Raw genomic sequence first — 144,179 nt, forward strand, 5'->3', positions numbered from 1 at the left:
GCACATACTCCAAAGCTAGATTTGAATAATTTATGGATCTCTGGGCAATTGTTCAGTGACAGGATGATAATAAGTTTGTAGGAGCATTCTAGCGTGAGTTACTTGCAAATTTATTTTGTTCTTATGTCATCCAATCACAGACATCTTAAAATATAGTCCCATGCTATAATTTTCCCCAAAATGGGCAACCACGTGTGAAACTTCTTTAGCTGATGAAAATAATTCACTCCTTTCACTTAAAACCAAAACAAGACACATAAATCAGATCATTAGAATCTGAAGAACTTATTTGTAAAGGTTTTCCTACTTCAGGGGCTGGTGAGTGGAGGTGAGAGTTCCAACTGCTGAATAATTAAAGCATCACTATAGGGGTTTATGGCCGTAATTGTATCTCTCTAGGGAATGACTTAAACACATGACAAGTGATTCTTGTTAAGAAACGTGAGCATAGAAATGACTTTGGTTGCAATGTATCAATTGAAAACAAATAGTTTTTTCCCAACTCTATTGTTTTCCATATTAGAGTTTAACCACACACTCTGAAATAAGGTATTTGTGGTTGATGGCCATATTCATTTCATTATATAACTGCAAAATACAAGCAGGGGAAAAGCTAGGTCACAGTACAGTAATAGAGAATATTTTAGTACTATGGAATATTTTTATAATATGTAAAACACTTAACTATTTTGAAACTCAATTGCTATTGTTAAACACTAATTTTCAATACTGCAAGGACAGGTAAATAAATTATGATTTCTGATTTTATGGAATTAAGTTTATTTAAATACAGAAAAAATAATTCAGTCATATTTCTTTGTCCATCCATCTTCAGAATAATAAATGTGAAATCAAAAGAGTACCAACTGAATTCATAATAGGTAATTATAGGAGATTAATTGCCTGTACAAAGTGTGCTATGCCCCATCAGAGCTGATCAACAGACTTCTGATAAAATCATAGATATACTGTACTACTAGTACTGCAGCAAACAAAATTATACATCTTTTAGAAATATGGATTATATTTATCAAAAGTACAAAGCTTTCAAACCTGCTGCTCTTAAGTGCTTAAATAACTGCACAGAGTTGCAAAAACGGAGGCAATATTTAAACCTTGGTTTCAAATGGATTTGGTGGGCAGCAGGTGGAAGATGTATGGACAACACCCTACAGAATGTGACAAGCTGTGTATTCTTGCATGCATTACAAGGCCTTGATATTTTTACCATGTTTATTAATAACCTGAGCATATCAAAGTCTAAAGATGGTGCCAAGTCAGGAAAGCAGAATGTTATAGAGAGGTACAAAGGGACAAACATCAAGTGGCCAAAACAAATTCAACAGAAGTCCTGTATTGTTTATGCAAGAAAGATAATACACTGCATATTTTAAAAAGTCAACACACCAAGGAAATTCGGGTGGATTGGAATGCAAAGGGGAGGAAGTTATACTTCAACTTAAGACTGATTTGTACTTGTGCGTACTAGCTTACGCCGTAGCCTACGCAAGTGGGCTCAACACGAAGAAACTCAAACTTCAAACAATGGCCACTGAAACTGAAGGAGGGTGAATTTTCTGTGCTTGTCTGGCCACTGAGAGACATGGACAAGGAAATGTATTTCAAATACTTTCGGATGTCGGCAGGTAGATTTGACGATTTGGTTCATCGTCTCCAACCACTTATTTTGCATCAGTGTACGCACAGTATACTCAGAGACTGGCAATCACCATTCGAGTTTTAGCTTCAGGTGGAAGTCAACAGGCTGTAGCAGCTAGCTACAAACTGGCATCAAGCACAGGGTCCTCCATAATTTTGGAGGTCTGTAAAGCTTTATGGAAAGCATTGCAGCCAGAGTTCCTTCCCTGCCCTTCAGTCGCCCAATGGGAAGCTATTGCAACGTTGGAGGAAATGCGATGCTACCAAGCTGGCCAATCACAGTTGTTGCGGTCTGCATCGCTGCAACGCGTAGTTACATTTTTGCGGAGGTGCGCGTCAGGCTATGGCATAGGGTACAGTGTTGGGTACACAGCTACGCCATACCTACGGCATCGATTTGATGCACAAATATAAATTGGCCTTTAGTCAAATCCCACCTGCAGTAATACATTCACTTTGTGCATTATCCTTTAAGAAGAATGCAGTGGTTTAGAGCTGGTATACTTTCACCATTGTACAGAGGCCTAGTTTATTATGGGCTACTGACAAAACTGCTGTTATTTATGAAAATATGAAAATACCTAGTTTTTTAATTTTTATTTAGAGATTTAGCATAATAACATACCCTTCCTGCTCAAAAAGCCTTGACGCCCAATTACACCCATGTGACCATTTAACCTATTAACCCATATTAACATTTAACTTATTAACCCATGAGACCATTTAACCTATTAACCCATATGTCTTTGGAACATGGGAGGAAACCAGAGCAACTGGAAGAAACCCACACAGTCACAGGGAAAATGTACAAACTTCTTACTCAGTAGTGGAATTGAACCTGGGTTTCTGATACTGTAATAGCACTATGCTAACCACTATACTAATGATCATGGTTTCCCTAAATTTAGTCTATTTCCTCTGGCAGAAGAATTGAGAAGAGGGAAGCAAAAGCTGTAGAGATCTGGCACCCAATTCCTTAAAAAGCTTGGATGTTGGGCCAACTGAAGGATTCAATATAGAGATGGATTTTTGGTGAGTAAGTATCATCAAGGGCCATAGGAGCAAAAGCTGATAAATACCGTACAAGTTCATGCAAGATATGATGCAACTGATAGCAATGATACTGGACTAAAAGCTAGACTGTTACACGAGTTCAAGTACTACTTTGGCCAACCTTGAGGATTTAGGAATGAACAGCTATTTAGATTTCAGTAATGTTGAAAATTAAATGACTAGATTATCTCAAAAACCCTTAGATTCACTGATATTTTTCAAGGGGAGGAAATTCCTATGTGGGGTTTCGTCCACATGCGACTCCAAGCCTAACAAAGGGGCCGGTTCCTCAGTTCAATGACAATCAGAAAGGGACAATACATACACATAATTTCTTCACCTTATGAACAAATATATTTACTGAAAATGTCCTATTATAACTTTGTTCATTATCATGCCCCACAATAAATACAATCAGAAGCTCCAGCAATTACACAGGGAGTGCAAACACGGTTTCCTTATATTGCATCATAATTTCATTTACTTCAGTTTCAAATGAAATAAGTGGACAATCAATATCCACTCTGCACTGCTACTCTACGCCATCTGTTTTTATTCATTTACCATTTTATTGGCTTGAAAGCCTACAATTAATTACTCAACTGATTAGGTATAGTTATGTTGCCTGTTTCTCTGATCTATATAGTTGTACGTACTGGTCTTTGAACTGCCATTTCCTATGAAATACGGCACTTTTGCATCTTTGATATAAAAACACTGGGTCCATTTACACAAGGAGAAATTCATAATAAAGGTTGGAAATAATTAATTTCAAACAGATTAACTACTTTAGCATTGAATTAGCTCGAGGAGCTCTGATAGGAAAGTCTTATCACCTTACATTGAAAGTCATGACTGTTTCTCTCAGCTTTTTCCCATAGGATTGCTGTTTCGTCCAGATTTTTGAAAGTCACTTCATCTAAGCACAGAGCATCCAGTTGACTCTCACAGTTGACAGATTATAATTACCAATGCTACTAATTTGGATCTTAAAACCAGAGTCCATAATATCTAAAGCTTTCACTGTTACTCCAACTGAATCAACTGAGCTGATTTCAGCTAAACTCAGCATTATCACTGGATCCTTCAGTATGCGATGAGGAAAGTTAACTTCCCGAATGTGTGGCCAAGCACAATTCTCTGAAGTTTCACAGAAAGTTCTTACTTCTCCTGATAAACCTGTTTAAAACATAAGTGTTAAGCGTTATTTTCAGCCACTTGAGTGCCCTCCCATTTCCTCCTAAAAGCATCACCTCTTTTTCTACAAAAACTCCAACGTAATTCCCCCAACTAATTTTGTGTAATTAAAATCACTTAATTAAAAACATCTCAAATTAAGATAGAGATCAGTGAGGATGAGATTGTTTTACTTTAAAAAATTCTCAAATGCAAGCTTCCCAGTGACTGAAGAGTAGCCTACACATAACAAAAAGTTCTACCTACGTATAGCAGAAAGAGTCAACTCTTATGCTGGTAGTTGACACAACAACTGCCCTAACAGCCTCTGAATTATCTCAAAATGCAAAGTAAAGAACAAGATAGACGGTGAGCATGAGGAAGGAACTAAAGTCATCTGAGTTGAATAGATTATTGAAGATCTACACATAAAAAGAAACACTTAAATAAGTCATGAAGGGAAAATAAAACCATGATCCACCTTGAAAGCGCTTTCAGCAGAAGAGGAGAAAACCAAAAGATATTTACTTAAAACCAAGGTACCAACATTAGATGTATAGATTGCTTATGGTCAGTGGCACTCATACTCTGTGATGAGACAATACTTACATTGCTCTACAGTCCTCTTGAGATTTGTTTCTATTTTTCCCAAGGTTTTTTGCAGAGTATGAGATGTCTGATTCAATGCATCTGCTAACTCTTTATTTTGATTGGCCCCATCACTTTCAACCTGAAGAGAGACAGAATGCCAATGCTTCAATACATTTTGTTTGTTGGAACTTGCACACAATAATCAAAGTGTACAACCTGGGCTATTTTCTTCAGCTCTCAAATCTAGGTTTGCTTCATTTAAAGGTGCTAATATGTTTAGGAGGTTATACAAGTGGAGCTATATATCTCACGACCGTGTCACTGAGCTATGATGCAAAAGGTTTCTGATCATTAACAGGAGTGTATTTTTGTTTGGATAATATGTGGTTATATTTAAGGACAGTCAGTTCAGTTTTCTCTAATGATTTCCTATTTAAATTTTAATCGATTATTTTTAAGTTCTGCAATTCCAACATAATGTTATAGCTACAAACAAGAGAAAATCTGGAGATGCTGAAAATAGCTATTAGGTTCGCAGGGTCATTTTTTGATATTCCACTCTTACAGCCAAGATATGTTTGAATTAACATGCAGATTTGCCCCTCATTTTCATCATCGTTAAAGTCACTGAAAAAGAGAGGCAATGAAATCACTTGCTGATCCAAAGGGTCTTAGGAAAATCAGCAAAGATTCTTGCTTCATCCTAGCCTGGTCCAGTGTGAAGCCAACTGTGATAAAACTTGCCCAGTTCATGTGAAAGCTAAAGAAAATAGACTGCTTAGGCTATGGTTGGCTAGGGCCCAAACAGAAAATGTTTCACATGCCTGCACAAACACACTTGGACAGATTCATCTTCATTGTTAGTGGGAAGAACTTCAGTCCTGGCAGTGAATCACTGAAACATGCAGTCACTCTAGTATGAAATTCAATATGAAAGCACCTAGTTTACACCAATTTCTGTATTATTTTACTTGGGAAAAAACTTTGCTTCACAGTTTTGCTCTTACATTGTCTGTTGTTTAATAATGTGCACTGAAGCTATTCAAATAGTCTATCAAACCCATATAATGTCAGATTACATTAATCAAGTCAATTCATTCCAAGCACACTGAAGCCTGCCAGGTTTATTTAGAGCAGGAGTTCCCAACCCGGGGTTCATGGACTCCTCAATTAATGGTAGGGGTTCACGGCATAAAAAAGGTTGGGACCCCCTGACTTAGAAGGTAATGTAGTGAACAGAAGAATAAGTGTTAATAACATTTAAAGGAAACACAAAACAATAAACTTTACTGACATCTGCTTCCTTTCCATCAGCAGCACGCCCCCCCACCCCGCCCCATACATTACCCTAATAGGCACTGCTGTGCCAGGAGCAAGCTGTAAGGGCAAACTACCCATTCTGAGAGTAAGAAAGTCTGCAGAGGTTTTCACTGTCCATTTGCACTCCATGACTCCACCTAGCACAAAACCAGCTGGCGGTAGGAACTTGGCAAATGCTGTGAATAGATTAAGCCTGTGGTATGTCAAATACCGGGTGAATTAGTAGTCTTTGGGATACTAGTCTTTGCTGCTGCTTTGCTCATGCTTAAGTGCTCGGTGGTGAGTGCCAATGCTTTTTTTTGCCGGTGGCGGGGAGGGGGGATTGTTGTTTGCTACCTCTTACGCATGGGAGGGAAGGGAGCTGGGGGGGGGGACTTTGGGGTTCTAACTGTCATTCATTCTTTGGGGGAACTCCTCTGTTTTTGTGGATGGTTGCGAAGAAAAAGCATTTCAGGATGTATATTGTATACATTTTTCTGACATTAAATGTACCTTTGAAAACTTTGAGCCTAGAACTGGGACTTTCTCTGAGAAATTGGCAAACCCCAGCATTAGCACTGGCATGGATAAAAATTTCCATGGAATCTAATTTAAAATATTAAAAAATGCACGAGAATGCAACACAATTATATTTTGTAAAGATACATTTTAAATGCTATAGATTAAGCATCCCTTATTTTTCAAATAAGTTTCCTTAACTCAAAGCTTCAAGCACATCAATTAAACTATTTTTCTAGATTAATTACCATGTAGATTAAATACCCTGTCTCGAAAGACCCAAAAACTAGTTCAAAGAAGTTTGAGATTCTTCAAATACTTTATTGAAATAATGGAAAAATTAATGCAACAGGCTCAAAACTTCAATGAAAGATCTAAAACTAGCAATCATTTTGCTCAAAGCTACACATTAATTTTAAAATGAGGTACCACAAACAAATAGTAGTTGACAAGCTGTACTTTTTGTGTCTGTGGAGTGGGTGTTACCTTTGTGACATGATTTTGCAGAGTGGCTAGCATTTCATCCATGTTGCTAGTTCTCCTCTGCAGCTCACTGATATTACTGGTTACTAAGCTTTCAATAGCATTCTCCAACTCTTCCATGGAAATCTTCTCCATCTGCAACTGGTTGGCCATTTTCCTGGAATGGAGACAGCAGGGAATATGGTGTTACCTGAGCAGAACTCATTTTCTGCAGAACACAAATATCTCAAGTACATTAAAAGCACCAAGCATCAGTGCCATACTCCTTAACATTATATTCCACTTTTGAATGTGTTCAGTCGCAATTCTTCAATCCTGTAGGTGAAAAACAATGATAAACCTGATGTGTTCCAGTTCCTCTTTTCTGGACAGGTGCTCAGCTTGTTGGTGAGATGCACTGTCTTTCAATGCTGATAATTCTTTGCTGTGCTGGGCTAACTGTGACTGAATAATATCAGTCACCTGGGTAGTCTCATTGACCTGTTTTCTTAATGCAATCATGCCGTTGGAGAGAGAGGGAAGACTATGGTCCATTAATTCTTTGACTACATTGATGTCTTGAACTCTTTGCTGAAGAAGCTGAAGGTCTTGCCTTTCTGCCTCTAGGCTTGCAACTCGACTTGTTAAGGTTGGTAATGAAGCAGAAAGTAAATCTACATTTTCTTCAAGTTTGGAGGTTGCAGCCTTCATACTTGCAACTTGCTGCTCTGCCTGTGCAAACTCAACCTCTTGAAGAACTTTGACCCTATTCTCCAGTTGAGCCAAATCATTCCTTGTGAGGAAGTCCTTCCTGAGCTCACCCAGGGTTTTACTTATTTCTGACTGCAGCACAGCCACTTTACTATTCACGTTGGCTGACTGAATCTGTGTCACGGCTTCTGTCGTCATTTCCATTCTCTTTTTTGATTCAGCCCAGGTGATCTCGAGATCCTGCAACCTTTGCTCATGAGCTTCTGCGACCAACAACTGAAATAAAAGCAGAAACATTGTTTTCAGAGGAGGGAAAAACACAAATGTGTTTTCTAAGCTTATTTATTCTCCACGTGTTGGCGCGTGGCCAAGTGGTTAAGGTGTCGGTCTAGTGATTTGAAGGTCGCTAGTTCGAGCCTCAGCTGAGGCAGCGTTTTGTGTCCTTGAGCAAGACACTTAACCACACATTGCTCTGTGACAACACCGGTGCCAAGCTGTACCGGCCCTAGTGCCCTTCCCTTGGACAACATCAGTGGCATGGAGAGGGGAGACTTGCAGCATGGGCACCTGCCAGTCTTCCTTACAACCTTGCCCAGGCCTGCGCCCTGGACACATTCTGAGGCGCAAATCCATGGTCTCACGAGACTAACGGATGCTTATATATTCTCCTTAAAGGAGGCACAGACAGTATATTATGCCTAAATGAGGGAGACTAGAACGGGATGAGGGAGGAGTTGGTTAGGGTAGACTGGGAACACAGGCTACATGGTGGGACGGTTGAGGAACAGAGGAAGACTTTCAAGGGGTCTTTTCACGGTGCTCAACAAAAGTATATTCCAGTTAAAAGCAAGGACAGTAAATGGGGCAGGGGAGAGGGGAGAGCCAGCCATGGATAACTAAGGAAATAAAAGAAGGCATCAAACTAAAAGCTCTTGTGTACCAAGTCGCCAAGGTAGTGGGGATCTGGAAGATTGGGAAAATTTTAAAAAGCAACAAGAACCACTAAATGAGCAATAAAGAAAAGGAAGGTAGATTATGAAAGTAAACTAGCACAAAATATAAAAATGGATAATAAATGTTTTTATAATTATATAAAGTGGATAAAGGTGACTAAAGTGAACATAGGTCCCTTGGAGGACAAGAAGGGGGAATTGATATTGGGTAATGAGGAAATGGCTGAGGCTTTGAATGACTATTTTATGTTGGTCTTTACGGTGCAGGACACATCTAACATGCTAAGGAGAGATGTTATGGATGTGACGGGAGGTGAGGACCTCGATACAATAGCTATCACTAAGAGGTGGTGCTGAGCAAACCTGTGGGCCTGAAGATAGATAAGTCCCCTGGTCCTGATGGAATGCATCCCAGGGTACTGAAAGAAATGGCAGGTTATGGTAGAGGCTTTGGTAATAATTTACCAAGATTCTCTGGACTCTGGTCAAGACCCAGTGGATTGGACGACAGCGAATGTCACGCCAATGTTCAAAAAAAGAATGTAGTTTAACATCTGTAGTTGGGAAAATGCTTGAAGCTATCATTAAAGAAGAAATAGTGAGGCATCTAGACAGAATTGGATCCATCATGCAGATGCAGCATAGATTCAGCAAAAGCAGGTCCTGTTTGACAAATTTACTGGAGTTCTTTGAGGATATATTGAGCGCAGTGGATAGAGGAGAACAGATGGATATTATTTACTTGGATTTCCAGAAGGCATTCGATAAGGTGCCACATAAAAGACTTATCCATAAGATAAGCATGCATAGAGTGATGTATTAGCATGAGTAGAGGATCGGTTAACTGTTAGAAAGCAGAGAGTTGGGATACATGGGTGTTAATCTAGTTAGCAATCAGTCGTGTGCTGTAGGAGTCGGTGCTGGGTCCGCAAGTGATCACAATATACATTCATGATCTGGAAGAAGGGACCAAATGTAGTGTATCTAAGTTTGCTGATGACACTAAATTGAGTGGAAAAGCAAATTGTGCAGAAGATATGGAGAGTTTGTAGAGAGATAAGTTAAGTGAATGGGCAAGGGTCTGGCTGATAAAGTACAATGTTGGTAAATGCGAGGTGATCCACTTTGGATGGAAAATGGAAGATCAGATTATTATTATTTAAATGGTAAAAAATTGCAGCATGCTGCTGTGCAGAGGGATGTCATGCTTGTGCATGAATCACAAAAGGTTGGTTTGCAGGTGCAGCAGGCTATCAAGAAGGCAAATGGAATGTTGGCCTTCATTGCTAGAGAGATTGAATTTAAGAGAAGGGAGATTGTGCTGCAACTGTACAGGATACAGGTGAGGCTGTACCTGGAGTACTGCGTGCAGTTCTGATCTCCATACTTGAAGAAGGATATACTGGCTTTGGAGGTGGTGCAGAGGAGGTTCAGCAGATTAATTCCAGAGATGAGGGGGTTAGACTATGAGGAGAGATTGAGTTGCCTGGGACTGTACTCGCTGGAATTCAGACGAATGAGAGGAGATCTTATAGAAACATATAAAATTATGAAAGGAATAGATAAGATAGAGCCAGGAAAATTGCTTCCACTGGTTGTTGAGACTAGAACTAGGGGACATAGTCTCAAGATTTGGGGGAGTAGATTTAAGATGGAAATGAGGATGCTTTTCCCAGAGAGTGGTGAATCTATGGAATTCTTTGCCCAATGAAGCATGGAAGTGACCTCAGTAAATATGCTTAAGATAAGGTTGGATAGATTTTTGCATAGTAGGGGAATTAAGGGTTACAGGGAAATGACAGGTAGGTGGAGATGAGTCCATGGCCAGATCAGCCATGATCTTATTGAATGGTGGAGTAGGCTCGACAGGCCAGATGGCCTACTCCTGCTCCTATTTCTTATGTTCTCATGTAGGGTGGATGGCAAAATAAACAAAGATAGCGTGCTGTCAGACTGGCAGGATGGGCAGGCAAATGATAGGACAAAATTGCAGTTAGCACAGTGAGTATTAGATTAGATTCAACTTTATTGTCATTGTGCCAAGTACAGATACCAAGCCAATGCAATGCATTTAGCATCTGACCAGAAATGCAAAGAATAGTGTTATTTACAAAATAACTGCGAATAAAAAAAGTGCTACAGCACACAAATATAAAAGTACTGAGACAGTACAATATGGATGCAAAACTGCTTAGCGCTGTGATAAGAGGTTCAGCAGGGTCACAGCCTCAGGGAAGAAGCTCTTCCTGTGCCTGTTGGTGAGGGAGCGAAGGCTCCTGTAGCACCTACCGGATGGGAGGAGAGTAAAAAGTCCATGGTTAGGGTCAGATGTATCCTTGATAATGCTTTTCACCCTGCCCAGGTAGCATTTATGGTAGATGTTCTCAATAGTGGGTAATTGGGTGCCGATAATCCACTGGGCAGTTTTCACCACATGCTGGAGTTCTTTGCGGTCTGATACGGGACAATTGCTATACCACACTGAGATGCAGTTGATGAGTATGCTCTCAATGGTACAGCGGTAAACGTCCGTCAGTATCCTGGGACAGAGGTGAGCTTTCTTCATGCTCCATAGGAAATAAAGGCGCTGTTGCGCCTTTTTGATCAGGATGGAGGAGTTCAGGGACCAGGTGAGATCCTCGGAAATGTGGACACCAAGGAATTTGACGCTTGATACACACTCCACTACAGTTCCGTTGATGTAGATGGGGAGGCGAGTGTGACTCCTGGCATGCCTGAAGTCCACAATGATCTCCTTGGTCTTCTGGGTGTTAAGGGCCAGATTGTTGTTGGCACACTGCACAGCCAGGTGCTGAGTCAGTGTATTAGGGATGCACATTCAATACAGATAGCAAATACAGCACCTAAAGTGTAATATCTCAATGTACAGCGTACATGAAATAAGTGGATAATCTTGTTGCACTTTCACAGATTGTCAGGTATGATGTTGAGGCCATCACTGAATCATGCCTGAATGATGGTTGCAGTTGGGGGCTGAACATCCAAGGTTACACATTGTATCGGAGATATAGGAAGGTAGGCAGAATGGCTCTGCTGGTAAAGCATGGCATCAAATCATTAGAAAGATGTGACACAGGATCGGAAGATGTTGAATCCTTGTAGGTTGAGTTAAGAAACTGCAGGGGTAAAAGGACCCTGATGGCAATTATATACAGACCTCCAAACAGTAGCTGAGATATGGACTACAATGAGAAATAGATGTGTCAAAAGGGCAGTGTTATGATAGTCATGGGAGATCTTAACATGTAGGTAGATGGGGAAAATCAGGTTGGTAATGGATCCCAAGAGAGTGAATTTGTTGAATACTTATGAGATGTCTTTATAGAGCAGTTTGTCGTTGAGCCCACTAGGGGATCAATTATACTGGATTGGGTGTTATGTAATGAACTGGAGGCGATTAGGGAGCTTAAGGTAAAGGAAAACTTTGGAGACAGTGATCACAATATGATTGAGTTCAACTTGAAATTTGATTAAGGAGAAAGCAAATTCTGACGTAGCAATATTTCATCGGAGTAAAGGAAATTACAGTGGTATGAGAGAGGAGTTGGCCAAAGTAAATTGGAAGGAGATGCTGGCAGGGATGATAGCAAAGCAACAATGACTTGAGTTTCTGGGAAAAAAATGAGGAAGGTGCAGGACAGATGTATTCCATGAACAAAGAAATACTCAAATGGCAAAATAGTACAACTGTGGCTGACAAGGGAAATCAAAGCTAATGTAAAATCAAAAGAGGGGGCATACAACAAATCAAAAATTAGCAGGAAGGTGGAGGATAGGAATGCTTTTAAACTTACAGAAAGCAACAAGACAAATCATTAGGAGGGAAAAGATGAAATATGAAAGCAAGCTAGCAAACAAGATCAAGGTTGATAGAAAAAGCTTTTACAAGCATATAAAACTAAAAGAGAGATAAGAATAGATATAGGACCGTTAGAAAATGAGGCCAGAGAAATAGTGATGGGGGACAAGGAGATAGCAGGTGAACTAATTGAGTCTTCAATGTGGAAGACACTAGCAGTGTGCCCGGTGTGAGGGAAGGGAAGTGAGTGCAGTTATTAATACAAGGGAGAAGGTGCTTAACAAGCTGAAAAATCTACAGGGACTTAAGTCGCACAGATGAAATAAACTGCACCCTGGGGTTCGGAAAGAGTAGCAGTAGAGATTGTGGAGGCAGTAGTAATGATATTTCAAGAATCGCTGGACTCTGGCACGGTTCAGGAGGACTGGAAAATTGCAAATGTCACTCTATTCTTTAAGAAAGGAGGGAGGCAGCATAAAGGAAATTATAGACCAGTTAGCCTGACCTCAGTGATTGGGAAGATACTGGAGTCAATTGTTAAGGATGAGATTATGCAACACTTGGTGATACAGGACAAAATAGAAAAAATTCAGCATACTTTCCTTAAGGGAAAATCTTGTCTGATGAACCTGTTGGAATTCTTTGAGGAGATTACAAGATAAAGGGGATGCATTGGGTGTTCTATATTTGACTTTCAGAAGGCCTTTGACAAGCTGCCACACATGAGGCTGCTTACCAAGTTATGAGCCCATGGTATTACAGGAAAGTTACTGGCATGGCTAGGACATTGGCTGATTAGTAGCAGGCAGTGATTGGGAATAAAAGGATCCTTTTCTGGTTGTTTGCCAGATGTTCCACAGGGATTGGTGTTGCGACCACATCTTTTTAGGCTGTATGTCAATGAATTAGATGATGGAATAGATGGCTTTGTTGCCAAGTTTGAAGATGATATGAAGAACGGTAGAGGAGCAGGTAGTGTTGAGGAAACAGGTAGGCTGCGGAAGGACTTAGACAGATTAGGAGAATGGGCAAGAAAATGGCAAATGAAATACAATGTTGGGAAATACATGGCCATGCACTTTGCTAGAAGAAATAAATGTGCTGACTATTTTCTAAATGGGGAGAAAATACAAAACTCTTAGATGCAAAGGGTCTTGGGAGTTCTTGTGCAGAACACCCTAAAGGTTAACTTGCAGGTAGAGGCTGTGGTGAGGAAGCCAAATGCAATGTTAGCATTCATTTCAAAAGGTCTAGAATACAAGAGCAAGGATGTGATGCTGAGGCTTTATAAGGCACAGGTGAGGCCTCACCTTGAGTATTGTGAACAGTTTGGGCTCCTCATCTAAGAAAAGACATGCTAGCATTGGAGAGGGTTTCAAGGAAGTTCACAAGTATGATCCCAGGAACGAAACGGTTATTATATGAGTAACATTTCATGGCTCTGGGCCTGTACTCACTTTTATTCAGATGGATCAGGGGTGATCTCCTTGAAACCTTTTGAATGTTTAAATACTTAGAAAGAGTAGATGTGGAAAGGGTATTTCCCATGGTGGGGGAATCTAGGACAAGAGGGCACAGCCTCAGGATAGAGGGGTTTCCATTCAAAACAGAGGTGCAGAGAAATTTCTTTAGCCAGAGGGTAGTGAATTTGTGAAATTTGTTACCATAGGCAGCTATGGGGGCCAAGTCATTGGGTGTATACAAAGTGGATATTGATAGGTTCTTGGTTGGCCACGGCATCAAAGGCTACCGGGAGAAGGCCGCGGAGTGGGGCTGAGGAGGGAAAAGAAAGGATCAGCCATGATTCAATGGCCGACAGACTCGACTGGCCAAATGGCCTAATTCTGCTCCTATGTCTTATAGAAAAAAGGCAACCATTAATTTTGTGCCAGAAGAATAAGTTTTCATAGAAACATAGAAAACATACCGCACAATACAGGCCGAACATGTCCCTACCTTAGAACTACTGAGGCTTTACCCATAGCCCTCTATTTTTCTAAGCTCCATGTACCCATCCAGCAGTCTCTTAAAAGACCCTATCGTTTCCGCCTCCACCACTGCCGCCAGTAGCCCATTCCACGCACTCACCACTCTCTGTGTAGAAAACTTACCCCTGACATCTCCTCTGTACCTACTTCCAAGCACCTTAAAACTGTGCCCTCTCATGCTAGCCATTTCAGCCCTGGGAAAAAGCCTCTGACTATCCACACGATCAATGCCTCGCATTATCTTGTACACCTCTATCAAGTCAACTCTCATCCTCCGTCGCTCCAAGGAGAAAAGGCTGAGTTCACTCAACCTATTCTCATAAGGCATGCTCCCCAATCCAGGCAACATCCTTGTAAATCTCCTCTGCACCTTTTCTATGGTGTCCACATACTTCCTATAGTGAGGCGACCAGAACTGAGCACAGTACTCCAAGTGGGGTCTGACCAGGGTCCGATATAGCTGCAATTTTCCCTTTCACTTCTCCATTTCAGCAAAGGTCTCAAGCTATCCATGCGTCTGGAAACAACAGAATTATTTGCGATTCTATTATCAGCTAAAAGGACCTCCACCATCTTGTGTAAGATTCAGGGTACATACTCCCTAAATGCAAGTCATTAAGACATCACTTGCCAACAAGGAAATCATAGTCGTTATACACTAACACCTGGGATTTTACAAGGAAGTTGAAAGGAAATTATTATCATTTATAATTTACAATTCAAAGCCTTGCATAAAATGACTTAACTATTGTTTAGCATTGACCCAGACCAAACGGAACTAATTTTATCCTGGCTTGTTATCAGGCAAATAATGGTGAAATAGGCAAATAGCTTATATCCCCTCCCACTCCCCTCTTCCTCTGTTCTCCCTCCTGACTTTCTAACCTCTTCTCTCCTGACTGTCACTTCCGCCTGGGTCTCCTTCCCTTTCTCCTGAGGTCCTCTCTCCTCTCCTATCAAGTTCCTTCTTCTCCAGCCCTTTACCTTTCCCACCCACTTGGCTCCACCTATCACCTTACAGCTAGTCTCCTTCCTCTCCCTTTCCTTTTTATTTGGGGCCTCCCCCACTTCCTTTTCATTCATGAAGGAGGATCTGGGCCTGAGATGTTGACTGTTTATTCATTTCCATAGATGCTGCCTGACCTGCTGAGCTCCTCCAGCATTTTGTGTGTTTTGCTTCAGATTTCCAGACCTTCTTGATTTTCAAATAATGGTTGAGCGCACTAGCCACTACTTTGAATTTTACAATAAACGAATTGCATGATGTTGAAAATATTTGGACAGGTTCATGGGTAGGAATGGTTTAGAGTAGGGGTTCCCAACCTTTATTATGCCATAGTCCCCACATGTACCAAGGGGTTTGGGGGACCCTAGGTTGGGAATCCATGGTTTCATGGAATGTGGGCAAGATACAGGCATGGAGGACCAAAACAAGAAGGAACTTTGCTAGGCTTGGACAAACAGGGCTAGTTTCCGTGCTGTTTAACTATGACTGTGAAAGGATTTAATGTTTAAAGGACAAGTGCTTTTTGCATTAACCATAAATTCAATCTTGTTTCACAAAAAGGGATAATTTCTGAACATACTTAGGGTATTTGGGCACAGATTATTCTAGTGAGTGGTGCACTATTATATCAAAGACAAAGAACCCATAAGATCAATGGCAGAATAGCAAAAAAATTGTACATTAATCATAATTACTACCTATAGGTAAATGATGAACATTGATACTTCAAAGGTTATATCCATTCACTCTTTCTTACGTCACTTCTAATATTGCATATCTGTGCACTGGTAATGCTACTACGATACTGTAAATCCCTTTGGGATCAATAAAGTATCTATCTATTGCCAAAAATATTAACATTATAATATTATATTTATTTGACTTAACTCTGATTCAACAATTAAAAATAAATTATTGCAACATGACACAGTCTTTGGTTACAGGTCAAGTTTGATCTTTTCATTTGTGTGACCCTAAACTGCATCCTGCATATGATTATTTCAGTTATTTTGTAGCATAACCAGCTTTATTTCATTTGTTATGTACTGTCCCAAGACATTTTCACCACCCGCTCTTAGCCATCATTGGTATCTCAGTCTCTTTGGGTCTTCACCTTCTCTCAAGTTTCCCATGTTGTCTGCAGTCTCCCACACCCTCTGCAACTTGAAATATGCTGGTTTTCTAATTGCCCTTTTTTGAGGAAAGGCCATTGACTTGAAATGTTTACTGCTTTTCTCCACACAGGTGCTACCTGACGTGCTGAATCTTGAACTTCCTGTCTTTTTTTCAAAACTTAAACAGATGCATGCCACCGATTTGTCAGGTCAAACATTCTGCTGTATACATGTATAGAATCTCTGGTGGTTGAGCAAATGTTAACATGGGCACTAACTGAATTTCACATGTGACACAATTATTGTACGCTACACCACAGTCCACTGACAAAATCCTGAAGGTGAGGAAAACTCTGAGACACCATCAGGAAAATAAGGAGTAGGATCAAAAGTACCTTAGCTGTGTTAGATTGGCAAATGAAGATATATTCTGGATGAAAACGCAGGACACGATTACCTTTATCTCAATATTCAATTGAGGAAGATGCAGGTGCTCTTGTCAGTATGAAACATCAAGCACACTATTACTACAAAGCAACTTTCAACTATACACCCAGGTGAAGATCATTGGAAGGAGTATCTGGAATGCAGCTGCATTAACAAGAGTTCTGGGTGTTTGAGTCATAATACGCACTGTGAAACTCCAGCATGACTCTATAATCAATATTGTTTGATTTAAACAAATGAAGCAAAACCCAAGAAACTTCTGAGGACTCTTCTGAAATACAGGTTCTTAGCATTGTTCTCCAATTCAAACAATAACAGCAATATGTAAAACTCCTAGAAATCACCCAGTGATTCAAGATCCAAATGACAATATCAAACCCCAAAATCAGTGACAATCGACTTCCCTTTACAGCACAAAATGTCAATGCTCATTTTATTTCCATAAAAAATTTCCTTCACTTATCTTCGTTTTGGAGCTCCAAAATAACATGATGGCGTGTGTTGCTCTTTAAAATAAAAGGGCGTGATGCAGAGGCATGCCTGCTGCATGTGAAGGTTGCCTGAATCATGCATAGTTGTCAGTTCCATTTGTTTTCTCCGTCTCCCTTGTAATGCAACAAATTATAGGCACGTGTACAAGAGCATGGTAGTGTAGTGGTTAGCACAACACCTTACGATACCAGTGACCTGGGTCCAATTCCTGCCATTGCCTGTAAGGAGTCCGTGTATTCTCCCCGTGATCCTCTGGGTGCTCTGGTTTCCCTCCCACAGTCCAAAGCCCTGTCGCTTGGTAGGTTAATTGGTCTTTATAAATTGTCCTGTGTTCCAACTAGGGTTAAGTTGGAAGATTGCTGGCCGGAAGGGCCTATTGCGTGCTGTATCTCAAAAAAAATATAGGGTTGTAGAAGGAGAGGAAAGGCCACTCAGAGACAAAAAAGCCAGTTTAATTGTGAAAGCTGAGGGCATGTTTTAGGTGCTATGAAAATGCCAATGAAGATGCAGTTGAGATTCTGGTTGGACAAAAATTCAAAAGAGTAGTGGTACCAGGAAGGCTAGCCACACTTAATTGGATAAATTATCTGGGCCTGATGTGATGCAGTCCAGACTGCTGAGAAAGGCAAGGACAGTAACTCCTGGCCACAATCTTCCCAACATCTCCAGGACTGAAAAATTCCAGATGTTATAGTCTTTTCAAATGAATGGTACAGGGATAAACCTGGGAAGTAGATTCAATGAGCAGGGTTAGAATCAGCCAACTATAGACAGATAGAAAATTGCCATTCTGTATCTATAAAGAACTACTATTATAGACTGTAGAATGGATGTCTTTATTATAAGGATGAACTTGACCCCACATCTACATTGTCATGATCTCATTGTCATCTGAACTGCACCTTCTACTCCTTTGTATGTAACACTATATTCTGTGAGATTATTGTTTTTCCCTTTGTACAACCTGGTATGCTTAGAAGTTAACTGTATGGATGGAAATTTAGCTACCTACTCTCAGCACATGTGACATTAATAAACCAATTAACAATTAAAATGTGCTTGAGCAGGGCGTAGAAGAGATTTAACATGATTATAGGGGATGCTGAACTTCGTTTCTGTGGATTGACTGGAGAAAAGCGGCAGTCCTCAAAACAGAATACATTTTAAGGAGAATTGATGAGCATACTTAAACTCATGAGTGATTGACAGGGAAACATTGCTCATTGGCTGAGATAAAGCACTGGATGACCTGGAATGACAAGAATTGTGGACACGTGTAAGGAGACGAATCTCAAAGTTGTATATAGTATACCTACTTTGATAATAAATGTATTTTGAACTTTGAAAATTACACGAGCAATTTTTTTTTATGTTAAAGACAAAGGGTGCAGATAGAGACTTGATGAGCTGAGTGGTATCTTTCTGAACTGTAACCATTCTGTGAGCCTGTTGGTTCTGAACATCATTCATAACTCCCGGTATGACAAGTCTGCTTCGTAAATCTGTGATTGTCAAATTGAACCCTGTGATATCAGAAGTTCCCACCTGACTGACCCGTCAGATGGTTCCAATGTTTTTAATCCATTCTAAATCATCTCCTGCTTTGACATCAATTATAGTGACCGTCACGTTATCTCTGAAATCCGTTTATTGGTCAGAAACTGTATTTAAAATATTCAGTTTGGAACTCTTTCCTATCGCCTGCAGTCATTACTGCTGAGAGTTAGTCCCCTGCCACGATTGCAAACTTCAGGGGGTGGGTGAATTGAATCCCCAGATTGGTACTTACCTTCTCGTTCAGCTCCTTCATTTGAGAATGGATTAGTTCGACCTGAGACAGTCTTTTCTGCAGAATTTGAATGGTCTGATCCAGGCTGTCGATGGTGTGGAGTTGCTGCTGAATGTACCAGCCGGCAATCCCACACCCGGCCACCACTAGCAGCAGGAAAACCCACAAAACGGTTAGTCCGGCCGAGGTGGGGGCAGAGTCGGACACGTACTTACTGTCAGCTCGGGCAGCGTTCTCTTCGCCCCGCTGACCGCCTTTCCCTTTACGACTTCTCATTGTTACAAACTTATCCGAAACTTTTCCTCCAATTTCAATCCCTGGTTGGAAATTGACTTGATTGACACCCGATTCCTGACAGGCAGGCGGAGGAACCGCAAAGATTGGCCAATCGGAGATAAAAACTAGTTTGACAGTTGTCTGTGCCAATCATAGGAGGACACCCGGCTTTAGACGAACCAATCATAAACATGGATAGTGACGCTACAAATGATATATAAAAAAAACATAGTTCTCTACATATATTTAATGGAACATTCGATCCTTGCAGAAACCTGATTAAAATCGAGGCAGGAACAATGTTTAATATAGAATGATATCGTAATAATACCACTTAAATATGGTATTGTCAATTTAGATGGAGTGCTAGAGCAGTCAATGCGTAAAGAATGGTGTCAAATAGAAAGGAAAACAGCGTGAACATCAGGGGTAAGGAAAAATTGGGATATGTTTAAAAATCTGCAAAGGAGGACTTTAAGTAAACTTATACAGCTGGAAAAGACACAACAAGCGAGTAAGGTAGCTAATTTCTACACGATAAAAAGGGAACAATGTTAAGTTTCTTAAAAGGTGAGATTTGGGATTAATAATGACAAATAGAGAAATGGCAGAGATTCTAAATAATTCTGTTTTGTCATTTATTAATTAACATCCAAAGAATAGATAATCGAGGACGGCCATAGAGAATGGAGATACCGTACAAGGCAATCTCTAATAGCAGAGGAGAAGCACTAGCCAAACTATGGGGCTATAGTCTGAGATCTCTTATTTCTGATTATCTGCATGCTTGGGTTTTAATTAGGTGCAGAGACTGTAAATGCGTTGGTTGTAATCCGTCAACCATGAAGCGGTTCAGAGGATTGAAAAACCATGCATTTAAAACAACATTTCAACAGATAGATGGATTAACAGGCTGGAATACAAAGAGTTTGCAGAAGAATATAGAATCAGAATCAGGCTTAATATAACCGCCATATGTCGTGAACTGACTTTGCGGCAGCTGTATAATGCAATACATTTTAAATATGTATGTCTATTAAATAGTTTTTAAAATAAGTAGTGCAAAAACAGAAATAAATTTAAAAAGTAGTGAGGTAGTGTTCATGGGTTCAATGTCCATTTAGGAATCGGATGGCACAGGGGAAGAAGCTGTTCCTGCATCGCTGAGTGTGTGCCTTCAGGCTTCTGTACCTCCTTCCTGATGGTAGTAATCAGAAGAGAGCCCGGCCAGGGCGGTGGGGTCCTTAATGATGGGCGCTGCTCCTTGGAGATGTCTTGGATACTACGGAGGCGAGGAGCTATATGGTGGAGCTGACTAATTTTACAACTTTCTTCGATCTTGTGCAGTAGCTCTTCCCCACCCCCTCCGCCCCCATACCAGACGGTGGTGCATCCGTTTAGAATGCTCCCCTCCACACAAGGTACATCTGTAGAAGTTTTCAAGTGTTTTAAGTGACAAACCAAATTTCCTAATAATGTATAGCCCTTCTTTATAGCTGCATGGATATGTTGCGCCCAGCTTAGGTCTTCAGCGCCATTGACACCCAGGAACTTGAAATTGCTTTCTCTCACCCCTGTGAGGATTGGTTTGTGTGGCTGTGCTTAGTGAAAAGGCGAGAAGTTGGTATGTAGAGTATAATGTAGCAAAATGTGAGTTTGTCCACTATGGAAGGTAAAATAATAAAGCAAATAATTATTAAAATAATAGATCATCTGGTTGAGTGGTTTCACAAAATCATCCTTGCACTCAGTTTTTTTGTGGACTGTAGGAAGTGGAAGGTGGGAGAACACACTCCAGCACTCACCCAGGGGATAGCAGTGGAAAGGGTGTGCAGGTTCAAGGTCCTGGACAGCAACATCTCAGAGGACGTGCCTTCCAACCAGCGCATTGATGCAATCATGAAGAAAGCACACCAGCGGCTTGACTTTGTTAGGAGTCTGTCGCTACCTCCAGTTGAACTCTGTCTTCTTGTGTATTTTTCCCCTATCTGTCAGTCTATGGTTTTGTACTGCCATGTGCTCGTTTGTTTTCATGCCCCATGTGCTCCTGTTCCCGCTCTTGCTGTACTCTAGCCCCTGTATTACTAAGTACTCTGCCTCTCACCTGTGAGTTGATATTCGGACGGACAGAGTTCAGATACGAATGCTGGAAAGGCTTGGGAAAATTCACTGACACAATCTGGCAACAAACACGTGAAAACACAGGACTGAAATACACTGAGCAATGAACAGAGGGGCAGGTGATAGGTGGAGCACAATGAGACAGAAGTGGCAGCAAAACAGGTAATAATGACCTGTCTGTTTTCCAGTTCTGGTTTTTGGATTTCTCTGGATGTTTTGATCTTTGCCTGAACTTTAGCACTGACTTTGGTTACACCTTGGGATTTGTTACTTAATTAATATCACTGTGTGCACAGTACTGGGTCTGTGATTGGATCCTGCTCCAGCGCCCTGATAGAGTCTGAGGGGATTTGCTAGGCGATGAAAGACTCTACAGATGTATGGTGGAAAACATTCTGACTGATTGCAGCCCTGGTATGGAGGCCTCAATGCACAGGATCGAAAGAGGCTGCAGGCGATTGTAGACTCATGCAGTTCCAACATGGGCACAGACCTCCCCACCATTGAGGACATGTTCAAAATGCAATGCCTTAAGTAGGTAAAGACCCTCACCATCCGGGGCGTTCCCTCTCTCATTGGTACCATCAGGATGGAGGTTCAGGTGTCTGAAGACTCACACTCAATATTTTCTGAACGCGTCTACCCTCCTCCATCAGATTTCTGAATGGTCCGCAAACCCATGAACACTAAATTGCCGTTTCTCTTTTGCACTTTTTACCAATTTGTTAATTGTAACTTGCTGTAATTTTCATGCCTTGCAATGCACTGCTGCCATAAAGCAACTCATTTCATGGTGTGTGTCAGCAATAATAAACCTGATTCTGAACACCTAAAGGTCTGTCCTGGGCCCAGCATATAAATAAAATAACAAAGAAGGCACGGCAGTAACTCTGCTTCCTTAGGAGTCTGAGGAGATTTGTTATGTCACCAGAGAGCACAGAAAAGAGAACATTACAACGCAGTACATGGCCTTTGACCCACAATATTGTGCTGAACTTTTAACCTGCTCTAACATTAATCTAACCCTTCCCTCCTACATAGATGATAGAAAAATGAAGTGCTGTGTGCCTATCTAAGAGTTTTTAAAATACCCTAACATATCTGCCTCTCCCTTGGCATACTCACCACTCTCTGTGTAGAAACTTACCTCTGACATTCCCTCTATATGTTCCTCCAATCATCTTAAAATTTTGGCCCTTACATTAACTATTTCCACGCTGGGAAAAAGACTCTAGCTATCTACTCAATCTATGCCTCTTATCATCTTATAAACCTCTATCACATCGCATCTCATCCTCTTTCACTTCAAAGGGAAAAACCCTAGCTTGCTCAACCTATCCTTATAAGACACGCTTTCTAGTCCAGAGTTCATTCTGATAAGTCTCCTCTACACCCTCTCTAAAGCTTCCATATCCTTCTTATAATGAGGCAAATAGAACTGAACACAGTATTCCAAGTGTGGTCTGACCAGGATTTTTTAGAGCTGCAATGCTATCTTGTGGCTGTTGAACTCAAGCCCCTGACTAATGACAGCCAACACACCATGTGCCTTCTTAAAAACCCAATCAAATTACGTGGCATCATTGTGGAATCCATGGACATAGACCTCAAGATCTCTCCTCTCCTCCACACTGCCAGGAATCCTAACATTAACTCTGTATTCTGCCTTCAAATTAGACCTTTCAAAGTAAATTTTACTTCAGTTTTCCAGATTTAACTCAGCCTATCTGTGGGTCCTGCCAGTGCCACATTGCAACCTATAACAACCCTTTGCACTACCTACAACTCCACCACAACTGCAACAATTTTCATGTCATCTGCAAAATTGCTAACCCACACTTCCACTCCTCATATTAAAACAGCACATGTATGAAATATCAATGTAAACTAAAGAAACCTCAGTTCTGCACAGTGGCAAGTAAACCTCGCTGTTCTACCAGGTTTACATATCTCTACGCTGAACTGAGGCTGTGGCCTGCAACGAATGGGTTTCTGGATTGGCTGCAATGATGATTGGCTTCATGGCTGTGGACTCATTTTCATGAACTGCATTTCTGAATTTTATTTGCTTACTTTTATTGGTTGCAACACTTTTTCCCCTGTCCATTGGGTTTTTGGTGGTCTTTTTTAATGGGTTCTTTTGGGTTTCTTTGATTTGTGACTGCCTGTAAGGAGACAAATCTCAAGATTGTATATAGTATACAGACTTTAATAATAAATGTACTTTGAACTTTGAAAATAAACAGGTTATTTTGAATCATCTTTGCATGAAGCTACTTGTACTAGAGAGATGCAATACAAAATTAAAACATTGTGTGAATCATGGACATCAACATTATAGTTTGAAATATTTTATTTATATGATTCAGCAAAGGGAATTAAGAACTTCAACAAGGCATTAGTAGAATTTAAATTTGTGTGTAAAATTACTAGAAATCATGATCACTCTGCTAAATTTATGTTGGAACAATTTCCATGCCACAATAAATCAATTTAAAACATTAGCCTATAGTTTGAATATATTGTAACTACTTTGTAGATTTATATCTATATTTGTTATTTTCTTACAAGCAGGGATAAGTAGTGTAATATAGTCGAAAATCAGGAGCTGCCTTCTTTTCATCCTTGTAACATAGTGAGATAAAGTGGCTAGTTCATGGTCAAAGGTAAACAAATTTCTGGTAATTTTATTAAATGCAAAAATCCTCACAACTTAATGCAGCACAATATCTTAAAGTGTTTTCGAGTGTAGATCTGCTTATATTTCTGGTTTGAAGTATAACAATAAAGCACGGAATTGGGAATGCACAGCTTGAAGGAAACAGTAGTTACCAAAAACAGAATTTATTTTTGCCATCTTAACACTACTGAAACTTAAATATTTTTATTGGAATACAGAAAAACTTTTGACAAAATAATCATGAGTCAAGAGTTGTCACAACCAAACAAAAAGTTTTGTAACTGCTTAAATGCACATTTTTGAATTCCTCCAGATCAGTTTATTAATTTTTTTTTGTTTTTGCTGATTTTTTAAATGTATTTTTCCAGATGAATCGATGAACAACTCACAATGTATCATACTGTTATGTAGCACTCAGAAATGGCATGTGGTAAAGTTGTGACCTAATGTATTCTCCATCCAGTTTGGCATTTCAAAATTACCAAAGCTCTTGTAAAGTTGCTTCATTCTGTAAAACAAAGTGAAACAATATTTTTGTTGTGATCATATTGTTTCCATACATCAGAGATTTAAAATATTGTTCTAATAATATAACTTATATTGCTCGAAGAAATGGGCAACAAGAGTTGGTCACTGACTTCAGGTGCACATGCTCCTGTTTACATCATGCTAAATTTCAGAGAGTTAAGAACTTTAATTTCTTTGGAATGAACTTCACCAATAGCCCGTCCTGATCCAACCATGTTGATGCTATGGCCAAGAAAGCTCACTTGCATCTCATCTTCCTCAGGAGACTAAAGAAATTTGGCATGCCCCCTTTTACTTACACCATTTTTTATTAATGCACAATGGAAAGCATCCTATCTGGATGCAAAACAGCTCTTTTTATGACTGCAGGAAACTGCAGAGAGTTGTGGACATATCTCAACACAGCACAAAGCAAGCCTCCCCTCCGTGGACTTTGTCTACGTTCCTTGATGCCTTGTTAAAGCAACCAGCATAATCAAAGACCCCACCTAACCTGGACGTTCTCTCTTCTCCCTCCTCTCATAGGGCAGAAATGACAAAAGTCTGAAAGCAATATAATCAGGCACAAGACAACTTCTGTCCCACTGTTACAAAACTATTGAATGGTTCTCTAGTATGATAAGATGGACTCATGGCCGCACAAACTACCTCAATATGACTTTGCACTTTGTTGCCGACCTGGACTGCTCTTTCTGTGTAAATACAACACTTTGTTCTGCACTCTGTTATTGCTTTCCCTTGTTCTACCTCAATGCACTGTTGTAATGAGTTGATCTGTATAAATAGCATGCAAATTGAGTTTTCCATTGTACCTTCGGTTCAGTACATGTGACAGTAATAAACAAAGTTAACAAAACAAATTATTTGAGAAGGTTCTTAAAGGTGTACTAAAATAATGATACATTGTAAAGGTATCTGGTTGGCATTAAATTCGGTTTGGCCTAATGAAAAAATATCTATGTTGATAATTATGTCTGTGCTGAGTTAGACAGGGTTATATCCAGGAATACCCGAGTCTCTGGCCTTTCATATTGTACCTGTAGTTAGTGGGTTAAATCTCAACTTCTCAAAAAATGACATGGGTGCTAATGTGTCAGCATCCGATGCCTTAATGCCTTAAATTAATTATGTAATATGCCACTCTCTTCTGATGAACGAACTGCAGTGGTGAGCAAGGTTTCGAAACACTTTGATAAAAAGCAAAATTATGCAGTCAATAGAGCAATGTTGCAGAATATCAACTATTATAATTCTGGTTTACAGCTTTCATTTCTTGCCAAGTTGGATCACGTTGTTTGCAGCTAGATTTCCACAACACAAAAGTTGAGTGATTAAGTTTATTTTATGTAACAAGACCTCACCTCATGGATTTACTTCAAAACATTGAATTTGTTTATTGCTCAGAATTCATTGAGGTGAACATTATCACATGAGCCAGCCACATTTCACACAGCTAAATAATAAAATGTGAAATCCCTGTCTTTACCTCTTATATTTAACCTGGTTGAGCAGGCAGCTCTTCCAGCCGTATTCTCCGCAAAGGCCATGTATACGCCAGATTGTTTTGGGCTTGCAGCAAAGATGCAAAGGGAACAAACTCCACAGACATTTGTTAACCAGAAGTTTGCGTTGTTTCTGATACTTATATTATCTTTCAACCAGGTCACGTTAGGTGGCGGGTACCCCTTAACCGCACAGCTCATGCAAACATCAGATCCGGAGGGCGCAGTGTGAGTCTTTAACTTCACCGTAAACTCAGGGGCACTTATATTGTTCACACCCTTGTAGTCGGGGAATTTCAAGGTAAATGAATCTGAAAAAAGAAACATGATCATTAATCTCAACATTTTTGTACTTTGTCACAGCACAAAATAATCCATAGAGTCAAAGATCTATAAATTCTTATCGATGCAGTAATGCAAAATGTAGCATATAGCTGGGCTTTGACTTCCATTCCTCTTCTGATATTTGGTTCAATTGAATGTTTAGTCTGGGGTTGAATGGGGTGAACTTTTCAGTATCGTGAGCATTAACGTTTCAGAATGTTTACAACACAATGAACCCTTGCACAGTACTGCACTTCCTCCTATTCCACCCTCCTCCTTTCATTTCTTTCATTGCTTTACGTATGTAACCAGGTGACCGTTGAATATCCATTTTTTATTGTTAATGTGCACCTTGGTAATGCTAAAATAGCTGCCTGTGCCTTTAAGAGAAAAGGGTGACGTCATTTTGCATGGGTGGAGTAGAACAAAGAATTGCCATGTTCCAGAAAGGACGACGCTCGAATGCTTTTCCCGGGTTTGGTGAGGAAAGGTGAATAATATTTGATAATATCCTTGTAAATTTGTTTATACTTGTGTGTAAATCTAGAATATTAGTAATTTGATGTGTTTTACATGTGGATACTTTAGATTTTCACGAGTCAGCGCAGGATTACATGATTGCGGAGTTCCTTAATTGGCCTACTAGGTTAGTCTTTTTGGTAATTCAACTACAAGGCAATATATTGTAAAAGTTTATTTGTCTTTCTTTATTGCCTCATGACCGAATGTGAATGTAACAGAGTAATGTGAATGTGTTAATCTCTGTTCACGTAGCGTGAGCGAGGAGGACTCGTTTCAAGGTCTAGCAGCCATTATGTGTTTGGAAGTTAAGCACGTGTGTTCCAAATGTAAGCATATCTCTTCGTTAAGATGAGATGTATTTATTCATGTTTTTTGATGTTGTGTTATGAGGTACAGGGTTGGTGGTATTCTAACGTTGTTTATATTTTTTTAGATTTGCCACTACTGTATTGGTTCTGTATATTTTATTATAGTTATTTTCATACTGCATACGTAACAAGGGCGTGGTCTGAAGTTAAACAGATTGTAATAGTGGGAACTGTTTTAATTTAATTTGTTGTTTTCATTTTGATACCCTCTTTCTGCAGTAAAACATCTAAAAGAGATAAAGGAATTTAAGGCCCGGAAAAGTGTTTCTTGTCCTGTGTGTGTATTTTTTCCCTGGCTACAAAACATATTTTTAAAAAACTATAAATATTTAGCCAATTATTAAAAGTCAGAATTGACTTTGCAACTGCCACATCTTCAGTCAATGTATTCCTGCACATTGCAAGATCATAACTTCTCATTGCTAAAAAGGAGATTTTCCTCATGCCATCCAAGACTTTTTACCAGTCACATCAAATCTGTATCCAATAGTCATTGATGCATGTCAGTGAGCACTGTTTTTCTCTGTTCAGATGATCTAAACTTGCCAATTTCACAATAAAACTCCTCTTGACCTACTTCCCAGGAGAACAAATACCAGATCCTCTGAAATGCACGATCTTTGAATTATTCTGGTAAATCTTCTTTTGCATTTTATCATATCACTTCGTATTTAATTATTTTTGAATGTGAAATGCTGTCAATTGTCTTGGAATGGAACAAAGGTAAATAAGCATTAGATTTATAGAACACTGCAGCACAAAACCAGGCTCTTCGGCCCCTGCCAAACAATAAATCTGCCTACCCCCATTAACCTGCACCTGGACCATATCTTTCCATACCCCTCCCATACATTAAAATTTCTCTTAAATGTTGAAATTAAACCTACATCCACAACTTGAACTGGCAGGTCATTTCACATTCCCCTTAAACATTTCACTTTTACCCTTAACCCATGACCTCATTCTAGTCTCACCCAACCTCAGTGGAAAAAGCCTGCTTGTGTTTATCCTATCATAATTTTGTATACCTCTTATCAAATCTCTCCTCATTCTTTTACACTCTACGAAATGAAGTCCTAACCTATTCAATCTTTCCCTATCACTCAGGTCCTCGAGTCCTGGCAATGTCCTTGTTGATATCTGTTTCAATCTTATTAACATCTTTCTTGGTAGGTAGGTGACCAATTGTACACAGTACTCCAAATAATGGCCTCAACAACACCTTAAACAACTTAAACATAACAGCTCAACTCCTGTACTCAATACTTTGATTTATGCCAAAAGTTTTCTTTGCAATCCTACTTACCTGTGATGCCAGTTTCAATAAATTATGGATTTGTATTCCCAGATCTTTTATTCTATTGCACTCATCAGTGCCCAACCGTTCACTGTGTCAGACCTACCCTGGTTTGTATCCCTAAAGCGTAACACCTCACAACACTGTTGGGGTACTCACTGATGCAGTTTATTTTTATAAGCTTCAAAAAGGATTTTGTTTCCCTAATTGGCATAAATGGGACAAAATTCTGGGAAGGGGAAATATCACAGAGGTTTGGAGGGAAGTCTATATGTACCGGAGCGTGCTTCAACCAGAGTAACAAACAACCTGAGATTTTGTGACTGCTGTAGAAATCCCGTCATTATTCTTGTGCAGATCTTCAGTTTGTAAGTTTTCATTTTTTATTTCTAATTCTTTCATGTCCAGAAATCCATCTTCAGTTTTTGATGTTTAAACATGATCTACAGCCGTAGCTGGGCGGTTTAGTCTGTAACTGAAATTTGGCTCCATTGAAGTCAATGGAACACATTTCAGAAGCAGCAAAGAATGTGGATCACTTTTATGGAACGGAAGATTAGCACTGCTGATTTAGAATGAATTCAAGGCATTCTATTCCGTATGTAATATGCTTGAGATTGTCATTATTATAAATGTAGAACAGTCCTTTCACTGATATGCTGAAAGTGCAGAACAATTATGTTAAAAATGTGGAATTTAAATCAGAGATCTGGTTTAAATGCTGCAACAAATAGCAAAACATAAAATGGTTGCAAAAATAACATACCTTTTTGCTTTGTAATGCCCCATGGCTCCACTGTGTCTGAAGGTTCACTATAACCCAAATCATTTTTTGCCAGAACCCTGAAGTAGTATTTACGGCCTGGAATCACATTTATGACTGTAAATTTATTGTTAAAGATGTTATCTCCAATGGTGTGCCACGTTTGTTGGCTTGAATCTCTTTTCTTGACAACATAATGCAGATGGTCATCAAGTGGTTCATCTCTGGAGGGTTCCCAAGAAACTGTCACTGTATTTAGGACATTTTCTTTAAGTGTCAACAGACCCGGAGGTTTAGGGATTGCTGCAGAATAATAACAGAGTTACAGATGGACAAAAATAATTTCAGTGTTTTAATCATTTGTATCCAATAACATTCTTCATGCATGGTACAGATAATTCATGATTACTCATGCCTAACCCTCATGACTAACAGACACAAGAGGGTAAGGTGAGTCCCAGTCTATTCTTTAAATTCAGATGAGGTAGAATGATGCCATTACAAATTGGTATGCACTGTCCAAGAGCCTACAACCTGAAGGTTTTTTATTTATGAACAGTCATATTTATATCCACCTAACTGACTTGAAAGATTCCAGAAGGTTTAAACAGAATTATTTTTCTGTTGTTAAATCACAGCTTGTGCTGCATTGCAAGCAGTTCCCTGAAACAGGCCTTTCCATCAGGATGAAATAGCACTCATGAGAATTTCCACTAATTGCCCTCATTTGCAGGCCTTGAGAGAGGCTGTCAAATTCAGAGTGCAGTCATTTGAGATCTCAGAGCTCTACTGAAAGAATTTTTGGGGCTATTTTCTTATATAGTCATAGTCATAGTCATACTTTATTGATCCCAGGGGAAATTGGTTTTCGTTACAATTGCTCCATAAATAATAAATAATAATAGAACCATAAATAGTTAAATAGTAATATGTAAGTTATGCCAGTAAATTATGAAATAAGTCCAGGACCAGCCTATTGGCTCAGGGTGTCTGACCCTCCAAGGGAGGAGTTGTAAAGTTTGATGGCCACAGGCAGGAATGACTTCCTTTGATGCTCTGTGCTGCATCTCGGTGGAATGAGTCTCTGGCTGAATGTACTCCTGTGCTCATCCAGTACATTATGTAGTGGATGGGAAACATTGACCAAGATGGCATGCAACTTAGACAGCATCCTCTCTTCAGACACCACCGTGAGAGAGTCCAGATCCATCCCCACAACATCACTGGCCTTATGGATGAGTTTGTTGATTCTGTTGGTGTCTGCTACCCTCAGCCTGCTGCCCCAGCACACAACAGCAAACATGATAGCACTGGCCACCATAGACTCGTATAGGTTTATATTTGTCTCATATACCAAGATACAGTCAAAAGCTTGTCTTGCGTACTATTTATATAGGTCAACTCATTACAGACTGCTTTGAACTAGAATAAGGTAAATGAGTAAAAATGCAGAATAAAGTGTAAAGCTATCGAAAAAGTGCAGTGCAGATAAATGAAAAAGTGCAATATCATAATGAGTTACATTGGAAGGCCAAAAGTCCATCTTATCATACAAGAGCTGTTGTTGATGCTCACATCTTGGAACTTGACCCTTTCATCCTCAATACCATTGACATAGACAGCAGCAAATACACCATCCCCCTTCTTGAAGTCAATGACCAGTTGTTTTTTTTGTTGCTGTTGAGGGAAAGGTTGTTTTCATGACACCATGTCACTAAGCCCTCTATCTCCTTCCTATAATCCAGCTCATTGTTATTGGAGATGCAGTCCACTACAGTGGTATCGCTTGAAAATTTGTAAATGGAGTCTGGCCACACAGTCATAAGTGTACAGGAATAGAGTCGGGGGGCGGGGGGAATGAGGATGCAGCCTTGTGAAGCACCAGTCTTTGGAATAATCATGGCAGAGATGTTGTTAGGAATAGATTATCCTTGCGTGCTTCCAATTCTCTTCCAAATTACAATTTATTTTGAGAGGACTAGAATATAAAAGCAAAGATGGAATGCTGAGGTTTTATATGGCAATAGTCAAACCACATTTGGAGTATTATGAAAGGATGTGCTGACATTGAAGAGGATCCAAAAGGGATTCACTAGAATTATCCTGGAATGAAAGGGTTCATAGATGAGCATTTTATGGTGCTAGGCTTGTACTTGATGGAGTTTAGAAGAATTGGGGGGGGGGGGGGGGTTCCCTTTCAAGCCTATCAAATATCGAAAGGCCGAGATGGAGTGGATGTGGAGAGGATGATTCTAGGACCAAGGAGTACAGCCTCAGAATAGGACATCCCTTTAAAACAGAGATTTGTGGAATTCATTGCCACAAATGGCTGTGGAGGCCAAGTCATTAGGTATTTTTAAAGTGAAGGTTGATAGGTCCTTGATTAGTAAGGGTGTCAAAGGCTATAGGGTAGCAGCAGAGGTATAATAAATCAGCCATGATGGAATGGTAGAGCAGGTTTAATGGGCCAAATAGCCTTATCCTGCTTCTATATCTTATGGTCTTATATTAGAACATAGAACATAGAATAGTTCAGCACAGTACAGGCCCTTTGGTCCACAATGTTGTGCTGACCCTTAAACGCTGCCTCCCATATAACCCCCCACCTTAAATTCCTCCATATATTGTTAGGTTGCACATATGTTGTGCCTGTGCACAACTACATATCAATTAAATAAAAGCACATATGTGGGAGATGGCTTTAACTGGTGTATTCACGTTGCAGTGACGGAGAGAAAGAACAATGCTCATGCGTAGACAATAGCGCATGTGAAGACAACATATCAAGACATAGTATTGGGGGGGGGGGTCATTGCTCTAAAAGAAATCGATCCATATATTACACTTCCTGCCCCTTTCAACCATTGTAACATAAAACTCTATATGCACAAAACATTCAATTTCCCTTTCACAAATCCATATTGCAAATAAACATGCTTTCACAATAACAGTCCATAATTAACTTCACAGTTTTAAAGGTTCAGTCTTTTGGGTGGCACTCTGTTTCTTTCAGAGTAGCACCTCTGGACGTCTGGAGTGGCATGAGGTTTGGTAGGTGTCTTGTCTAAGACAGCGTTCTAGGTTACTGGTGTCATATTGCTGTCAGTGACCTGCTCATCACTGAGAGGTAAGTCCGATGATTATAATGTGTCTGTCTTGGTGGATGCAATCAACCCAGGTGTGTCTGTTTGCGCATCCTGTATCTGGTCCACATGACGTCTCCATGTCTGATCTCCAACATCCCCTGTGAACATCAGTGGTCTATTTCTTGTAGCTATCCGACCATGTGCCCTCTTCTCAGTAATCATGCGCTAGGACTTCCTGTCCAATCTCAAAGCCTTGCTGCTTCACTTGGCAACTGGCTGAACTGTTTATTCTGTACTTCTGTCTGGAGGTCTGGTTTCAGGAGGTCTATGTGAGGATCTCAAGAACATGAACAGCATTGCAGGCATTTGATTTGTTGTTGCACAAACTGAGTTCCGATACACAAAAAGAAAGCTGATCATCTTGTGTGTAGAGAAATGTTCTCCTTGCCTATCACCTTAATAGACTTCTTGAAGGTTTGGATAAATCTTTCAGCTAACCCATTCGTTGCTGAGTGGTGAGGAGCTGACTTGAAATGTCTGATGCCATTTTTCTTCATGAACAGTCGGAATTCTTCTGGCGTGTATTGTGGTCCCTTGTCACTCACAATTTGTTCTGGTAAGCCATTTCTGGCGACCAGACCGGAGTCTTCAGTCATCAGTCTTCAGAGCAGAGACTGTCTTTGTTGTGACGGTTGAATTCATAGGTATAACCTCTGGCCATTTCAAATGTGCATCCACAGCAATTAGAAACATGGAGTCCATGAATGGCCCAGCAAAGTTAATATATACTCTTTGCATGGTGACAACAGCCAGTTTCTTGGGTGTAGCGGTGCCTGTTGGAGTGCATTTTGAACTTTTTAGTATCCTGAACAACTTTTGGCCGAATTTTCAATCTGTTTATCCCCAGTAACCACACGTAAATCTGGGCAAGACTCTTCAACTTGACTACTCCCAGGTGTCCTTCATGTAGATTTTCTAACACTCTGGTGCGCAGTTAGAGGGAACCACAACATGAGATCTACAATATCAGCATTCTTTGACGTATCAACAGTTGGTCTTGTCTCACTGAGAACTTGGGAAACATAGGGTTACCATGAGCTGGCCATTCTTGCATGGTGATTTCATAGACCTTTGACAATGTTGGGTCATTCCTTGTTTCCCTTTGTACTTCTGAATTTGTTACCAACAACAATGCGGTGTGGAACACTTCTGCTGGTCACAGTGTGAAAATTATTCTTCTTGAGTTGCCAACGGTTGAGGACATGACAAGCTATCAGTGTTGCTGTGTTGTTCGGTACCCTTGAACTCTATGTCATAAGAGTGGGCCCTTAGGAACAATATCCAACGTTGTAACTGGGTTGTAGTCTTTCTGATCATTCCCACTTTGCTCCTGTCTGTAACAGAGCATTCAATGGGTGCAGCACTGTAGCATGTTTACGAGACACCTGTGGTTACAGTTTACAGAGCCCAAGTATGACCTGAGTTTTGACATATTTTCCAGTTTCAGTACCTGTAGCACTACTTCAATCTTTTCTTGTGACTTATGTAAGTCATGTTTGTCAATGACATGTCCACAATATGAGATGTCATTTTGAAAAACTCGCATTTATCTCTTTTGCACACAGACCATACTCACTCAGATTGGTAAACACTTTACCAAGGTTCTGGAGGTGCTTTTCATCATTTTTGCCAACCTCTTAATTGACATTTGCAGATAGGCTTATGACACGTCAATCTTTGAAACCATCTCCCCGCCTGCCAAAGATGCATAAATATCTTCTGTTCATGGCAGAAGATACTGCACAGTATGCAGTACCTTGCTCACCTTGAAAACCCCACATATGCGAACAGCTTCAGCCTTTCCTTTCGATCATCGGGACAATGGGCGTAGACCAGTCGCTCTGCTCAACCTTGGATAGAATTCCTGATGCCTCCAAACTCTGCAGTTCAGCATCAACTTTAGGACATACTGTGTAAGGCACTGGTCATGCTTTGTGGAATCTTGGTGTTGCTGTTTTTTCAGTTCAATTCTGGCCTTGGTGCCTTTGAGTTTACCAATCACTTTCTCAAACACCTCATTAGAATTAAGCAGTTGTGCCAGCCTCTGGTTAGTGTTACTATTTAAGTTGCCTTTTGCCTGTCACTGCCACACTGAGAGCTTTGAGTGTCACTCCAGTCGGATTCTTCTCAACCACTCATGCCTGAAAAGCGCTGCCCCTCCACTTTTCAATACATAAAGCTCTAACTGCAATGTTTGGTCGCCATAGTTCACCTTCACTTTCAGTTTGCCTTTGGGTGGCACTTATTTGCCTGTGTACGTGTCTTAGTATCACTGAGGTCTTCTCTAATGGTGTCTTAGAAAACAGTCTGTTGTAGTCAGCCTCTGGAATTATGGACAAAGCTGACCATCTCCATTTTCAGTTTTGCACCAGACACATCTATTGCGATCCATATTATATTGTGATCTGCTTCAGTAATACAATGCATGACTGTTGAACTTTGTCTGACTATGTTGTCTGGTTCAGTTTTACACTTGGAAACTGTATGCATTTGCTTAGTGTTGTGTTTGAGACTTTTCACTCGGTTGTGCTTTTTGTCTGCCTTGCACATTCTCTCTATGTGACCTTGTCTGTGACACTTTCTGCAGACTTTTTTTTTTGAACCAACAGTCATTTGCATCATGGGAGAATTTGCCATGTGATAACATCTTTGGCTTTTTGCATCATTCCGGGACATTTTGTTCATTTCACATTCTAACCTCCTTTTCTGTAGTTCCACTGCATCTTTTGCTGTAGTCCCTATAAAGATATTGCAATGGTCAATGCCTATTCTAAGGTTAGGTCTCTTTTGGATAGTAACCTCTTTTGCCACATACAAGCCTGTTCATTAGTGCATCAGAAAGTCCATCTCTGAAGTCTCAGTACTTGGATAGTTTGTGCAGTTCTGCAATGTATTCAGAAATGCTTTCATACTTTGGTTCCTTTTGTAAAATCTAAATCTCTCAGCTATTACCAGTGGTTTAGGGCTCAAGTGATTTTGTAAAATTGTCACGATTTTGTCAAATATCTTGCTTGCTGGCTTTGCAGGGGTTATTAAAGTTGTGTATGGGACTGTATGTTTTTGGGCCCATTAGGCGAAGAAGGATGGGAGCTTTCTTTTGCTCCTCCACTTTTTCCACGTTACAATACAGTTCAACTCTCTTGATATACAAATCCCAGCCTTCATTAGTTCTATCAAATACATCAACTTTTCCAACTGAAGCCATCGCTACTTTATTTTTACTTTAAGTTCGGTGCGTATTTCAGTGTGACTCACGTGTTCCTTTGTTAGCGTCCATGATGGCCTTCTCTGTACTGTTTAACTCTCACTGTTTTGTCCTGTAATTGTGCCATAACTGTCAGTGCAGCTCATAATATCTTCTGACATTCAGGATCATACTTGTTGCCAATTTGTGCTGTCTGTGCACAACTACATATCAATTAAATAAAAAGTTCGCAAGCGGGAGATGGCTTTAACTGGGGTATTCACATTGCAGCGAGAGAGAGAGAGAGAACAATGCACATGCGTAGACAACAGCTCGTGTGCAGACAACAGATCAATACATTGAGCTAAGAGGGTGGGGGTTAGTGCTGTAAAAGAAATAGATCCACACGTTAAAGAGTATATGTCGAAGACACTCAGATCTGTTTAATTACACTCTGTCTCAATCCTCCCACAGTCTCTGATATTGCAGGTGAGCCACCCAACAACCAGTGGTGGATAAGATGAAATTTGTTCTTGCTAAATATTTGGTGGGATGAAGCCGTTATATTACATCTTGTGCAAAATTGTGTTCCTAGCATAGAAACCGACATCCCCGCTTCTCCATGACCATCTGAGACTGAAGCAGATAGACCATAAACTGAGAGGCTGTACCGATCTGTGGATTAGATTCTGACTACATGTCAGCTCCATCATTGTGTCTAATATTTATAGCTCAGTAATATCTCCTGATACTGACCCTATCTCAACACCCCTTCTGCTGAAGCTCATATCTATGATTTTGTCACCTGTCTGTCTTAACTATAACAGTGCTCCCTCCCTAAATTTGTTGATCATTTTTACCACTGGTCTTTAAAAGACTGTAATTGTAATGTACCAGTATGAAGAATGGCTGGATGTTGCCTTCTGTTGGGTACTGAAGGTAGCTTTTCAGCATGTATTGAAGTATCTCGGGGGCCCATGTGCATTTGTGATATCAATTGTATTAAATGCCATATTTATGAATGTATTAATGTGAGGACGGACAGGATGTAACTTCCCAGACAACAGTGGTTTGGCGCCAGTGCTTTTATTTTGGAGCCAGCTATTTGTCTAGTGTGCAGCCTTAAGCAAACATGGGTCTCAGCAGCTATTCCACGGCAGGAAGGAGAGCCCATTCCTAACGTCCTCTATCCCCAAACTGGCAATGTATAAATAATATCATATACTACTCACAGATTGGCCACTAATTGCTTTGTTCTAATTGCTACCATGTTTGCTGAAGTTTTTCTTTTGCATTTTGCAGTAGTTTCAAGTTACGGAAGTCTACTGGTCTGGTAGATGCTAGAGTTTTGACTTTAAAATTCTTCATTAAACAGATGTGGGTCATTAATGGGGACTTGCAAAGATCTGGAGAACAGGATAAGCTCCTGGGAAATGCAAGACAAAAGGAAGAAATCAACTTGTGCAGAAGGCTAAATACACCTCGTCCGATCAGGAAGCAATTCTCTGAGCTCAACCTCTGAGAGAAACAGCATCTGTTCAATCTGTGCCTTCATGAGAAAGACATTGCTAAAAGTCATGAAGTGGTAATAAGAGGCAGCAGTGTTTCTACATCTATTACCTTCTAGCTGGAGGTACTTGCAAATTTTATGGCGGTGCTTTAGGGGGAGCATTGAAGATGCATTGACAGAACCCTCCTATCTTGCACAATCTCCGGAAGTACATAAGGGCATTTTTCCAGATTAAAAGGCACAAAATAAATGCAACTTTTTGCTGCTTATCCTATTGCCACTTGTGAAAACTTGCTGTGCATAAATTAATTACCACATTTCCCTAAGCAGCCATAATCACAGGAGTTACCAGAATGAATTAGACATTCTGAGATTATGAAATTAGCTCTATAAACCTGTTCTTTAACTTATTGGAGACAAAGACTACAGATACTGAATCTAGCAACCCTGAGATGAGTTCTTCCATCTTTAAGCAATACACACAAAATGCTGGAGGAAATCAGCAGGCCAGACATCATCTATGGAAAAGAGTAAACAACTGATGTTTGAGGCCGAGACCCTTCTTCAGGACTGGAAAGAAAGATGAGAAGTCCGAGTAAACACAAAATAATCTGCAGATGCCGGGATCAAAACAACACTCACAATACACTGGAGGAACTCAGCAGGTCGGGCAGCATCATTGGAAACAATGAGTCGACATTTCAGGCTGGAACCCTTCGTCAGGACTGAAGAAAGGGGAGGGTTGGAAGGAGAAGGCTGGTAGGTTCAGTTGAGAAACCAGTAATTTGAAAGACAAAGGGGTGGGGGAGGGGAAGTAGGGAGGTGATAGGCAGGAAAACAATGGGTAGTATCCCAGTGCGGCCTCTTCTACATCGGTGAAACCCAACGCAGATTGGGGGACCGCTTCATCGAGCACCTCCGATCCGTCCGCCACAACAGACAGGATCTCCCGGTAGCCACCCACTTCAACTCTGCTTCCCATTCCCGTTCAGATATGTCCATACATGGCCTCCTCTACTGCCATGATGAGGCTAAACTCAGGTTGGAGGACCAACACCTCATATACCGTCTAGGTAGTCTCCAGCACCTTGTTATGAACATAGAATTCTCCAACTTCCGGTAATTCCCTCCCCCTCCCTTCCTCTATCCCTGTTTCGCTCTTACCCCTCCCCCAGCTGCCTATCACCTCCCTCATGGTTCCACCTCCTTCTACTACCCAGAAGTACAGAGAATTATGTGCTGGACACAGATGCTTGTGGGGTGGTAGATAATGACAGGTGGAACCCTATCTTGGGCAAAGTCTCTTTCATCTTTAATGTATTGATGTAATTAGAGTCTCTTCAGTTATATGCAGGAATGAAACTAAAGATGTTTAAGTACCTGTAGCTCTTATCTCAAAACTAAATGAATCTTGTCCAAAAGGATTCTTCAGTGTTATGGAATAAATTCCGGAGTCAGATCTTTGACAAGCTGGAATAAAAAGCTGAGTGCCATCGTTGGTGTTGGTTACTGTAGCTTGCTTTCTCAAAGGTAATCCATCTTTGAGCCAAATTATTTTGGGAGGTGGTGATGCCTAAAAAGGTGCAAAAAAAAACTTGCAATCTATAATTTAAAAATAGGAAGCAGTAAACATAACAGAAAATGTAAGCTCCTTACCTGAAATGGCAATTGGACTCGAAATGAATTGCCTTCTTTGATGATCATAAAGCTTTTAAAGGATTCATCTAATTTAAACTTGGGAGCCACTGAAATATAAGAAGGAGATAAGGCATAAATTTGTGGAATCAGAAGAAAACATAAATCTGTGGAATGTAAATGATGTCATTGGTATATATTACAAGTAATAAACAGTGTGATGTATTAAGAATTTGAATGCAAACTTGGTTGGTTTTGGTTCTATATGACAATAGTTGGCTTGTCTAAGAGCACTCATAAATATTCGTGAGCAAAATCTGCTACATTTCTATTTCCTTGGCTATCATTTAGCTCTCTATTCAACCAATAAGTAATTTATTTGATCACATTGGAGTGTTATATGTCTTTATTGGTCTGACTGCACTTGGAGTATTATGAGCAATTTTGGGCCCCTTACCTAAGAAAACATAAGTGTTGGCATTGAGGAGGGTCCAGAGCAGGTTCACAAGAAGAATTTTGGGAATGAAAGGGTTAATGCACGAGGAACATTTGATGGCTTTAGGCCTGTACTCACTGGGGTTTAGAAGAATGAAGGGAGATATCATTGACTCCTTTCCAATATGTGCCTTACTAAGTACTTGATTAGTCAGGCTGTCAAAGGTTATAGAGAGAAAGTGGGAGAATGTGGTTGGGAGAGATAATAAATCAGCCGCAATGGAATAGTGGGGCAGAGTTGATGGGCCAAGTGGCCTAATTCTGCTATGTCTCATGGTCTTCTCCGTCATCCGTTGGTCTCGTGAGACCATGAATTTGCGCCTTGGATGGTTTCCAGGGCGCAAGCCTGGGCAAGGTTGTATGGAAGACAGGCACTCGCCCATGCTGCAAGTCTCCCCTCTCCACGCCATTGATGTTGTCCAAGGGAAGGGCATTAGGACCCATACAGCCTGGCACCGGTGTCGTCGAAGAGCAATGTGTGGTTAAGTGCCTTGCTCAAGGACACAACACGCTGCCTCAGCCAAGGCTCGAACTAGCGACCTTCGGGTCACTAGACGAATGCCTTAACCACTTGGCTGCATGCCAACACACCTTTTGGCCTATAACTGAAGAGTTTAATTGTTATATTTATCTACACAGTGGTCTCTGTATTTCAAAGTCTTCAATGGTTGGGGCATTTGAAGCTTTGAAAAATGATGGGAAGTAAACAATATCTGGAAAATGAATGCAGCGAAATAACAGGCGTGTGAGTTGGAGATTAATGGGGACATGATGAGCATACTATAATCACATCAAGTGCAAAATAGAAAACGATAATTAAGAGTCACTCAAAGTCATTAAGCGGTTTCAGCAAAATATATACAGATTGGTAGAAACTTATTTGCAGAATATTAACTGCATAGAAATGTTAACAAAATGTTATTGGATCTTCAGTAGTAAACCTCAAACAAAATGCTTAAATAAAATATGTTCCTAATTAATATAAAAGAGGTAAAAAAATAACTTTCTGGAGATAGACTGAATAATTAAAAGCAACCTTAAATTTGCTGTTTTTGAGACGTGTATTAGACGGAATTTTGAGAAAGATTGCTCAAGACCCAGTCCGAAGAGTTCTTACACTGATCATTCAGCTCTAAGTAGCACAACAATAGATAGTCCATTGTTTTTAGCATTCAAACAACAGACTTCCATCCATGATCTCACTTCTCTAGCTACAACGGTCTTTATTTTCATAGAGGACATAGATTCAGGATAAGGAATAGGAAATTTGGAGTGGGAACTGTTTTATCCAGAGAGTACCTGAAATATAATCCCAGAAAGGGCTGTGAAAGCAGAGTTGCTGACAAAATTGAAGAAGAGTTTAGATGATTACTTGAATGTCCTAAGCCAAGTGCTGGATTAATATAGATGGGTGACATAGTTGTCGAGGACATAGTGGTCTGAGCAGTCTGCTTCCATGTTGTATACTACTCTATGACTCTATGAAGCATGCTTTCTAATTCTCAGCACTTCCATGGTTTAGTTTTGCCAACAGAACAATCTCACTTGTAAAATTATTTTCTTGATTTATGTTCTAGTCAAAGAACCATTGCAGCATGTAGGTAGTCTTTGCAGATAGATCAATAAATAACCTTTAATCTGAAATACAATTACCTGGTGGTGGCATGGCAAGTACATCATTTTCTAATTCTACAGGGTCCCCCATTCCGCCATCATTGACGGCTCTCACACGCAGGAAGTAAGATCCCATTGGTTTTAAGTTCTTCACAGTATATGAATTCAGTGCAATAGGAACAGGATTGCATCTGGTCCAAGCAGGACTTCCAGAAGATTTCATTTCAACAATGTAACCTGTTGCTCTTTCATTGGCTTGGTATGTTGGTGGGGTCCATGCCAGAGATATGGTAGAATAGGTGGAGTCCGTCATTCTGAGGTCTCTCACAGTCCCAGGTGGCCCTGAATGTAAAAGCAAGTATGAAGTGATCCAGGTTTATCTCTACTATAACTAACTCATCCCATTTAATGTGATGGTTGCTGCCTATCTTGTTAATCTTGTTGAAATTCAAAACAAAAGTAACTAGTTTCCCTCATTCTAATTCCATTTTCTCTGTCCTCCCTCATTCTCAGCCTTTCTATAACCTCCTGAAGTCCCTTTGTATTCTCCTCACAGTGCATTCTGTCAGAATACATTGCACAAAAGTGAAAAGCAGCTGTAACTATTGGAAAACTGAAATTAAAGCGGAAAAAGCTGGAAATAGATCAGACAACATCTGGGGAAAGAGAAATAAAGTTAATGTTCTTGGGTGAAGATCCATCATCTGAATTGAGGATGAAAGCAATCAAAGGGTAGGGAGGAGTGGAAAGGACAAGGAAATATCCTGGAATATTGAGTTCATATCTGGTAACCTCATTATAGGAACGACGTGGAAGATTTAGCAAGGGTGCAGAGGAGATTTACCAGGATGCTGCCTGGACTACAGAGCACGTCCTGTGAGGATGGGTATAAAGAGCTAAGACTTTTCTTGCTGGAGTGAAGGAGGGTAAGAGGTGACTTAATACAGGTATATAAGAAGAGGAGAGGCATAAATCGAATGGATAGCAAGAGACCATTTCCCACAGCAGAAGTGGCTAATACAAGGGAGCATAATTTTGAGGCAATTGTACAAAAGTATAGGGTGATATCAGAGTTAGGTGTTTTACACAGAGTGGTGAGTGCATGGAATGCATTGTCAGGGGTGGTGGTAGAGGCAGATACATTAGGAGCATTAAAGAAACTCGGAGACACATTGATGATAGGGGATTGGAGGACTGTTTGGAAGTGGAAGGTTAGATTGATCTTGGAGTTAGCTGAAAGGTCGGCACAACATTGTGGGCTGAAGGGCCTGTACTGTAGTGTTCTATGTCCTTTTATCACTGATGAAGTAAGGCTAGGGTTGTTGAGGTGATTCTACTGCTGAGAGAGTTTTATAAATGATAGATTATTGAGACAGAGCGAGGGGGAACAAAATAAAAGACATGCTAAAACATTGAAATCTGGTCAGAAAATTGATAAAACCTGAAAGAAAAAGGAGAATGTTGGAAAGTAGCAGTGGATCAGGTATTTTCTGTTGAGAGGGAAAAAAAAAACAGAATTAATATTACAAATGGGTAAGCTGACAGCAAATCTGGCCTATTCTGACATAGAAAAGAGAAAGCAAGGTAATTGGAATTGCTTAATCCAGTATAAAGTTCTGCAAGATACACCGTGACCTGTTAGGACATGAAGTATGATTCCTTTACCTTATCTAAGGCTTGGAGATGCAAGAGACTGCAGATGCTAGAATCTGCAACAACAAACAATTTGCTAGAGGGACTCAGCAGGTTAAGCAGCATCTCTGGGGGAAAGGAATTGTCAATGTTTTGGGTCGGACACATTAATCGCAATCCTGATGAAGGGTTTGGACCCAAAATGACAATGTTTCCTTACCCCACTATCTTCCAGTGGTGCTCAACATAGCAATGTCCGTAACGGAATACATTTGGTACGTAGGAGAAGACACAGACATTGTTTACTATCCTTAACAGGTTCAGTGGCAGGCACCTCTGATCCCAATTACTTGCTCTTTATTAATCTTAATTTTGCTATTAAAGGGTCCAATTGAATGACTTAATATTTCCCAAGAAGCATGAGGTGAGACCCTTATGAGTCAATGTGAGTGGTAGAAGATTGATTTTGGTATTGAGATTTGATTCTTATTCTCGAATGATGAAAGAGAGAGAAAGAAAAGAGAAAGGAACTAACTTTATCGCAAAGAGATTTGAAGAATTACCCCCTCTGTTTTGTATAAACCCTCTGTAATTGTCATAAATAATGACAATTAAATAATTATTGATGAGGTTACATCGCCACTGCATCTGACATTCTAGGCATAATATGAAGATGCATTATGAACAAAACTAATTGGACCAGTAGAAGATACAAAGATTTTTAAAAATGATTTTAATCTTTACAACAGTGACACTTAAACTGGCCTTTACTTGTTTGACCACCAGCAAGGCAATAGTCACACAGTTCTTGTCACTTGCAGCTGATTTCCAACTGTGATAAGACTGCTGAACGGATCCTGACCCGGATCTGGGCCGTACCCTCCAAATATCCGGATCTGCATCTCGGTTTTTTTGCACTACCTTTCTTTCCATTTTTCTATTTTCTAATTTATAATTTAAATTTTTAATATTTACTATCGATTTGTGGTGTGGGAAGCGCAGAATCAAATATCGCTATGGTGATTGTACGTCCTAGTATCAATTGTTTGGCGACAATGAAGTATAAAGTATAAAGTAAAGTATAAAGTATTTCACTTTCTGTTCTTACATTATTAGTCACCAGAAGGATGGAGAAGTTCACATTTGTTCGCAAGGTTAGTTCTGTGACCCAACGAAAATGCACTCAGCTGTAATGGGGCTTTGAGAAACAAAAATAGAGACTGAAACAATCCATGCATACAGGACTTCACCAAGAACCTTTGACAGATGTCAAAGTCCTATTCCAAACCTCACATTTCTGGCAAGGTTGTGTAAGGTTTTCAATATTTATGAAAGTCTCTTACTTTTAAAAATATCTAAAAACTACTAAGAATGAAATGAACAATTGAATATTTCAAGAAGCATATTTAATTAATAAAACTAACTGAAGCATTCTTAAATAATTTAAAAATATTAAACCAAACACAACTAATTAAATTTACCTTATGCTTATCATTCTTCCCTGCTTATAATCCCCATGCAGATGGATTGACTCACAGATCCAGTGTAAGCTGTTATACATACCATCTGAGAGAAGCTTCCCTAATATAAGTGCTAGGGAAATTCTAACCCTGTTATTGGACTTCATGCAGAGTCCAGAAGTGAGGCAAAACTAGAAAATTATTAGATTTATAGCAGAAAGAAAAGGAAATCTGCAGATGCTGGAAATCCAAGCAATACACACAAAATTCTGGAGGAACTCAGCAGACAGGCAGCATCTATGGAAAAAATAAACGTTAACGTTTTGGACCAGAACCCTTCATCAGGCCTCATGAGATTTACAGCAGAGTTCAGCCAATAAATTCAGCAAATACAGGAGAAAAATCTATACCATGTTGTCTCTTTTGACTTTTCTCTCTTTAGGTAAAGTAGTATAGAAGGACTTACTTATGGGTTCCCGAGCAAACACGGCTTCAGTTTCACAGCTGGGTTCTCCCAAACCAGAAGAGTTCACTGCAATCACTCGGAATTCATATTTTAGCCCTTCAACAACATCAGTGACGGTCCACTTCTTTTCTGGGTAAAATAGTTTCAAAATGTTTTCAGAATCACTGCAACCTGAACAAACTTCCATGCCCAATGTTTTGCTCAAGTAATAAATGATGTATCATTAAAATGATTGTTGGTTTTTAATTATTAACTTTACAGATTCTAAGCATTCAGATGAATGTCCCTGATCTGTTTATACACCAGGAGCTTCTGTAAAAAGCGTAGTGTGAACATTGTGATTTGGATATACTATACCAATCTTCATTAAGTGGTACCAAAAGGGGACTGTTAAGTACAGAAGTGATTATACACATGCACACCAAACTGATCCGTACTACCGAACACCTTATTTTTCATTCTGAATATAGACGTCTCTTTGTATGTAGACAGTCAATTTTATTCTAAGTTATTTTAAAATCATTCCGAAGTTGAAAATCAATGTACTAAGCAATCTTTTTTCCAAGTAATATTTTGTTCTAGCAAAATAATACATGTGACTACCTTGCCTCATCTAACATCTTTTTCAGAGTTAAGGATATTAACTATCATCCATTTATGGTGGTTGTCTGGCAGGTTGGCTAGATTATTTTAGAGCATTAAAATTCACTTCAACAATTAGCAAGATGCTTCATTGTAGCTTATGATGATCACTACTTTTTATGTAAAATGACGACCTGTTGTTAAGTGAAATGAGCTAAAAATAAAACTGGTAGGTCATGAAAATCTCAAATAAAAACAGAAAATGCTGGGAACACTCAGCTGATCAGGTGGCATATATAGAAAATGAGGCAGAATGCACATTTCAGGTCAGAGATCTTTACCTTTCATTGAGAAGAGAAACTCAGTTTCTTTTTCCACAGTGCCTGACCTACTGAGTGTTTCCGTAACGTCCTGTTTCTATGTGTGAAATTAGTTGTTAAATATTGACGTGGATGCACCATGCATTAAATTGTTGGTGATATTTGAGTAATTCTGCAAATGGTTTAAATCTATTACCTGTAATTGGATGGTCAGTGACAACAGTCCACGCGTTGCTACCTTCCTTGCGCTTTTCAATGAGATAGCCAATTAAGCTGGAACTTCCAATTTTTTTTGGAGGTGTCCATGACAATGTAATGGATTTGCTGTTTGCATCCAGGATTTTTGGTGTTGCAACAGGTCCAGGAACATCTGGAAAATATATTTATCTCCAAATGTTAATTTTTGGGGCAAACTTGATGCCTTGTATAAGAATTCATTCAATCTTATAAGAACCCACCTCTTCTACCAGCTGTGATTGTATCTGATAACAATGCCTCACTTCCACCTTCAGAATTCACTGCCCAAACTTTGAATATGTAATTCTTTCCAGGTTCCACTTTGGTAACAGAAAATGTTGTTTTTGACGCATCCGTTTCACCAACTTTAATCCACGTATTTCTTCCTACTAGTTGTCTTTCAATTATGTAGTTTGTAATGGGTTTCCCGCCATCATCTTTGGGTGGTTTCCATTTAAAGGAGATACAATGTTCAGAACTTTCTAGAACCTCTACCGGCCCCTGAGGTGGTAGTGGCTTATCTGAAAAAGATCATCAATAAAACCTTTGATGTCATGGAAAACTTGGCAATTTGTGAATATTTGTAAATTCAATTTTGTAAACTGTATATTGTGGCAGCACTTTAGTAATGTTCTTTCTTATTCAACAGACAGAAATTTAATACTAAAACACCTAATGACTGAATCTCATGGGCTTTGATCATGGCATTTGTGCCCTGTATTATTCTATTTTCAGACAACTCTATCATCCTCAGAACTTTGCTTATTAATTATGCTTTAAGACTCAAATCTAATGTGTACATTGTACTAAACTTCATTTTCAGATGTATTTCAATAATGAGTGATTTCTGCACTGAAGATGAAGCATTAGTGTCTGAAATAATACAGGTGTACTGAAACTCATAAGGAGGTGCAGTGGAGGGTCACCAGGTTGATTCCAGACATGAGGGAGTTAGACTGTGAGGAGAGATCAAATCACCTGGGGACGTACTTGCTGAAATTCAGAAGAATGAGAGAAGATCCTATAGAAACATATAAAATTATGAAAGAGATAGATAAGATAGAGGCGGGAAAGTTGTTTCCACTGGTAGGTGAGACTACAAGTAGGGTACATAGCCTCAAGATTCAGGGGAACAGATTTAGGAGGGAGATGAGGAACTGCTTTTCCCAGAGAGTGGTCAATATATGGAATTCTCTGCCCAATGAAGCAGTGGAGGCTACCTCAGTTGGATAGATTTTTGCATAGTAGGGGAATTAAGGGTTATGGGGAAAAGGCAGGAAGGTGGAGATGAGTCCAAGGTCAGATCAGCCATGATCTTATTGAATTGTGAAGCAGGCTCGATAGGCCAGATGGCCTCCTCCTGCTCCTATTTCTTATGTTCTTAAAACATAGCAGGAAAAGCTTGAACATGAGGAAATCTGCAGATGCTGAAAAGCTTGAGATGCTATTTCAGAAAACCATAGGCTGTCTCAGCATTCTCCACTCAGCTATGTGAAATGAAATCTAATTTTTTTTTCAGCCATGAGCAAAAGAACCATTAGTCTCCACTGCTGTCAGCCACTTAACAGCCAGGTGGATAAGTCAGAACAACTTGGGGCTGCAAGCAGACATGGGGGAAAATCAGCACACAACCTAAATATGAATTGAGGAACTCTAACCAGACAGGTTCTGAACTTAATACAAATCTACCAGGTGACTGAAAATGAAGTAAAAAGTATGTCAAAAGGAACAGGAACAAAAGAATACATTACCAATAACACACAGGCTAATGTTGTTTGTATTTGCTATACCACTTTCATTCTTCAGTTTAGCTGTTAAAATTCCACTGTCCTTTCTATTGCAGTTGAAGATTGACAACCTTGTAAAGTTTCCAGCATTGTCAATTTTGATCCTGTTATCACTGAACAGTTCATCTCCATCCTTGTACCAAGACACCTTCATTGGTAGTTTTCCTTTGAATGGCACTTTCACTGCTGCAGTCTGACCAGCCTTAACAAGTATAGGTTTCATTCCCAGTTGGTCAAGCACATCCTGATCAAATTCTGGTGGATCTGATATTAACCAGTAGGATAAATGAGCATCAAGGACAACAACTCACAACAGGTCAGTAATTAGAATTCAATAAATCAATTTCCTTGAATATCATGCATAGAAACATAGAAAACCTACAGCACAATACAGGCCCTTCGGCCCACAAAGCTATGCCGAACATGTCCTTACCTGAGAAATTACCTAGGGTTACCCATAGCTCTCTAATTTTCTGAGCTCCATATTCCTGTCCAGGAGTCTCTTAAAAGACCCTATCGTATCTGCCTTTTTATGCACACTGATTTTGATGAAATAGTTTTATTGCTATCACTTACTTTGTGCAGATATATGAATATTATATGGAAATTATGTATACATAAATGAATGAGTTACAGGATGAGTAGCTAATGATGCTGTACAGAGAACCTATGTTTTGTTCTTTCATTTGAACTCCAACATATCAGGGATTTACACAGTCTAAATATTTGATTAAAGTGCAGTTGTAACATTCAGAGCAGCTTCCAAAGAAAGAGAAACATCGAGTGGGTGAAATGTGCAATTATTATGAAATACATTGTTGATCTACAAATTACACTACTAAGCAATCTGAATTGTGAGAAGATTCATAAAGCCTTCAGATGCAATATTTTGGTACTTCTATAATCGTAGGTAAACTTGCAGAGAAGAAAATTTAAAAAATTTTTGAAAAGATGTCCATTAACAGATCACAGCATAGTCAGATTTTCCTTTCTCTTCCTGTTGATCGTCTTTATTACATGCACTTAAATTGAATTCAGTATCGGAAAAGCTATGGCAAATTTCATAACAATTTTTATTCACCTTCAACAAATAGTGAAGCTTCTGTTCTTCCTCCATCAGCTTCAAATGTGTATATTCCAGAATCCTCCTCTTGGATATGAGCAAAGGTCAATTTTTGTATTGCTCCTTCCTTCATAATAATCTTTCCATTCCCAGAGGTAATCTATGAGCACAGAAACGTAGTATCAGTGGGATCTATTCTGTTGCTGCTCACATAAAGTAATAAATTAAGGCAGACAGATAAACAGGACAATCTTTATTGAAGACAATAACTCTCAGAAGAAACATATCAGGTCACTCAAATAATGATTTCTTAAAGATGCAAGAATAAATATGTCGATACTTCTTCATTATAAATTGCTGTATTATGAATCACGAGTTTCTCCTGAACTTACTTCCAATATAATTACCCAAATTGTCTTATGAAGAGAGCTTCATGCATCCACAATATCTTCCTCCTCACTATGAATATGACCTTCTTACCAGCAAAAGCATGAAAATGATAAGATACCTCCAAGTGTTTCAATTCTACCATTCTTGTGATAGTTGCTAGTCTCATTGCTGGTGGATCAAAGTATTGGAACTGTCTCCAAAGCAGTATTGTGAGAATTTAAGACAGCGCCATGGCAGTTTATGACTCACTTGGGATCAAAACTTGAAAAAACTTTGAGAGAAGCACCTAAACTTATCAGTAGTACCTTTGTCAAAGCTGAAGAAACAGTAAGTAGAATTTGGAGGAATGAAGTCCTGGAATCAGGCTAGAGGTTGCAGACTGGTGATACCAGAGATCAGGATCAGTTGATTCTTTAAGGGTTAGTGAAAATTGGATGAGATGTTATATGACACTGTCATGTAGAAACAGTAGAATGCATCCTGTTGGAGTCTGCTGGTACATTTTCAAGAACTACTCTTGTAACATCTAATGAACTGCGGTACATACTCAGTGGAACATTATTAGATACATTCAAACTGACAGAAAGATGACAGTAACTCAAATAATCATGTGTTACAACAGTGACGTGCAGAAGAGCATCTCTGAATGCACAACATGTTGAATCTTGAATTTGATGGGCTACTTCAGCAGAAGACCACAAACATAAATTCGGTGGCCACTTTTATTAGCTACAGGAGGTATCTAATAAAGTGGCCACTGAGTGTAATGGCCCCAGCTCCTTCTGCAGATGTAATGGTGAGAAGATGTATGGAGGTCACAAGCATCCTTCATTGTCCTGTACTTTGGATGACAGCCCTAGGTGAATATTCCAGAGACAGTGAAAGTGTCAAGGATGACAGAACTGCTATCCTACAAGCTAAGTAGTGAAGAAAAACAAAGGCCAAGAAATTCACATTTTCCTTAGATTAAATCAGCATTGACTATCTTCATAACTTTGATCAAAAGGCTCTCAAAATGAAATATTTTAAGCAAATGATCCAAACCACTTTCATATCTCTACTCTGGTTCAGGAACCGTCAAATTTCCCATGTCTTTTTCTCCATGACTCTGAGCTCAGGAAGAAACCTTTATTGAACCACAGCACAACAGATTTAATGTAATTTCACATAATGATGTAATAGACTGGGATGATCAGTCCCAAACTGTTCGAGTGTCCAGGAGATGTGGTAATAACACAAGCACAACAAAGTAACCTACGCCTAATTTATTATCACAAAATAGAAACCACAAATAAACCACACAAAATACTATGTAGCAATTCACAAAGAATTCCACAACAATTTCTACAAGCTACAAAATTTCAGGGTTTGGAAATCCTTGGACACCATGTGATGGTTACAGTTGTCGGGGGAGCTCTGAATTCTGTCTCACTTGTAAAACCATTCCTGGGTCCCAGGCACTAATCATGCTGCCGGTCTGGGCGAACTCCAACGAAGTCAAGAGAGACAGCCCGATATATTCACAAGCTTCACAAGGCAGAGAGAACCAGAAAGAGAATAACCCTGTTCTTACATTAACTCGACATGGTTTCTTTTAAACACATCCTTTGTCTATTAACACAGTATTCAGCATTTCCTCGTAAATCAATTAGACACTTTAATGGTCACTCCCCATTATATCGTAAAACACAGTATTCCTTGGATTTACAAAAGGGCATTAATGTCTACACACTTAAACAATAAGCTTAACTGACACTAAGAACGAATCCCTCAACCTGGTAGCCAACAAGCAACAGACACTAACAAACATCCTCATGTTAATGGTACCTGAGATTAAGGTAGAATCCAGCTACAATAAATAACATTCTACAGACATTAACAGAACTACAGTGTTTACCCTGTGTAAACACTCTGTAAACATTACCCACTGACAGACATATAGACCCCACATACTAAGAGTTCAGAAAGAGATAATTGTCATTTTGACCTTCCAGACATTCATTTAAAATTTCACTAAAATTAATGTAACATATTTGGGAAGTTTCTCTAATAAATTAGTGCAGGTCATGAGGATGGGAGAGTACAGCAAGGATACAGAAGACATTTCATGGTCTTCTGAAGAATAGAGACTTCTTCTTATTTATAGGTACCTCATGGAAAGAAGTTCTAAGGGATGTGAGTGAAGGGTATGAATTCCTTCTATGAATATCCACACACTTGGAAGCCATGCTTGACAGTCAAATGTTCCCTCCATGTGAAATGCTGATTCCCCATTTTTTCCAGTCAGTGCTTCTTCCTGCTCTACGACAGAACTCCAGAGTTTCATCATTTTTTCCATCAATTTCCACTTCTCCTTCACTTTCATGTTGCACAGTACTTTGCTTCCAACAGCTTCTTGACTTCCATTTCACTATTTCAGGTGATAGTGCACAGTAACCTCACAAACTCCCATGTTACTTTGATTTAGAAACACCCACGATGAACATAAGAATTTAAGGAGTAGTAGTAGAAGTGGCAATTTCCTAACGATCATTCTGCCAGTCTTTAAGAGCATGGATGACACTTTACTCCAGCACTACGTCCTCCATTAACCCAATATTCTGTGATGTCTTTAATATCTAAGGATCTATCATTGAACATGTAGGGCAACTGAACCACTATAGCCTTCAGGTATGCCACACTCTGGTTGAAGAAATTTGTTTTCAACCTTGTCCTGAGTGCCCCATGACTTACTTTAAGAAAATGACTTCTAATTTAAGACACCTCAGCCATTGAAAACATTAAGCATGTCTCCATCTCATTAATCTGTTTAAAAACTATTCTTTCAAAAGAAAAACTCACCATCATGGGAACCAATCTGGCGATTCTTCTCTGCACTTCGACAATTATTTGATCCTCCCTAAGGTTTAGTGATCAAAGTGGTGCACAGTATTCCAGAAGTCATCTTTGAAGGGTCATATATCCTGTAATTGTAACAAAGGAGCTCCACCCTTTTACTTAAATCCTTTTGCAGCCCTTAGCCTTCCTATTTGCTTCTGAACCTGCATATTAATTTGCAATGATTCAGGGATGAGGACACCCAGATCCTCTGAACAGTAACTCTTCTTAATTGATACTGGGTAAAAGATTGTGTATTTTTTAAACAGGGAAACATCATACATTTCTTCATTACATTCCAGTTGCAATGCCCTTGCTTATAAATGTGGTCTGCCCAAAACCCCAAAGCATTTTTGCATCCTCCTCAATGCCTGTACTTCCACATAACTTAGTATCATCAGTATAGCAAATTTAGATCTTGATCCCTCATGAAAATATTCCAATGTGCAAATGATGTTGGACTAAATAACAAACAGACCTCAGATAGTCAAGATGGACAAAACTCCTTCCCCATCATCCTGAACGTAGGTGCCCCCAGGGCTATGTGCTGAATCTCATGCTGTACACTCTGCTCGCATGTGACTGCATGGCCATACACCCGAGTACTCACATGGTCAAGTTCGCTGATGAGACAACAGTGACGGGACTCACCACCTACAATGATCAGATGGTCTACAGTAGTGGTCACCAACCTTTTTAAGCCCAAGATCCCCTACCTTGACCTCAGGGAAAGGCAAGATCTACCTACTAAATCCTTTACAGAAAAAAACAGCTCAGATTGTACTTCCAATTTGAGGCCTTTTATTTGGACGAATTGTATTTGAATTACACAAAATACTTTTGTCAAACTTTCAAATTAATTCAAACAAGAAAACACTGTAACTAGCATATCAAACAGGCCATAGCTGTCTTCCTTTAAGAATATTACAATACTTCACACCTTTAATTCTAAGTTTCATTATTTAATTTTATTTCAACACGAAAAATAAATAAATAAAAATTGACTGTTGCACTCAGTGTGATGACTGGGGCCGAATACTTTCTGCTTGTTCCCTGAAATTTGGCTCATAACTACAGACAGCCAGTCTGAGACAGTCTGTGAGGTGTAGGGTTGCCAACTGTCCCGTATTTCCCCCGCTAATGTAGAACATTCCTATGAAACCTTTCATTCCGAAATGCTTTATGCCAAAGAAGCAATTACCATTAATTTATATGGAAAAAATTTTTGAGCGTTTCCAGACCCAAAAAAAACAAATCATACTAAATAACCCATAAAACCTAAAATAACTCTAACATATAGTAAAAGCAGGAATGATATGATAAAAACACAGCCTATATAAAGTAGAAATAATGAAAATTAAGCCAAACCCAATTCATGGGGCAAAAAAAATGGCATGTACGCACATGCGCACACAGGTGCCTGCGCAAGACTTCCTGGTCATGGGAGTCTTTCTCAGGGTAAACACAAATGTCCCAGGATTTGACTGCTACTTTTGTCCGTTATTTGGGAGTGAGAAAGTTGGCAACTCTAGTGAGTGCTGTCAGTAAGTCAGCTCCTGTACTTAGATTTAATAATTTTTATCTGTGAAAATGCAATTTCACATAGATAAGTTGACCCGAAGTAGGCACTGACTTTTAGTGGTATAAAACCAACGCGTACACCACGCATTGCTCGGCCCCATCAGTAGTAATTGCCACCAGTTTATGAATGGGGATGTCATTTTCACGGACATTTTTTTAAAACTCATTGTAAATATTCTCACCTCTCGTTCTTTCCTTTAAGTGCAAAAGAGTGAGGAAGTCCTCCTTTGTTGTAAAATCCTGGAAAGCCATTCTGACAAATACAACAAGCTGAGCTGTTTGCGTTACATCCAGGGATTCATCGAACTGCAGTGAAAAATATTCATGTCCTCTGACAGTGACTCTACCCTCCTTGTCACTGTTGCAGGGCCAAGTGGTATATTATATATTGCAGTTGTGATGCCGCTTTTGTTTTTAAAGTCCTTAAAAACAGTCTCTGCGGTAATGACCATTGCTTCCTTGAATAAATCTCCATCTGTAAAAGGCTTCTTGTGTTTAGCCAAAAGGTGACTTACACGAAATGATGCTTCAATAGCAGCCTTATTTTAAGCAGCATGTTTTGTGGAAAATGATTGCTGGGCCTTCAACCCCAATTTCAGCTCAACTTTCCAGGCACGAATTGCGCTCTTTGGGGAGTAGGTGTCTTTAAATTCCTGGTGGTTGGTGTTGTGGTTCCGCTCCAGATTCCCTCTTTTAGTCAGTGCTTGTGTTTGGTGGCACAACATACATATACACTTGTCTTTCACTGAGGTAAATAGAAATTCCTTTTCCTATTCTGGATGGAATTTGTATGTTTTTGCCTTCTTTCGTGGAGCCTCCACTGTGCCATCAGGATATCACAAGTGACTGTCGATTGTGTCGCCTCTGATCTGAGCCGACATTTACGTTCTGGGCGGCATCTAATTAAGTTAGCTTGTTTATTTCGGCTTTTTTTCTTAAAGATGTGCTGCGAGCAACCCGACTACTGCTGCACCACTGCATGCTTCGCAGCCGGAGGTTGGGGACCACTGCTGTATATTGATGTTTGCAACAGTCTGTACTCTTATCTAATCTGATTGGTCACTTTGATGCAGCACAGGCTACGCTGAAAACGTGGTGCATGGTGGGAGAACTACACACATGCGCACTGGGCAGAAAGAACAGAACTAAACGCCCGCAACCTGGAAACAATCTCCCTTTACAAACAGCTTTTTAGTGAAAATATTGCTATATTACCATTATCCTAATTAGTATTACTTACTTTTATAATGCTCACATTACAACAGTATTTGTGTACTTATTTTTGATTTTTCTTCGGGATCTACTAGGGAAGTCTCAAAGATCGACCTGTCGATCATGATCGACGGGTTGGCGAATCCTAGTCTACAGAGAGGAGGTGGAACAGCTCGAGGCCTGGTGCCAGGTAAATATCCTTTTTTCCTCAATGTCAACAAGACGAAGGAGATGGTTATCAACTTCAGGGTAACTCGACTTACTCACATGCCCCTCGCAGTGGAAACTGCAAGCAATTTCAGGCAATGCACATAAAATGCTGGAGGAACTCAGCAGTCCAGGCACCATCTATGGAAAAGAGTACAGTCAATGTTTTGGGCCAAGACCCTTCAGCAGGACTGGTGAAACATCTTGGCTTGAAACGGTGGGACTGTACTCTTTTCCATAGATGCTGCCTGGCCTGCTGAGTTCCTCCATCATTTTGTGTGATTTGCCTGGATTTCCAGCATCTGCAGATTTTCTCTTGTTAGTAGTCTCAGAGTCCGAGGAGTGCACATTGCACACAACCGTTTATGGTCCCAGAGCACATCCTTCACAGTTAGGTAAGCTCACCATCTCCCCTGCTTTCTGAGGAGGCTGAAGGGAAATGGACTATGTGCATCCATATCTACAGATCTCACATCATTCTACAGATACGCAATAGGGATCCCAACATGCTACATCACAACATGATATGAAACTGCACTGCGGCAGACAGGAAGGCTCGACAACAGTTAGTCAAAACTGCTCAATGCATCACCAGCACCAGCCTACCCACCACCCAGGACACATAGACAGAAAGGTGCCAGAAAAGGGCCCGTAACATCATAAAGGATCCCACTCGCCCTGTTCATGGGCATCCTACTCACTCCCATCACAAAGGAGGCTACGTAGTCCAAGACTTAAAAACAGGTACTTTCCCCAAGCAGTAAGGCTGATCAACACCTTCACTCACTCACCTACCCCTCCATACCTCCAACTACCACTACTCTATCATTTCCTGTCAGAGTCATCTAAAGTACAGACACTCCTGTGCTTAGTATCACTTTGTGGACTTGCAATCAAACCATCTACAGTAGATAAGCTATCTTATCTATTTATATTTATTTAGGTTTTTTTTTACTAATATTATTGTGTTCTTTTTCTTATTGTGTTTTTGTTCTGCTGCATTGGATCCAGAGTAACAATTATTTCATTCTCCTTTACACTTGTGTACAGGAAATGTCATTAAGCAATCTTGAGTCGTGAAATTACTGATGCAGAGATTCCTGAGGTATCCCACTCGTTACAGTTTATTCCTGTTCTCTGTTCCCTTTACCATACCAATCCACAATCCATTCCAGTGTCTTGCTCTCAAACTCACTTATTGGAATTTCATTTGATGGCCTCATGTGGCACATTATTAAATCTGAAAGGACAGAAACAACAACACCACACTCGGCCCTCTTTCAGCCATTCTGTTTGCTACAATCTCAAAATGAGTAAATTTGTACTTTTTATAAGCCTCAGGCTTTCCAGCCAGTCCTAGTATTCATTATCCACGAGCATTCACTGTCCTCTTTTCACCCAGTGTCATCACTTCTGTCACTTAATCCTACTTATTTCCACCCTATCACAAACCTTCCCTTTTGTCCTATCCGGAAGGCCACCCTTACCCAGCAAAGTAAAACATGTTTTATTCCTAACATTCCCTATTTGAAATGAAAAATGACCCCCCTGCAACATTAACACAAGAGATTTTGCAGATGCTGGAAATCCAGAACAACACACACAAAATGCTAGAAGAACTCAGCAGGTCAGGTAGTACCTATGGAAATGAGCAAACAGTTGACATTTCAAGCTGAGATCCTTCTTGAGGTCTTGACTTTTTTAAACTGTAGTTATGAGCAGTAAGGTGTCACATATGACATGCCACAACAAGCATCCTGGGGCAAAATTTCTGTGAGTGAGAGTTAACTTGATTTTGACTTTTGGCAGACATTAGCTGAGCTCAGTATCAACAACATTAAAAAACGTGCATCCAGCCATGTAAGTAACATTAACTTTAAGTCATCAGCTTTATGACAAATTGGCTCTTCTTTGAGTCAATTGTGATATTGTGATTCACACAAATATCAACGAACATCTAATCAGAAACCACCTGTGTTCATTGAACATATTGATGTCACTTAGCAATTTGGGTGGCCAATACACAGTACATGGTTTCACAAACTTCTCCCAACAAGCAGTTCACATTTTACTAACAATTTGCAACAACTCAGAAGAATAAATCAATTTGGTTAATATTTCATTTAAATAATGTTTTGTTTCTACAGCACTGCTTGTTTTAGAGTTGTAAAAGTGAATTGGTCCTTATTCACTGCATACCTAATGGAAACAGCAGCATTTAAGTTATTTACTTAATTTAGGCATATTCAGTTACTAGTTTCTGAACTACCTTTTTACCATCTTTAGACCAGGAACCTTGTGCTTCCTCATTCATTGTCACACAACAAAGTTCAGCTGCCTCTCCCTTCTTGGCACTTATGTCTGAAAGTCCACTTTTGAAGTAGTGAGCTCCTTCTGTATTATTGCAGAGAAAATCTAATGTGAGTGAAATGCTTGATGCAAGTCACAAATTAAAATGATCTGTGCACCTGAATAAAAAGCATCTTTTTTGAATTGTATATTGTTAATTATTTGATTTGTAGTCACATATTCTGTTAGTTATTTATTTATTGAGATACAGCACGGAATAGACCCTACCGGCCTTTCCAGCAATCCTAGCCCAATCATAGGACAATTTGCAATGACCAATTAACCCATTAGTTAAACATTCAGGACTTTCAGTAATACAGGTATCTGGTTTCTAACATAATTTTAATTGGTGTCAAAACTTTAAAACAACTTGTGATCCTATTTTTTGGAAGTTATTTAAACAGAACATAAATTTATCCATACATAATTATGGCAGGGGAGGTAATTTCAAATGCCATTTTAAACATTACCAGATATTGTAAAATTTTTTTTAACCTTTGAGCTCAAACCAATAATATTAAATAAACAGAAGACTCTGTTTCAAATAATGGAAGAACTTGTCATTTTTGAAAGATTTTGGCAATGTTGTGGAATTTCCGAAGGATTGCACAATTTTTGCTTGGTAATGTAATTTGTTCTTGACATTCCCTTATTCTTTTCTTCTGGTTTGGTAAGTTGGCTTAATCATAAGACCATAAGATATAGGAGCAGAAGTAGGCCATTTGGCCCATTGAGTCTGCTCCGCCATTCAATCATGGGCTGATCCAATTCTTCCAGTTATCCCCACTCCTGTACCTTCACCCCATGCCCTTTGATACCCTGGCTAATCAAGAACCTATCTATCTCTGCCTTAAATACACCCAATGTCTTGGCCTCCACAGCCGCTTGTGGCAACAAATTCCACAGATTTACCACCTCTGACGAAAATAATTTCTCCACATCTCAGTTTTAAATAGACATCCTTCAATCCTGAAGTCGTGCCCTCTTGTCCTAGATTTCCATACCATGGCAAATAACTTTGCCATATCTAATCTGTTCAGGCCTTTTATCATTCAGTATCTTTCTATGAGATTCCCCCTCATTGTCCTGAAATCCAGGGGATACAGCCCAAGAGCTGCCAGACGTTCTTCATACGGTAACACTTTCATTCCTGGAATCATTCTTATGAATCTTCTCTGAACCCTCTCCAATGTCAGTATATCCTTTCTAAAATAAGGAGCCCAAAACTGCACATAATACTCCAAGTGTGGTCTCACGAGTGCCTTATAGAGCCTCAACATCACATCCCTGCTCTTATATTCTATACCTCTAGAAATAAATGCCAACATTGCATTCACCTTCTTCACAACTCAGTCAACCTGGAGGTTAATCTTTAGGGTATCCTGCACAGGGACTCCCAAGTCCCTTTGCATCTCCACATTTTGAATTCCTTCCCCATCTAAATAATAGTCTGCCCATTTATTTCTTCCACCAAAGTGCATGACCATACACTTTCCAACAATGTATTTCATTCGCCACTTCTTTGCCCATTCCTCTAAACTATCCAAGTCTATCTGCAGGCTCTCTGTTTCCTCAACACTACTCACTCCACCACCTGTCTTTGTATCACCGGCAAATTTAGCCACAAATCCATTAATACCGTAGTCCAAATCATTGACATACATTGTAAAAAGCAGCTGTCCTAACACTGACTCCTGTGGAACTCCACTGGTAACTGGCAGCCAGCCAGAATAGGATCCCTTTATTCCCACTCTCTGTTTTCTGCTGATCAGACAATACTCCATCCATGCTGGTAACTCCCCTGTAATTCCATCGGTTCTTAATTTGCTAAGCAGTCTCATGTGTGATACCTTGTCAAAGGCCTTCTGAAAATGCTGAAGGTAGGTGGAAAATGGAACAATAAAGTATAAAGTATAAAATCCAAGTACACCACATCTACTGCATCTCCTTTGTCTACCCTGCTTGTAATTTCCTCAAAGAATTGCAGCAGATTTGTCAGGCAGGATTTTCCTTTCAGGAAACCATGCTGGCTTTGGCCTATCTTGTCATATGCCTCCAGGTACGCCGTAATCTCATCCCTAACAATCGATACCAACAACTCCCCAACCACTGATGTCAGGCTAACAGGTCTATACTTTCCTTTCTGCTGCCTCTCGCCCTTCTTAAACAGCAGAGTAACATTTGCAATTCTCCAAAGATTATCGTTAATATCTACACAGTCTCTTCAGCTACTTCCTTCAGAACCCGAGGGTGCATTCCATCAGGTTCAGGAAATTTATCTACCCTCAGACCATTAAGCTTTTTGAGCACCTTCTCTGTCATAATTTTCACTGCACAAACTTCACTTCCCTGACACTCTTTCTTTCTTTTTTCAATTTTTTTTTAATTGATTTCAATATAGAAGAATGCAGAGTCCAAGAGAATACATATTATAAAACAAAAGAAAAAATATAATAATACCACATACAGTATATTGAACCATATTAACAAACTCCTTACTCTATATTCATATAGATTAGATTAATTTGTATATTAGAATACTGTATCAACAATTTTATTAAAAAAAGATTTACACCCACTACCAAAGTCAAAGCTGTTTGGGGAAAAAAAAGAAAAAAAAACTTATTAGATGATAAAATATGCTATTAACCAACTTATGTACTTTAACAAGAAGGCAAATATTATGAAAATAATTTAAAAATGGCACCCACAAATTTTGAAAATCTTGGTTAGATTCAAAAATTGAACAACGAATCTTTTCTAAATTTAGGCATGCCATAACATCCCGTAACCACTGAGCATGATTAGGCAGAACAGCATCCTTCCATTCAAACAAAAGCACCCTCCTAGCCATAAGAGAGATAAAAGCCAGAATGTGCAAATCAGATGTCTTCAAAATGATATCGTTCCTTCCAACAATACCAAACAGGGCAGTCAAAGGATTAGTCTTAAAATTTACTTTAAGGAGTCCAGAAAAAGCTTGGAATACTTCCGTCCAATATTTTCCAAGACTTGGGCACGTCCAAACATATAAATAAATGAAGCTTCTCCATTGTTACACCTATCACAGTAGGGAGATATATCCATATAAAAATGGGATAACTTATCCTTGTTTATATAAGCCCTATGAACCACTTTAAGTTGTAGGAGAGAATGATGAGCACATAACAATGAAGTCTTAACCAATTTAAAAATCTCATTCCAAGTTTCTTCAGAAATTGAGGTCTGTAAATCTTGTACCCAAAAATTTTTGATTTGTCTAAAGAATCATTTCTCATTCCCAACAACATATCATAAATATTGGATATTGAACCATTATAAAATGATTTCATATTAAGAATTTCATCTAATATGTTCTTATCAGGAATATTAGGAAATGTATATAATTGAGATCGCAGAATATCTCTAATTTGACAGTGCCTGATGGAATATTCCCCGGGCTGCTCCATGAGGTGAGGGAAGAGATTGCTGAGCCTCTGGCTAGGATCTTTATGTCCTCGTTGTCCACGGGAATGGTACTGGAGAATTGGAAGGAGGCGAATGTTGTCCCCTTGTTCAAAAAAGGTAGTAGGGATAGTCCGGGTAATTATAGACCAGTGAGCCTTATGTCTGTGGTGGGAAAGCTGTTGGAAAAGATTCTTAGAGATAGGATCTATGGGTATTTAGAGAATCATGGTCTGATCAGGGACAGTCAGCATGGCTATGTGAAGGGTAAATCGTGTCTAACAAGCCTGATAGAGTTCTTTGAGGAGGTGACCAGGTATATAGATGAGGGTAGTGCAGTGGATGTGATCTATATGGATTTTAGTAAGGCATTTGACAAGGTTCCACACGGTAGGCTTATTCAGAAAGTCAGAAGGCATGGGATCCTGGGAAGTTTGGCCAGGTAGATTCAGAATTGGCTTGCCTGCAGAAGATCGTGGTGGAGGGAGTACATTCAGATTGGAGGATTGTGACTAGTGGTGTCCCAAAAGGATCTGTTCTGGGACCTCTACTCTTCGTGATTTTTATTAACGACCTGGATGTGGGGGTAGAGGGGTGGGTTGGCAAGTTTGCAGATGACACAAAGGTTGGTGGTGTTGTAGATAGTGTAGACGATTGTCAAAGATTGCAGAGGGACATTGATAGGATGCAGAAGTGGCAGATGGAGTTCAACCTGGAGAAGTGTGAGGTAGTACACTTTCTAAGGACAAACTCCAAGGCAGAGTACAAATTAAATAGCAGGATACTTGGTAGTGTGGAGGAGCAGAGGGATCTGGGGTTATATGTCCACAGATCCCTGAAAGTTGTCTCACAGTTAGATAGGGTAGTTAAGAAAGCTTATGGGGTGTTAGCTTTCATAAGTCGAGGGATAGAGTTTAAGAGTCACGATGTAATGATGCAGCTCTATAAAACTCTGGTTAGGCCACAAATGGAGTACTGTGCCAGTTCTGGTCACCTCACTATAGGAAGGGTGTGGAAGCATTGGAAAGGGTACAGAGGAAATTTACCAGGATGCTGCCTAGTTTAGGGAGTATGCAGTATGATCAGAGATTAAGGGAGCTAGGGCTTTATTCTTTGGAGAGAAGGAGGATGAGAGGAGATATGATAAAGGTGTACAAGATAATAAGAGGAATAGATAGAGTGGATAGCCAGCACCTCTTCCCCAGGGCACCACTGCTCAATACAAGAGGACATGGCTTTAAGGTAAGGGGTGGGAAGTTCAAGGGGGATATTAGAGGAAGGTTTTTTACTCAGAGAGTGGTTGGTGCGTGGAATGCACTGCCTGAGTCAGTGGTGGAGGCAGATACACTAGTGAAGTTTAAGAGACTACTAGACAGGTATATAGAGGAAGTTAAGGTGGGGGGTTATATGGGAGGCAGGGTTTGAGGGTTGGCACAGCATTGTGGGCCGAAGGGCCTGTACTGTGCTGTACTATTCTATGTTCTATGTTCTATTGTAAGTACTGAAAAAAATGGGTTTTTAGTCAACTATATTTAGTTGACATTTGTTCGAATGAAGAAAGACTTCCTCCAACAAACAGATCCCGGAAACATGTAATGCCCAATCTTTCCCATTGTTTAAAAACTACATCAGTCTTAGAAGGCTTAAAAAAATTTTTTTTTTAAATGGGACTAGAAAGGGAGAATCTCAATAAACCAACGTGTTTTCTAAATTGTATCCAAATCCTTAAAGTATATTTGACTACCACATTTTCAGTTATCTTACTTAAGGATAAAGGAAGTGAAGATCCCAAGAGAGAGATAATAGAAAATTTATTAACCAAGTTAGCTTCTAAAGAAACCCACTCGTAACAGTCCTCATGATTAATACAGTATAACCAAAACGTGAGATTCCGTATATTAGCTGCCCAGTAATAAAACCTAAAATTTGGTAAAACTAAACCTCCATTCTTTTTAACTTTCTGGAAGTGAACTTTATTCAATTGAGAACGTTTATTTTTCCATATGTAGGAGGACAAAATAGAGTCCAGGGAGTCAAAAAAGGACTTAGGAATAAAAACAGGTAAAACCTGAAACATGTATATAAATTTTGGTAAAACATTCATTTTAATAGAATTAATTCGACCAATCAATGATAACGAAAGAGGTGACCAATTTGATACTGTTCTTTTTATATAATTTAATAAAGTAAGAAAATTTTCTTTAAACAGGTATTTATAATTCTTGGTAATCGTTACACACAAATAAGTGAATTGGTTTCTTACAATTTTAAAAGGAAGGTTAATATCAGTTAATGGCAAATTATTCAAAGGAAAAAGTTCACTCTTGTGTAGGTTCAGTTTATATCCAGAAAACTGACTAATACAAGAGAGTAAAGAAAGCACAGAAGGTAATGAAGTTTCGACATTAGAAATGTAAAGCAATAAATCATCCACATAACGTGAAACTTTGTGGATAATATCCTTCCGTACAATACCAGTGATATCATTAGATTCTCGAAAAGCAATAGCTAAAGGTTCTAAAGCCAGGTGAAAAAGCAAAGGACTCAAAGGGCAACCTTGTCTGGTTCCACATTGAAGTTTAAATGGTTTAGAATTCTGAGAATTAGTAAGAACCCGGCAAAAGGGGATAAATGCTGTAATTCAATCCATTGAATAAAGTTGGACCAAAAATTAAATTTTTCTAAGATTTTAAATAAATAATGCCACTCAACCCAATCAAAAGCCTTCTCAGCATCTAAGGATATCATGCACTCTGATATCTCCTTAGAAGAAGAATAGATAACGTTTAATAATTGATGAATATTAAAATGAGAATATCAATGTTTAATAAAACCAGTCTGATTGTCAGAAATGATGGATAGTAAGATATTTTCCATCCTACAGGCCAGAACTTTAGATAGAATTTTAGCATCAACATTAAGTAAGAAAGTTGGTCTATATGAAGAACATTCAGTTGGGTTCTTATTTTTTTAAGGATAAGCGAAATAGAAGCTTCATGGAAAGATTACGACAACCTACCTGACTTAAAAGAATCTGAAAAAACTGAACATAAATGAGTTATAAGCAAAGAAGAAAAAGCCTTATAGAATTCTCCAGAAAATCCATCGGGACCTGGAGCTTTCCCTGAATGCATTGAATGTACAGCCTCGGCTATTTCTTCATTGGAAATGCATTGATCCAACTGTTTTTGGTTATCAACAGAAAGCATAGGGATATTTATTTGGTCTAAAAAATTATCTATTACAGTATTACCTTTAAGAAGATTAGAACTATAAAGTTTTGAATAAATTTCTCTAAAAGTATCATTTATTTCTAAATGATCAGTTGTCCTACCGTTAGCGTTATAAATTTCTTTAATCTGTCGTTTAGCACTAGAAGTTTTAATTTGGTTAGCCAATAATTTACCTGTTTTATCTCCATGAGTATAAAATTGACTTCTGTGCTTTAAGAGTTGAGTTTCAATAGGGTATGTTAATAAAAAATCATATTTAGTTTTAATTTCAACCCGTCTTTTATATAAAACAGGATCTGAAGTCAAAGCATATTCTTCATCTAATTGTTTCTGCTGATTGGCTAAATTAATTCTCTCTTTATTAGCTTTTTTCTTAACACTTGCAGTATAAAAATGATTTGTCCTCTAATATATGCTTTAAGAAATCCTTGTCAGATAACAAAGTTAAATTAAAATGCCAGAATCTGTTTGTCTGAGGAAAACCAGGAGGATTTATGGATAAAAGCACAGGAGCATGGTCAGAGATAGCAATCTCTTTATATTCACAAGATCGAACTAATGGAACCATTTTGTTATCAATAAAAAAATTAGTCAATCCTGGAACACTCTTGAATGTCCGGTATACTGCAGACATACTCCATTGTGAAGACTGATGCAAAATATGCATTCAGTTCCTCTCCCATCTCTGCATCTCTCATTACAATATCTCCAGCATCATTTTGTACTGGTCCTATACCTAACCTCAACTCTCTTTGACCCTTTATATACTTAAAAAAACTTTTGGTATCTTCTTTGATATTAGTTGCCAGCTTCCTTTCATAATTCATCTTTTCTTTCCTAATGACCTTCTTAGTTTCCTTCTGCAATTTTTAAAAGCTTCCCAATCCTCTCTCTTCCCGCTAACTCTGGCTTCCTTGAATGCCCTCCCTTTTGCTTTTACTTTGGCTCTGACCTCACTTGTCAGCCTTGGCAGTGTCCTTCATCCCTTTCAAAATTTCTTCTTATTTGGAATATATCCGTCTTCCACTTCGCTCATTTTTCACAGAAACTCCAGCCATTGCTGCTCTGTTGTCCTTCCTGCAAATGTCCCTTTCCATTTAACTTTGGCCAGTTCCCCTCTCATGCCATTGTAATTTCCTTTATTGCACTGAAATACCGACATATTAGATTTTATTTTTTCCCTCTCAAATTTCAATGTGAACTCAATCATATTGTGATCACTGTTCCCTAAGGGTTCCTTAACATTAATCTCTCTTATCACCTCTGGATCATTGCACAACATCCAATCCAGCACAGCCGATCCCCTAGTGGGCTCAGCAACAAGCTATTCTAAAAAGCCATCCCTTAGACATTCTACAAATTCTGTCACTTGAGGTCCAGTACTGATCTAGTTTTCCCAATCCACTTTCATGTTAAAGTGGTTATCATGATATTGCCTTTCTGACATGCCCCTTCTACCTCCTGCTGTAATTTGTTTATCCACATCTTGGATGCTGTTTGGAGGCCTGTATACAACTGCCATTAGGGTCCTTTTACCCTTGCCATTTCTTAACTCAACCCATAAAGACTCTATGCCTTCCAATCCTATGTTATCTCTTTCTAATGATTTAATATGATTTCCTATACACAGAGCCACACCACCCCCTCTACCTATTAACCTATCTTTCCGATACACCGTATGTCCTTGGATGTTCAGCTCTCAATGGCAGCCATCCTTTAGCCAAGTTTCAGAGATGGCCACAATGTCGTATCTGCCAATCTGTAGCTGAATTTCAAGATCGTCCATTTTATTCCTTATGCTGCATGCATTCGAATATACCACTTTCAGTCCAGTATTTGTTGCTTTCTGTTTTAACTGCACCATGCCTCTATTGCCCTGTAACTCATGCCATTGGCTGTGATTAGGCCTCATCTCCTCCTTGTTCTTTCTGTAATCCCTGTTGCATACTATCTTTGACTTATTTCTGTTTTCCCCTTCCTCAACCCTATCACTCCAGTTCCCATCCCCTTGCCAACTTAGTTTAAACCCTCCCTAACAGCTCCATTAAATGTGCCTGCTAGGATATTGGACCCCTTTTGGGTTCAGGTGTAACCTTTCCTTTTTGTACAGGTGATACCTCCCTGAGAAGAGGCCTCAATGATCCGGGAATCTGAATCCCTGCCCCCTACACCAGTCTCTCAGCCACACATTAATATGCCTGATCGTGCTATTCTTGCACTCGCTAGCATGTGACACAGGCAGCAATCCTGAGATTACTACCCTAGAGGTCCTGTTTTTCAGCATCCTACCTAACTCCCTGAATTCTCTCTTCAGGACCTCCTCCCTTTTTCTACCTATGTCATTGGTACCAAGACTTTTGGCTGTTCACCTTCTCTCTTCAGAATACTTTGCATCCGATCCAAGACATTCCGTACCCTGGCACCTGGGAGGCAACACATCATGCGGGTAGCTCTATCAGGTTGACAGAACCTCCTGTCTGTTCCCCTCACAATGAAATCCCCTATGACTACTGCATTACTTATCTTCCTCTTTCCCTTCTGCACCATAGAACCAGGCTCAGTGCCAAGGACCTGATCGCCGTGGCCGTCCTCTGTCAGGTCATCCCCCTCAGCCACATCCAAAATGAGATAAGATTACTGAGGGGGATGGCCACAGGGGTGCTCTCTACTATCTGAGCTCTTCCCTTTGCTTCCCTGACTGTCACCCATTTATCTAACTCCTGCATCCTCTGGGTGGCTAACTCCCTGTAGCTCCTCTCTATCACCTGAAGGGTGTATTCCGTGCTGTATCTAAAAAAAACAGTAGGAAAGAATCAGGGAATTTCAAGAACAAATAAGATCCACCGTTGTCAACATTACCATAATAAAAACAATCACTTCAGGGTATAGTTTCAGGTATGACAGAAATTCATACTACAGTAATTATTTACCTTTGCTCTTGAGTTCACTTTCAGAAAGTCTTCTATGTCTTCTTCTAGCATGGCTGCTTTGTTGACTCTGGGATAAATCAGAAGCCAACAAGCCTTGTTTACTCTCATCCATGGATTCATCTTGGATTGACATTTGGTCATCTCGCAGTAAACCTCTTTTATTGCTGGCTGATGAGGTGCGCCCATCGTTTACATCTCCAGCACTTCCACTCATATTCGAGAGCGCACCAGCCATACTCAAGGCATTAATGGCTTCAAAACCACCCTGATCTTTAGCACCAATTCCAGCAAAGGCAGAGCCACTATACCCTTCCAAACCACTTTTGTCTTGATTAGAACCAAATGTGTTCAATCTGCTTTTGCTACTTAGACCTTTCATATCAGTTGTTCCACTGCCATCCAATTGGTCTTTACTAATTCCAACCAAACTATTATTGCCATCCTTTCCAACTCCAACCAATCTGCTCTTTCCATCTTTTCCCATTCCTTCTAATACACGCAGGTCACTTTCTTCTATTTCATTCCATTTGTCCTTTTCACCAAAACTCCTTGCATCCACTCTGCCTTTCGTATCTTTCCCCATTCCATCCCAAGTATCCTTCCCATATTTACCTGTTTCTTCCAATCTGCCCTTTCCAGCTGTTCCTCTTCCATCAAATCCACCTATTCCACCTAATCCACCCATGCCACCTTTTCCCATTCCATCTAATCCTCCCATACCACCTTTCCCCATTCCATCTGATCCTCCCATACCACCTTTCCCCATTCCATCTGATTTTCCCATGCCACCTTTCCCCATTCCATCTAATCCACCCATGCCACCTTTTCCCATTCCATCTAATCCACCCATACTACCTTTCCCCATTCCATCTAATCTTCCCATACCACCTTTCCCCATTCCATCTAATCCACCCATGCCACCTTTCCCCATTCCATCTAATCCACCCATGCCACCTTTTCCCATTCCATCTAATCCACCCATGCCACCTTTTCCCATTCCATCTAATCCACCCATGCCACCTTTCCCCATTCCATTTAATCCACCCATGCCACCTTTTCCCATTCCATCTAATCCACCCATGCCACCTTTTCCCATTCCATCTAATCCACCCATGCCACCTTTCCCCATTCCATTTAATCCACCCATGCCACCTTTTCCCATTCCATCTAATCCACCCATGCCACCTTTTCCCATTCCATCTAATCCACCCATGCCACCTTTTCCCATTCCATCTAATCCACCCATGCCACCTTTCCCCATTCCATCTAATCCTTCCATACCACCTTTCCCCATTCCATCTAATCCACCCATGCCACCTTTCCCCATTCCATCTAATCCTCCCATGCCACCTTTTCCCATTCCATCTAATCCTCCCATACCACCTTTCCCCATTCCATCTAATCCACCCATGCCACCTTTTCCCATTCCATCTAATCCTTCCATACCACCTTTCCCCATTCCATCTAATCCACCCATGCCACCTTTCCCCATTCCATCTAATCCTCCCATGCCACCTTTTCCCATTCCATCTAATCCTCCCATACCACCTTTCCCCATTCCATCTAATCCACCCATGCCACCTTTTCCCATTCCATCTAATCCTTCCATACCACCTTTCCCCATTCCATCTAATCCACCCATGCCACCTTTCCCCATTCCAACTAATCCTCCCATGCCACCTTTTCCCATTCCATCTAATCCTTCCATACCACCTTTCCCCATTCCATCTAATCCACCCATGCCACCTTTCCCCATTCCATCTAATCCTCCCATGCCACCTTTTCCCATTCCATCTAATCCTCCCATGCCACCTTTCCCCATTCCATCTAATCCACCCATGCCACCTTTCCCCATTCCATCTAATCCACCCATGCCACCTTTCCCCATTCCATCTGATCCTCCCATACCACCTTTCCCCATTCCATCTAATCCACCCATACCACCTTTCCCCATTCCATCTAATCCTCCCATGCCACCTTTTCCCATTCCATCTAATTCAGCCATGCCACCTTTTCCCATTCCATCTAATCCTCCCATACCACCTTTTCCCATTCCATCTAATCCTCCCATACCACCTTTCCCCATTCCATCTAATCCTCCCATACCACCTTTTCCCATTCCATCTAATCCAGCCATGCCACCTTTTCCCATTCTATCTAATCCACCCATGCCACCTTTTCCCAATCCATCTAATCCTCCCATACCACCCTTTCCCATTCCATCTAATCCACCCATGCCAGCTTTTCCCATTCCGTCTAATCCAGCCATGCCAACTTTTCCCATTCCATCCAATCCTCCCATACCACCTTTTCCCATTCCACCTAATCCAGCCATGCCACCTTTTCCCATTCCATCTGATCCACTTATTCCACCTTTTCCCATTCCATCCAGTCCTCTCATACCACCTTTTCCCATTCCATCCGATCCTCCCATGCCACCTTTCCCCATTCCATCTAATCCAGCCATGCCACCTATTCCCATTCCATCCAATCCAGCCATGCCACCTTTTCCCATTCCACCTAATCCTCCCATACCACCTTTTCCCATTCCACCTAATCCTCCCATACCACCTTTTCCCATCCCATCTGATCCTCCCATGCCACCTTTCCCCATCCCATCTGATCTTCCCATGCCACCTTTTCCCATTCCATCTAACCCTCCCATACCACCTTTTCCCATTCCATCTAATCCTCCCATGCCACCTTTTCCCATTCCATCTAATCCAGCCATGCCACCTTTTCCCATTCCATCCAATCCAGCCATACCACCTTTTCCCATTCCATCTGATCCTCCCATGCCACCTTTCCCCATTCCATCTGATCCTCCCATACCACCTTTTCCCATTCCATCTGATCCTCCCATACCACCTTTCCCTATTCCATCTGATCCTCCCATGCCACCTTTTCCCATTCCATCTAATCCAGCCATGCCACCTTTTCCCATTCCATCTAATCCAGCCATGCCACCTTTTTCCATTCCATCTAATCCTCCCATACCACCTTTTCCCATTCCATCTGATCCTCCCATACCACCTTTCCCCATTCCATCTGATCTTCCCATGCCACCTTTTCCCATTCCATCTAATCCAGCCATGCCACCTTTTCCCAATCCATCACATCTGCCTTTTCCACCAGTTCCCTTTCCCTCTTTTTCCATTGCATGCAAACTGCCCTTTCCTTCTTTTCCCATCCCACCCCAACCACTATATCCTTCTTTTACCATTCCATACATACTGTCTTTCCTATCTTTTTCTTTTCCATCCCATCCCCACTTGCCTTCATTTCCCATTCCATACAAACTATCTTGTCCCTTTTTACCCATCCCATCCAAACTATCTGTGATTTCTAGTCCCATTCCACCCAACTGAACCTTCCCATGTTTTTCTACTCCACCCAAATTTCCAGTCGCATCTTTTCCGATTTCATCCAAGTTGTCTATCCTACCTTTTCCCTCTCCAACTAGTTGGCCCTTCCCACTTTTTCCCATTGCATCCCAAATATCCATGCCATCTGCTCCAATTCCACCCAATCTATCGCCTCCATATCTTTCTATTCCATCTTGTCTGCCTTTACCACCAATTCCCATTTCTTCTTCATTCATTCCAGCCAAACTGCCCTTACCATCTTTTCCCATTCTATGCAGCTGATGCATGTTATGCTTTCCCTGGCCACGCAATGTATCCAAGCCATCTTCATCCATTCTCCCTAATCCATCTCTTCCAATTGCACTGCTATCTTTTCCCATTCTGTCATATTTCCCCATGTCACTTAGATCATTTCCATACAACCCATCTCCTGTTGAGTCCTGCAATCCTCTTCTATGAAATCGAGTTCTGTCAGCTTCTGAAAGATTATTTCCTTCCTTCAGACCATCTTTAGTTATATCTTTATTACGTGATAATCTGTCTGTAATGCCTTTAGTGCCATCCTTCTTTAAATCATACAAATCTTGTTTCAAATTTATATCCAAAGAGTTCTTTTCACTTCTTGAATGATGAGAGGTGGCATCGAGATTTTCTATAATGAGAGTTAGAATGAATTATTAGTTATTGTAATAACATGCCTATCAATAAAATGATTTAAAAGAGAAATATTCCATTCAGTAGAAATTTGGCAAACTATCTTAAGGAATTCAAAAGAAATGCTAAAATTAAATTTAACAAATTTTAGGTTGTGTTAACAAACCTTTCTCCTGGTCTCACACACTTACTTATGAGTTTTCCTCTGAGATGCTGATGTTTTCACAATCTCAAACTGATGATAATATTTACCCTCCATTCCATAGTTTAAACATTTTCATTTCCACCCGCTTCAACTTTTCCAGATTAGTCTTTCGGCTATTAATATTTTCTGCTAATCATACAATACAACCCTATAGTTCCCTCTCTTGTTCTGTTAACAATGTTCTTCCTTTCTCCTAAAATTCTCATATCTGTTTCTTATAGATCCAAAACCCCATAGTTTTGTATCAGAATTGATCCTGTGTTTCCTTTAGCAATCTTTTCATCTCCTGATAAGGAAGAGTACTTGAGTAGGCTAAGCATTATCATTTTTACTCACTGGTCACAATACTGTTCTCCAGTTTTTGCTTCTTTCTATGGGTACTAACTTGAAGAATAATTGGAGGGAATGAAATACAGTGGGATTGGTTGGGTGTGGTGTGCACAGGGTGAACCTGATCATCGGGACAAGGGAGACCAAGGTTTTCAAAGAATACCCCGTCCTTTGAAAACTCCCTTGCTGATTATTTTTCTCCCAGCACGAGTAGTTTAACAGCAGTTACATTGCTACCCAGTCAGCTTAAAAAGACAAATTACATCATTAGAGATTGATCTGTGCGTATAAATATGATTACACTAGTTTAGGTACATATACCTGCTATCTGTATTTATAAATCATTACTGAAGTCAGGAAAATAAATGCAGTTTGGCAAAGGTGAACTGGGACATTAGGTTAAAACATATAATGATACATAAGCAATGTCAATCATTAAAACATAAAATTTATAGTTCCTAAAGTGTATACACTCACTTGCAAAATAGAAAAAAACAATTGAAGAAGTGGGGCAACTCTGGCTAACTAGATGAGGACAAGGTTGGATTTTTAAAAAAAGCACTTGCAATATCACTGGACAACAAAGATTTTGCTTCCTGTATACATTTGGGTGTGTCTTATGGATTTTAGATTGCTAATCATGAATATCACCATGAAAGTTCTATATCATGCAATATTTTTTGAAAACCCCTATATTTGTTATTTCAATTCATACTTCAGGTCAGAATAATTGATACTAAGATTGAGGAAGGCATTTCAGCTGATGCAGAAATCAAGCAGGTCATCAATGACAGGTGACTGGAGGAACTTCTAGTGGGACTGGACAAAATCGCATGGAAGGGATTCAAGGATATTGTTGAAATTTTTCCTGGCAACTACAGAACACCAAACTAGCTGCCACTGGCTGACAACATGCTTCAAGCATACAAAACCATGAAGTGCAACATATCACTAAAGATTCATGTTCTACATTTCTGTCTGGACTTCTTCCCTGCAAATCTTGATGAGCACTGTGAAAGGTTTCAGCAGGACATTGTGGTCTTGGAAAAACGTATCAGGGTAACTGGAGTCAATCAATGTTGGCTGATTGTTGTTGGACACTTAGGTGAGAAGCCTCAGACACGGAGTGCAAATTAAAATCATCAACAAAACATCTTTAGCTTAGTTGAACTATTGCAAACCATCAGCACCATTATGCAATTAAATGCATTAAATTCAATAAAAGTTAATTTCTTGTTCCTCCAAATTCCTAAGTGATGCGAGTAGTCTGAAATTGTATTTGTGTTCAGCTTCAAGTAGTCGATCATAAAGAAAAGAAAAAACATCTGAGGAAGCAACACTTTCGAAAAAAAATATTGTCCAGTGTATTCTCTAAAAGGTCCAGGAGTCAGAAATCAGCAAAAGATGATTAAAACACTACAAAAAGAAAAGACAATTGTCAAAAATTCTTATTTATCTGTTATGATGCACTTATAGCTTATAAAAGCGGCAGTGTGTGTTTGATTGCCCTAGTGTTCAAATTGTTGGAGGCTGTAAGGAAATTGACCCACTCACCTCAGCATAGCTAATGTTTGCCCACTGTCAATTGTGCAACTGATAACTTCTTGGACTACTTATATTTCTTTTGCTACTGGCAGTAATTGGAGATTTTTGGGGAAACCATTGACTTTCATTATTACATCATAAAAATCAGGGGGCACATCGAATGAGATGCTGGTTAATAAGTTTGTACTTTCACATTGCTATCCTACATTAAACATTTTGTAACCTTGCTCTTCAATCTGAAAGTGAGCCACTGCAGATACTGGAAATCTGAACTGCAAACTGAAAATGGTGGAAATAATGAGCAGATTAGGCAGCAAGTATGTAAAGAAGATTAGAATCAATATTACCAATCAATGATCCTTTATTGGAAATGAAGAGTGCAATAATCCCTTGTCCCCATGTTTTCCCGGTTTGCATAACAGGCCCTGCTTTAAACATGAATTCATGTGCTATATCCAAAAGTCCTACTTTTCATGTATTTTTAACCAAGGCTAGAAACTCTAATGCCCATTCACATTCCCTTGAAGAGTTTCTAGCCTTGGTCAAAAATACATGAAAAGTAGGTAAATAGCCCATGCTTACCACATCGAAAGATGGTAATGTTCAATTTTTAAATAAATAAGAGTAATCTATTAATATATGCAGAGAATAATATTGTAATAATTTATATACATATATCACATACTGAAGGAAAAGTAGTGTGACAAAAAGCCTGTAAATCTCTGAACCTATGATGAACCAACGTATGATAACCCCTTTTTAATTCTGATTGACTTTTTGAACTGTCATTTGTAAAGTACTGAAAATTATTTGTGCTTAAAAGCAGTGCTCCAGAGATGATAGATGCCAAGCCTTTGATCTTCTAGGATTTACTGGACAAGAATCATCTCCTGTTTTGGAAGGTCATAGTTGCAACACTGCTGTTTAAAAGAAAAAGAAAACAGGGAACTTTCAGTTAGGTAGTCTAACACAGTATGGGGAAAATGCTAGAGATCTATTATTAGACAACTATCTATTACAATGAACAGGAAACAAGGCACATAGATCATCACAACATAATTGTGCAGGATCAAAACCATTTTATGTAAGATATTCTGATGCATCTTTCAGTGTTATTTTGTAGATATTGCTAGCTATGGAGGTAGGTAAAGGATATAAATGATTTGGATTTTCAGAAAATATTAAGTAAGATGTAATGCAAGGAATTGTTACACAAGATTTAGGATAATAGGATTAGGGTAGCATGTGTACATGAACTGGAGATTATTTCAGTGACTGAAGACAGAGGATGGTACTAATGCAGAAATTTTCAATCTGGAATGTGTCAATGCAACTAGTGGAATCAGTGGAAGTTGTTGGAACCGTTTACAATACAAGTTATCATCATAGATGAAGAGTCTAATCATCTTCTTCTCAAGGAAACTGTGATGAGAAGGTTAAGAAGATCCAGAAGGAGAGGGTGATATGGTGGCACAGAATGAAATACTGACAGTTAACATCTCCAGGAACTCAGGTTCAATCCTGATTTCAAGTGCTATTTATACGATGTTAGCATGTTCACTTTATGCCTGGATTTCCTGTGTATGCTCCATTTTTCTGATATATACCAAAGCTGTGTTGACAGGTTAATTGGATGCTGTAACCTATCATTTAGAGCAGTTTTATGACAAAATGAATTAAAGGAGCTATTGAAAAATAAGGAGAGGGGAGATGGTATGGATTTGGTGGACCCACTGATCTCCTTCTGCAATAGATCCTTCTGTAGGACATTACTGTAGCGTACTAAATTTTAAGAAGCATTGAATAAATGTCTGTCAAGTCAATGCTGGATTTGAGCTTATTGTTTATATGTGAATGTTCATGTACTTTGTAAGACCAAGGAATACTGTGTGTCCAGATATTGGGAGTTTAGGAAATGCTGAGCGTGAATGAGATAACAAGGAGTGACCATCAAAATGTCTAATTGATCTATGAGGGTGTATTGAATACTATGTTAATGGACACGCAATGTGTATTTGATATAAACAGGCTGAATTAATGTAAGATCAAAGGGTTTGCCTGTCTCATAGTTACTCTATGCTTGTGAAGCTTGTGGATATATTGAGCTGTTTTTTGAATTTTCTTTGGACTTAAACTGGGTCTGGGATTGTGACTGGTGTCTGAGACCCAGGGGTGGCTTCACAAGTCAGAAATTGGAGATCCCCAAGCAGCAACAAACAAGTGGTAAAGGAATCATGAGACCAGAAACCTATATGACTTGCTGTAATCTTTGTTGACTTGCTATGTAGTATTTTGTGTGGTTTTTTTGTGTTTTCCATTTTATGATAATAAATTAGGCTTAAGTTATTTTGTTGTGCTTGTACACTTATTACCATATCTCCTGGATACTCGCATAGTTGGGTCTGATCAACCCAGCCCTTTACAATAACTGTGAAGATTGGATGGGAAAGAAGATGGCAAATGGAATATAATATGGGGAGGTATGGCCAGAAGAATGAAAAAAAACTAAAATAGTTGAAAAAGTGAGAAATTAATAAGTACTGTATACAAACTGCAAAATAAGTTTACAGATGCAATGAGAAGTTGGGAAAGCAGATGGTATATTCATCCTTGTTGCAAGTGAGGTGTTGTACGAATCTTGTATAATCTGCCTAATTGTATAATCAAAAGGACTTGATTTGAAAATATCTATATAATTTTGATTTCTTTATGTACAGAAAGATAAAATTACCTCAAAAGTTGCAACAAAATAAATCACTAAATTGATTCTTGGGAGACTATGGCTGACTTAAGCGAGTTTGAACAGGATGAACAGCTTTACTGCATATATTCTCTGGAATACTGAAGATTAAAATGATGGTCTCATTTAAAATTATAAACTGCTCATAATATTTGAAGGGCCAAAAATGAGAAAAAAATTACTTGATTGCAAGTCCAGAAATGGAGTCATGGTTTCAGAATAAATACCCAGCCCTTTAAGACAGTGATGAGCCAGAAAATGAGATTGAGGATTCCACTTGTCAGGAATGTAAAATACTAATTTGACAGAATTCTGTACACCAAGAACTATGGATGGGAAAACTAGCCATAGAATATCAATCATGATATTACTGAATGGTAGGTCATTCTCAAGGAGCCATACTGTCTACGGCTTTGGATTCTTACTGTCTTGATTACTTAAACACATGCCTGCCCACCCTGTAAATCAGCAGTGTCACCACGTCCTTCTCCAGGTTTTCTGACTGACAAGAGAGTTAGTATCAACTCAGTATATTTGAAATGAGAATCCTGGTCTAGTAAAGTGGTTATCTTATAGATGAGCATAAAAATATGTAATTTTGCTGCTTTTTAACTCTTTTTTTCTAATTCTCACACACGTAATACTTAAAGTGCATTGTTTCTGAAGGAACACTCATGAAAGGTTTATGTTAGCAAAGATTGAAAGGAAGTCAGGTTTTATATTGGTATTATCTTCTTCTAATAGGTTAGACTTACTTCCCACGGTTAAGCGTGCACTTGAGGATCTAGCTCCTGCTATAATGGTGTACACTCCACTATCTCCAAGATGTACATCCTTTACAATCAGACGATGTGTTAAACCATCTGGTGACACAATAATTTGATACTTATCACTATCCTCCAGAGTCATATTTTTGTGTAACCACTCGACAGGTATTGGTACTGAAATGGTGCATCCGAAGACAGCATCTTCTGTTTCATTACATTTACATCCTTGCAATAACTGTTTGAAAGCAACTGGAATATCTGCAATTACAAATAAAAAAGAATGAACACTGCAATTAAGATTATAATGAAGGTAAATTATCAGATTGTGTAGGTATTAATTCCATGTTCTGAAGAAATGAAACTTACGGCTAATATCAATCTCTGTTGCAAAAACAGATGCATCTTCAACAGTTATCTTGTACATTCCAATATCTTCTGGATGAAGATCTTTGATACAGAAGTTATATCTTTTGCCAACATGCTTAAGATGGTGCTTCCCTTCTTCACTCATTGAATACGGGATCATTTCTTCATCCTTTAACAAATCACAAGCGGAGCAGAATCCAAGTGGAATGAAGTTAAGGATATTAAATCTTTTAAATATTCACACAGTGAGGTTTCTTGCAGGTTAGCAGCATTCACTTAAAAGGAAAGCATCGCAGGCGTTTAGTTTCATTCTGGCAGCCCAAATCAGTGGTGGGAGTAGCACACAGTGAGGAGGTTTCTTAGAGGTCAGTGGCACTCATTTAAAAGGAGAGCTTCGCACGAGTTCATTTTCATTCCAACAGACCAATTAGCGGTGGGAGCAGCACAGGGAGTAGCAAATAAGAGTACAGAAGGGACAAGCGGATTGGCCATTGTTGGGACTGGGTCAGTGGTGGAAGTGGGATTGTCAGGCTTTGGTTTAAAGGAGGTTTCGGTTCGAGAGAGGTGTCCACTCTGGGTAATTTATCCGGGTAAGTTTCTGTTAAGCATCACTTTTTCCTTACTGTGTCAGGCATACTTAGTGTAGTTTAAATGGCCATTGTGTGTCCTTCATGCTGGATGTTGGAGTCCTGGGAGACCCAGGGTCCTGTAGGGAACTGCATCTCCCTGGTGCATCCAGCTGCAGCTCCTTGAAGAACGTGTTCGGGACCTGGAGCAGCAGCTGGATGAACTTCAACTTGTATGGGAGAGTGAGGAGATAATCGATTAGAGTTACAGGGAAATAGTCACCCCTAAATTGCACGAGGCAGGTAGCTGGGAATACGAATAGGCAGCTAGTGCAGAGCACCCCTGTGGCCATACCCCTAAATAATGAGTTTACTATCTTGGTTACTTTTGGTTACCTGTCAGGGGAATGCCACGGAGAGAAGGTACTGGCAATGAGCAGGGGTCTGTGGAACAGAAGGGAAACAGGGAGAAGAGGGGAGCAGTAGTGATAGGAGACTCAATAGTCAGAGGAATAGACAGGAGATTCTGTGGATGTGAATGGGACATCTGGATGGTATGTTGCTTCCCAGGTGCCAGTGTCGGGGATGTCTCCAATCATGTCCACAATATTTTGGAGAGGGAGGGAGAGCAGCCAGATATCTTGGTACATTTTGGTATCAGTGATATAGGAAGGAAAACCAATGAGGTTTTGAAGAGAGTATTTAGAAGCCAGGCAGAAAGCTGAGAAGCAGGATCTCCAGGGTAGTAACTTCTGGATTGTTAACTGTGCCAGGCAGCAGTGAGGGTAGAAACAGGATGATTTGGCAGTTAAATGCATGGCTGAGAAGCTGGTGCAGGGGACAGGGCTTCAGGTTCTTGGATCATTGGGATCTCTTCTAGGGGAGGTAGGACCAGTACAAAAGGGATGGGTTGCACTTGAAACCGAGTGGGGGCCAGTATTCTCATGGACATGTTTGTTAGAGCTCCTGGGAAGGGTTTAAACTAGTTTGGCAAAGGAATGGGAACTGGAGTGAAGAGACTCAGGACAGGGTGGATGGTTAATAAAAAACAAAGATTACGTGCAGTCATACAGTAAGGAACGGCAGGCAGATGACAGGACAAAATTGCGGCCAATATGGTGAATATTAGTGCATTAGGGATGCAGAATCAAAAAAGGAGACAAATAAAGTACTCAGAACATTATATCCCAATGCACAGAGTGTAAGAAATAAGGTAGATGAGGTGGACTACAGATTGTCAAGCATGATGTTGTGGCTGTCACTGAATCGTGGCTGAATAACGGTTGTAGTTGGGAGCAGAATGTACAAGGTTACACATTGCATTGGAGGGATAGAAAGGTAGGCAGAAGGGGTAGTGCGGCTCTACTGGTGAAGAATGGCATCAAATCAGTAGAAAGGTGTGACATGGGATGGGAGCTGAACATCCAAGGATATACGGTGTATTGGAAAGATAGGTTAGCTGGCAGAGGGGGTGGTGTGGCCATGCGTATAAGAAATAATATTAAATTTTTGGAAAGAGATGACATTAGATTAGAAGGTGTAGAGTCTCTATGGGTTGAGTTAAGAAATAGCAAGGGTAAAAGGACCCTAATGGCAGTTGTATATAAGCCTCCAAACAGCAGCTGGTATGTGGATTACTGATTACAGCAGGAGATAGAAAAGGCATATCAGAAAGGCAATGCCATGATAATCATTGGGGATTTTAACATGAAAGTGGATTGGGAAAACCAGGCCAGTACTGGACCTCAAGAAAGAGAACTTTTAGAATGTCTAAGGGATGGCTTTTTAGAACAGCTTGTTGTTGAGCACACTAGGGTGTCGGCTGTGCCGGATTGGGTGTTGTGCAATGATCCGGAGGTGATAAGGGAGCTTAAGGTTAAGGAACCACTAGTGAACAGTGATCACAATATGATCAAGTTCACCTTGAAATTTGAGAGGGAAAAAATAATATTCAATGTGTCAGTATTTCAGTGGAATAAAGGAAATTATAATGGCTTGAGAGGGGAGCTGGCCGAGGTTGACTGGAAAGGGACTTTTGCAGGAAGGACAGCAGAGCAGCAATGGCTGAAGTGTCTGCGAAAAATGAGGAAAGTGCAAGACAGATATATTCCAAATAAGAAGAAATTTTCAAAGGGAAGAAGGACACTACCATAGTTGACAAGTGAAGTACGAGCCAAAGTAAAAGCAAAAGAGAGGGCATACAAGGAAGCCAGAGGTAGTGGGAAGATAGAGGATTGGAGAGCTTTTAAAAACTTGCAGAAGGAATCTAAGAAGGTCATTCAGAAGGAAAAGGTGACATATCAGAGGAAGCTGGTGACTAATATCAAAGAAGATACTAAAAGCTTTCTGAAGTATACAAAGGGTAAAAGAGAGTTGAGGGTAGATATAGGGCAAATAGAAAGTGATGCTGGAGATATTGTAATGAGAGATGCAGAGATGGCAGAGGAACTGAATGCGTATTTTGCTTCAGTCTTCTCAGTGGACAACATCTGCAGTATACCGGCCATTCAAGAGTGTCAGGGAAGTGAGGTTTGTGCAGTGAAAATTATGACTGAGAAGGTGCTCAGGAAGCTTAATGGTCTGAGGGTGGGTAGATATCCTGGACCTGATGGAATGCACCCTTGGGTTCTGAAGGAAGTAGCTGGAGAGATTGTGGAGGCATTAACGATGATCTTTCAAGAAATGATAGATTCTGGCATTGTAATGGAAGACTGGAAAATTGCAAATGCTACTCCACTATTTAAGAAGGGTGGGAGGCAGCAGAAAGGAAACTATAGACCTGTTAGCCTGACATCAGTGGTTGGGAAGTTGTTGGAATCGATTGTTAGGGATGAGATTACGGTGTACCTGGAGGCACATGACAAGATAGGCCAAAGCCAGCATGGTTTCCTGAATGGAAAATCCTGCCTGACAAACCTACTGCAAACCTTTGAGGAAATTACAAGCAGGGAAGACAAAGATTAGATTAGATTAGATTAGATTCAACTTTACTGTCATTGTGCCGAGTACAAATACAAAGCCAATGAAATGCAGATAGCATCTAACCAGAAATGCAAAGAATATTGTGGAGATGTAGTAGACATGGTGTACTTGGATTTTCAGAAGACCTTTGACAAGGAGCTGCACATGAGGCTGCTAAGCCTATGGAATTACAGGGAAGTTACTAGCATGGCTGGAGCATTGGCTTGTTGGCAGAAAACAGAAAGTGGGAATAAAGTGATCCTATTCTGGCTGGCTGCCGGTTACCAGTAGAGTTCCACAGGAGTCGGTGTTGGGACAGTTACTTTTTATAATGTATGTCAATGATGTGGACTATAGTATTAAGGAATTTGTGACTAAATTTGCTGATGATACAAAGATAGGTGGAAGAGTGGGCAGTGTTGAGAAAACAGGGAGCCTGCAGAGAGTTTAGGGGAATGGGCAAAGAAGTGGCCAATGAAATGCAATGTTGGAAAGTGTGTGGTCATGCACTTTGGTGGAAGAAAGAAACCAGCAGTCTATTATTTAGATGGGGAGAGAATTCAGAATGCAGAGATGCAAAGAGACTTGGGAGTCCTTGTGCAAGATACCCTAAAAGTTAACCTGCAGGTTGAGTCAGTTGTGAAGAAGGCAGATGCAATGTTGGTATTAATTTCTAGAGGTATAGAATATAAGAACCTGGATGTGATGTTGAGGCTCTATAAGGCACTTGTGAGACCATCCTTGGAGTATTGTGTGCAGTTTTGGGCTCCTTATTTTAGAAAGGATATACTGACATTAGAGAGGGTTCAGAAGATTCACGAGAATGATTCTGGGGATGAGAGGGTTACTGTATGAGGAACGTCTGGCAGCTCTTGGGCTGTATTCCCTGGAGTTCAGGAGAATGAGGGGGGATCTCATAGAAATATTCCAAATGTTAAAAGGCCTGAACTGATTAGATATGGCAAAGTTATTTCCCATGATAGGGGATTCCAGGACAAAAGGGCACGACTTCAGGATTGAAGGATGTCTTTTTGGAACTGAGATGCAGAGAAATTACTTTAGTCAGAGAGTAGTAAATCTGTGGAATTTGTTGCCATGAGAGGCTGTGGAGGCCAAGTCATTGTGTATTTAAGGCAGAGATAGATAGGTTGTTGGTTAGCTAGAGCATCAAAGGTATGGGGTGAAAGCACGGGAGTGGGGATGACTGGATGAAGTGGATCAGCCCATGATTGAATGGTGACGCAGACTCGATGGGCTGAATGGCCTACTTCTGCTCCTATATCTTATGGTTTTATGGAAGATGTTGAATCCTTGTGGGTTGAGTTAAGATACTGCAAGGGTGAAAGGATCCTGATGGCAGTTATATACAGGCATCCAAACAGTAGCTGGAATGTGGATTACAAATTACAATGAGAAATAGAAAGATGAAATATGAAAGCAAGCTAGCAAACAATACCAAGGTGGATAGAAAAAGCTTTTTCACAAAAATAAAAAGTAGAAGAGAGAAGAGAGTGGATATAGGACTGCTAGAAAATGAGGCCGGAGGAATAATAACAGAGGACAAGGTGATGGCAGATGAACTAACTCAGTATTTTGGATCAGTCTTCACTGTGGAAGACACTCGTAGTATGCAAGGTGTTGCAGGGTGTGAGGGAGGTGAAGTGAGTGCAGTTACTATTACCAAGGAGAAGGTGCCTAAAATGCTGAAAGACCTAGGATACATAAGTCACCTGGACCAGATGAACTGCACCCTGGGGTTCTGAAAGAAGTAGCGGTAGAGATTGTTGAAGCATTAGTAATGATCTGTCAAGAATCATTGGACTTGGGCGTGATTCTGGGGGACTGGAAAATTGCATATGTCACTTCACTCTTTAAGAAAAGAGTGCGGCAGCACAAAGGGAGTTATAGACCAGTTAGCCTGATCTCAATGGTTGGGAAGACGTTAAAGTCAATTGCTAAGTGTGAAGTTATGGAGTACTTAGTGGCACAGGATATGATAGGAGAAAGCCAGCATGGCTTCCTTAAGGAGAAATCTTGTCTGATGAACCTGTTGGAATTCTTTGAGATTTCAGGTAGGATAGATAAAGGGGATACAGTGGATGTTGTATATTTGGACTTTCTGAAGACATTTGACAAGGTGCCATACATGAGGCTGCTTACCAAGCTAAGAGCCCATGGTATTACAGAAAAATTACCGACATAGTTAGAACATTGGCTGATTGGTATGAGGCAGTGAGTGAGAATAAAAGGATCCTTTTCTAGTTGGCTGCCAGTGACTAGTGGTGTTCTGCAGGGGTTGGTGTTGGGACCACTTCTTCTTATCCTGCATATTAATGATTTAGATGATGAATAGATGGATGACTTTGTTGCCAAGTTTGCAGATGATACAAAGATTGGTGGAGAGGCTGGTAGTGTGGAGGAAACAGGAAGGGTGGAGAAGGACCTAGACAGATTAGGAGAATGGGCAAGATAGTGGCAAATGAAATACAATTAGAAGAAATAAATGTGCAGACTATTTTCTAAACAGGGAGAAAATCCAAAAACCTAAGATACAAAAGAACTTGGGAGTACTTGTTGCAGAACACCCTAAAGGTTAACTTGCAGGTTGAGGTGGTTGTGAGGAAGCAAAATGTAGTGTTAGCATTTATTTCAAAAGGTCTGGAATACAAAAGCAGGGATGTGATGCTGAGGCTTTGTAAGACCAAGGTGAGGCTCTACTTTGAGTATTGTGAACAGTTTTGGGCTTCTTATCTCAGAAAAGATGTGCTGGCATTGGAGGGGGTCAGAGGAAGTTCACAGCAATGATTCCGGGCATGAAAGTGTTACCATATGAGGAATGTTTGATACCCCTGGGCTTGAACTTGCTGGAATTTACAAGGATGAGGGGGGATCTCATTGAATACTTTTGAATGTTGAAGGGCCTAGACAGAGTAGATGTGGAAAGGAAGTTTCCCATGGTGGAGGAGTCTCGGACGAGAAGGCACAGCCTCAGAATAGAGGGCCGTCCATTTAAAATAGAGATGCGGAGAAAATTTTTAGCCAAAGGGTGGAATTTTTTACCACAGGCAGCTCTGGAGGCCAGGTCATTGTGTGTATTTAAGGCAGAGATTGATAGGTTCCTGACTGGCCGCTGAATCAAATGTTATAGGGGGAAGGCAGGAAAGTGGGGCTGAGGAGGGAAAAGAAAAGGGATCAGCCGTGACTGAATGACAGAGAAGACTCGATGGACCAAATGGCCTAATTCTGCTCTTATATCCTATGGTGTTATAGTCTACAGAAATAATTTTAATTTTACAGTGTTCAACTCAAGCAAATTCTTACACAGAATGTAATTCAGAACCATATGATTCAGATGAGCCCCACCTGCTACATTCAGAAATATATGAGAAAGCATATTTTAATCTAATATTGGTATCTAGAAGATTGAAAGAAAGTTAGACAACTGATTAAAGTTATTGTAGCACTATTATTTCGTACAAAGAATACATTGCAATACTGTAGCTAAATTATTAAAGGTAATGTGTTATGTGGTAAGCTGAGTTCTGGACAAATAACTTTTAGATGGAAAATAATGATTTTGATGCCTTGGGTAAATTCAGATCGAATGTTCTTGCCCATATATCATATGCCATATTGGTAAAATTTTATTAGGAGAAAACTCATAGTCACCTTATATAGAAAAATATTCAGATTTGGATTCTTCAGTTCCATATCAAATCCAAAGTTAGCTGAGCCATCTGCCTTTGTTTCAGTGTGTTTCAAATTGCCAAAGTATTTCACATACTAGAAATAAAATATTAGAACAAAGGATTGAAGTTAGAGGTTACACTGATCAGAGTTACATTCAGTGAAGCTGTTAAATACCAACATTTGACAATAACAGAACTGGTAATAGAATATCCAAAAGTCCCTGTTACACTTAATTGATTTTGTATTATATGTGTAATACTATATATCTATTTCAGAGCCAAGTAAAAATTAACTGTGAATACAATGTAGAGAATTCAATGATTATATTGCTATCGTCAGATCCCAACTTGAGCACTATGTTTGGCCTCTGAAGAGTTAATGGCAACTCTTCAACCTCAAGTTTTGAAGACAATCATCATGACACTGCCTTATAGAGATAAGCAAAGGATGAAACTTGGACTTAGAAGGTTTGTAAGTTTTTTTTTCTGGGAGGTGAGTGTGCAGTGCATCCTGGTTCCTCGCCGGGTGTGGATAAGGGTCTAGCATCTTATGGATTTGGGAGGGTTATGGCCTTGAGATACGTTCTTGTGTCCAGCCTATGACATCCTGGACGAGTTTCTCATCCGGGACTTCCAAAAGGCACAGGTCTCTGGTGGAGGGGGACCCTGTCACAACCATGAACTGTCCCATGGGATCTGTACACCCTAGCAGGCAGGCTGCTGCACGGGTTCAACAACCACATTAGTGAGTTTACACATTCCAGCCAATTAGTGTTTCACCGTGCTGGTGTTAACTCCTTTCCTATCATTTCAGTCTTGTCGAGACTTGACCAGAAGCAGAGCAGCATCCCTGCTCCCTGGTTCCAGTGAAGAAAACTACCTTTAGACGCAGGGGTTCCCAACCTGGGGTGCACAGATGTCTTGCTAATGGTATTAGTCCATGTTATGAAAAAGGTAGGGAAATCCTGGCTTAGTCTGACACTGTTAAGTAGCGGTATTTATTTAGTATTAAACTACTAATGCTAAGCCATTGGCAAGAATCAAGCGATGGGAAAGAAAGGTTTGTTGGTGCAGCCAGTTATCCGCAGAAGAGCACTGGGAGATTACAGCTTCGATGCTGACATCTGATTCATCCACCTCGACGATGAAAGGATGCAATGGGTCCGAGTGTCACAGCACCAGGGCAGTAGTGAACTATCGCTTTAGTTCCAAGTCTTGACTTGTCCAAAGGAATCCTGTTTAACCAAAAGGCCTTCTTGGTGAGTACAATTGAACTAAATTTTCTAATGAAGTGGCAATAAAAGTTTGCAAACCCCATGAAGTGCTGCACATGTTTAATGGTAGATGCTTTGCGCCACTCTGTGACTGTCTGAACTTTGCATGAGTCTATTTGAACACTGGAAGGGGTGAGGATGTAGCCCAAAAATTACACCTGTTCTTCATGCTCTCTTTTTTTAAACCAGAGAGATATCCATGAGGTTCCCTGCTGGCCCTGGATCAATAAATGCCTGAAGCACGTAGGTATGACACCCGCACGACAAAGAAGCTGAGGCCATTGCACAAGTAAGGGAGGATGTTTGCAGGGTGAATCAACCTGTCAGAACTTCCCTTTTTGCTGACAGATATCCTACTTTATGGGACGCTTGGGGCACAAAGCCTGGAGGTGTTTTGTATTGCCACAATAGATGCAGAAACCTGTTCTGCAAAGATTTTGTTCCTCCTGAGATAGATGCATGCTCCCTACCTCCATAGACTGTATACTGGGTGATGCAGGAGAGGGTACAGACAAACAGTGATCTAACGAGTGGGTAGCTCAGGACATTATTTCTCTGTTCCACTCAGTTGCCCAGTTGTCAATCCGAATGGCCAGATTAATCAGGTAATGCAGACTGTTCTGCTCGTCCCACAATGCGATCTTGTGCTGGACTCCTGCTTTCAATCCCTCACTCTACCCTGTCTCCATCGCAAGCGTGCTGAACTATACTGTATAGTCCCTCACTGTCCCTTTATCTTGAGGCAACTCCAGGAGTTGATAGGCAGCCTTCTTACCCTGTACTGGAAATTCAAAAACTTTCTTGAACTTTACAGCAAATTGCCAAAATTACTGGGCAGTGGGGGAGCCTGGTTCCCGTAGAGTGTTGAGTATGCTGTGTTGAGGTCCAACTAAGAGATTCATCAAGTAAGCCAGTTTACGTGCATCATCACCAAACTGACCAAGCTGGGTTTGGAAAGTCAGCTCACACTGGGTAATAAACCCCTGCAGCCATCAAGAGTCACTCAAGTATCTGCCTGGTGAAGGAAGATTCAGTTCTGGTCCAGATGTGGTTACAGCAGTCAGGGCATTCGTGGCCAGGGTTGATGAGGCTGCTGAAGAGGAACACCTGGGATTGGGACTGAAGTGGCTAAAGGCTACTGACTTACGGCAGCAAGAACGGCAGTGGCTGTCAGTAGTAAGGTGCTGAAGCACGCCGGTGGGAGCAGGAATCATTGCTACCTGATTCTGGCTGTCTGTGGTGAGCAACAGAACCATCACTGTGAAGGCTGACATGTGCTCTTCCAGCAGGGACTGGACCTGCTGCTCTGAAAGTACACTGCATGAGACACATCAGCCAACTCAGCTTCTACTGGTTTTATTTTCTCCTCCACAAACTTCATTCTGGATTGAGCTCATCATTCTGAAAGTATCTGTTGCACTGCTTGAATCACTTTCAACTGACTGTAACTTCTCTCCTGTCTGGCCAATGGATGTTGGGCCAAGGTCAACTGTTCTCTCTCTGCTGGGTCCATTTTCTTTTGTCGAAACTTGCTGATAAGCATGTATAGTTATGGCCTAAGTGCTGAGAGAGAGACACCGAAGTGGATCAACAATCCACTGACTTTTAATAGGAACTGTACAGAAATAAAGGAGAAACAATAAATGCTACACCAAAAGGTTTGTTAACTAGAACTTTCAAACTAAAGTTAACACAGATAGAGCAGCTCGGCAGAAGTAGCCAAATACTAGATAAACGCCATCGGAAAATGATGTGGTAGAGGTAGCAATGGGGGCCAAGGAAATGACAGACAATTTAAATAAGTCCCTTGCATCAATCTTCACTGTGGAAGACTCTAGCAGTATGCCAAAAGTTTGAGAGTGTCAGGGGCAGAAGTGAGTAAAGATGCCATTACTAGGGAGAAGGCGCTTGGGAAACTGAAAGGTCTGAAGGTAGATAAATCACCTGGACCAGATGGTGTACATCCCTGGGTTCTGAAAGAGATGACTGAAGAAAGGGAGAAAGGCTGAAGAAAGGAATTTATAGGCCAGTTAATCTGGCCTTTGTTGTTGGAGATGTTGGAGTCAATTGTTAAGTATGTGGTCTCAGAGTACTTGGAGGAACATGATAAAATGTCAAAGTCAGCATAGTTTCCTGAAGGGAAAATTTTGCCTGAGAAGTTTGATGGAATTCTTTGCAGAAATAGCAAGCAGGATAGGCAAAAGAGAATTTGTGGATATAGTGTGCTTGGATTTTCAGAAGGCTTTTAACAAGGTGCCATATATGAGGCTGCTTAACAAGTTAAGAGCCTATGGTATTACAGGAGAGATACTATAAATGGATAGAGCATTGGCTGATTGGCAGGAGGCAAAGAGTTGGAATAAGGGAAACATTATCTGGTTGGTTGCCAGTTACTAATGATGTTCCATGGGGTGTGTGCTGGGACTGCTTCTTTTCACATCATATATCAGTCATTTGGATGACAGAACTGATGGCTTTGTGGCCAAGTTTGCAGATGATACGAAGATAGGTGGAGGGACAGGAAGTGTTGAGGAAGCAGAGAGACTACAGAAGGACTGAGACAGATTTAGAGAAAGGGCAAAGAAGTGGCAGATGGAATACAGTGTTGGGAAGTGTATTGTCATGCACATTTGTACAAGAAATAGAAGTGTAGTCTAATTTCTAAATGGAGAGAAAATTCAAAAACCTGAGGTGCAAAGGGACTTGGAAGTCCTCGTGCAGGATTCCTTAAAGGTTAATTTGCAGGTGGTAAGGAAGGCAAATGCAATGCTAACGTTCATTTTGAGAAGACTGGAATATTAAAGCAAGGACATAATGCTGAGGCTTCATAAGGATGTGTTGACATTGGAGAGGGTTCAAAAGGAGTTCAGGAAAATGATTCTAGGGCTAAAAGGTTATCATATGAAGAACCTTTGATGGCTTTGTGCCTGTACTCACTGGAATTCAGAAGAATGAGGGAGATATCATGGAAATGTATTGACTGTTGAAAGGCCTTGATAGAGTGGATGTGGACAGGATGTTTCTTATGCTGGGGGACTCTAAGACAAGAGGACACAGATTCAGAACAGAGGGATGAACATTTAGAATGAAGATGAGGAGAAATTTCTTTAGCTAGGGAGCGCTGAATATGTGGAATTTGTTGTCACAGGTGGATGTGGTAACCAAGTCATTGGGTACATTTAAGGCAAGGTTGATAGATACTTGATTAGTCAAGGAATGAAGGGATACGGGGAGAAGGCAGGTGACTGGGTTTGAGTGCAGAATGGATCAGCCATGATGAAATGGTGAAGCCGATGGCCTAATTCTGCTTCTATTATCATGTGGTCTTATGGTCCTTAACAGTGTTGGTCTAAATGGTATTCTTCTTTCCCAGAACCAGGGCAACAGTATGCAGGGAGCATTGCCATTGTTCTTCTTTTGGCCATGTCTCGACAAGATGGAAAAGTGTGGAAGAGAGTTCAGTACCATTGCAATGAAATACTAATTGGCTGGAATGTGCACACTCAGCTGAAGCTGTTTTGCAGCCTGCTCTGCAAGAGCGCACAGATCCCATGGCGGATTTGGTGGTCTGACACTAACATTTAGCATCCTGGGGATAATCTGAGAGCAGGATACAAAACTCTGCATTTTGTGAAAAAGGTTAATGAAAGGAAATCTGAGGTAAGTACCTTGGTCAAGTATTCAAAAGATTAACAACGCTTATATTGAATTGCTTCTTCAGCAAAATAATCATCAGTGAAAGCACAAATTCTGACAAAAGGGATTGTGATGGCTGAATGATTGATGACAAACCAGTAGTCTTCTCTATCCACAACTCTTTGTGACAATGCTGTAATGATATGAATTTGGCATTGTCTCTCAATTATCGTATGGATTGAAATAGCTTGATATTCCTGTGAAAGTGCACACTCCCAATAATTCCTTCCAATAATAATATTTCAGCCCAATAATAATGGTACCTATTGAAATAATCTTTGGTTATCATGGTAAAATATTGGTAATTGTGTTTCTATGTGGAATAAATTTATGTTTCAATAACAACTAAAATGTACTTTGTTCACTCTGGCAAAATCTGTGCCCTAATCATTCATCACTAGTTTTAAACTGGACATGACAGTACATTATATCTCCCTCTTAAGCTTTCTCAATGCATTTCTCTGCTGAGCACGAGTTGTAGGTGTGAAAAATTTTGCAAGCAACTCGCAATCTCGAACTTAGTTTCTTTCAATTAATGGAAAACGATGCACTGTGTAAATGCATTATTACTATATATGCACTGGATGACTTAGATTCTATTACAGGACTCTGAAAATCAATACTCCACCACTTATAGCTCCAATGGGGCTCAGGCGTAGAATTTGAGCTCATGTTCTCACAGGTTATGTAACGACTTGCACCCAGTCCTCTTGTTTGTCAGCATTGGTTTCCAGATGCATCACAATGACTTCAGGTCAATTGATCCCTTTTGACCAAAAATGCTGATAATATTTTTAGGAACTCTAAACTTTAATTCTCACATCAATTTTGAGTAATCATGCACCACAAAATTTATTTTTGTAGTGTGCAATTTTAGACAAGAGGGATAACAAAGTGGTTGCAAGTCTTGCAGCCACATATCCATGGTAAACAGTAATTTTGAGAAAGGCCTTTGAGCAACCTCAGCTACTGCTGGAGATAAGCAAAGAAAGCAGGTTGTGATTTTTATTCATGTAGTCACAAGGGTTTATGCACTTGTACGGCCATTCAGTGACAGGAAGAATCATGGTAAATTATCATTGATTGACAACTAATTCCTACTGGCAGTTGCAATGAATTCTGGTGCTTGTTAAAGCTTTATTAAAGTGAAGAAATTGGAATTGGGATTGGGAATTGTAGGAAGGGGGTGAGGGAAGAAAGGAGAGTGAAGATTTCAAGTAAGTGGAAAAATAAAGAGGAAGTGCTTATAGTGCTGATAAGAGTGGCAGAAGTACTATGGCTATGACTAGCTAGAGAGTTAAAAGAACAATTCAACATAAACCTCAGTGATTAAAGGTCTATGAGATGCCTACACCTCAGTAATATGATCCTGATTGGACTTTGCTGATGCAACTGTAGTCTTAGGACATGGTGAAGACTGTGCTGCCATGAAGACTAGGCTATCAAGTTCACCTTCGCCATTAATATTTGTACACTACACTGCTTCCAGATTATTTGTAACACCCCTCAGATCAATTTCACCAATTTGGAGAGTCACTTACATCTTATTCCCTCGTGCCAGAGAGCAGCAGAAAAGTGGCTCCTTCAAGCATGTGACTCCTCTATGATGCCAAGTGCCATTGATTGAGCACAAATTGCCTTTGGCAATGACAGAGTCAGAATCAGATTTTATATCCCTGACATATGTCATGAAATATATTGTTTTGCAGCAGCAGTACATTGCAATTCATTGAAAAAACTACGCCAAGAATATGTATGTGTGTATATATTCCTAAAACATTGAGTCTGTATCTTCAGTCTCCTGTCTCCCTCCTCCTTGATGGTAGCAATGAGAAGAGGGAAGGTCTTGGTGATAAAGGTCCTCAATGATGGATGTCGCCTTTTTGAGGCATTGCCTTTTGAGGATGTGGTTCTATGCTGAGAGGTACTGTCAACAAAAGAGATTATATGCCCTTAACATCAAAGTTGTGTGACCAGATGTCACATTGTGCGGGTATGTTTGGCAGGAGATCTGATGCCTTCATTCTGTGGTAGTCTATCATGCCATTTGCCTTAGAGCTGCCACAACAAACAAAAGGTACTATCATTTGACAAATGCTCTGTCTTGTTAAGTCATGACTCCACCTATGAGGCCCTGTGCACATAGTCACTATGCATGTCACGCAAACAATGCTGCTTCCATAAAATGAGCAGGTGTGGTGACAAGCTGAACTTTTGTGTGAAGTCTGTACCTATGTGAAGACAAGTTGAGATATTACCACAGAACTTAAGTATTCTGTGGTTTGTTTTGGCACTGCAGCAAAAGCTAAGATTTCCATTATCAGATCCTGTGTCATGGCTAGACCCAAATATGTGATAATGCATTCTGCATGGATGGAGTTTTCTGCATTCAATCCATGCAGAAAAGGAAAGCTTTCAAGCTTCACTTAAAGTCATGTTCAAAACCAATGTTAGAGTACAGTGTTTTATTGAATCCTTCAGACAAAAGCTGTCAATGCACCGAAATATGATGAGCATGTCGCCTTTCCCATTCCCGTCCTCAGCAGGTTCTATTGGCGACTCATCCTCTCCCCCTTCTGATTTCACTCATTACCGACCATCCAATTCCACATCTCCCTTAAATTGCCATATCCTAGCAAACTTTCCTCCTTCTTCTCAGTCCTTATGCAAAGTTTCAACCCGAAATGTCAATATTCACATCTTGCCTCCTCAGATGCTGTTTAACCCACTTGAGTTCTTCCAGCATCCTGTTTTTTGTAGAAGCAGGAATAGTCCATTTGGCCCCTCAAATCTGTAACATCATTTGATAAAATTATGGCTAATCTTCCTGGGCTGCACCTCCTCTTCATTGCCAATGCCTCAGAGTTAGCAATTCACTGATCATTCAAAAAAACATCTTCCTCTTTTTTAAACGCCGCCAGTGATTTATTCTTCTCAGCCCTCCAAGGTGGAGAATTTCAGAGATTCACCATGCTCTGTGGAAGGTCTTTCATCCTGTAATTATGTTCCCTTGTTTCAGACTATCCCACAAGAAGATGCATCATACCATCTACATTGTTCATGCTCCTCAAAAGAATTTTATGATTTCTGTCAGGTCAGCCTTCTTTCCACTAAACTCCAAAGAATATAGATCCAATTTCTTTAGCTGTTTACATTAGGGCAATACCCCTATTACAAAGGAGTTGTCCAAGGAAACCTCTTCTGCAACACAAACAAGATGCTGGAGGAACTCAATAGGTCAGGTAGCATCCTTGGAAGGAAAGAGACAATTGATGTTTTGGGTCAAGAATCTTCTGGACTACCTCAAATGCTGGTAAATTATTTCCTAAATAATTAGACCAAAACATTGTTCCAGGTGCAACTTCACCAAGAGCCTGAAAAATTCCAACAATATTACTCTATTTCTAAACTTTAATAAATGCCTACATGGCCTTTGCCAATCTAACTACCTAGTGCATCTTCATTCCAACTATTTGTGTTTCACTTACAAGAACATTTATATCACTCTACTCCCCGATTTATTTACAATCTCTCTCCACTGAAGTAATAGCCTGCCTCTTGAATGCTTTTACCAATGTACGTTATCTTACACTATCCCAATTGGCCTGCCCATTGCTTTGAGACTATAATCCCTAGTTCCAAAGTTCTCGGCCCTAGGAAATATCTTCCCCTTTGTACCTTGTCAAGCTCTCTAAATATTTTGTATGCTTCAATGGAATTACTTCTCAGTCTTCTAAAATCTAGAGAATAAAAAACATAGCTTAATTAATCCCTCTTTATGTACAGATTTGTTTTCTCAGGAACCAATATGGGAGTCTTTGTTGAACACCCACTTTAACAAGTAAATTCCTTCTTATGAAAGGAATCCGAAACCACGGATGGTTCTCCTGACGTAGTCTCACCAAAGCATTTTCTAATTGCAATAACATATTCTTTCTCTTGTAATCTAATTGTCTTGCAATAAAGACCTATCTGCAGCTTGTTAATGATGAGGGGCTGTGCTTAGTTATTCAGAATATAGATGGATTTCTTCATCTTGAAGATTAACTTTATTTGTCACATGTACATCAAAACAAATAGTGAAATATGTTGTGTTGTATTAAATTAAATCGAGTTTACAAGCGTCACTGTGCTACTGGTGCCAACAGAACACGCCCACAACTCACTAACTCTAACAATACATCTTTAGAATGTGTGAAGAAACCAGAGCATTGGAAGAAAACCCATTTAATCATTGGGGAAAATGTACAAATTCCATACAGACAGTGGTGGGAGCACAACCCAGTTGGTAATCACTGGTGCTGTAATAGCGTTACACTAACTGCTCAGATCAAGCTTTCTGGTGATAATGAGCAGGGTGTTCTCCACTTAGGTAAGGTAATGTAGCCATCCTTCATCCTTCCAGTTATTTCCTGCTGCTTCTGCTTCTACCACCATGAAAGGATGAAGTTTTGCAGATTTGACTTCCATGAATGAATATCTATCAATGTGCGAGCTATGAATATGTGATGGCACAGGATTACAGGGTGAGAAGAAGTGCAAGCTTTGGCAGTAATGATCAGTACATTATGTAATCAACCATTTCCTAGGTTGATGGTACACCTGGTATAATATGGTATTTATCCAGCTGGATTCACTAATCTTGAGTATGTGTATGATCAGTTTTTTTTTGCAGCATTGTACCTAGGTCCTCCAGTCTTGAATTCTGGGATTAACTGACAAATCTATCTACTCTCATTGTATTCAGGGAGATTGCTAGAGGGCCTCTTTACTCAGTGCTGACAGATCATATCTTAATTCTTGCATCAAACCCTTTCTAAATGTGTTGTCCCAGAGGTCATAATTTTTTAAGCATATCCTGATTGGAATGAATGCCTAGTCATATCTGCTGCAGAGCACTTCCCTTTAGGCTGCTTTTCAGCAGTGCAGGTTAGCTTTAAGTGGTGTCAGCCTCTCATCATCTTGCCCCATTACTAAGGCTTCCAGCCCTTAATGTCATAGCTAGGATGGACTGCACATATTAATTGTACAGATTATCAACCAGCACTAATTCAGTGTGCCATTTGCAGTGGAAGCAAAGGACACTGATTAAACATACAGCATAATCTGTGTACCTATTTTTAGGGAGTGTGTCCTTTACATGCACAATCCAACCCTCAGCTTCATAACCATTTCTTGCATTTTCTGTAACCATAATTTTAGGACATTAACCCATCATTAAGCTTAATCTGTCATGACACATTTTGCTGAGCTTCAGAACTTTTTCTAATACTATCACATTTAGAGTTAAGCATGATATAGACACAGCAATCAGCCCTTTAGGAGGTACGTTACCGCAGCTCGCTTTTCCTCTCTTTCGATTTTCATCTGCTTCAGCTTTTTCAACATGCCGCGAAAGTCAGTGATACCATACTGCAGGCAGATCCTTTCATAATCTTTCTTGTCAGCATTCATGAGGAGTTCCCAGACCTTTTCATCCGGAACATTATCCTGTTTCTTTACAGGTTGGGCACTGCAAAATGTCAATGGAAGATGGAATTCTTCAATGATTTAATTATGTATATCATGGTGAAAGGCCATAAAATGCATGCATTTAATTAGCGAAGAAGCTGAGAGACTACTGCTCGTTGAGTTCTTTGCGAATGCATTTTCTGTCAGATATGCACAAAAACTGCTTATTTAATAATTCAGCCTAGGGATTCCATGGTACCATTGCAATAAAAAAGCTCTGCTGCATATGGTTGAAAATCAGTTGAAGTGGGTATTCCCCACTTGCATTGAGTAGGTGCAGAAGTCCAGAAGCAGCTAATGCATGCTTCTCCACAGAAACATTGTTAGGCTCTTCCAGTCCTTTATATTGACTGGATGGATAAATTACAATCTCAGAATCTGTGTAGAATATCTATCATATTTTTCAGTGCAGGTTGCAATTTCATTCAGTTATGTTTTCTCTCACTGTGCAAACTCGAATTGGTCTCCTAACATGATTAACCACATGTTTTAAGATAAAATGTATGAATTGCACATTCTATAAGTAATTACCATTTTTTCAGCATCTTCCGAAAAGCTGTTGGATCTGGCAAATTCTCTTTAGGAAATAGAAGAGCAAGATCACAATGTATTAAAACCAGGATTAAATTATTAACATGTTTATATTTAAGGCAGAACATTTTATTTTGTTTCCAAAATGTTATGGTGAATTTCAGAGTTAGAGTCAGAGTGCTATATGGCATGTTTTATGCTAAATAAATAAATAAAGGCATCCGTTAGTCTTGCAAGACTATGGATCTGCGCCTGGAAAGTCTTCACTCTCCAGGGTGCAGGCCTGGGCAAGTTTGTATGGAAGACCAGCAGTTGCCCATGCTGCAAGTCTCCCCTCTCCACGCCACTGATGTTGTCCAAGGGAAGGGCACTAGGACCCATACAGCTTGGCACCGGTGTCGTCACAGAGTAATGTGTGATTAAGTGCCTTGCTCAAAGACACAACGTGTTGCCTCGGCTGGGGCTCGAACTCACGACCTTCAGGTTGCTAGTCAAATGCCTTAACCACTTGGCCACATGCCCATAAAGTTTTATGCTACTTCTAGGGGATAACATATGAATCATTACTTTCAAATACGAAGAGTTAATAATGACATACCGCCTCTAAGTTACAATGTTACTAACATAAAGTTTTCTTCACCTGATAAGAAAGTATAAACCTCTTCCTGTATTACTCTATATTCACTGACTGATACTTACTGGAATTGAAAAAATGGAAGATGACCTTTTGTCATCTGTTCATATAGTTTTATATAATTGCAAGCTTTCCTCTTTGAAATTTCTTTTCAGTTTGTCTTGTTGCCATTCTAGACAATAATGTTACTTTGTAAAATATAACACAATGCCTCAATTTTTTAAAAAGTATCTTTGAGTCACAGAGTCATAGAGAAGTACTGCACAGAAACAGGCCCTTCGGCCCATCTAGACCATGCCGAACCACTTAAACTGCCTACTCACCTCTTGTTGCTCCAGGTCTTTTCATTTTCTTTTTGAAGCCAACTGATTTATATTTAAGTGAACAGAGAAGATAAATGCATGAATTAATATACAAAAATGGCATTGGAGGAAAACAAAAATATATGATTTTAGCACAAGAATTTGGTACTGTGGTAAAAGATAAGCCAAGATCCTATTGAATGGTGCAGAAGGCACAAGAGGCTGAATAGTCTACATCTTTTCTACTTTTCATGTTTGAAAATACAAATTAATTATATTCTAGCCTCGATCACCTATGTTTCAATTGCAATGTCCAAAGGTGATGAGCTGCCCCAGAATGGACAGGTATCCTTGTGCACTTCACATCATCTAAAGAAAAGCTCCACAAAGCTAACTGCCATCGTTGGATATGGAAGACAAACAATTATCATAACTGCAAGCAACCCTTGATGATTCCAGCAAAACTTGGAATTTTTAAACTTTTATGTCGTTCTGTATTGGATGCAGGCTTGTAAATGATTCCCTTCCAGTTTTGCTGTTCAGGAGTAATTGAATTAGTTCTGGAAATGGTGTTATTATCATGTTTCTTTGCTCTGATACATTCCTGTATCCTGATATTTCTGTTTACATTCACCTTTGAAAATCCACTATTATTCATTGCATATATATCATACAATTAGGTCACTTCAGAGGGCAGTTATGCCAGTCTCAAAGGTGAATGCCAGTGCTAGGTAAAAACAACAAACATCCTTATTAAAAGATCACAGGTAAATGTAAAGGGTTCGTCATTTGTGATATAATTTTAATCATGCAATTGTTTCTTATTCTTTTCCTCTTTTTGTGCTGGAGAAAACTCCAAATAGTAATAATACTGGGATTAGTGATCAGAATGATGTATTGGCAATTGCTTACATGTACTTTAAGTTCTAATTACTTCTAGCCTTAAAGGCATGATAGATTCTCACCTTCTATAATATTCAGATTTGTTACACACCTGGCTTCTCCATATTCATTAGAAAAGACACACTTATAGGAACCAGCATCGTCTATAGTCAATTGTGTTACCTTAAATAACAACACAATAATTACTTTATTTTGGAAATGGTTACATAATTTCCTGCATTATAATGAAATGGTTTCCCAGTTACGGCAAGCATGGTTAGTAGATCTCCACCCATTAACTATGACCCATCAAGATGTGAGATAATTGCACAGATTGCACACACTATTGTAACTTGCATATTATTTTCAGTATTAAAAATAAAACGGTAGTTTGTATTGCCAAATAGCAATGACTCTCTGCTTTTCAATAAGAGAAAGTACTATTTTTAATATTAGATTGTATTAATGGCAAAATAAATATAAAATAGAAAATTCATGAATATGAGTTCATGACAGACAAAAAAACTTACTTTTATACAAATTAAACTCATTCTGGAATCAGTGACTTCTGGATGAGGTGCCAAATAAATTTCTTTAAGTAGACATTAAATAGGTTAAACATAATTTATTCTGATGAAAGATCAACTTGGAATATTTGCTCTTGCTAAATAGACTGCCTGACTTGCTAGGTATTTCCAACATTTCCTGCATATATCATTTGATTTACGTTTGGGTAGGTGCAGATCTGATTTTTTTTAAAAATGGAGACCAGTATATCCTTGTGGTTGTTGGCAGGATTGTTTTTGCTGTTGCCTGTCAAAGGCAGATTAAAAGTAAGAAGTTGTAGAAAGCTGGAAGGTAAACTGAAATAACTATTTTTATTCTGTTCTGTATATTCTGACTTCACACAGGAAGAGAGGATCAGCTATATTGAAAGGAAAGTAAATACTTTCCTATTATATTGTATGAAAGGCTAGCAGAAGAGCAATTTTTGATTTTTAAAAAAGACAGCGAGGAATTATCTCAGCTACTGAGTTGCAGTTAATTCACAGATGGGGCAGTAAAACTCTGGCAAAAAAAAACTACTGAACATGGATTGTCTGCATGTGATGTACAAATATTTGTGTGATATTTTTACTGAGAAGAGATAGAAGAAAACATTATCTCCAGTAAAAATAGAGTGGTCACTACATTAACAGAGTTTTAAAAATAAGTATTACAAGTGGCAACATGTGTAGCACTTTGCCCCAAGAGCAATATAGCTTATTAAAAAAATAACTGTAATAAAAATCAGTACTCTACAGGATGTCCATCATAAGCAGCAAGTGATATCTGCATTCTAGCCTATCTATGTATTAGAAAGCCATTCCATTCATTACGAAAAACAAAGCTGATAATATATTGTAGTTTTATTCATGCCAAAATGGATTACTTAAAGAAACACAATGGAATCAGAGAAACATTTATGACATAAAAATAAGTGATGCAAGTGGCTAGCTGACAATTGACTGTGTAGGAGAGAGAGCGAAAGAAAGAAGTTACAGGCACATTAGCCTGACTTCAGTGGTTGGGAAGATGTTGGTGTCCATTATTAAGGATGAGATTTCGGTGTACTTGGAGGCACAAGATAAAATAGGCCAAAGTCAGCCTGCTTTCCTGAAGCGGAAATCCTACCTGACAGATCTGTTGGAATTCCTTGTGGAATTAACAAGCAGGATAGACAAATGAGAGTCATTGGAGGTCGTTGACTTGGATTTTCAGAAGGCCTTTGATAAAGTGCCACCCATGAGGCTGCTGAGCAAGATAAGACCCCTTAATGGAAAGACACTAGCGTGGATAGAAGATTGGCTGACTGGCAGGAGGCCAGGTGTACGATAAAGGGGGCCTATTCTGTTTGGCTGCTGGTGACTAGTGCTATTCATTTGGAACCAGTATTGGGGCTCAGTCTTTTTACACTGTACGTCAATAATTTTGATGATGGAGTTGATGGTTTTGTGGCCAATTTTGCAAATACAAAGATAGGAGGAGCGGGTAGCGTTGAGGAAGCAGGGAGTTTGCAGAAGGACTTAGACAGATTGTGAGATTGGGCAAAGAAGTGGTTGATGGAATATGGTGCAGGGAACTGTATGCTGAAGGAATAAAGGCATAGACTGCTTCCTAAGTGGGGAGAAAATCAGAGGTGCAAAGGGACTTGGGAGTTCTTGTGCATGATTCACTAAAGGTTAACTTGCAGGTTGGATTGGTGGTAAGAAAGGCAAATGCAATCTTAGCATTCAATTTGAGAGGACAGAATATAAGAGCAAAGATACGGGGCTTTATAAGGCATTAGTCAGACTATTGTGAACAGTTATCTCAGAAAAGATGTGCTGGCATTGGAGAGGGTCCAGAGGAAGTTCACGAGAATCATTCTAGGAATGAGGGGCGTTTGATGGCTCTGGGTCTGTACTTTCTGGAGTTTAGAGAATAAGGGGGGAAATCTTATTGAATATGAAATGGCCAATAGAGTGAATGTGGAGATGATGTTTCCTATAGTGGGTGAGTCAAGGACCAGAGTGCAAGGCCTCAGAACTGAGAAATGTCCATTTATATCAGAGGTGAGAAGGAAAATCTTTAGCCAAAGCATGGTGAATTTGCAGAATTCTTTGCCACAGACATCTGTGGAGGCCAAGTCAATGAGTATATTTAAAGCAGAGGTTGATAGACTCTTGCTGAGTCAGGGTGTCAAAGTTTATGAGTAGAAGGCAGGAGAATGGGGTTAAGAGGGATAATAAATCAGCCATGATGGAATTGCGAAGACTCGATGGGCCAAATAGCCTAATTTGCTCCTATGTCTTATGGTCTTTTAAAGTATTAGTCATACCTGCAAAATATGTTCTTTTGTAACCGTGTCTTGGTAGATCTTGTAATGGTTATCATTTGTTAGATGTTTCTCTTTGAAGCTCCAGACCACAGAAGGCTTTGGATTTCCTTGTACATCTGCTTTAAAATTTGCATTTTTGCCTTAAGAAGAAGTATTAACATATGCTAATTAATCTACTTCCAAAAGACAAACAAAAGTCAATGCTTTATTCCAGAATGCAAATAATGATCTCATTTTTGGAAACTCCAGTAGTAGTCTGGTTTCAATGTTAGACATTTATATTACAGGGTAGGATAAGCAGGAGTATTGGTTCACAGTCAACATTTTTACATTTCCACTCCACAGTCTGCAGAATTGGAAACTAATAAAGTGTTGGAAGTGAGATCACAGTATCTGGTATAATTCCACTGCTTTGGTACATTTTTGTTTAACTGTTGTAGGTACCAGCGTTTAATGGGCTCTCTGCTTGGTAGGAGATGTAATGTCAGTAATCGGAATAATAATGACTGATCTCTTGATTACTCCAGCACCAATGTGGACTGCAAAGAATACTGCATGGTAGGAAGCCATTCATCCCACCCAACCTTCCACCCCTAACTTGTCATGCTTTAGCTTTTAAATTCTGTGTCAAAATGCACTTTGGAAGTTATGATTATATCAGGTTGCAGCAACCTTGCAGATATAGCAGATCATTGTAAGCTCAAAGAATTTTTTTTTTAAAGTCACCCCATATCACTTCTGTATTTATTTTCAGTTATTTTGAATCTGTATCCTTGGGTATCTCCTGCAACTGGAAATGGAATGTCCTCATTTAATCCCAAAACCCTTTTTTGATTTCAATATTATTATGTTTCCTTGTCTGTTGTTCAGGAGAATGCTGTTGGTTGATTTATTCTCTCACCAGTTTATACTTGTCATTATTTATTCAAGTATAAAAGCAGGAATTTCTACTCCACTTCTTGTAGTGGAGCTGTTGCCCAGATGTTCAGGTTCATGCTGTCAACTGAGAGTCATCATAATCTCCAAATCATATTGCACCACTGATAAAATAGTACTGCAAATGTAGTTGAAGGTGGATTGAGATTTAGAACAGAGAATTCTCTCTAAAGGACAGTTTAGAACTCTCTCAAATTCTTTGTTCCTTACCCTCCTGCAAGGTCAGTGAGATTGGTCGGCGTAAAATATCTGGAAAACTACATCCTTCTGGGATATTTTCTGTGTACTCAACCAGTGTGACTCCTGGAACTGTTGATTTCTTTATCTTGATACCTACAGATTTCAACAATATAAAAAAAAACAGGACTTTGTTGTTTTATTTTAATGAGGGATTTTTGTCATTTTTTAAATCACTTGCTCTTAGTTTTGTTGGAAAGGTCGCTTTCAAATGATCAGGAACCTGTCACAAGCATTGATACAGTATTGTGCACATTGTTCTGAATTCTAAGTGGTCTTTAATATGGCTGCAAAGGAAATGATAATAAATGCAGAAATCATTTGGACTGCATATGGGAATTAGAGTACATCAGTAGAACAAATAACATCGTGGATCTCCTGGATCTTATGCTTAGACCTATTATCATGGGGGAGAGTTGATTCTAATCCTCCTAACCAGAAACTTGAGGCTTGTAACCTTCAAGGAGAGTGACAGAAATGTTACATTATGAAGTCCAGGAAAAAAAAATAAGATAGAAAGCCAAAAAAGCATTGAATTAAAGAATGAGGATGCATCTTCAGATAAGTCAAAATAAACGTAGGAACAAAAGCAGATAGCTCTGCACATTGAAAATGATAAGACATATGCAATAGGTCTATAAGTATCATAGTGCAATCAACACCCAGCGAATTATTTAAGAACTAATTAATTGCCATGATGGGACAATGAATTAAAATTGGTCTTCATTCATATTGAGCCTACAATCAATTGAAATAGAACTTCACAAATCTAAGATACCTGAAGCACAATGTTTTTCTATTTAATCATGAAGGAAAAAAATTCTGAACGTATTCACTCAAGCAGTGAGAGAAATTCAATTTGTGTGAATCAACTGAAAAGTTGGCAGTGACTCAGTAATTAGATCAGCCATTTGATAACTGATAGCCACAACGTGGAAATGGGAGATTCTCTCCAGTATATAGTCATGTGGTTTGCAGTTGACCTTGGTTAAATGTAACACAAGTCTGCACCAAAATTGCATTTTAAAAATATTCAAGTGGGACATTGTGATTCTTGGAAACTTCTCAAACTTATTTAGTTTTGCTCCAAAAGAACGCATGCTCTGAAAAATTAAAAGGATGTACCTGATTCAGAGGTTTTAACTCCTTGATTAATAACATTCTCCTCCATGGTTTGTCTCTCGTTTTCAGCTTTCTCAAAAGATTAAAATTCAGACCCTAAATTGAACGAAAGTGTTATTTTCATTATTGGATTTTATGAAATTTTTTCTAATAAAACCTTGAAGAATAATTTTAAATGGGTCATTGGGATTGCAAACAATTCCTCCTATTCTAATATCTCTATTTTCCTTTTCAGGGTGGCTGAGGTCCTATTGGGATCTTTGATCTACAGCAGCATTCAGATGGTATGGTTCTGCACAACATCATGTGCCTGTTCTTGGAGTTTACTGATCAGCCGTATTTTGTACTTCCAGGTCGGCCTTGAAGTCATGCAAATTCAGGGCCTTGCGTGATCCTGTGGACATGAATTCTCTCTGGTGTCTTGAACTAAAGTGCAGTGGGAGCTGAAACATTGAAGACAGCGAGAGTAGCTGTCAGGGTCTCTACACTCAGCAATTGATCAATCGATCTCTCTCTTTCTTGATGGTGAGGGAAAGTTTGCTGCCAGTTCTCAAGTCGGGGAACTCGAAATAAAAAGCAATGTTTCAGACTGACTGTAGCATCGAAATAGCGACCGTTGCTGTGGAAGGAGCATTATCTGTCTTTCCCTTGTTAGTGAGAGAGAGAGCCTGCGGGATGTCGAAAATGTTGGAGTGAACAGTTAATTTTTGATATACTGTAGCTCATGGTCTCTCTTTGGGGGCTTTGCTCTTGTTTGATTGGTGGGTGGTGGGAATGCAGATGCTTTATACTAGAATAAGTTGGGGAGGGTTTGCTGCTGCTTGTGTGTGCGAGGGGGTGTGGGACTTTGGGGTTCTTCTGTTTTTTCTGTCATTCATTCTTTGGGGTTTTTATTCTATTTCGAGGATGTCAGTGGAGAGTGAGAATTTCGGGTTGTATATTGTCTCTGATATTAAATGGAACTATTGATTTTTTGAAGAACCGCACATGCACTCATAGTACATACTTGAAGAACAGCACCTCTCCAACAGTACTACGCTCTCTCTTCACTGCCCCGAGCATTGGTGGGGTTTCAATTCTCTTACCTCTGGAGGGAGATTGAGTTAGGGAGAGCTTGCCACTACCTGAGCAATGACAATCTCATTTGCAATCACTGTCATAGAGGCAAGACCACCAAATCAGCTTAACATCTTTTTAAACTTTCTTGGTTATCTCAGTCCTCTCTACTTCCTACTTATCTTGGGGCAAGATTGAAAACCGAGATTTGATTCATGGGCCTGTTCCCAAATGAGATTCATATAACTTCCTTCTTGTTACTGCTGCCATGGAAGTTGTAAAGTTAGCAGAAAATATTCTTTGAATATAGCTACCTCTAAAAGGACTGATGTTTGAACAAAGGGAAATCTTTGTTCTGAATGCACAATTATCAACATATTGACATTTTCAGTACAAACACAGTGATCCATTTTAACATTCAGAGATTGACACTTAGGCATTAAATCAAAAATTATCATTTACAAAATTACTTACAGTATATGCCCATGTTAGGAACCGTATGCCTAATGATTGAAGAAAATAATTTGCAAGAGTGCCTCTGTTTTCATGTTAGGGTCATCGGACACTCAAACATTTATGCATCCAGGACCATGCTGAAGTAATAGTGAACAGTCCATCACTAGTGAACTGTTTTCTATTTACATTACAGAAGAATCATAGAACAAATCATTGAATCAAAAATGGTTGTAACACAGAAGGAGGCATTCAGTCTAGATCAAATCTACCACAGCAGCTCATTGGTTCCATTGGCTGCTGGTCCCCCGACCCCTTACTCAGGGCCTTGCAAATATTTCCTCATCAGGTATTTATTAATCCTCTTAAAAGTGATTGTGGAGCCTACCTCACCTCATCAGCAAGCAGTTTAATCCAGATTCCAATTAAATGCTGCATAATATAGTTATTGTTTTTACTTGTGCGTATAGTTCTCAATTGCTAGACAAATAGGAACAACCTTCCAACATCCACTCAGTGCAGCTCTGTGTCTACTTTCAGATTTCTTTTAAACTGCCCTAAAGAAAGTCTCAGTTTCTTCCACTTTATTCTTGTACATGTAATCTCTCAGTTACCATGATCTATTCTTGGAGATCTCTTCCGGACCCTCTCCAATAATTCCACACTCTTCCTTTAATGGGTCAATCAGAACTGAACACAATATTCTGGATGAGTGCACACCAATGTCCTATAAGGAAGCAAAGACCTGTTGAATCATATCAATCAAACTACTATTTCTTCAAGGTTGCTGAAACCCAGCAGTTCATAATGACTGGTGAGCATATTAGCCTGGGGTGCTATGATTTGTTTAACCACTTTTATGAATGAAAATGTCCAGTACTGGAATTTGGACATTCTTTTAGCACAGTTTTTATGCAAGCTGGAGCCAAGTTGTAAATGGATTTTAGGAGTGAGTTATATAAGCGGCTTTCTAAACTATTCTGATGCAATCCACTTTAAGATTTCAAGATATGTACTTGATCAGCTAATTAAGCTTATTAACTCATCAGAGACAAAAATAAAGAGACAGCTGGCAGATAGATATACGGTGGCAGGACAGAGGCCTGTTGCATAATTCTGCTGCTTCACAGCTCTAGTGGCCCAAGTTCACTTTTGAACTCCACTGCTGTCTGTGTGCGTCTTGCTTGGTCCCTATTATGTCTATATGGGTTTCCTGTGAGTGCTCTGGTTTTCTGTGATGTCCCAAGCACTTGTGGGTTGGGAGATTAATTGGCCTGTGTAAAATGCGCCTAGTGTACAGGTGAGTTGTTGAACCAGGGGAGAATGAAAGAAATGTGAGGAGATTAGGTTACTGGAAGAATTGTGAGAAATGGAATTGCATTGTGAGCTGGCATAGACTTCACTAGGTATTGGATCTAATGTCATAAAATGTTAATATTGAAAGTAGTATCCTGGTTTACTGCAATTTTATTGCCTGTACAGTATAATAAAAGCCACCAACAATTTGAAGTATTAAAATAGTTTAGGTGCTGCAGAATCCTTTTGGCACACAGATGAGGTTGTAGCCATCTGGTGGAGTTGAACAAGTGTCCAAAGTCATTTATGTATTTGGTCCCTCTATGTAAATTGAAACAGTAGATGATTATGTTAATACGAATTTGTAACTTGTAAGGTTTCAAAATGTACATTTCAAAATCTTATAATATTTCACTTACAAATAATTAAATTGCCTCTTTTGGTTCATTTACTATAAAAGTCATATTGAACTGTTATATTCAGTGCCATTGAGAATTTAGGATAAAAGTTCTTGTGTTACTCTCCTGTTACTTGTATGTAAAATGAAAGGATTATCCAAAGTATGTGTGGTTCTCAGAAGTTGGAAACCATAATGCAGAATAAGTAAATTCTAGGAACAAAGGCCCAAGTATTGTTGGAGCGTGTTTTTTCATGCACACTTCACTCATACTCTGACTAGGTCCCCAGCCAGTTCAGATCTGATTGGTGAGGTTGAGAAATACACAGGGCTTTGCACTCATAAATCTACAAGGAATATCCCTGGGCTGAGCTGGATGTCAAAACTGTCAAGAACTTGAATCTTCATAAATGTCTCTGACAGGTGTATGACTTTGAGACAAGTGTATTCCAAGGGGATGTTACAGAGACAGATGAAGTAACTGAGAGGAAGGCATAAAAAGGTTTGAAAAAAACACAAACTAGTGACGCAAAATTTTGAAGTCCAAATCTTTGTCAATAATGTTTCTTAGCTTAAGTCTACTCTTTCTGTGTTCTAAATTTGTCCCAGTTTTTAAGAAGAAATTAGATAAACAACAAGAGAAATAAATGAGTTTCAACAGACATAATATGAGTATGGAAAGCAAACAGGGGTATTTCTTTGTAAAATTAAACTTTACTCCCTTGACCTGTGGTTTTGAGCAGCAGTGGAAAGAGTGAGGAGTTTCAATTTCATGAGGAGTTTGAGGAGACTGTGTATCATCAAAGAATCAAGCAAATTTCTGCAGATATACCTTGGAGAGCATTCTAACTGTTTGCATCACCATCTGGTATGGAGGGGCCACTGCACAGAATCGGAAAGTTGTAAACTCAGCCGGCTCCATTATGGGCACTAGCCTCCCCAACATCCAGGACAGCTTCAAAACGCAAGGCCTCAAGAAGATGATACCTATCATTAAGGACCCCCATCACCCCACAACGGTAGCATAGCAGTTAGTGCAATGCTCTAATAGCTTGCAGTGTTGGAGCTCGGAGTTCAATTCCGATGTTCCTAGGTTCACAAGGGTGATTTCGAAAATGAAAGGATTATCATACAAGGAACGTTTGATGGCTCTGGGTCTGTACTCACTGGAATTTAGAAGGATGGGGGGGGTGATCTTATTGAAACCTTTCGAATGTTGAAAGGCCTAGACAGAGTAGATGTGGAAAGGATGTTTTCCATGGTAGGGGAGTCTAGGACAAGAAGGCACAGCCTCAGGATAGAGAGGTGTCCATTTAAAACAGATGCAAAGGAATTTCTTTGGCCAGAGAGTGGTGAACTTGTGGAATTTATTACCACAGGCAGATGTGGAGGCCAGGTCATTGGGTGTATTTAAGGCAGAGCTTGATAGATTCTTGATTGGACACACATCAAAGGTTACAGGGAGAAGGCCAGGGAGTGGGATTGAGGACGGGAAGAAAGGATCAGCCATGTTTGAATAGCGGAGCAAACTTGATGGGCCAAATGCCTAGTTCTACTCCCACATCTTATGGTCATCTGTATGGAATCTGTGACTGCCCCGAGATCACATGGTTTTTCTTTGGATGCTCCAGTTTCCTCCTACAGGGCAAAGACATACGAGTTGATAGGTTAATTGGTCATTGTAAATTGCCCCGTGATTAGGGTTGAATCGGGGGTTGCTGGAGTGGAAAGGCCTACTGCACACTCTATTTCTAAATAAAAATAAAATGAAAAATAAAATCTATCCAAGGGCAAATTGCACCGGAAAACAATTTGTTTTTCAAACATGTTGCTTCCTCAGAAAGTTTCTGTGACTTTGATAGACTGCTTGAAGCTGAAGACAAATATAATTTCAGACTACATATTTCAGGTAGGAATTTGGAGAAACAAGAAACTAACTTATATTGCAAAACAGTGCTGATACTTTGCAACAGTTCAACTAAGCTAAATATGATTTATTGATGATTTTTGTTTCTACTCTGTGTCTGAGGCTTCTCCTAGTGTCCAACAATAATCAGCCAGAATTGATGAATTCCAGTTGCCCTGATACCGTTTCTCCATGACTGCAATGTCCCGGTGAAACCTTTCACTATGCTTGTCACTGGAAGCACCAGGAGTAGCAGGGAAGAAGTCTAAATTGGTATGAAACAAATGTGAGGAGCCCAGACTTTGTCTAGGTTGTCAATTTTACACCCGAAGTAGAACTCATAGGCTTTCTTAATAAGAGGAGTTATTCTGTCTTTAGATTTAAACATACGCTTGACACAAATATAACAAAGTATTGCGGCTGTTGCAATATTGGAGACATTTTGCAATCATAAATACTCCTGAAAATACAATTACTTTATTATAATGAGTACACACAATCTGCTATGCGCCTAGAGCATGCATATCAACATGATCACAAACTGATATACATGTAAACACAATGCATAGAACAGGATGTGTGTAATGCTTTTATATCTTTTCTGCAACCTGTCCTGCCATGCAGCATCCGCTCTGCCTAAGCATGCCCAGGCATGTCTGGACAAGATAGAAAACTTCTCAGCTTGCATTGTGGACAACATTTTAATTGACTTGAATTATAGATTGAAATAACAAATATAGGAGATTAGAAAAAAATGGTACATGATTGGAAAATTTCATGGTAATTTTCATGATCAGCAGCCCAAAATCAGTAAGATACACCCAAAAGTATTCAAGAAGCAAAATCTTTGTATCCCTGTGTTGTTAATACATTTCATTACCCGACATAGGATCTTTTGATGTATTATTGCAGGGAATAAAATGCTAATTGCAATTACTTAGGTTCTGAAATTTCTTTAAAGTCATTGCTCCTGACAACCTGTACATTTCATTTTGTTTTAAACTATCCCTCTGTATTTTAGGATAAGGTAAACAAATGTCCTCAAGTGAACCGAGATAAAATATTTACTCATTCAAATTCAATTCAGTAAGTTATTAGTTCAATCTGTAGTGTTCTTAGAATAAGGATGAAATCCACTAGATGGCAGCAAGCAAACACAAACACCATTGGGTTCTTATTGCTGTAATCTGCTTTGAAGATTCACTTTTCTACACAGGTAACTCAAGCAGTTTAAAGCTGTGGGAGCTATAGTATTACCACATAAACACTGATATTTTCTTAAATTGAAATTTTGTCACAAAAAATTTGACAAATTTGTTTGTTTTTCTGAAAAATGAAAAGCATACACGAGGCTGGAACAGGTTGAGGACTTTCAGCCTCTCCGGTGTCCAGTATTTAATAATATCTAGGCAATGTTCCACTCCTGCACCATTTTCCCAACCTTTGAATTTTTTAATATCCAGAACTTTGTTGATGCAAATGAGAATTTATTAATTTCCCAGACAGAGTACACATTGCTCATTGATAAAAATGAAGCTGGAGGAAGGGTTTTCAATCTGAAATGTTATTTATTTACATTGATGTAGCCTGATCTACTTGGTATTTCCAAAATACTCATTTTTTTTACAATTTGAGCTTTCCAGTAGTTACCTATTGCTTTATTATGCACATCAAATGTGACTTTTTTCCTGTGATTAATTTATTGGATAAATTACAGATTCTTACGAGGGGTGATTGATAAGTTCGTGGCCTAAGGTAGATGGCGTCAATTTTAGAAAACCTAGCACATTTATTTTTCAACATAGTCCCCTTCTACATTTACACACTTAGTCCAGTGGTATTGGAGCTTATGGATCCCTTGTTTGTAGAAGTTGGCGTCTTGGACCGCCGGTAGCCCACAGCAGGGGTGATTGATAAGTTCGTGGCCCAAGGTAGAAGGAGATGAGTTACTAACTTCAAACTTTCTGCATAATTACGCAAAGAGTTGAACTGCACGTGCATGTAAGGAGAGCTGTATAACTCATCTCCTTCTACCTTAGGCCACAAACTTATCAATCACTCCTGCCATGGACCACCTGGAGGTCCAAGACGCTGACCTCTACAAAGAAGGGATACGTATGCTCCACGACCGCTGGACTAAATGTGTAAATGTAGGAGGGGACTATGTTGAAAAGTAAATGTGCTAGGTTTTCTAAAATTGACTCCTTCTACCTAAGGCCACAAACTTATAAATCACACCTCGTATCTCTATTTGCCAGATAGTTAATGTGGTAAATCACTCATTGGAAGCACAACTTTAAACATGTACTGGAGTTTACTCTTAAGATCAGTATTTGCCAGCTACTATGTATTCTGTAATAACAATTGCTAAAACACAGCTGTAATAGCGAGGCTATCTGAAAGAGTGCAGTACTGTTCACAGAAATATCAGAATCAATATCAAGTTTAATATCACTGGCATATGTTGTGAATTTGTTGCTTTGTGGCAGCAATACATTGTAAATTCAGAATAATAAAAACAAGCTATAAATTACAATAAGAAATATACATAATTAAATTAAGTAATGCAAAATGAGAGCAAAAAGAAAGTGAGGTAGTGTACATAAGTTCATTGACTATTGAGAAATCTGATGGCGGAGGAGAGAAAGCTGTTCCTCATGCGATGAGTGTGTCTTCAGGGTACTATATCTCCTCGTTGATGGTAGCAATGAGACGAGGGCACACATAGGGTGATGGGAGTCCTTAATGATAGAAGCCATCTTTATGAGAGATCGCCTTTTGAAGGTGTCCTTGATGTTGGGGAGGCTAGTGCTCATGATGGAGCTGGCTGAGTTTACAACTTCCAGCATTTTTTTCCAATCTTGTGCAGTGGTCCCACCAAACCAGTTGGTGATGCAATCAGTTAGGATGATCTCCATGGTACATTGGTAGAAAATTGCAAGAGTCTTTGGAGAGATACCAAGTCTCCTGCAGCTCCTAATGAGACATAGCTGCTGTCAAGCTTTCTTTGTAATTGTATCAATATGTTGGGCCCAGGACAAATCTTCAGAGATGTTGGCACCCAGGAACTTGAAACTGCTCACCTTTTCCACTGCTGATCCCCTGATGAGGACTGCTCTAACTCCCCTTGACTTCCCCTTCCTGAAGTCAACAATCAATTTCTTCATCTCACTGATGTTTTGTGTTTTGTGCCGTGCACAATCCTGATTTGATGGAGACAGATGTGAAAGCATGGAGGAACATCTGGGGAAACTTCTGAAATGCCTGCTTCGCTGCTGCTCCTACTGTGTGGTCCGGAATCTCCGGAGGAGAAGGCCCCGAGTCCTCGGCTTTGCTTGTTGCTTGGCAGCCGGGGCGGGGTTGAAGTGCTTGGCAGAGGATGGTGCTCGGAGAGGCTGTATCGGAAGAGCTGGTCAGAGGCCCGAAGTTTTCAGACGGACTCAGAGTCCGCTGCGGTCGAGTGCTTCGAATGCATTGGCAAGTTGTCGGCGCTTGGAGGTTCATGGCAGGGAGAGTTTCTCCCTTCTGCCGCCTGCGTTAGATGATGAGTCAATCGGGACTTTGAGACTTTTTTTTTCCGTGCCCATGGTCTGCTCTTTATCAAATTATGATATTGCTTTGCATTGTTGCAACTATATGTTATAATTATGTGGCTTTGTTAGTTTTTGTCTTGGTTTGTCCTGTTTTTTTTTATGTGAGATGATTCTGGAGGAACAATGTATCATTTTTTAATGCATGCATTTCTAAATGACAATAAACGAGGACTGAGTGTCCTCATAATCTAATAATCTAATCTAACAAGTTGCTCTATCTTGCTCCTATACACCTCCTTGTCACCATCTGAAATTCTGCCAACAATAGTTGTGTTGTTGGCAAATTTATAGATGCTGTTTGAGCTGTGCCTAGCCAGACAGTTGTGGGTGTAGAGAGCGTAGAATAGTGGGCTAAGCATGCTTCTTTACAGTGCCGCAAAGTTAATTGTCAGCGAGGAGGTGATGTTATTTCCAATCCGCACTGACTGTGGTCGCTCGGTGAGGAAAACAAGGATCCAGTTGCAGAGGGAGGTACAGAGACCCAGGTTTTGGAAATCATATCACAGTTAATCAGATTTGGAAACAAAAGTATACGGGTTCTCCCTAGATTAAGAATGGCAGATTTATGGCCAATACATACAAATGAGCTCTTATCAATATAAATAAATTTATTTGACAACCAGTTTAAAAAAAAACTATTTACATACAACCTCTCCACATTAGTCAAACAAAATTGTTGCTTAATAACATGGATTGGCTTCCCAAGTGTGAGAAGCCACTTAAAGGGTGTTGCTCTGTTAGGTGACAGGCAATTGTTTCTGTTACTTTGCAGGATATTCTATTAAACTATGTAACACGTAGGGATCCTTGAAGCACTTCAAAACAGACATTCAGCATGGGGCATCCTGATCCTGTACCATTGTAAGCAGAAGGGAAGACATTAAATAACCGTCCATGTTAATTGTCCTCACCACTCATTACAATACTGTGGACGTATTTTTCAATAGCAAGATATTTTATATATTTTCTGACTTATGGACAAAATTGAATGCCAATAAAAGCAGAACCCACTTGAAACCCAGGGATGAACTATAAGATGGTAGGTATCTTGAAGGAAACTCTCAATGACTGCATTGTGAAATTACCAGTAGTCTGACACAAATATCCTGTTGCTTTTCAATACATTTTTACAACAAAATAGCCTGATACCAATATACATTTTTGTCCTTGGTCATATTTATATTTAACAACACTTATTTGAAATTTCTGCTCAGCTATCTTTGTTAGTGTCACTCACTTAAAACAGACAATATCATGCTAAAATTGTGAAACTCGAGCAAATTTTTAAACGAGATTCAGAGAATGGGTGGCATGCCATAATGTAACTGGCAAAATTGTTCAAATAGACTTTTGAGGTAATTTTCAATTAGTTAATATCAGGTCACTCATAGATAGTGTTCCAGACTGTCATTAAAGTATTTATTTAAAAAAGAAACTCTATTAATCAAAATCTGCCATTTTTATTTTTAATATTAAGAGAAAGCATTTTTAAAGTAATTTCTGGAAAAAAAATATGGATGTAACACACTGCCCTATCAGAGCCAAATTTGTCTTTGCTAATACACAAATGAATTTGAGCAGCTTCTAGAGGGAAAAAAATAAAATCATTTCTGAAAGGCGAAGGTATTTTGGGTATGATTTGTACCTGGACCACGGTGTGTGCCATTGACAGAAACTATGCTCCATTATTTTATATGTTTCCTATCAGAGTTCTTTATGTTGTATAATTCGTGAAAATAAATAAGTTGAACAATGGCAGCTAAGCTTCTAATTTTGACTGGGCATTTTTGGCTACACACATCTAAGATTTTGCACAAGGTAAGCATTTTAAATATAGCTTGCAATAGTTATCCACTTCATGACTGTTCTCACACAAGCTCATATTCTGCGCTGTCTGAGCAAAGCACACTATACAGCATGTATTTTACCAATAACATCAATTATCCCACTGTAAAGAAAGGACATTTACTTGTTATACAAAACAATTACTTGCTAAATGAAACCACTAAATGAACCTTTCAAGATCAACAATAAAACTGAAAAATAAATGTAATATAGCTATCAAAAAACCACATGCCACCTCTTGAGATAACAACTTTCTGTACTTTGCCAAAGATAATGTTTGAAAAACACAAATACATTATACATTAATAGTTATGTACATACTTTTCCACATGAAGTGCGCTGCTCGAACCTTAGTGGATGAATGTGCTATAACCCTGAGAGTTTCATATATTAGTCTGCAGTAAATAACAGTGACTCGTGGATTTTGCCAAACAATCTGTCAAAGGCATTAAGTAATGGGTCATCAAATTTCTTCCAGCTATTTGTGGAAGGAGACCACTTTCTGTCCGTCACCCTCTCAGTGCTCTTAGACTGACATACTCTGCCCCAGAATTTTCTATTGGTTTTGTTAAAAGAGTGAACAATCCAATGAACAGAGGGAGTGCTGTACATTTCATATCTTGCGGTTTTAATGTCAAGCAGTGGAGCCTTTGGGCTTCATGGAATGTAAAAGACCAGAGTCGATAGCAAAGAGAGTCACCCACATGGTCCCAGCCAACATTTATGCTCCTCTCAGCACTGCTGAAAGCAAAGAGTATAAAGTTGTCCTCAGTTGCACAGGTACAACATGAAGTTTTGTTGTAGCCTGCTTTAAAATTAAGTTTGATGTAAGTGAGTGAGGATGAAATCTGGTGTGACATCTGTAAAAAATGCTTAGTGTCAGTAAGTCGGTAATCTAGGGTGAATTTATACTCAGTTACCTGGATATTAAAATTTTTCAGGCTGTGGAAGCTGATTCTACATGAATATGTTATCAGATTTCCTAGCTAATACCAAAGTCTCAACCTCAAATATCATTCATTGTTAGTGTGTACTTTGGGACATCCTGAAAGAGATTTGAAAGATACAATAGAAATGCAAATCATTCAAACCTGTATGAAATGCACAAGTTATTATACTGAAAGCAATCAATTGTGATGCAGTTGCATATATCCAAGTACATCAGAAAAGAAGCAATATCACAAATGTGATATTTCTGTGGATATTTTTACAATTATAGTATCATTAAGAGGGTATGATATGTGTTATTATTTCATAATAATATATACTTCTCCATTGTTTATCACCTTTGTTAATGTCATTTTTACTGTGCATATGATGTGTTTTGCTGTGTCTTTATTTGTAACAATATTGTGCTAATTCTTTTGTTTTCACATTTTTTATTGAATTATGTAAGTAGATGAGAACATTTAAACATGATTCTATCATACACCCAAGATCACATTTGTTTAAGCATGATTCTACAATGCATCAAAAATCATGCTCAGTCTCAAAAGCATTTTGCTGGCATAAAGGGAAAGAAATTCAGTCATTTTCAGTTAGTTTAGGACATTTTACTTCAGATTGGTTAGAAATTGGACCTACGGCAAAAAACAGACACCTTGGAGCCCAGGTGCTGTAATAAAATTAATCCAGTGCTAATTTACTGTAAGATCAACTATTTGAATGGGATAGGTGGAGTCAGAACAGTTGACAGCTCTGTCAGTGATCTGATCACATGTGAAATACACCTGGCTTCCTCAGCATGTCACCATTCCACTGCTGGACTCAGTGCTATGTTCTATTACAATCAATAAAGGCAGAGTAAAGTCTGTTGTGAAGGTGTTTAGCACTACTGACTGCAGACAAATCTCTTGGCATTCATTTATTATGAGTTGCCTGTAAAGAATGTGTATTGTTTTTCTTTCCACATGAACAGGACCCAAGCATTCGCAATCTGCCCACTATGAACATATTTTCAGTTGCCAACAAATTTTCAGTTCTTGGGAGACAAAGCATTTGTTGGAAGTTTTCGCCTAGTCCTCAGATTGAGTTCTCAAGAAAAATTGCCGAGCTTGATTTTGTGCTCCATAGCAAACCATTGATGGTTCATTATGCAGGCTGTTCAGTTCCTGACTTCTACACATATGCATTGCAACACTGAATTCACGCCTGCTCTCTGTCTTCTGTGGACAAGCCAGTTCTGAATCCAAACTTGCAATTGACTCTGGATCCAATGCATCTTCATCTTCTGAATCAATCTACCAACAGGGACCTTATCAAATGTCTTACTAAAGTCCAGAGAGATAACAGCCACTGTAGATAACATCTCGCAAAGCACTTTTGTCTCCTCCACAAAAAATTCAATCAAGTTTGTAAGGCATGACATGCCATGCACAAAGCCATGCTGGCTGTCCTCAGTGTGCAGGCGAATGTTGGAAACTGAGGTGTGGTCGACGGTCAGCATGGACTTAGTGTGCTGATGGGCCTGTTTCTGTTCTGTATGCCTCCATGATTTTAAAAGTCATCAAGGCAATTGTAGCAGACCCTTTGCAAAATAGATCAGTACTCTGCTCTGAATCACCAGTTTCAAGGGAAGCTCATGGCTCTCAGTCCTGGAACTTGAATAGGTCCACAGGGTCTCCAAATGAACACGTGGCCACTAGACCAGCATAGGCAATGACCGCAGGAAAAAATACTGACAAAACACAATTCAGCCAATGCAGCAAGAGCTGGCAGTGAATAAATACACAGTAATCCTGGGGCACGTGGCCAAGTGGTTAAGGCGTTCGTCTAGTAAACTGAAGGTCATTAGTTGGAGCCTTGGCTAAGGCAGCGTGTTGTGTCCTTGAGCAAGGCACTTAACCACACATTCCTCTGCGACGACACTGGTGCCAAGCTGTATGGGTCCTAATGCCCTTCCCTTGGACAACATCGGTGGCATGGAGAGGGGAGACTTGCAGTATGGGCAACCGCCAGTCTTCCATGCAACCTTGCCCAGGCCTGCGCCCTGGAAACTTTCCAAGGCACAAATCCATGGTCTCATGAGACTAACGGATGCCTATGAAAAAACCCTGGGGCAAATGTTTGTTATTAATTTGGACTTGAATCAAGTTATGCTTTTTTTTAATGATGTTAACATGAAGTGACTGGGTGTATCAGATTTTGTTGGACAAAAAGTGCATGCAAACTTGGAGATACTGCCTTCAACAAAAAGGACACTTCATTCGCGAGCTTACAGTACAACATTTACCATACAAACATTGGGCCATATTCCACTGGCCTTCCAAGACAAAGGGAGCAGTTGCATTTAGCCATTCAAGTTGAACTAAGTACAGTGCATAATTGGGCATGGTGTGACTCTGGGATTTAGGACAGATCGGTAGCCAAACCCTTCATGGTGCCTCATTTTTGAATTTCACATGGAATCCAAAGGCTAGATCTGGGTTTTCTGGGATTCCTCAGAATGACATGAGTGATTCATTTCCTCAGTTCTGTGCCAGTCAGATCCAGCAGACCATCTGACATTCCACTAAGGAGTCTAGACCTACAGGCTCACCGTCAAAGGGAAAAGTCTTTTTTTTTTTAATTACGGCAATATGGAAGGAGGCTTTTCAATACATCATGTCCATGCCAGCTTCCATCAGTCTCATTCTCACCCTTTTACTCCTTGTAGCTCTCTAATTGTTTTACACTCACACTCCCTTTTGCTTCTTTGTGCTACTTATCTACACTAACAGTAATTCACCCGAACCAATTATCCCAGCAATCGGTCTTTGGAATGAGGGAGGCAGCAAAATGTCCAATGGGACCCCGACAGCCAAGGAGAATGTGCATATTCCACACAGGTATAGCATTGATTATAGCACTATCAAACCTGGTCCTGGAGATGTGTGAAGTTCCTGCACCAATATGTCCCTTTACTTTTCACTTATTTGCTTTTAGTTGTGGTTTTATAATTGTTTCTAAGTTCATTATATGTTTATTATTTATTTATTTTTAACCTATTTCCCACAAGTTTAATGAGGCATTTCAATAGGTACACTTAATGTCAGAGAAATATATATATGTACATTTGTATATCTACATACAAATGTGTATATGTACATGTATGTACATCCTGAAATTATTTTCCTTCGCAAACATCCATGAAAATGGGAGTGCTCCAAAAAATGAATGACAGTTAAATGTTAGAATCCCAAAGCCCCCCACAGCTCCTCCCTGCCACACACAAGCAGCAGCAAGGCAAAGATCCCCCCGCCCCGCCACAGCAAAAATGAATCAGCGCCCCCCACTGAACAATCAAGAATGCAGCAAAGCATCAATAAAGACACAGACTTGCAGTAGCCCAAAGACTACTTGTTCACCTGGTAATTCGATATACCACAGGCTCTCTCTCTCCCTAATAAGGGAAAAAGAGGTGTCCCTGTTTCACAACGAGAGGGGAGACATAACAAACAACTTGCTGATTTATGTTGTTAAAAGTCTGTTGCGTCACTTTTCCTGAGCTCTGCGCCCAGAGAGCTCAGGTCTCTGGACACACAGCCCGCGACAGCTAACCATCTGCTCCCGATGTTCTGTGTTCTCCCACGACGCCTCAGTCAGGGGCACTGGCCTTCAATCAGCTCGTCTACAGAGCCGTGAAAATCCGGCATCCTGAAGGCGTGCTGGTCTTCCAGGCCACATCTTGGGATATTTATAAGCTGTTGCGATTCAGTCACCACTCCAGATGTACCAGGTTTTGTTCAAGGGTGACCCTCTGATGAGGGGAAAACTTTCAGAACCTTAAAGGCAATGATTAATATTTAATAGGTAATCAGCCCACACCTCTTGCCCTCCATGATGTGTTCAATACTCTGCACATAGGCCAAGTCAGAAAATCTTTGTTCACCCAACCCGATCCCACCCTTGAGACAACGGCATCCCATTTGTTTTACCCATGTAGTACTCTCTTCACCCTTATACCCTATTTCAGGATACTAAATCAACTAACATTCTTGAGCCAGAAGTCTCATTCAGTTGTCTTCGGCTAACTTGTGTGGCTTGAACCTCCTTCACCAAACTGGTGACACCCTTGCACCTAGACTTCTGCAAACCTTACTTTGACCTTTTATAAGTGTAGGCTTTGACACTGCCCCCTCGGAGGTACAGAGAGCCAATGAAATTAGTCCTTCATATCCACATCCTGATTAGGTAAGGGTACACATGAAAACATATGGGTGCAGGCTGGGTCCTGCAAGATCCAGCATATTAAATTATCCCCCACAGCTTTTCTCTCGATGGCCAAATGGTCAGCCTATATTATTATAGGAATCCATTATTAGATTCCCTGTGCTTTGTGACTATGCTTTTACCTCAGCCGCTCATCAATTATGTCAACCAATGGCCATATGTTCCAATGTCCAAGGTCCACCACTTACCTTTCACCAAAGAAAGGTTCTGCTAATGAGATGAACATATTATTTCAATTACAAGGCAGAAGAAATAAGTCTGGGCTGTCTGTTGTACTTTTCCAGTCTCTTCATTGAATGGAATATCTGGTAACAAATGTTTGGCTTTAAAGTCACAAGATCAATGCAAAATTAAATATTTCTTCTAATTCTGTTGGAAAACTAAATATTACTAGCCAACTGAGACCAGCAAGTTTAAAAAGTTTCACAGCATGTAGTGAGGTTTGAAAATGTTTGGAACATATGGTTGAGGAATAAGCCTCATTTCCCCTCTCAGCAAATTGCAGCCTACTTGACTCGCTATCAAATTCAATAGCTTCAGGTAACACTCTTTTTCTGTTTGTTTCTGAACTGAGATGTTCTGTTGTAGTTTTATTGGTTCAGTATTACTTGTTCCCTGAGCACTGCCTGACTTGCTTGGCATTATTCAGATCTCTGCATGTTGAACCTTTTGTGTCCTTTGTTTGTATTTTCAGTCTCCCTATAGGTTGGTATTTCCCTTATAGATTTTTACACTCCTTTGTTTAGGTTCCCTTTCATAACATTCTTCATTGACTTATTCAAGTTCAAGTTTAATTGTCATTCAACCAGCCATGAATGCCCATGACTACAGCTAAACTAAACAGCGTTATTCCAGGGCCAAGTTGTAAAACACGGTACCAACCGTCATACACAACACAAATAAATAAGACAGTAGTAAAATACAGTCACACACAAAAAATATGGTCCAAGGCCCTAAGTCCATGAGCGTTGCAGCTGTCTGCGGTCGAACACAACACAGCTTGTCTTCTACCAAGTGAACACTAGAGGACAGCACCGACTCCAGCACGTTTGCCAAGTCACACCATTTCCGACACTTTGGTGGAGTGTACCAACTCCAGCACCTCTCTCCTGGATGGCTGCAAGCAGGCGACACCACAGCATGAGGACAAGTCCTCGCTACGACTAAGGTGAAGCAGCTCCTCCACCACCTGCACCCTCTGTTCGCCAATAAACCGGTGAGTTGGACTTGCAGCGTTCCACATTAACAATGTCCAACAGGATCTTTAGATTACAAGAAAAATGAATAAGATGACGACTCGCTGTGAGACTGCACACCTCCTTCGCACACCCCTCCCGACGTCTCTCTGACACAAGCAGCAGCATGATTCATACGAAGTCCAGCTCCTTCAGGTTCTCTGCAAATGCACAACTCACTGGTGGGGTAGACCCTCAGTACTTTAAGTTCTAAATATCCAGCTGGGTCTTGCAATCATTAAAAATACATCTAAAAAGTCAATAACACTTTTGATTGACCCATTGACTGAATGCTTTCATCTCCAATTTACCTCCAATGCAACCCCACCCTTATCCTATCACAGCTAATCCCCTTGTCCTATCCACCCCTCCCTCACCTACTTTACAAGTTAGAACTAACTTGATCTCATTAGTTCCAAGTTCTGACATAGGATCTTCAAGCTGGAGCATTAACACTGTTTTCTCATTCCACAGATGCCTGATCAGCTGGACAGGCATTTCCTCACTGTTTCCAACAATTTTGATTTGATATTTCAAACTTGTGCTTTTCCATTAGGTCACAATTATTCCTGAACTTCTTGGTGATCTTTCATTAGGTAAAAGTAGTGACTCACATGATGCTTCAAAGACACCAGAATGAAGAATTTAGACACACAAACTTAATATCAACATTAAAATAGCTGTAATAGCAATCTGTTTACTATTTAAGGCAAAGTTACTTTGAGAGAATAATATGTCTGCAGCATGACCTAATGCCAAGACTACAGTCAGGATCACTGCCCACGAGGCTTTGGAACGTTGTACATGACCCACAAGGAATTTGCTATCAGCTTTTCAGTAATTGAATTTGCTTTTCAAACACTAAGGCAGAAGTACAAGTGTGATTTTGAATAGACTTACTGCAGCACAGAAGCACTCACTTTGAAATGAAGCTTCATTTATTTGCTGATATTTGTGGCAAGTTTTCTTTGTAAATATATATTTTATCGATGTGGTTGACCGCATTTAGTTTATTTGTATCATCTCAGCCACTAACTTGCCTTAAAAAAGCAGAATAATTGTCTATGCGTGTAGAAGATAGATTTTAATAGTTTGCATGATCAGGTGTGGCACTCGTACACTCAGTAGCCACTTCATTTGGTATGCCTGTATACCTGTTCGGTAATGCAAATTTCTAATCAGCCAACTATGTGGCAGCAACTCAATGCATGAAAGCATGCAGACATGGTCCAGTCGTTCTGTTGATAATCAGACCAAACATCAGAATGGGGAAGAAATGTGATCTAAATGACTGTTGTAACGCACAGTTATTTGACTCATTGTTGCCCTCCTGTCAGCTTGAACCAGTCTGGCCATTCTCCTCTGACCTCTCTCACATTTTTGCCCACAGAACTGCCAATCACTGGATTTTTTTGTCTGTTTTTTTTTGTACCATTCTCTTTAAAGTCTAAAGACTTTTGTGTGTGAAACTCTCAGGTAATCATCAGTGTCTGAGATACTCAAACTACCCTATCTGGCACGAAAATTTGGTCCAGGTTCAAAGTCACTGAAAATCACATTTCTTCCCAGCAAAGGGTTTAAAAAGCCCAGTCTCCATAAAAGAGGGATATTGTCTAGTGGAGCAGTCATTGTCAGAGTGGTAAGGGTTGGGTTCAACAGGGCTTCATCTAGAACAGGTGGAGGCAAGGTAAATAGGTAAGTTCATTCCTTATTTCTTATTTCATCTTTCTTATTTAACTCTTGAGAGAATAGGGGTATGCTTACAGAGCAGCGTCCGGGATATTTCTGATCGTGTCCAAGATATCCTGAAGTGGGAGGGTGAGGAGCCAGAGGCCGTGGTACATATAGGTACCAATGACATAGGTAGGAAAAGGGATGGGGTCCTGAAAGGAGAATATAGGGAGCTAGGAAGGGAGTTGAGATAAAGGACCGCAAAGGTAGTAATCTCGGGATTACTGCCTGTGCCACGCGACAGTGAGAGTAGGAATGCGATGAGGTGGAGGATAAATGCGTGGCTGAGGGATTGGAGCAGGGGGCAGGGATTCAAGTTTTTGGATCATTGGGACCTCTTTTGGCGCAGGCGTGACCTGTACAAAAAGGACGGGTTGCACTTGAATACTAGGGGGACCAATATCCTGGCAGGGAGATTAGCGGGGGCTACTGAGGTGACTTTAAACTAGAATGGTTGGGGGGTGGGAATCAAATTAAAGAGGCTAGGCGTGAGGAGGTTAGTTCACTACAGGGGGATGGGAACCAGTGCAGAGAGGCAGAGGGGTGTAAAGTGAGGGTAGAAACAAAAAGTACTATGGAGAAAAGTAAATGTGGCAGGCCGACAAATCCAGGGCAAGCATTAAAAAGGGCCACTTTTCAGCACAATTGTATAAGGGCTAAGAGAGTTGTAAAAGAGCGCCTGAAGGCTTTGTGTGTCAATGCAAGGAGCATTCGTAATAAGGGGGATGAATTGAAAGTGCAGATTGTTATTAATGATTATGATATAGTTGGGATCACAGAGACATGGCTCCAGGGTGACCAGGGATGGGAGCTCAACGTTCAGGGATATTCAATATTCAGGAGGGATAGACATGAAGGAAGGGGAGGTGGGGTGGCGTTGCTGGTTAAAGAAGAGATTAACGCAATAGAAAGGAAGGACATAAGCCAGGAAGATGTGGAATCGATATGGGTAGAGCTGCGTAACACTAAGGGGCAGAAGGCGCTGGTGGGAGTTGTGTACAGGCCATCTAACAGTAGTAGTGAGGTCGAAGATGGTATTAAACAGGAAATTAGAAATGTGTGCAATAAAGGAACAGCAGTTATAATGGGTGACTTCAATCTACATGTAGATTGGGTGAACCAAATTGGTAAAGATGCTGAGGAAGAGGATTTCTTGGAATGTATGCGGGATGGTTTTTTGAACCAACATGTCGAGGAACCGACTGGAGAGCAGGCTATTCTGGACTGGATTTTGAGCAATGAGGAAGGGTTAATTAGCAATCTTGTCGTGAGAGGCCCCTTGGGTAAGAGTGACCATAATATGGTGGAATTCTTCACTAAGATGGAGAGTGACATAGTTAATTCAGAAACAAAGGTTCTGAACTTAAAGAGGGGTAACTTTGAAGGTATGAGACGTGAATTAGCTAAGATAGACTGGCAAATGACACTTAAAGGATTGACGGTGGATATGCAATGGCAAGAATTTAAAGGTTGCATGGATGAACTGCAACAAATGTTCATCCCAGTTTGGCAAAAGAATAAATCAAGGAAGGTAGTGCACCCGTGGCTGACAAGAGAAATTAGGGATAGTATCAATTCCAAAGAAGCAGCATACAAATTAGCCAGAGAAAGTGGCTCACCTGAGGAGTGGGAGAAATTCAGAGTTCAGCAGAGGAGGACAAACGGCTTAATTAGGAAGGGGAAAAAAGATAAATCCCCAGGGCCAGATGGTCTGCATCCTGGAGTGCTTAAGGAAGTAGCCCAAGAAATAGTGGATGCATTAGTGATAATTTTTCAAAACTCGTTAGATTCTGGACTAGTTCCTGAGGATTGGAGGGTGGCTAATGTAACTCCACTTTTTAAAAAAGGAGGGAGAGAGAAACCGGGGAATTATAGACCGGTTAGCCTAACGTCGGTGGTGGGGAAACTGCTGGAGTCAGTTATCAAGGATGTGATAACAGCACATTTGGAAAGTGGTGAAATGATCGGACAAAGTCAGCATGGATTTGTGAAAGGAAAATCATGTCTGACGAATCTCATAGAATTTTTTGAGTATGTAACTAGTAGAGTGGATAGGGGAGAACCAGTGGATGTGGTATATTTGGATTTTCAAAAGGCTTTTGACAAGGTCCCACACAGGAGATTAGTGTGCAAACTTAAAGCACACGGTATTAGGGGTAAGGTATTGGTGTGGGTGGAGAGTTGGTTAGCAGACAGGAAGCAAAGAGTGGGAATAAATGGGACCTTTTCAGAATGGCAGGCGGTGACTAGTGGGGTACCGCAAGGCTCAGTGCTGGGACCCCAGTTGTTTACAATATATATTAATGACTTGGATGAGGGAATTAAATGCAGCATCTCCAAGTTTGCGGATGACACGAAGCTGGGTGGCAGTGTTAGCTGTGAGGAGGATGCTAAGAGGATGCAGGGTGACTTGGATAGGTTGGGTGAGTGGGCAAATTCATGGCAGATGCAATTTAATGTGGATAAATGTGAAGTTATCCACTTTGGTGGCAAAAATAGGAAAACAGATTATTATCTGAATGGTGGCCGATTAGGAAAAGGGGAGGTGCAACGTGACCTGGGTGTCATTATACACCAGTCATTGAAAGTGGGCATGCAGGTACAGCAGGCGGTGAAAAAGACGAATGGTATGTTGGCATTTATAGTGAGAGGATTTGAGTACAGGAGCAGGGAGGTACTACTGCAGTTGTACAAGGCCTTGGTGAGACCGCACCTGGAGTATTGTGTGCAGTTTTGGTCCCCTAATCTGAGGAAAGACATCCTTGCCATAGAGGGAGTACAGAGAAGGTTCACCAGATTGATTCCTGGGATGGCAGGACTTTCATATGAAGAAAGAATGGATGAACTGGGCTTGTACTCATTGGAATTTAGAAGATTGAGGGGGGATCTGATTGAAACGTATAAGATCCTAAAGGGATTGGACAGGCTAGATGCAGGAAGATTGTTCCCGATGTTGGGGAAGTCCAGAACGAGGGGTCACAGTTTGAGGATAGAGGGGAAGCCTTTTAGGACCGAGATTAGGGAAAACTTCTTCACACAGAGAGTGGTGAATCTGTGGAATTCTCTGCCACAGGAAACAGTTGAGGCCAGTTAATTGGCTATATTTAAGAGGGAGTTGGATATGGCCCTTGTGGCTACGGGGATCAGGGGGTATGGAGGGAAGGCTGGGGCGGGGTTCTGAGTTGGATGATCAGCCATGATCATAATAAATGGCGGTGCAGGCTCGAAGGGCTGAATGGCCTACTCCTGCACCTATTTTCTATGTTTTCTATGTTTCTATGTTCTGAGTGTCAGATGTGAGATTTCTGGGAAACCTCCCCAGTGGCCACATCTGTGGCAGGTGCATCGAGATGCAGCTCCTTAGAGTTAGTGTTAGGGAACTGGAGCTGCAGCTTGATGTCCTTCGACTTGTTAGGGATAGTGAAGAGGTGACAGGCAGGAGATACAGGGAGGTAGTCACCCAAAGGGTACGGGGGACAGATAAATGGATGACTGTCAGGAGACGGAAGGGAGAACATCAGATCGTAACGATCACCCCTATGGCTATCTCCCTCAATAATAAGTACGCCATCTTGAGTACTGTTGTTGGCAGGGGGAGCGGATGAAGACATTCATAGTGGAAACAACAGCTGTAATGCCTCTGGCACTAAGTCTGACCCTGAGACTCAGAAGGATAGGGAACTGAAGAGGATAGCGGCAGTATTAGGAGATGGTAATTTGCCTCTCAGGTACCAGGTTCAACAATGTTTCTGAACACGTCCACAATATCTTGAAAAGGGAAGGTGTGCAGCCAGAAGTTTTGGTACATATTAGTGTCAATGACAGAGGTAGAAAAAGGGAGGAGGCCCTGAAAAAAGAATACATGGAGTTAGTAAGGATGCTGTGATGGAGCTCAATGGTAGTAATCTCAGAGTTGCTGCCTGTGCCACATGACAGTGAGGATAGGAATAGAATGAGGTGGCCGATAAATGTGTGGCTGAAGAATTGGAGCAGGGGGCAGGGATTCAGATTTCTGGATAATTGGAACCTCTTCTGGGGTAGGTTTGGCCTGTACAGAAGTGATAGGTTGCTCTTGAATCTGAGGGTACCAATATTCTTGTGCGTAGGTTTACTAGAGCTGTTGGGAGTGGTTTAAATTAGTATAGCAGGGGGATGGAAACCAGTATGATAGAACTGAAGATGAGCCAGCAGGTTTACAATTAGATGATGGATGTAACATGAATGTAAGGAAGGACAAGCCAATGATTGGGTACAAATGCAGACAACACAAAGAGTTAAATTGTACCACAGAGGCAAAATTCAAAAGGGCAAAGAATGCTGGACTGAAGGTGCTGTACTGAAATACGCATAGCATTTGGAATAAGGTGGATGAACTCATAGCGCATTTAGAGATCGGTCAGTTTGACGTTATGGGTATCAATTAATTGTGGCTGAAAGAATGCCATAATTTGGGGCTTAACATCAAAGGATATACTTTGAATCAAAAGGACAGGCAGGAAGGCATAGGCGATGGTGTGGCTCTGTTAGTAAGAGGTGGAATTACATCTTTAGAGAGGTGACATAGGGTCAGGGAAATGTTGAATCTTTGTGGGTGGAGTTAAGAAGCGACAAGGGTAAAAAAAATTATGGAATTATATGTAAGCCTCCAAATAGTAGGGTTGAGATTGCAATGGGAGCTGGAAAAGGCACGTAATACAGGAAATGACTCAATTGTAATGGGGGACTTCAATATGCAAGGGGATTGGGAAAATCATGTTGGTGTTGGATCGCAAGACATGGAATTTTTTGAATGCCTACAAGATAGTTTTTTAGAGCAGAATGTGCTTGAGCCTACTAGGGGAATGGCTATCTTAGAATGGGTGTTGTGTAGTAACCCAGATCTCATTAGGGAGCTTAATGTAAAGGAACCCCTAGGAAGCAGTCATCATAGAAACATAGAAGCATAGAAAACCTACAGCACAATACAGGCCCTTCAGCCCGCAAAGCTGTGCTGAACATGTACTTACTTTAGAAATTACCTCGGGTTACTCATAGCCCTCTATTTTTCTATTGCAGTATGAATTTAATCATCAGAATATAATTGAATTCATACTGCAATTGGAGAGGGAGAAGCTTAAGTCGCATGTATCAATATTGCAGTGGAAAAATGGGAATTACAGAGGCATGAGAGAGGAGTTTCCTTGAGGATGACAGCAGAGCAGAGATGGCTGAGGTTTCTGGGAATAGTTCACAAAGCACAAGATAGATATGTCCCACAGAAGGAGTTCTCAAATAGCAGGGGTAGGCAACGGTGGCTGACAAAGGAAGTTAAGGACTGCAGAAAAGCCAAGGAAAGGGCATATAATGTAGCAAAAGTGATTGTGAAGTTTTAAGATGCAATGAAAGACAACTAAAAAAGCCATAAGAAGGGAAAAGATGAAATATGAGGGCAAAGTAGCCGATAGTGTAAAGTAGGATACCAAAAGTGTTTTCAGTTATATAAAGAGTAAAAGGGAGGTGAGAGTTGATATTGGACCATTGGAAAATTATGCTAGTGAGGTGGTAATAGAGGACAAAGAACTGGCAGATGATCTTAATGGCTATTTTGCATCAATCTTCACTGTGGAAGACACTAGCAGTGTGGCAGAGGTCTGTGAGTGTCAGGGAACAGGAATGAATGCCATTGAAGTGCTAGGCAAACTCAAAGGTCTTAAGGTGGATAAGTCACCTGGACCAGATGGACTACATCCCAGAGTCCTGCAAGAGGTTGCTGAAGAGATAACTGATGCATCGGTCATGATCTTTCAAGAATCACTGATTCTGGCATGGTCCTGGAGGACTGGAAGTTTGTAAACATCACTCCACTCTTTAAGAAGGGAAGAGGGCAAAAGAAAGGAAACGATAGGCCAGTTAGCCTAACCTCAGTGGCTGAGAAAGAGTTGGAGTCAATTATTAAGAATGAGATTTTGGGGTTCTTGGAGACGAATGACAAAATAAGTCAAAGTCAGCATGGTTTCTGTGAAGGGAAATCTTACCCGAGAAATTTGTTTGTGTTCTTTGAGGAAGTAACAAGCAGGGTGGACAAAGGAGAGGCAATGGATGTCATTTACTAGGACTTTCAGAAGACATTTGTTAAGGTGCCACACATGAGGCTGTTTAACAGGATAAAATCCTATGGCATTACAGGAAAGATACTGGCATGGATAGAGGAATGGCTGACAGACAGGAGGCAGTGAGTGGGAATAAAAAGAGCATTTTCTGGTTGGTTGCTGGTGACTAACAGTGTTCCTCGGGTCAGTATTGGGACCATTACTTTTCACATTGTTTGTCAATGATTTGGATTAGTTTAGATTATGAGGACACTCAGTCCTCGTTTATTATTATTTAGAAATGCATGTATTAAAAAATAATACAATGTTCCTCCAGAATGATATCACAAGAAACACAAGACAAACCAAGACTAAAACTGACAAAGCCACATAATTATAACATATAGTTAAAACAGTGCAAAGCAATACCGTAATTTGATAAAGAGCAGACCATGGGCACGGTTAAAAAAAAGTTCAAAGCTCCGATAGCCCCAACATCTCATGCAGACGGTAGAAGGGAGAAACTCTCCCTGCCATGAACCTCCAAGTGCCGGAAACTTGCCGATGCAGCACCATTGGAAGCACCCGACTGCAGCGGACTCAGTCCGTCCGAAAACTTTGAGCCTCCGACCAGCCCTCCAACACTGAGCACCATCCTCTGCCGAGAGCTTCGACCCTGCCCCGGTCACTGAGCAACAAGCAAAGCCAAGGACTCGGGGCCTTCTCCTCCGGAGATTCTGGATCACACAGTAGCAGCAGCAGAGAAGCAGGCATTTCAGAAGTTTCACCAGATGTTCCTCCGTGCTCTCACATCCGTCTCCATCAAATCAGGATTGTGCACGGCACCCTACTTGATAGATAACAGACATCACCACCGGAGTGGCCACTGCAAGCTGCATCGCGCCGCCATCTTCTCCTCCCGCCCGATTTGGAACTGATAGCTTTGTGGCAAAGTTTTCAGATGATACAGAGATAGGTGAAGGAGGAGGACGCAATGTGATTGCAGCCGGACTTAGACAAATGGGAAGAATGGGCAAAAAAGTGGCAGATGGGAATATAGTGTTGAGAAGTGTGTGATAATGCATTTTGATAAAAGGAACTGTAGTCCAAACTATTATCTAAATGGGAAGAAGGGTCAAACATCAGAGGTGCAGAGGAACTTTGGAGTCCTCGTGCAAGACTCCCCAAAGATTAGTTTACAGGTTGAGTCAGTGGCCACACTTGGAGTATTGTCAACAGTTTTGGGTCCCATATCTCAGAAATGATGTGTTGTCATTGTAAGGAGTCCAGAGGAGGTTCATGAGGATGATTCTTGGAATGAAGGGTTTAACATATGAGAAGCATGTGGCAGCTTTGGGCCTATACTAGCTGGATTTGTGAAGAATGCAGGGGAATCTCACTGAAACCTACCGAATGTTGAAACAACTGAATGTGGCTGTGGAGAGGATGTTTCCTATGTTGGGGGTATCCAGATCCACAGGGCCCAGCCTCAAAATTGAGGGGCGGCCTTTTAGAACTGAGGTAAGGAGGATTTGTTTTATTAAAGAGTGGTAATCTGAGGAGTGCTCTGCCACAGACTGTGGTGGAGGCCAAGTCCATGGGTATATTTAAGGTGGAATTTGATCGTTTACTAATTGGTCAGGGTATTATAGAATATAGTGAGAAGGCATGTGTATGGGGTTGAGTGAGATCTGGGATCGGCCATGATGGAATGGCGGAGCAGACACAATGGGTTAAATGGCCTAATTCTGCACATATGTCTTGTGGTCTTCCCCATTCTGATGTTTGGCCTGAAGAATAACTGAACCTCTTGTCCATGTTTGTTTGCTTCTATGTATTGAGTTGCTGCCACATGATTGGCTGATTCGATATTTGTATTAACATACAGATGTACAGGTGTACCTGATAAAGCGGCCTCTTAGTATATATCTGAATTAAAGGCCACATGGATGACCAATAGTGAAAAGAAGCTCTGGTGCTGTGGCTCTAGGCTCCTGTAAAGCTGTATATACTTGTTTCTGTGCCTTACAAGATCAATATCAGGCTTCATCCCGCTCCTATATTTTCACTCAGTTCCTTATCTTTCAGCTAAGAGATGCTAAATCAATGTCAATTTTAAATCCAGGTCATGGAAACTTTTACGGAATAAGCATTTGATAAATGGACCTAGAAATTCCTTTACCATGGGAGATTATGAAGTCAACGATGCCCAGATAAGCCGTTTCTTTGGTAAGAGACTAATGGATATTTTCCTCGCCAAAGCTGTTATTTGAAATGCAGCAGACAGAAAATTTGATCAAGCAATTCCAAAACAAAAAGTTAATGTGATATTGATAACTGATTTGACCTTAAGCAGAGCTAATGCACACACCCTCCAGTTATTCTAGCCCCTTCTATGAAACTTGTCTCCTTCTACTTGGTGGGATCTAGTGTTCTTCCAAGCACTTTTTATCTGACTTAACTAACTTCCAAATATGTCAACAGAAAATCTCCATTCACTGATAATTTTAATCTTTGGTCTGACAAATGACAGTTTGAATTTATGCCATAAATATGAATCTAAAATAAATACTAAATCTGAATTAAAGTGTTAATTTGTAGAAATTAGATTTCCCCTGACATTAACAAGGCTTTGGACTTAGTGTGGCATCAAGGTATTCCGTACAATTCAAGTCAATGGGCATCAAGAGAACACATTCTAATGGCTGGAATCAGAGTTCCCATAAAGGAATGGTTGTGGTTCACAAAGCTCAATCATCCGAGTCCTAAGATAAGACCATAACACAATAACATCGGAGCAGAATTAGGCCATCTGACCCTCTCCAACGCCAGCACATCTTTTCTAAGATGAGGAGCTTAAAATTGTTCACAATACTCAAGGTGAGGCCTCACCAGTGCCTTATAAACCCTCAGCATCACATCCTTGCTCTTGTATTCTAGACCTTTTGAAATGAATGCTAACATGTCATTTGCCTTCCTCACCACCAACTCAACCTGCAGGTTAACCTTCAGGGTGTTCTGTACAAGGACTCCCATATCCCTCTGCATCTCATATTCCTGTATTTTCTCCCCGTTCAAAAATAGTCTGCACATTTATTTCTACTACCAAAGTGCATGACTGTGCATTTTCCAACACTGTATTTCATTCGCCACTTTCTCGCCCATTCTCCTAATCAGTCTGTCCTTCTGCATTCTACCTGTTTCCTCAACACTACCTGCCCCTCCACCAATCTTTGTATTATCCACAAACTTGGCAACAAAGCCATCTACTCCATCATCTAAATCATTTATATACAGCATAAAAAGAAGTGGTGCCAACACTGACCCCGCGGAACACCACTAGTCCCTGGAGAGCCAACTAGAAAAAGATCCTTTTATTCCCACGCATTGCCTCCTACCAATCAGCCAATGCTCTAGCCATGTTGGTAACTTTCTGTAATACCATGGGCTCTTAACTTGGTAAGCAGCTTCATGTGTGGCACCTTGTCAAAGGCCTTCTGAAAGTCCAAATATACAACATCCATTGCATCCCCTTTATCTATACTACTTGTAATCATCTCAAAGAATACCAATAGGTTTGTCAGGTAGGATTTTCCCTGAAGGAAACCATGCTGACTTTGTACAATCTTGTCCTGTGTCACCAAGTGCTCCATCACCTCACCCTTAACAATTGGCTCCAACATCTTCCCAACCACTGAGGTTAGGCTAACTGGTCTACAATTTCCTTTCTGCTGCCTCCCTCCTTTCTTAAAGAGTAGAGTAACATTTGCAATTTTCCAGTCTTCTGGCACCATGCCAGAGTCCAATGATTTTTGAAAGATTATTTCTAATGCGACCACAATCTCTAATGCTACCTTGTTCAGAACCGTAAGGTGCAGTTCCTCTGGTCTGGGTGATTTATGTACCTTTAGGTCTTTCAGCTTTTTGAGCACCTTCTCTCTTGTAACAATAACTGCACCTATTTCTCTTTCTTCACACACTACAACATCAGGCATATTATTTCTTCTGCCTCATTTTCTAGCGGTCTTATATCCACTCTCATTTCTCTTTTATTTTTAACATACTTGAAAAACCTTTACTATCCACTTTGATATTATTTGCTAGCTTGCTTTCATATTTCATCTTTTCTCTTCTAATAATTTTTTTAGTTGCTGTCTTAGGTTATTAAAAACTTCCCAATCCTCTATCTTCCCACTAATTTTTGCTTTGTTATATGCCCTTTCTTTTGCTTTTACAGTAGCTTTGACTTGCCTTGTCAGCCATGGTGTACTATTTTACCATCTGAGCATTTCTTCAGTTTTGGAATACACATCTACTGCACCTTCTTCATTTTTCCCAGAAACACACACCATTGCTGCTTTGCTGACATCCCTGCAAGCAGCTTTTTCCAATTTACTTTGACCAACTCTTCTCTCATACCACTGTAATTTCCCTTACTCCACTGAAATGCTGCTACATCAGACCTTACTTTCTCCCTATTAAATTTCAAGTTGAACTCAATCATATTGTGATCACTGGTTCCTAAGGGTTCTTTTACCTTAAGCTCCCTTATCACCTCCGGTTCATTACGTAACACCCAATCCAGTATAGCTAATTCCCTAGTAGGCTCAACGACAAACTGCTCTAAAAAGCTATTGCTTAGGCATTCAACATTCTCACTCTCTTGAGATCCATTACCAACCTGATTTTCCCAATCGACCTGCATGTTAAAATCTCCCATGACTACCATAACATTGTTCTTTTGACTCGCCTTTTCTATTTACTGTTGCCAGCTGTGGTCCACCTCCCAGCCACTATTGGGAGACCTGTATATAATTGCCATCAACATCCTTTTAGCATTACATGTCAGATAATCACAGCAGAAGTTCTTTATTACAAAGTCCTAGGCCTGACTATCTTCACCTGTTTCATTTATGATCTTCTTTCTATCATATTGGACATGTAGCCAAGTGGTTAAGGTGTTTGTCTAGTTATCTCAAGGTCGCTAGTTCGAGCCTCAGCTGTGGCAGTGTGTTTGTGCCCTTGAGCAAGGCACTTAATCACACATTGCTCTAGTCTGTGTGAGGAGTGGCGCCCCACACAGACTTCCAATCTGCGCCTTGTATGGCATGAAAATGCCTGACGTAGGCCTCTCATGGTCTGAGTCGACCTTCCGTCCCCTTCTATCATAAGGTTAGTTGTGGTGAGTTTATGTGCTAAGGTTGGGTAAAATACTGAAAGTTTTTTATTCGTTGTACAATATGACCTCCATGGTGAGTGTCTGCCCCTGGAATGAGGGGGAGGGGCAAGACAAAACATCTTTATACAGGAAACTGTGGGAGGAGCCACAGGGGCAGTCAGCAGAGGGGTGTGTCCAGACAGTTAACCCAGTTACAACATATATATGGTTTACCACGGGGGGAGGTTCCAGTTCATTTGTTGTTACATCTTAGCCTGAGTTATACAGTTATTGGCTTGTGCATTTGTGGATCACCCTGACTGTAACCGGGGTGTGTGACGGTCACCTCCCCCATCTGTTTGAGACTGGTTGGGTTCACTCTCCAGGTCATTGTACCTGGTCTGTTTTGTGTTTATCACAATAAAACAGTGGTTGAGTCCAATGAGCTTCCTCATCTGTCTTTATGGATCAAATGCTCGCCACAATAATTAACCTGAAAGATAGCCCCTCTGGCTTTGTTGCACTGTTTCAGAACTTCACTGAACTACCTGTCCAGATTTTGTGGTTCAGCTTTTGAGCTGGGGCACAAACCCATGGCTAGAAAACAAAGTGCTGGAGGCACTCAGCAAGTCAGACAGCATCTCAGGAAAGAGAAACAGACTAACATTTCAGGTCATAGACACTATTGACTTACAAGTGAGACTTACAAGCAATCAAACTGATACCATGTACAATGTGACATATAATGTGTAAATTAATACCTTGACAATTTGAAACTGAAATGGAAAAAGGAATGCAAGTCATGTTCAAGTCGACTATAAAACCATAAAATAAAGAAAATTAGAAGAAAGTGATCTAATTCAAATACTTTGATAAGTATTCCTCATGTTTTACAATAGCAACTGCTGAAGCAAAATGAAGTCCTGCAGTTGAATTTTTGCTTCCTACTTGTGTTCGCAAAATTTAATTTCACCTTCTCAGTTATGTCTGATACTGCAGAGTATCTAATGACTAACTGAAATGTTGTTTGTTATCTCACTTTTCCAGCTGGTTACAGCATGCTGGGTGACATTTTAAGGAGAAGTAAAATGATATGCAGTCAGTGAATAAGCATGACACCTTATTAAATCCTAGTAAGTCATGTAGGTAACGGCATGGCACACCATTACATACTTATTAATTATAAAGCTATTTTCCAGCTTTAGTCAGAGCTCTCTTCACATACCTCTTGATGTTATTGGTTCTTGAAACATTTGTTTTGCATGTTGCATCAAGAAATGCATATCCTGTGAGGTGCTGACATGTTACAGTTCTACAGAAACAGGGTTGTTGATATGATAATCTTTTGGATCAGGATATCCACTTTTATCCTCCTTCCCCCTTTACTCTTAGACTTCAAAATATGGCAAACTATAATTAATTTCACTTGTTGGGCCGGTCTTTCAGTAAACTGAAGATTTCCTTTAAAGCTAGGGAATTATAGGGGAAAGAAGGCATGAGCTAAAATGATATGCCAGGTGGTACATTATGAGGACAAATTTAACTTGCTCCCTAAATGAGGAAAGCATTTGTTTGAGTATACCTGAAGTTTTATATGACGCTTGATTTAATAATCCATTGAAATCTATAGTTCCACTTACTTTGTAAAACTTACTTTAGTTTTTCTAGTCATACAGTTAGTCTGAATTAGACCATAAGACCATAAGACAAAGAAACAGAAGTAGGCCATTCGGCCCATCGAGTCTGCTCCGCCATTTTATCATGAGCTGATCCATTCTCCTACTCAGTCCCACTCCCCCGCCTTCTCACCATAGCCTTTGACGCCCTGGCTACTCAGATACCTATCAATTTCTGCCTTAAATACACCCAATGACTTGGCCTCCACTGCTGCCCGTGGCAACAAATTCCATAGATTCACCACCCTCTGACTAAAAAAATTTCTTCGCATTTCTGTTCTGAAAGGGCGCCCTTCAATCCTGAAATCATGCCCTCTCGTACTAGACTCCCCCATCATGGGAAACAACTTTGCCACATCCGCTCTGTCCATGCCTTTTAACATTCGAAATGTTTCTATGAGGTCTCCCCTCATTCTTCTGATCTCCAAGGAATACAGTCCAAGAGCGGACAAATGTTCCTCATATGTTAACCCTCTCATTCCCGGAATCATTCTAGTGAATCTTCTCTGTACCCTCTCCAACGTCAGCACATCCTTTCTTAAATAAGGAGACCAAAGCTGCCCACAGTACTCCAAGTGAGGTCTCACCAGCGCCTTATAGAGCCTCAACATCACATCCCTGCTCCTATACTCTACTCCTCTAGAAATGAATGCCAACATTGTATTTGCCTTCTTCGCTACTGACTCAACCTGGAGGTTAACTTTAAGGGTATCCTGTACGAGGACTCCCAAGTCCCGTTGCATCTCAGAACTTTGAATTCTTTCCCCATTTAAATCATAGTCTGCCTGTTTATTTTTTTCTGCCAAACTGCATAACCATACACTTTCCAACATTGTACTTCAATTGCCACTTCTTTGCCCATTCTTCCAATCTATCCAAGTCTCTCTGCAGACTCTCCATTTCCTCAGTACTACTGGCCCCTCCACCTACCTTCGTATCATCAGCAAACTTAGCCACAAAGCCACCTATTCCATAATCCAAATCGTTGATGTACAATGTAAAAAGAAGTGGCCCCAACACTGATCCCTGTGGAGCACCACTGGTAACCAGCAGCCAACCAGAATAGGATCCCTTTATTCCCACTCTCTGTTTCCTGCCAATCAGCCAATGCTCTATCCATGTATGTAACTTTCCTGTAATTCCATGGGCTCTTATCTTGTTAAGTAGCCTCATGTGTGACACCCTGTCAAAGGCCTTCTGAAAATCCAAATATACAACATCCACTGCATCTCCCTTGTCTAGCCTACTGGTAATTTCCTCAAAAAATTGTAATAGGTTTGTCAGGCAGGATTTTCCTTTAAGGAATCCATGCTGAGTTCTGCCTATCTTGTCATATGCCTCCAGGTACTCTGTAACTTCATCCTTGACAATCGACTCCAACAACTTCCCAACCACCGACAGCAAGCTAACAGGTCTATAATTTCCTTTTTGCTTCCTTGCCCCCTTCTTAAATAACAAAGTGACATTTGTAATCTTCCAGTCTTCCGGAACCATGCCAGAATCTATCGACTTTTGAAAGATCATTGCTAATGCCTCCGCAATCTCCGCAGCTACTTCCTTCAGAACACGAGAGTGCATTCCATCTGGTCCAGGAGATTTATCTACCTTTAGCCTATTCAGCTTCCTGAGTACTTTCTCTGTCGTAACTGTGACTACGCACACTTCTCTTCCCTGCCACCCTTGAGTGTCCGGTATACTGCTGATGTCTTCCTCAGTGAAGACTGATGCAAAATACTCGTTCAGTTCCTCCACCATCTCCTTATCTCCCATTACAGTTTCTCCAGCATCATTTTCGAAGTGCTACAGTATAAGGACTCAAGTGACCCGAAGGTGGCTAGAGCAGGGATCCATGTAAGTACTGGCAGGAAGCGAAGGGCAGAGGAAGCTGTTCAGGAGGCAGAGGTGAGGCTGCGTCACAGGAGGCTGGTGGGAGTGGTCACACAAGGCCGAGCTGGGCTAGGATCCTTTCCAACTCCCCAAATGGACACCAGAGGGAAGGAAAGGCGTTGTCTAGTTCAGGAGGAGGTGAGAGCAGTAGTGGAGGAGATGAGAGCCTGCAAGGCGGTGGGAATGAAACAGCAGGGAGCTTGGACAAGATGGGAGAATGCGGTTGAGAGGAAAGTGACCAGGGCTGATCTTTGGAAAGCCGAACCACACCGCATCCAATTTCTCATCCAGGCAGTGTACAATGTGCTTCCAAGCCCATCAGACCTGCACACATGGGGCAAGGCAGAGTCATCTGCGTGCCCACTGTGCTCCAAGCGAGGAACTCTGGAGCACATCCTCAGTGGCTGTGCAAGGGCACTTGGTGAGGGACGGTACAGGTGGAGGCATGATCAGGTCCTGAAGACCATCGCTGAAGCCGTCAGCGCAGGAGTTGAGTGGGCGAAGCGGTCCCGACCCTCCAAGCAGACCATTGCCTTTGTCAGAGCTGGGGAGCAGCCAATACCTGCCAAAAGAACATCTGCAGGCATTCTGACCTCTGCAAGGGACTGGCAGCTGTTGGTGGACCTCGAAGGGCAGCTGAAGTTCCCCAACCATATCGCAGCCACCACCCTGCGACCAGACATTGTCCTAGTGTCTGAGTCTACTAAGCAAGTGGTGCTGCTGGAGCTGACAGTCCCATGCGAAGATAGCTTGGAAGAGGCCTTTGAAAGGAAGCTCTCAAAGTACGCAGGACTGGTCAGCAACTGTCAGCAGGCTGGATGGAGAGCGAGGTGTATCCCAGTGGAGGTTGGTTGTAGGGGATTCATAGCCCGTTCTTTAGTTAGGGCCTTCAGCATTTTGGGCATCGAGGGAGAGAGGAAGAGGAGAGCCATCTGCAGTACCATCGATGCAGCAGAGAGGGCCTCAAGATGGCTGTGGCTCAAAAGAGGGGAGCCATGGAGTCATAAGTAGCTAGCGATCTGGACACAAGCTGGGGTCTGATCAGCCCCGGCTGGGTCACCTGGAGGAGGTTGTATGATGTTGAAAGACCCGAAACACCCGATGATTCCAGGAACATCACTGAAGATGTGTCCAGAAGCATCAATAGATGTATGTACACAGCAGTATCGGTCCTATATCTACTCTTACCTGTCTTTTACTCTTTATATACTTGAAAAAGCTTTTAGTATCCTCTTTGATATTATTTGCTAGCTTCCTTTCATAGTTAATCTTTTCTCTCTTAATGACCTTCTTGGTTTCCTTTTGTAAGGTTTTAAAAACTTCCCAATCCTCTGTCTTCCCACTAATTTTTGCTTCTTTGTATGCCCTGTCATATACTTTAACTTTGGCTTTGGCTTCTCTTGTCAAACATGGTTGCATCCTTTTTCCACTTGAAAATTTCTTCTTTTTTGGAATATACCTGTCTTGCACATTCCTCATTTCTCACATAAACTCCAGCCACTGCTGCTCTGCTGTCTTTCCGCCAGTGTCCCTTTCCAGTCAACTTTGGCCAGTTCCTCTCTCATGCCACTGTAATTTCCTTTACTCCACTGAAATACCGACACCTCAGATTTTGGCTTCTCTTTTTCTAATTTCACAGTGAACTCAATCATGTTATGATCACTGCCTCCTAAGGGTTCCTTCACCTCAATCTCTCTAATCACCTCCGGTTCCTTACACAATACCCAATCCAGTACAGCCGATCCCCTAGTGAGCTCAACAGCAAGCTGTTCTAAAAAGCCACCTCGCAGACATTCTACAAATTCTCTCTCTTGAGATCCAGTGTCGACCTGATTTTCCCAATCTACTCGCATGTTAAAATCCCCCACAATTATCATAACACTGCCCTTCTGACAAGCCTTTTCTATTTCCAGTTGTAATTTGTAGTCCACATCCCTGCAGCTGTTTGGAGGCCTATAAATAACTGCCATCAGGGTCCTTTTACTCCTGTTATTCCTTAGCTCAGCCCATAAAGATTCTGCACCTTCCAATCCTATATCACCTCTTTCTAATAATTTAATATAATTTCTTATCAATAAAGCCACGCCTCCCCCTCTGCCTACCTTCCTATCCTTCTGATACACCGTGTATCCTTGGACGTTCAGCTCCCAGAGACATGCATCCTTTAGCCAGGTCTCAGTGATGGCCACAATATCATACCTGCCAATCTGTAGCTGACAACAAGATCATCCACCTTATTCCTTACGCTGCGTGCATTTAAGTAGAACACCTTAAGACCAATATTTGATGCTTTTTGCTTTGATTTCACTGCAACTTTATTACACTGCAACTCATCCCAATGGCTACAAATTTGCCCCATCACCTGCCTGTCTTTCCTGACATCTTTACTGCTCACTATCTTAGATTTATTTCTGTTTTCCCCTTCCTCTGCTCTATCATTCCGGTTCCCATCCCCCTGCCAAATTAGTTTAAACCCTCCCTAACAGCTCTATTAAACTTTCCCATCAGGATATTGGTCCCCTTTGGGTTCAGGTGCAACCTGTCCTTTTTGAACAGGTCATACTTCCCCCAGAAGAGCTCCCGATTATCCAAGAATCTGAAGCCCTACCGCCTACACCAGTCTCTCAGCCACGCACTCATCTGCCTGATCCGAGTATTCTTGCCCTCGCTAGCACGTGGCACAGGTAACAATCCCGAGATTACTACCCTGGAGGTCCTGCTTCTCAGCTTCCTTCCTAACTCCTGGAAATCTCTCTTCAGGACCTCCTCCTTTGTCCTATCTATGTCATTGGTACCAACATGTACCAAGACAACTGGCTGCTCACCCTCCCCCTTTAGAATATTCAGGACCCTATCCGAGACATCCCGTACCCTGACACCTGGGAGGCAACACACCATGCGGGTATCTCTATCAGGCTCACAGAATCTTCTGTCCGTTCCCCTGACTATGGAATCCCCGACGACTACCGCATTTCTCTTCTCCCTCCTTCTCTCCTGCACAACAGCGCCAGGCTCAGTGCCAGAGACCCGGTCACCGTGGGCATCCCCTGTCAGGTCATCCCCCTCAACAGCAGCCAGAACAAGATATTTGTTGCTGAGGGGGACAGCCACAGGTGTGCTCTCCACTATGCGGGCATTTCCCTTCCCTCTCTTGAATTGTTGATTTTATTATGGCCATTTCATTAAGTGGGTAGGTAAGGAGGATGACCAGGTATAAAAAGAGACAAAAGTAATTCGAGAGTATAATGAAGAGAAAGATCATATAGTTCTTGCTGAAACTTCTTCTCTGGAAAGTCAGGGCTCCAGAATAAGGTGTGGATTGTACTGTATGTGTTCACTTTACTGGAACATACATTGAAATTATATTTGAAACCATAAGAACAATAGATTTGCTAAATTAATCAATAAATTGTGGACAGTGAGGATATCAACAGCAGAATAATTAAATGAATATGACTGGCTGCATCACTGCCTGGTACGGGAACTGTACCTCCCTTAATTGCAGGACTCTGCAGAGAGTGGTGTGGACTGCCCAGCACATCTGTAGTTGTGAACTTCCCATGATTCAGAACACTTACAAAAACAGGTTTATAAAAGGGGCCCGTAGGATCATTGGGTACCTGAGGCACCCCAACCACGATCTATTCCAGCTGCTACCATCCAGGAAACAATACTGCTGCATGAAAGCCTGGACCAACAGGCTCCGGGACAGCCACTTCACACCAGGCCATCAGACTGATTAACTCACACTGATTCGAGTGTACTCCATGTTACATTGACTGTTCTATTTATTATAAATTACTATGATTGCATATTGCACATTTAGACAGAAACGTAACATAAAGATTTTTACTCCTTATGTAGTGAAGGATGTAAGAAATAAAGTCAATTCAAAATCATCATTCCTGTTCACTGAGGTGCAGTCACATTGTTCTTGATTTTCCCAATAGCTGATGTAACTGTAAAGCAGGCTTGAATAGGGTTTTTACCATTTTGAAAGGAAGTTATAGCAGGCACAACAGAAGATACACCAAACACATCATAGCTGTTCTAATTAGAAAACAGTGACAGACCTATGAAACATAGTGCAGTGGTATTGCAACATAACAAAGTTCTACCTTCAATAACACTTGTAAGGAGAGAAGAAAGAAACTCTAAATACGTGTATGCTGTTAATACTTTTGGTTTAAATTTATTCTGAAGTTTATAAAACATGCAGAATTAATCTTTCATTAATCTGGTGGGCTGTTGATGATCTCTGACCTTACCTGAAAAACATCTAGTGTAGTTCTCTCATTCAGGAAAGAATGGCAGGATCATTATTTATGCTTTCTTTCATAGCATGTAGCTTTAAGTTGCTGATTTTTTTCTGACATAATCCCTGAAATTTATGATCCCAAGCTTGGCAGATTCTATTAGTTCTGATTGGGTGATAGATACTTAGATGGGATGTAAAAGGGTACCAATTACCCTGTTGACTCCTGATATATTAGTTCAGCTATAATCTGTGTGACATGGGATATCATATGTTAAAACCTAATTCACAATTATCTGTAGTTCTCTGGAATTTTGCCATTGTAAATAATGTGCACTTGATTTTAGAGAAGAAACCTGTTAGCGGAATTTGAATGGCAGCAATTTTCAAAAAGGAGGTATGTATCCTGCTTCTCACATTTGGAAATATCCAACTCTCCCTCTTCAGTTCTTCTTGCCAAATCTAATAATAGATTGCAGCAACAATTGAAACTTTCTTGTCCTTTTGCTTACATTAAAGAACCTTTCAGTGAGTAAACAAAATTATATATCTGTACAAACACTGAGCAGTTACGTATCAATGCCATTTCCTCCAGTTTCTCCATCTTGGCCATATCTATCCTTAAGATGGGGCCTTCTATTCCATGACATTCGAAATGTCCTCCTTTTTCAAACTTCCCTTTCTACTGTGGCTGATGGAGCTCTCCCTCACATTTTCTCCTTTTCTTGAACTTCTAATCTCACCTCACTTCCCTCCAAACAGATTTCCCCTATTCTTTGCCTTTTCTACTAGTAGCCTCTGCATCCAGCACACCACCCTTCGTCATTTCTAGCAGTTAAAGGCACATTCCACTATTAGCCACATTTTCTCCTCACTAGCTTTTTCTATGCTCTACTATACCCTCCATGACTCCCTGGCCCGCTCATTCCTCACCACCCACAACTCCCTTACCCTTGGCACTTTCGTCTGCAACCATTGGTGGTGAAACACTTGTTGCTACAAAACCTACTTCACCACCTTCCAGGGACCACAACACCTTGCCAGGTGAAGCAAAGATTTATATGCATCTCCTCTAACTTCATCTTCTGCACTTGCTGCTCCTAATGTGGCCTTCTCTACATCAGAGAGACTAACTGATTCATTTGCTGAGCTCCTGCAGTCCATTCACAATGGCTCTCCTGAGTTCCGAGGTTGCTTGTCATTTCCACTACCCTTCCCATTCCCACACTGCCCTGTTATTCTTTGGCCTTCTTCACTGCCAGGGAGAAGTCTAATGCAGACTTGAAGAATGGCACCTTATATCCTGCCCTGATAACCTACAAACCCAATGGTATAAAGCAGCCCTTCTCAACCTTTTAGCCCTGGAGGAACCTTTGATATAATTTTCAGGTCACAGGGAACCCCTGCATAAAAAATATTGCATCTAGAGCTCATGGTATGTTAGCGCGATCAGGAAGTTGTAGATATAGTAATCCAAAAATTGTCAATGCTCTTTTGAGTAGAGAATAAATTTTTAGCCAACCTTCCTTGAAAAAGAAACAGATGGTTAAGCTTAGCTTAACTTTTTTGTGTCATGGTCCGGTCCTTGAAGACCGCATTCCGGTTCACTGTCCGGTCCATCAATCCATATTCCAGGTTTTCCTGTTTTCCCTGTTTCTGTTGCGTGCTCTAATTGAGGCACATGATTCTTGTTTGGGCAGACACATAAATACCTCTGGAGACAAGGGCTTGGTTGCTGGATTGTTCCTGTCCAAACCACCTGTCTGAATTGCTTCTCTGCCCCTTCCTCCTGAAATCTTGCCCTGCAACCAGTGTCTGAAGCCTTGCCTGAAACCTTTGCCTGCACTGCTGTCAAGTTCAACTGCAGGAGCAAGATAAAGAACTGTCTATCATTGTTATACATATCATATGGCTGCGATTTGTAGTAAAGTGCCTTTTCAATTTTGCTGGAACCATTGCTACATTTGTAAGTTGTTCATTATGATCTCTCACGGAACCCCTAGCAATCTCTCACGGAATCCCAGGGTTCTGCGGAACCCCAGTTGACAAACACTGGTATAGACATTGAATTTTCCAATTTCAATTGTGTGCCCATATCCCCTGACCTACAGAAGGCAACTAGAAAAGTCATTAAGAAGATAAAGATGGAATATGAAAGTAAGCTAGCCAATAATATTAGAGTATACCAAAAGTTTCTTCAGATACATAAAGTGGAAAAGAGAGGTAAAAATGGCTATCAGACTGCTGGAAAACATGCTGGAGAGGTGGTAATGGTGGACAAGAAAATGGTGGATGAACAGAATATGTATTTTGCATCAGTCTTCACTGTGGAAGACACTAGCAGTATGTTGGAAGTACCAGGTGCCGGGGTAATAAAGTGTGTGAAGTTACCATTACTAGTGTTACATACTTCATGGATATCTTGTGACTGTCTTATGAGGATGATGTAATGGTCTTGTGGAGGTCACATGATGTAATTTTCCCACCACTGAGATCACATGATGACCTGTTCTCAACAGGTATATAAAAGGGAGACCCCTGGTGACACAGTTAGGGTTTTCAGTTTAGTTTTGTGTTAGATACTCTGTTTTTGCTGTGTATTCGGCTGATGACACAGTTTTGTTTTGAAGTGGAGTTATACTTTCTATTATAAGTAGTATTGTTGAGTGAAGACCTTACCAAAATTCAGAAATTCGCCGAGTCGAGTAAAGTTGGTGTCATTCGGCAGTTTCGTGAAGGATCGACCTTATTGATTCTTCGGTCAAAAAATAGTGACCTGCATCTGAGATAACTCCTGCCAAAAGAGAAAGGAAGTTCGTGCAAGGTTCAGTTTCCAGGAAAAAGTTCAGTTCCTTTTAAGCTGTTTACTTCTGTCATTGTGAATCCTGCGGACAAGGCAGGTTCCGGCTGGGATCAGCAGTAACCACATGTTTTCAAGGAATTCTTTACTTGAGGAAAGTCTCTCCTAATTGACTGTATAAATCTCTTGGACTTTCAAATTTACCATTCTAAGAACTGTGTTCCAATTTACCACTTTAATACTGTGTTCGAATTTACCGCTTTAAGAACTAGCACTGAGTTTGGCGGATTCTTAAATGGCTGCATAGCAGTTTACTTCTGGTTAAGGTTTTTGTTTGTTTATCTTTTTACTAATATTAAGCAAAGTTTAATAAATGTTTTTATAAAACCTGACTCAATTCTATATTCATTGTTGCTGGTCATGTGACATAATTTGGGAGCTCGTCCGGGATTTGTTCCGATTCTGAGCTTAAGTGCTTGTTTATTTATCAACCTGATTTGGAAAAGGGAAATACACAACTATTTTGTTTGATTGGTCTGTGGGTGGTATTTGGCAGCAATGAATATTGACGACTTCATGGCTTCGCCTGACCCAGAGTTTTGTTGTATCGGAGATTGCTAGGAGGTTGGATCTTAAAGGAATTACGAAGGTTACAGCATAGCCTGTAATTCAGAGAAAAATCACGGAGCATTATATAAGTTTGGGAAAGTTTGATGATGAGGTGTTAGGGAGTTTTCCAATGAGTACACTGGAAATGCAGTTACATCTTGAACAGATAAAGTTTGAACGATTTAAAGCAGAAATAGCCAAAAGAGAGGCAAATATAAAAGAGGGAATTTGAAGAAAGGGAAGCAGGAAAAAGGAGGGAGTTTGATCTACAAATGGAGAAATTAAAATCCGAGAATCAGGCTTCTGGTTCTAAGAAACAGTTTGTTACTAATCGAGAGGTTATTTTGGCTCTTCTGTTTAATAAAATAGAAGTGCACAAGTATTTCCAGCATTTCCAAACTCTTGCTCCGAGTTTAGAGTGGCTGAAAGAGAGATGGCCAGTGATGTTGCAAAGCGTAGTTAAAGGCAAGGCACAACACGTTTATACAGCTTTAAGTGTTGAGCAGGAACTGGATGATGATATTGTGAAACAGCATATATTGAAAGTGTATGAACTGGTTCTGGAAGCTTATAGAGAAGGATTCAGAAATTTGAAGAAATCTGTGGAAGAAACTTGTGTGGAATTTGCGTACGAGAAATCTGTGTTTTGAGAGATGGGTTTCCTCTAAAAATGTGAATAGAGTATAATAAATGAAGAGTTGCTTTCACTAGAGGAATTTGAAAGGAGCATTCCTGTTGAAGTGAGGATATACTTAAATGAAAGGGACACTGCTACATTGCAGGCATCTGCTAAATTAGCTGATGAGTATGCTTTAATTCATAAGAATAAATTCTCTCCAGGTAGAACTTTTAAAAGGAAAAATAGCACAGAGTCAAAGTAAACCAGAAATTAAATCTGAAGTTATTGAGAAAGGTAAGGAAGAAGGGAGACATGTGAAGAAAGACATTTTGGTCTTATTTGTAATTATTGTAAGAAACCTGGACAGGTATTAGTTAACTGTTTTTGATTGGAAAA

The 144,179-nt window shown here is 40.2% G+C and overlaps 2 protein-coding genes across 2 annotated transcripts in view; both read right to left on the reverse strand.

Moving 5' to 3' along the window:
• The window catches only part of LOC140209931 (uncharacterized), a 20,675-nt gene extending 1,236 nt beyond the window's left edge, over positions 1-19,439 (reverse strand). The window contains exons 1-5 of the mRNA XM_072278603.1: positions 19,081-19,439; positions 7,121-7,746; positions 6,784-6,937; positions 4,498-4,618; positions 1-3,891 (exon numbers count right to left, since the gene is read on the reverse strand). The exon at positions 1-3,891 is cut by the window's left edge and continues 1,236 nt beyond it. Coding sequence (XP_072134704.1) covers positions 3,632-3,891; positions 4,498-4,618; positions 6,784-6,937; positions 7,121-7,746; positions 19,081-19,356 — 1,437 coding nt within the window. The 5' untranslated portion in view covers positions 19,357-19,439 and the 3' untranslated portion in view covers positions 1-3,631. The remainder of the gene's footprint in view (positions 3,892-4,497; positions 4,619-6,783; positions 6,938-7,120; positions 7,747-19,080) is intronic.
• Positions 19,440-24,284: 4,845 nt separating this feature from the next.
• LOC140209393 (uncharacterized) lies at positions 24,285-102,037 on the reverse strand. Its single transcript, XM_072277645.1, has 23 exons — positions 101,992-102,037; positions 100,840-100,962; positions 99,694-99,833; positions 96,917-97,016; positions 95,973-96,014; positions 95,016-95,061; positions 94,308-94,485; positions 83,984-84,097; positions 76,788-76,956; positions 76,410-76,679; positions 66,816-70,832; positions 57,129-57,253; positions 48,611-48,752; positions 47,494-47,793; positions 45,964-46,263; positions 45,702-45,875; positions 44,604-44,732; positions 41,085-41,387; positions 38,958-39,046; positions 38,682-38,874; positions 29,465-29,764; positions 26,172-26,498; positions 24,285-24,665 (listed from the first exon to the last, which is right to left on the reverse strand). The coding sequence occupies exons 1-23, from the start codon at positions 102,035-102,037 to the stop codon at positions 24,661-24,663; spliced, it is 7,632 nt and encodes a 2,543-aa protein (XP_072133746.1). The 3' UTR covers positions 24,285-24,660.
• Between the last annotated feature and the right edge of the window lie 42,142 nt (positions 102,038-144,179).

Source organism: Mobula birostris, chromosome 14, assembly GCF_030028105.1.
Source record: "Mobula birostris isolate sMobBir1 chromosome 14, sMobBir1.hap1, whole genome shotgun sequence".
Taxonomy (NCBI): domain Eukaryota; kingdom Metazoa; phylum Chordata; class Chondrichthyes; order Myliobatiformes; family Myliobatidae; genus Mobula; species Mobula birostris.

What these genes read in the sequence shown, in the direction of transcription:
- LOC140209393 (XM_072277645.1), bottom strand. Translation starts at nt 102,037, where the DNA reads ATGGAGGAGAATGTTATTAATCAAGGAGTTAAAACCTCTGAATCAG. An exon ending in GAGAGGAAAAGCGAGCTGCG is followed by an intron (nt 84,098 to 94,307) that starts GTAACGTACCTC and finishes TTTTATTTCTAG; the next exon opens with TATGTGAAATACTTTGGCAA. An exon ending in TTTTGAGATAAGAGCTACAG is followed by an intron (nt 29,765 to 38,681) that starts GTACTTAAACAT and finishes ATTATTCTGCAG; the next exon opens with CAATCCCTAAACCTCCGGGT.